Genomic DNA, 144,179 nt, shown 5'->3' with positions numbered 1-144,179 from the left:
TGCCAGTTCTTCTGCCCTCCTTGCAATTGTAACGCCGGACATCCATACTTTGGAAAAAAATTGCTTTTGCGGTGGGCATAATAATTTTCCTCCTTTTATGAATTCGCCGTCAGTAAATGGTTTTGACTTAAACGTACAATTTTCTCTAAAATAATGTAGCTTACTCGTAGGTGAGTGTACCTATGTAATGTAGGCATAAAACAACAAAGTTTTATTGCAACATTAATACGAATTGCGCACGTCAATGTAAGTGCTCAACTGTTTTGTTTTAATTTCTAAACATTTGTAAATTATACTTAGATCAGTAAATTAATTTTGCCCGGTTATTGCCGGACCGCCGAGGAAGCCACTGCGGGTTGAAGACCTCTGTTCTAGTGCCACAATTCAGTGAGAAAATACGTTTTTATCACGTAAAGTCAAACCGCTTTTCCTTTTAATACCTAAAACCAGCAGGACTTTTGTAATACTTTGATTTATTTGAGAGAGTTGTAGAAATAATATTTTAACCCCTAGTTATATATTTAATAATAAACAATATATATACAAAAATAGTTTAAAAAACAAAACATTCTTATAAAATCCAGACGCTTTCTGATGACACTCTATCTACCTATATGGATGTTAGTTTTTAACAAAACCATCGCTATCTCACGAAACGATGCGATAGATTTAGCATACTCATTAAACATCATAAGTCCTTTAAGATACAGATTGTTTTCAGTTGTCTGGATTCTTGTTTTGGGGAGTCTAACACCTTTACTTCACCTTGGAGGATAGCGATGAATTTCTTTATTACGCTGAACATTACTTAACGTGCGTTCTAGGAATAATATTTTTTTAATTTAAAAATGAACACCATATTCTATTAAAAATAACTCCTTGCTTTACCGAAAGCTTGTTTAGTACCGACAACCTATGTTGAATCTTTGTATCTGCCACATCTCAATATCTGAGGACCTCTCATTTTCTGCGTCGATGGTTAATTTTTTTGTAAAAGCGAAGCTCTCAAGGACAAAATCAGTTTTCAAGATAAAGGTCCAGGACTATATTTTCCTCGGGGAAAAGGATTTCAGTTGGAAATTCTGATTAATTTTTAAATATTTAAATTGGTGATGCTTTTTTCGTTTGTATTTTTGTATCAATGTTCCTTTTATTTTAATACGCTACGTGTATGATATTTTGACTTTGTCTTGTCGGTCTAGATGGCACACGGAATGGAAGTTTTTTAAGTATATTAGGAGAATTAATTTTGTTATTTATTAATTTGTATAAAAATAAGTGGTCTAACATTATCCTTCGATTTTTAAAAGAGTTTCTTCTATGCTACTGCATACTTTCAGCACAGTTAGAGAAGTTAAGGTTTAACCGGTAGTCGACCTGCTTAAATAATTTTTGTTGGACCCTTTCTAGTCTATTAATAGTAACATTATAGTAAAGTGACTAAATAGGAGAACAATAATTTTTTATTTGACTTTTTTCACATAATGTTCATTGTACATTGGCGGGCTTATTGCTAAATGGCAATTTCTTCCAACCAACCAATAGAATAACAGTTTTGTTTTTATTATTCAAGTTAAAACATATTTAATAGAAAATAAAGATAAAAAAAGCTTAAGTATATTTAAAAATAGAAATAAATGTATTTGTGTATAAATTACCTTTAATCAATACCATTACTTAATGGAAAAAAGGAAAAAAGAGAAAAGAAGAAAGGAGGAGAGCTTAAGGAAGAGAAAAGAGATGTTTCTTTCAGACGTGATTTAAACCGAGATAATGTAGTAACATCTTTGATGGTGGATGGGAGACGATCGGCATGGACACCACAGTCCACAGTCGAGCGGCATGGACACCATATGAGTTAGAGAAGAAAAAGGAATTGTGGATGGGTATTAAGAGATTGCTTTGAGAATAAGAACGAAGAGGTAACTGATAAGCGTTGAAAGTTTTCACGCAGGTATAAAGGAGCGTTAGGACTATAAAGTACATTGAAGAGAAGTGAAAGGTAGTGATAGTCTTTCCGCTGTCTAATTGTGAGCCATTTATTTGCCTACGATAATCAGAAATGTGGTCATATTTCCTAAGACCAAAAATGTACCTTATGCATGTATTCTGAAGTCGTTCAAGTTTATCGAGTTGCTCACAGCTTAAATCAGTCATGGAAACATCAGCGTAATCTAGAATGGGTAGTAGTAATGCTTGTACAAGAGTGCATTTAGTATTAATGGTTAAGAATTTTTGCAACCTTGTAAATATTTTGCGGCTTAATTCGTTAGTGTGAGCTCGTATTGTTGAGAACGATAAAAATAATGTTATATAAAGTTTTTTATATGTTTCTGCATGTTTAAATGGTTTCAATACTCGCGTGATAAGTCCAATAATTTTATATGTTTAATGCGTTAATACCACATATATTATATCATACACAACAACGGTAAAATAAATGTAATTTTTAATCTGTTGATATCTTCTTTTTTTTAAATTGTTACAGTTTGCTTTTAATTTTTTTTGCTTTACTTTAATTATATACACAAATATTAAAAAAAAAACACATCTTTTGTGCATTACTAATTATTTTGTTACGTTTGTCTATTTTTTTCATTTTATATCATTCTAAAAAAGCTATTATATTCTTTTTTTCTAATTATTACTGTTTGTGTTTACCTGTGTCACTGTTGTGATGTTTTATTTATTTATTTTAAGGAAACAAACAGTCGACAATGATATAATAAAAAAATATACAAAATACAGTTTAAAGACAGACCAGAAAAGTTTCTAAATAAAAATCATACATATTATTAAATTGTGTTACAGCAAAAGGATGTGTTTAAATGTATTTGTACGAGAGTATGGAGTTTCTTGAACTAGTACCAATCAAATACCGAACTTAATTCCCATAGAGTCGAAATTTAAATGTACAACAACAAAAAACCATCACGCCGTTTCTCCGTAGGGGTAGGCAGAGAGGATAGAACGCCATAACACTCTTTCTTGGCATACAGACCTCGCTTCCTCTACATTCATACATCTTCTCATGCACGCACGCCGATTATTCCTACTTTTGACATGTCCATCTTCAAGTATTTGATGGACTTGATCGTGCCATGTCTTTCTCGGTTTTCCTCGTTTTCTGCATCCATCAACACTTGCATCGTAGATCCTTTTAGCCGTTCTTTCGCTGTCCATTCGCTCTACATATCCAAACCAACGCAGCACCCCTTTCTTGATTCTGTCAATAATGCATGTCTCAGCCTTACACACTTCACGGATCTCGACATTTGTGCACCTATCATACATCGTTTTACCACACATTCGCCTGAGGGATCGCATTTCGACAGCATTCAACCTACTTTCATAATTATTTTTCCAATTCCATACTTCGCTCCCATACATCAGATAAAAGAAATTTAAATGTCTTCGTATTAAATAAATTTCGTTAAGACAAAAGCACAAACTTTTAAATTTTTTTATGCTTATCGATTTTTTTTTGCAACAGCTTGCACACCGCATCTAAGGACATAAGTCTCCTTGGCGGTGCCCCCATACACGGCAAAGTTGCTCGTTGCCGAACAAAAAAAACTGCCTGAAGGAGCTCTCTGTAATCTAATAGCCTTAGCATCTTTGTGCTGAAAGAAAGTAATCAAGAAGTACATAATATGCGCTTCATTGGATTGAGAAAAGAGGGAAGTGAATTCTTCACTGACTGGGATTAAACTGATTGGACATAAACAATTTGCCGAAACGATTTCAAAACTTTTCAAAAGACTTGAAATTCTTTTTAAAAGCCACTAGATCTGTATATCCAACCGGACCTATAACAGGGCCACGGATAGTAGTGAAAAGCTCCATTCGATAATCATAGAGAGGGGGAAAGGGACAAGACAACACATAAAATAACTAGCGCTGAGACATTAAACCCTTTATCTTTATATATAATTCCTCTGTACGTGTGATTTTACTGAACTCCTTAATGGCTTAACCGATTTACGTGCGGTTTTCAGAGAAATATAGATCTTTGCGCTGTGCGTGTTCGCTAATATTAAAATCTTCAATATAATTGGTAAAAAAGAAGTAAAGAGCATAAATGTTTTATTCATCGATCTACCAGGGTTGCATTCGAGGAGAATGCATTGACAAAAAATTGAAAGATTTTGTTTTTTCTTTGTGAATAAAAAATGTTTGTTTTTGAATGTTTACAAACAGTATTTGTTTTTTGTGGATTTCAATCAGATTCTTTCCTTAAATTTTTTATAATTTCTATTCATTTATTTCTTTTTACTGGATTACTAATAAATAATAATAAGTAATACTAAAATAATTTTAAATCCGATACATTTTTAAAAATCATATTCCCACATAAGTACACCCCTCTGTTGGTGAGAAGACCGGAGTTTGACGTTTGCAAAAAGAATGCCATATTTGAAAAATTGTTTATTTTATGTTTTGGAATTCAATCATAAACAAGTACCTACTTAAATTTAATATTCAAATAATATTAATTTTTAGTTTTGGAATTTAATCACAAACAAGTACATACTTATCAATGAAATGTCTTTTTCTAAGGCAAGCCATCGTTCGGGCAGGACAACGTCTGTCGGGTCAACTAGTTTATTTATAAATGTTAGATTGTGTTTAGTTAATATACTTAATCTTACTCCTTGTGGTTGTCTTTTTTTTGGTGTGGTAATTTGTTTCTTTTTTTTCTGTATTGTTTGCCTTTATACATATTAGTTGCGTAAAAATCGTATTTGTTTGTAAAACATTAAATTTTTGAAAAATGTTTCAATTTCATAATTATCTTCAAAACATTAAAATAGTTTTTAATTACACTTAAATCTGTATTTCTGATTGCGGGCTCCCACATATTTTAATAATATGTAAGCAGTTTGATATTTATGATCACATTATAAACGAGATATACTTACTATACGTAAATGTCTGGATAGCTAAAGGATGCCATCTGCCGGTAACAAGTTATAATTAAAAAGTTCTACTATTTTCTCAGCCTCACAGTAAGCCGGTTGTCCGCTTATTTTTTTACATTATTACTTGTTAATACTCAATATGCAGAAGCGCAAAATAATTTTATCTCCGAAGCATTTTCATTAAAAATATTTAATTGGCTCTTTTTACAAAAGCACCTCAATTTACATTTTGTATCACGTCATTAAAATACATTTGTAAACATTCGCATAGAAATAATGATAATGTATTATTACGTAAATTTTAATAATACATATAATTTAATTTAAAGGATATACCTATTTGTCAGTCACAATGTAAAGGAACTATTCAAGATTTATTTTGCATTATGCTAATCAATTTTGGAGTACTGTATAATTGTATGGGGAGGTGCAATTGACACAGTTTTAAATAGTGTATTTGTTACATAAAAATCCATAATAAAAATAATACTCAGAGTCCCGATACAGACATCTACTGAAAAAATATTCCACAAATCACAACTCACAGATTCAAAAACTATTCTTACTCAAATGAAAGACATAACCCCTACCATCACACACAAATAATATAATCACTAGATCCTCATCACAAAGACAACTTAAACAAATACAAACTAATACCACTTTCAGAAAAAGGAATTTCGAGTAATATTCTATTAAAACCTATAACCTACTTCCACTATCTATTAGAACAATTAGTAACGGAACATCTATATTCCCGGGCAGAATGGTGAATGTTACACAGTGTGTAAACTGGCCACTTATACCAGCCATCGACAGGTTATAAGCCCTGTAGATGCCTAGACTTCTATATTACCTTCTCTTAAATGTTCTTCATCTCTGTTGTAATATGTTAAAATACATGTGTATTTATTGATATACTTTCTGAAGCAATCATCAAACAAATTCACAAAATATTAACATTCTCACCACGGCCACGGATGCCGAAGGATTCCCGCGCATTCTCAGTTCCCAACTTGTCCTTTAAAATATGTCGCCGTCTGTCATTTATTAAATACATAAATGGGATGACTTTCCGATACCTATAAAATAATGCCCAGTTGATTCCACATCAGTTTCTCGGGTATGAAATAATTAAACAAGTGTACGTACTCGACACGAAACCGGTCCGAAGCAAAACGATAGAAAAAGTTTAAGCGATGCGATGCATAATGCAGGATGCAGATAAATGCAGCCCTTTGAAGGATTCTTGTACATACACAACCTTAAGAATTGCCTCAGTATGAAAGCGTTATGTCTGTATTATAGGGATCAGAAAACTGGTCTTAAAACTAATCGGATTTTGACTCGGAAATTATTTTGTCGTCAATACCCCGTCTCCTTTCTACACCAAACTGTGCATAGGACACTGCATTGGTAGACCAACTGCAGCGTATCTTGATCATTTTTGCTACATGAAAGTAAAATGATCAGTCTTACGCTTTATGGACTATGAAATATTTAAGGCTAAAAAAACTATTTTTAAATAAATATTTTTTTAAATTATTATTATGGATAACTTATAAAGCGCCATTTTCGTAATATAATACCTCGTGGGCGCTTTACAAAGTGATTAAAAGAAATGTTTTTAATTTTAACTTTTTTAATTTAAGAAAAACAATGTTGAAAAAAAAAGAGGGTTTTAAGTTTCTTCCGAAACATCACTTCACTCTCACAGTTTCAGACCTCTGCTAGGAGAGCATTCCATGCAATAGGGCCTGCAACCGCAAATAGGCGTTCGCCGAATTTAGTGCGCTATTTGCGTAGAGGCATAATAATTTTTCCTTTCGTCGTAGAAGTAGCTGATCTAAGCGTAAGACGTCTGTCAGCTAGTTCATCTGGAATGCAGAGTTCCCTTAGATATTCTGGAGCAGAGTTGTGCAGTGACTTAAACATAAGTCAACACAGTTTGTATTCCACCCTCTGTGGAAAACGTAGCCAGTGTAATTCCCGAAGTAATTATTTATTTATTAAGGAAATCATAGTCTTAATATAAAACAAGGTACAAAAGAACAATTAAAAAAAGTAAGACCAATTACATATTTCACACTAATTTATTATGAATGCAGGAGAGGAGGAAAATAATTTAATTCTAAAAAAGTAAAAATATTAATATTAAATAAAAAGTACATAAAAGCGAGAAGACATTGTATTGCTTCAACTCTACTTCCCTCCCTCTTTATCTGCTTCCATAAACATTTATATTTCTTTGTAAAAATTCACAAACAACAATAATTAATTCGATACATGTAGTAGATGTACATATAAATAAATATTAATGAAGAGTTGCAATCAAAAGTTAAAATTAAAACCAAAAGTAAAAGTTAAAATTAAAAATAAAAGTTTAAATTAAAAGTTAAAATAAAGAATTAAAATTAAAAAGTTAAAATTGAAAGATGAAATTAAAAGTCAAGTTAAAAGTCAAGCAGGAGATAAATTTAAAATGTCTTTAACAGATCTGATAAAAATATGGTATTTACAATGAAATATGTCGATGTCACTAAAACTGTCATTATGGGTAATCTGTATTCTTCGAAGAGTGCTATTTTTCAAATACATAATTAGTCGTTGAGTTAGAAATGTCGAAGAGTACAGACTGACGAGTTATACGGACAGGGACTCGATATGAAATGCCTCTAACAATTTCTGGGCTATCAATTACGTTATTAACAATTTTGTAGAGAAAGCTCATATTCAACATGGTACGCCGAGTTGCGAGATTTTGAACCTTGTGAAAATTAGCGGACTCAGTCCTACTTGAAAATGAAACATAATTTTGGAAATCTAATTGTCTAAGAAAATAGAATACGATTTTTGTAAGTACGAGTATTATATCGAGGATTCCAAATCGGCGAACCAAACTCTAGGACACTACGTACATATGAAAAAAAAAGTTTTCAGTTCTTGTGAAAGGTTTGGTTAAAGGTTGAAAGTAGTGGAGTGATATGACTGAACTTGGAGATTCCCAAAATAAGTCTTGCTGCGGCATTCAATACAGACTGCAGGCGAGTCATTTCATGTCAACAATGTCAGGAATCGAACCCGGGACCCCTTGCATTTTAAGGCAAACGCGCTGACCATTAGACCACAGGGCGTAGGGTCCACTGCACACTGTCCATATATTTTTTTCAATTCAATTAAATTTAAATTTATTTATTCATACATACTATATGTATGTACGCCATAAAAAAAGTATCTTAATTCATATATATAGAAATAATACGTAGGTGTACATTATATCTTGAGAATAATATGTCAAAAAAGTAAGAGAATCTTGTAACGAAAAACTCCCTCAGAGAAGTGAAAAATGTCAATGTCCAATGTAATATTGTTCAACGTAGAGATAGCTATTCCAACAGGCGCAACCATTGGCAGGTTGGTGTTGTATATTGGAATGTGGAACAGTCTATGTTGACGCTGTCTAAGGTTATTATTCGGAACATATTATAAGAAAATGCTCCGCACAATTTCAGGGTTGTCACTATTATACACATTCTCGTTATATCTTGTTGTAACTTATGTAATGTTAGATAGTTTTTCTATTGTAATAATTTTGATGTATTATACCAAGATTTTGCCGGCCTCGTGGTGTAATGATTAGCGCGTCTGCCTACCAAGCAAGGGGTCTCGGGTTCGATTCCCGACATAGTTGATGTGAAATATTATATAATATAGTCCTTGGACTGGTTGTAACAAAAATGAAGTGTAAGACTGATCATGTAACAAAAATGATCAAGACACGCTGCGATTGGTGTACCAATGCAGAGCACTACGCAACATTAGGTGCAGAAAGGGAATGATGATGATGATGATGATATATATCCTGGCGTCTGAAGAAAACAATTCTTTATGTGAAATAGAACCAGTATCCTGGACCAGTGCTTTCGATTTGATGACTACTCTCAGGTAAAATCTCTTTGAAAGGGTTGTCACTGGAAAGGCGCCTGCAGCGTACAGCTGATGATCGTATGCATTATCAGATGCGGAAAATATGACGAAGATAATGAGTAAATAAATTTGTTAAAATATTGTACACGAATCTCTAATGTTAGAACACGTCCTAATTTATTTTTTTAATCGATTCTGTGCGTCTGATTATAGGAACCTACAATGTAGATTTTGGAAAATAGGCCTGCCATCAACTTTTTAAGGCAACGGAACCTAAGATGAATCCATCCATACTTTTATCAAGAAATTATTTATTTATTTATTCAGAATCTGTAAGCGCATAATTTGTATTTATTTTAGGTACCGTAAATTTAATGTATTTTATTTGTCTTTGATATTGTTGATTCCCTTTTATGCTGCTGTGGATATTCTAATCTATCTTCTGAACACATTCTGTGGTCTATTACCTTTTCCTGCCTTAATGAATACCGAAAGGAGCTTTTCACTACTATCCATGGACTTTTTATGGATCCTGTCGGATATACAGATCTGGTGACTTCCAAAAAGAATGACAATGCTTTTAAAAAGTTTTGTTATCATATCAGCAAGTTGATCATATCCAATCCATTTAATCAGTCAGTAAAGAATTCACTTCCCCTTTCCGCAATCCGATGAATTTTATATTATGTGCATCCGAATTACCTTCTTTCTGCACAAACATGGGCTATCAGATTACGGAGAGCTCCTTCGGGCAGCAATTCTTGTTCGGGAACGAGCAATTTGTCCTTGTATCTGACATCGCCAAGGAGACTTAAGTCCTCAGATGCGGTGCGCGGCATGTGGTGGGTAAGCTGTCAAACTGTCAATATGCGTTACTCATTTCGCATGCCTATACACTAATGATTTGAATCAGAAAATGAACCTTGAAGTAAAAGTTTCTTGCTTAGAACTCTTTTTTTTTTTTATCTGATCCCTGTAAAACGTAACTCATGTACATGTTACGCACGTAGCAGTTTGGCACATTCAAATTGCATTCATTTTAATTTCATAAAAATAGATTATTTTTTCTCTTATTGAGCATGGCGAGTACTGTGGTCGCATTTTCTGCAAGGATTATTTTAAATAGTCTATTTGTTAGTAGCACGTTTGTATCTTACTAACAAAAATAACTGGATAAATATGTTTTTCCCTAAATGTTAATCAATTCTTTTATTCATTGAAGAAATGAGTGAATGAAGGCGTTATGTCGCAAATTTTTAAAATTAGTTTTTTTAACGTATATAATATGAATAATTCCTTACAATTGATTAATCAATAAAATACTTGTGTTCTGTAAAAACAAAGTTTTATTTAATCAGTTTTAAATCAAAAACGAACTTAATTAACATACTTTTATCAACACTTTTACCTGTAAAAACAAAGAAACGACATTTAAGTTTATCAAGTTCCAATCTCAGTCCAATTTTTTTAAATGATTTATTCAAACGATCTATATCCTTTATTTACTTCGGCCATATAAAAATCTGACGTAATGTCGCCATCTTGGTTTTATCTGTTTTACCGTCTAACTGTGAAGCTCTGCTTTATCGACAACGCGGAACGTTGTAAAATTCAAAATTAAAGGGAATACACTACCATGATTTTATGATATTACAGCCCTTTAGTATAAAACCAACTACACCACAAAAAAATAGCAGAAAACTAATTTTGAGAGCGAATGAAGGTGCTATGTACTGGTGTTTAAAACTTTAACGCCAAATATCTTAGCTTTTTTGTTTTTGTAACACAACACATTTTTATTTATTATAAGGGATTGTAAAAGATTTACTGATTTTTGTCGATATGTACAACATTGTTTCATATAAAAAATCAGAAATTTCAAACGTTTTCGGCTTTCTTTAGTTACGCGCATCGAATATATTTAGTGTAGGGTATTGTTCCTATAGAACGAACCATTTGAATTTTTTCAAAGATGGTGAATGGTAATTAAACTTCTTAATTTTGGAAAACATCATGTGTCATCCTTATACCAAAAATAAAAAAATCAGTTAATTGTGAACATTACAGACCAATCAACACCCTTCCGAAGTATAAACAGTTATTGGAATGTATTATAAAGAATAAACTAGCTGGCTTTTTGGAACAGAGGGATGTGTTATGTAAAGAACAATGTGGATTCAGAACAAATCAATCCTGCAAAATGACTATTTACCTTGTTTTAAATGACTGGTAAGAGGAAACTGACAAATATATGCTTGTAATTGCAGTTTTCTTGTTGGGTTAACCTAACCTGAGGTTAGGAAATGATCGTCTGATAATCACTGTCGCTGTTCATCTTTTTGGGTTATCCCCGATCACTGGACTACGCAGTTTTTATCAGGTCATGGTAAATTTAATAAAAAATTATTTGTTTTTAATATTGTTGACTCCCCTTCGTGCCGCTGCGGATATCCTAACCAATCTTCTGAACACATCATGTGGTTTTGTCCCTTTCCCCTTCTCTATGATTACCGAATAGAGCTTCTCGCTACTATCCGCGGCCCTGTTATAGGTCCTGTCGAATGTACAGATCTGGTAGCTGAAAAATAATTTCAAGGCTTTTAAAAAGTTTTGTAATCATTTCGGCGAATTGATCAATTCACTTCCCTCTCTTTTCAATCCAATCGAGTACATATGATGTACTTCTGGATTACTTTCTTTCAGCACAAAGATGCTGAGGCTACCAGATTTTAGAGAGTTTCTTCGTGCAGCTTTTCTCGTTTGACAACGAGAAAATTTTCTGTGTATGTGGGCACCGCCAATGAGACTTATGTCCTCAGATGCGGTGGGCAAGCTGTCTGTTCATCTTATTCAAAGTTTATGTGTGTCTTGCTTAGTGATCTAATTAGATTACATATCTTTGTCTCAAATGAATGTTTTATATTTTTGTCTCAGAGTACTCGATATTTGGTCATTTTCGGAGATCCTGATGGACAAAATATTTCATTTCAAATTATCTAATTCACCTGAACTTGTGAGATTTTTTTTTCTTATGTGTTAAGGTTTACTTAAAGATATAAAAAAATGGTAATTTTAATAGTAGTAGCTGAGATATGAATTGATTAGGTGCAATTTGCAACCCAAGAACAGACGGGTTGACCAAACACATTGAATGATAATGAACTAAAACTAAAACCGCCCTTCAAAATACTTTCTGTTATACTGTTTAAAAGTTTAAAATAATAATAAGCGATGGTAGAGATTATTTTAAAATTTATATCAAATAAATATACGGATAGAGATATGATTCCGATTCTGTACCAATAAATACTGGAATTTTACATTAAGGTAAAGTAGGGTGTATTGTTCAAGGACTATGAACAATGATTCTCCGTGAAATCAAGAAACATGTTTTTTGGTCTTACCTACATATATCAATATATAAACAGTACTGTCGAAACTACACTGGTGGGCAAATAAAGTCAACGTACTCGTAGTAATAAGTCAATTTATTCATTTTTTTAAAAAGGTAAAAAAAAACAATGAATAAATATGTAGGCATGTAATGAAATATGCGTTTTTAAACGAATGTGAAATTATCCGAGGCGATACTGTTCAAGAGAAAAATACAACCATGGGATGATTAGTTCTGCATTGGACGTCCATGATTTAACGAACGTCATAACATTTTGACGTAGTTATGCAGAAAGCAGCCGGTCATATAAAAGTGAAACTGATATAATTGCACGTTTATGAAAAGAGTGAATAATCAAATCTACACAACAGTTGGAATGTTTTTGACTTTGAAAAATAATAAACATTAAAAAAAAAAAAAAAATTAATTTAATTGATAAACCCTTGCGGGTTACATACATTTAAAAAAATATTTTTACTTTTAAAATTCACATTCTACTGTTAATAATAATATTTTTAACATCTTTTGTAAAGGTTGTCAGAGTCTTTTGTTTAGTTTTGTCTGGTAGTTTATTGTATAATTTCAGTTCATGGTTTATTAGTCTCGATTGTCCTTTTCTCGTTTTAAAAGGTTGTATATAATACTTTTTGATATTCTCGTATTGTGTTCATGTTTACTACAGTTTTTTTCAAGTTTAAATTCTTCGTCTACAATTACATCAGTGGCTTATTTATGAATAAATCTTAAGGATTCTAGTTTAAAGAGTTCAGTTACATTTAATTGTTTAGTTTGTTTAAAAAGTTCTTTAGTTGCTGTTAGATAGGGTATGTCATTTACTAACTTTAATTTATTATTTTGCTGTCTTTGTAGTCTGTTTATGTTATTTTGATTTCCTGTTCCCCATTGTAGTTGCATATAACATATTTTAGTTTTTAGATAGGCTTCATACATTATTTTTTTTTCCTTTATTGGAACAAAGTTTTTGATTAAAACAAAATAGTCGATAAAGTCGCCACTTTGCTAATTAAATTGTTGATATGAATTGTCCATGTCAATTGTCTGTCTATTGTTAGTCCTAAGTATTTAACATGTTCAATTTCAGTTAGTCGTACATTATTTATGTAAGCATTTATTTACATACATGTGGTTTATTACACATTGTTTGATACATAATTCCCAACTCCATGGGACTAAAAGTCCTGTGTTGAAATGAAACGAGCAATACATTAGTTTTATTTTTTATTTCAAACAAGTATCTAATTACGTATTTGACCACTTTAAGTAGAAGTTTTAAAGTACCGTATGATTTTTTTATTTAATTTTCGTTTAATTTATACTAAAAGGTTAGCTCTTAAACCAGTCAGTGACAGTAAATGCAGCTAGTCCCGTAAATGCCTAGACTTCCATATCCCTTCTCATTTTTTTTCTTCGCTGTTGCAATAAATTTAAGTTTATTGATTAGTAAACATATTTTTTTTCAATGCAGTCCTATAATTTGTCCCCTCTTGTACATTTCCTGTAAAAAGCCGGTCATTTTAAATTATTCCATACGCGTACGAATATAAATCGTTCAGGATTCATTGTTCTATGAAAGTCCTTTATTGGTGCTATACGTACAATAATAATTGTTTCCTCCATAATATGAAACTTTTACGAACCACGGTTTTAAAGTACCAATTAAGTGTATTTTATATTCATTTTCATAAACAAAAATTTGGTAAATAATTACGTTATTCAATATTATTTTTTACCGATAAATGATGAATACGCTGTGTGGAGCCCACAATACATAACAAACATAGAAAGAATTGAAAATGTTCAACGCAAATTGTTTAAATACCTAGATTATAAAAACAATAAAACGCTTTGTACTTACAGCCAATCTGCCAAACAAAATGGATTTTTTACCCTTGAAAATAGACGCACTGTATCTGAATTATGATATTTAAACAAGTTCAGTCATTTCACTCCACTACTTTGGGAACTACACTGGCTACGTTTTCCACAGAGGTTCGAATACAAACTCTGTTGGCTTTTGTATAAGTCACTGCACAACTCTGCTCCGGAATATCCAAGGGAACTATGCATTCCAGATGAAATAGCTGACAGGAGTCTCACGCTTAGATCAGATACGTCTACGGCAAAAGGAAAGGTTATTATACCTCTACGCAAACAGCGCACTAAATTTAGTGAACGCGCATTTGCGGTCGCAGGCCCTATGGCATGCAATGCTCTCTCCCAGCAGAGATGCGAGGCTGTGAAAGTGAAGTGATGTTTCGTAAAAAACTTAAAACCCACCTGTTTTCTGAATCATTTGAATAAATCCGTAGCATGTGACAACAAAATAAATGGTTTTAATTAAATTACAAATTTAAAAGCTTCAATTAAATTTATTTAACTATGGAATCACTATGTAAAGCGCCCTTGAGGTATTATATTATGAAAATGGCGCCATATAAGTTATCCATAATAATAATAATAAAGTTGACTCTTTTAACCTACTCCCCAAAATTCATCTTAATGTCCCCTTTCGCGTGACAAGAAATGAGTATTTATTCCATCTGCTAGTCTGTAGAACTAACTATACACAACACTCTTTCCTCTATCGTTCTTGCTCTAAGTGTAATGTTTTTTTTCATCTTTTGATATATTTTACATGCCCCTTAATTTATCTAAAAATAAATCAGGACTTATTATTTCTGGTTGCGATACGATCCCACTTACTATTTAATGATGCACACTCCTGAACACTTACTCCCACACTAATACACATAAACACACATCTACCTTACTCTCATACAAATACACATAATCACATCCTTTTGTTGTAACACAATTTTATAATATGTATGATTTTTATTTAGAAACTTTGCTGGTCTGTCTTTAAACTGTATTTTTTTTTAAATGTTATGATATCATTGTCGACTAGTTTGTTTCTTTAAAATAAATAAAAACGTATAAAAAACTTGATTTCATTTATTTTTTTAGTTTTGGCTTCACAAACAGTAAAATGTATCTATTTACATACGTTAACATTGATAGAATACAAAAAAAAATAGTTTCCTATTCACCATTTATTACTTAACATAAATATCAAATCCCAGAATATTTAGAAATATACGAGTATAAGCAAATGAAAGTAAAATATTACGCTTTTCTCATAAAATCTGTATAATTGTATTTATGTAGAAGAATTATTTGGCTTTATTTTATGTTTTTTTTATATTGTCATTTATATATTTTTGGATTGCGTAGACGTAACTTTATAACAGGTTAATAAGTAAGGTATATCATGAAATAAAATAAAATATGCAAACGATAAAAATTTAAAAATTCTAATAAAATTCACAATGAAATTATGGCAAAAAATTCATAACGAAACAACCAGTAATCGAAAAGATTAAACATGAATTAATTAAAGGATATATTTGCATTTGTTTGACATGCATTTGTTTGATTGAGACGTTAGTATTTGAGATAAAATTTTCAACAATGATTGACTGTGTCCAAATGCTAAAAGTCTGGCTGGATTTCCTCCCTAGGGAGTTATTCATATTTGAATTAATTGCAACAAAGAGGGAAAACATTATTAAGATGGGAATATGGAAGTCTAGGCATTTACAGGGCGTATGACCTGTCATTGGTTGGTTTAAGTGGCCACTTTACACACTGTGTAACATTCACCATTCTGTCCATGTTTATTGAAGAGCTGAAACCTTTATTATGCGGGTGAGATTCATCCGGCTGAACTAAATCACCTACTAGGCCACGCCTGAAAACGTTACGTAATTTTAAATTTCAAATATATCTTCAATACTGGCATTGAAATTCCTCCTCCAAGTAACAGAGTTAACACTTTGAGCAAAGGCCAAATATGCAAAGAATTTACCCTGTGCCCGGCTTATTTTTGTAAAATTTAATGCTTTGAGAAGGGTTTTGTAAAACGTGTCATAATTATGAAAATACTAGATTAAAATTAATTTTGACTTCTCATATTTCTTTGAAAAAATTTAATAAGTCATTTTTGTATGATAGTTTTGCCAACATTAGCCTTTATGGGGAGCCACATTGCAATGTTCGCACATATACCTACAGCGTCTCACTCCTTTTTTTGTGCTTTGTATTCCGGAGCCGTGTAAACACGTAATTATAATAACCGCGCGTTGTGTCCCGGTCCCGTGTTTTCACGTAGTTTAACAACAGTGAAAATGTACTTATAAAAGTCACTAGATGTCAATAAAATGCACTTTTTTGAACAGCTGGTAAATCACGTGAAAACACGGCACCGGGGCACAACGCGTGGTTATATAATCATTTGTTTACACGGCCCCGGGATACAAAGTGTTAATACGTTCCCGATGCCATCGCTAGTGAAGGAATCAGACAATTTTTGCTTGAAAACTATACGATTTAAAGGCTTTTGTCATTGCCTCACTTTGCTGGATACATTAATTACGACAATTTGCTCACTTATGAAGGTACTGAGCGGAGCACGGCGGAGTTGCACCGGGAATATACTTAAACACCATTGGTACAATATGGATGGTAATACTATCTATGCCTTGGCTAACTTTATTTATTATTAGTGTATACACGGCACAAATGCCTTTTGTAAACATAAATATAAATACAATTAACATACAGTGTTCTATTACAAAATTAAAAAATAATATGACAACAATATATTTATACATATAACACAGATGTTTTATAAATGTTCTATATAATAACTTTGGGATTTTAATACTTAACATACTTAGGTAGAAAAATAATAAAAATAAAGATAACGCGGTATATTCGAAATGGCAAAAATCATTGATTTGTTGGTATTGTTGCAATGTACATTGAATGCCCTAGGAATAATACTAACTGTCTCCTGATAAGAGCTCAGGGGTTCTCAACCGTTTTATAAATAAAATATAAAAAGAAACAAAATAATAAACCTTTTAAAAAAATTAAATATTAAAAATTAAAAAAAATATTTAAAAAAAATAATTTTAAAAACTAAAAAAAAAAAACAAATATCTAGTCAGGTTTATACCAGGTTTATAAGTAAGATCCCTAAATTGTCGGAGGCATGTTGACTGTGAGACCAATATTTTGTCAATAATATCAAATTATAAACTTATTATAATATACATACCTGTGTTTGCAAACCTTTGCTAATCTTCCGATTTTTTTGTATTGTCGTCATCATTAAACCCTTACCCGCACCAGATGATGTACAGGGCACTGCATTGGTAAAATAGATGTCGTGTATCTCGATCACGTGTTACAGAGAGGTAAAGAGATCAGTCTTACGCTTCTGAACCAGTCCAGAGATAGTGAAATATTGTAGTGTTAAATCTCGTTTAAAGAAATATTTCAAAATAAATATAAAAGGGAAATATTTGCGTTCTTATACATGAGTCAGACGTGATTCCATTCGATTTATTATTTCAGAATTTTTCAGGATAAAATAATATATTCTGAAATACACATTACCCTGTGTAAATAAGATGATTTTTATGCAGTGTGTCCTGGGCTCAAGTGACCGGTCTTTATCATATGAAAATACAAAAAAAATATCGATAAAAAACTTTAAAGGGAAGTATCTATCTACTATCCCTTATAAGTAAAAAGTTATAAAAAAAAAAGAAATAATAAATCACTTTAACGATGGTATTTTCTTTTCGGAAATCTTAATATTTTGGAAAATCATGAAAATCATAAAATCTCATTTAATTGAACTTGCATCCTTTTAAATATTTAAAGCAAAAAAAAAACAAAATTAATGTAGATTTTTAAGAAAAAATTAACCAAATTTTCGCATAAAAATTACATAAATGTCAATTCAATTGGAAAAACGTATCTACAATATACTGAAAGAATATTTTAATCTATCATTCATAGGTTCCAAGAAATAAGACCCGAATTTTTTTTTAGTTAAAACGACGCGATAATAATTAAAAGAGTTTTTTACTACCACGATCTACTAAAATCACAAGATTTTCCAAAAGATTGTAAGAGCCATGACTAAAATTATTACTTTTATTATTTATTTGATGATAATAATATTTGTCTGATTTATAAAGCGCAATTTTTGTGAAAAATCACTTCAAGGGCGCTTTACAATAGTTTATTTAAACTAACATTCTAACTAAGCTAAAGTGAAAGCCTTTTATTTAAGTACTTATAAGAGATTGACCCCCCTTTTAAGTTTTTTGTGGATATTTATTTATATATTTTCATATAACAGCGGCCGGTCACTCGAGCCTGAGACACATTGAATATAAATATTAAATAAACGTTTTAGTGAAGGTGATTTCCTTCTAAGGACAGGTTTAAGTTGTATGCAATTATGCCGAAAGCAATTAATTCACTGTTAACAAATCTTTGCCTTAAAGTAAACTTTAATTGCATTGATTCGCAAAACAAATTACCCGCGTAGTTTATATGTACCCGAGTTGTAAGTTTTTACTTAAAAAGTAATGAAAACAAATAATAATATGAAGAGTTAAATATCTATATAAAAGTTGATAGGCATATGCTCCAAAATTATAAGCTGAGTCAAGGCGTATGATCTGTCGTTGGATGGGTCTAGTGTTTACTCATAAAATTTTAAAATCTAGTACCTGCTTGACTTCAAATATTTGGTACATAATCAACATATTTTAAGAGAATTTTTACTTTGTCTCTTATAAGTCTATTAATAATTTATTTTTACTGACTACAAGTATCAACAGTGAAAATTTCATTTTTGCTAAGCATTATTTGTTTGAAGTGAACACGGTGAAATCACTTGTTTCTGTAACAATATTCCAAATGATAAAATTACGATTCAAAATTCGATCTTACAATCATCGTTTATATCACTAAATATAAACATGTGCGAGTATGTATACTCAAAACAAAAATAAGATAAATATATATGAAACACAAATATCTAAAACTTTGAAACTCATTATGTCAACACAGTGTCAGTGTCAAATAAAACTTTGCTATTGCAAGTGTGTTGTATTTTTACAGCATATTATTTCTTCTTATTTTTATTAATATAAACTATTTAGGTACATATTTTTTTTTATCATAAAATGTTGTCTAATGTCTCTTTTCAGACACGAGGGTTTTTCTCTTTTTTAGAAATACACTGCTAATTGAAATATTATTAAATACTAATAATAATAATAATAATAATAATAATAATCATAGTTTATTAACAAAAATAACAATTACTTTATCTACTACATACACACTTAGGTAATAGATTTATCTGGATCATGTTTAGTCTGCCTAACTAGGTAAAGCCAATTTTAAGGCAGACATTTTTATGCAAAAATAAACATTAACATTACTACCTTCTAGTTAATTTACTATACAGTTATACAATATTAATTTATTATTTAAGAATGTATTTTAAGTAAGTTTTCCAATTTTTCTCGACCTAAACCCAGTAACTATTTTTTAAAATTTATTAAATTACATCCGGGTCATGGTTTTGCAATGTTTGGGTAACATATTGAATACTTTGGGGCCCAGAAACCTGAAATTTCTTTGCCTGAATTCAGAGTTTGCGATAGACCCCATGACCCATCCTCTAGTTTGACTTCTGGTTGTGTGGGAGTGTTCCTTTTGGGACTTGGTAGAATAATTTGCTTTCACGAACATTATTGTTTTAAAAAAATATAATTGCCTTATATCTAAAATCTCAAATGCCTCAAATAACTTTATGCAGGGGTACCTGAAGGGCTTTTTTAAAATTATTTTATTTATTGATTTTTAAGCGAATTCGAGAGGTTTTAATATTGATTTATTAGTGCCCTGTTATGCCGAATACATGAATTGATTAAAAAAATATTTTTAAACTGTAATAAAACCATTTTATTAATTTTTCTATATAAAAAGGTTTAAAAAAAAAACTTTTTATACATTTTTTAATTTCTGAAATACCGTTCCATTGAAATTTTAATTATGCTTAACACTCATAAAAATTCAATTTCGTTTTTTACTGCTGTACATGATCTGTGTTTCACTTCAAAAAGAGCATTGCCTTTGCAGCATAGCATTTTTAATCTATTCAAAACATGATAAAATGCTCTCGACCAGCAAAATTCTTGGAATTAGATGCAAAAAAATATCGTCTCAGTACGAGGCACCCCATGGCGATTAACATGCAAATTACAATAATCGCTGTACCAGCGTAATTTCGATACGTTGTGATGACTTTTTAACTGATCGAACGTGATGCCATTTTAGTTTAAAAAAACACAGTTAAGAAAAACTATTCAAAAATATAGAAATGCCAGAAAAATCTATGATTCAAATTTTGGTTTTTAAAATTAAGTAAAATCATTTTAAATGATTCAAATTTTACGGTACTTTTCTTAAATTCTTTCTACAATGGTTTTAAAATAAAGAAGTTCAAATAGTTATGTTTAAACCTTTTTTTATGGAATAATATTTTTTACTTCTTTTAGGAAGATTATTTTGGCTGTAAATAATTTATTTCCACAACATGTTTTTGCAAAATTTAAAATTCCGATTGGCTATTAAAATTTTACACGTAATTTAGAACCAAAATTGTATTCTTAAAACGAAAAAAAAACCGTATAAAGGAATTTGATGATAATTATTGAAGGCATAATTTTACCAATTATTTAAAAAAATTACCTACCACAAAATTTGTATTATTTAAAACGCTTTTAAATTTAATTTTTTTCTTTCTTTTTTAAGGTTAACGTTTTTGTCCGTTTTATTATTTTTAAATCATAAGAACAAAGTTTGCTTTTGTACTTCATCTTTACTTATTTACTTTTTATCGGACTACTGCCTTAAGAATACACTCGCCCTAGACAATGTTTATGGCGCTTTTTTTTACTTTGTCCATGCGTTGAAATCGTTTTCTTCTAGCTTATACCAGAATTTAAACTGTACATTTAAGTTTTAGACAATAAGGAAATATCACATACTACAAATACATGTGAAATGGATTTAGAAAAATTAATCGGATTTACAAATATTGATATTGTAAAGAAATGTTTTCAGATATAATTTTTAACATAAATATTTAAAACATAAATAGTTTAAAAATATGTATTTACAAAAATGCGACATGTTTGGCCTTGACGATTGTGACGTCAAGATTTGTGACGATGTTCGATTTGAATTTAAATGTTCATAATGTACAAAATTTAACCAAATCGTGACGTATAAGGGGCGTGGCCGATGCAATAAACCGTTTTAGCGGGAATTTAAAATTATTAATTAAAAAATATTTTTTATGCTACTAATAAGAACAAAAATGTGTTTTTTCTCAACATCATATACCCTCATTAATTTAAAATTGTAAAAAAAACGTGATATATCCCTATTGTACATGCCTACACAACACAAGAGCTCTAATCTGTAAAAAAAATATTTATTTATTCATTAAACGTTTCTTTTTTCTAAAATGTGATTATCATTGTATTTATGTTATGATTTTTACGAGTCAATATGAAACATTCTGAAATATATATGGATATAAAAGTAGATACTTTTTGTATATTAGTATAATTAATTGATTGAAATTAATTGCAACAGAATGGAAAAGCATTTTTGAAAAGGGAATATGTTATCGATGTCTTGGTATTTACAGTACTTATGACCATACATAGGCATAACGGTAAATGTTACACAGTGTATAGAGTGACCACATAAACCAGCCAATGATAGGTTATTGCCTGTAAATGCCTTGACATCCATGTTCCATAAAGTAGACGAAACAATATATTCGTTATAAGTATTATAACTCGATAGTTTCATACAAAAAACTTTAAAAAGTATGAAGCAAAATACTAAATCAATATTAACATTAAAAAAAAACAACTGTCTTTAAACATACATAAGTAGATTGAACAAATAAAGCACGAAATGTAATTATATGTACAAAATAATTTTTTTAAATATTTTTTTTCAAAATAACATTTTTTTTTATTTATAAATTACTATATACATACATTTTTAAAGGACAGAGACACAGTTTATAGCTACACAACCAGGAACGACCCATGTCTGTGAACTTGCTCCGACTCGCTAGAAAATCCGTGTTGAGTGGGGGATACAATACAATTAATTTGTACACACAAACGTCAACATACCATATAAGTATACTAAAATAAACATAGAAAACAAAAAAAATGAATAATACCAACATAAAAAAAGTGTACACTACTATGTGTAAATGTGCACTACTATGTGTAAAATATATTTACACAAGTAACTTTTTTTTGCAGTGTATTTTATATATATATATAAATATAAAAAACTACAATTGGCCAATAATTTTAGTTTATTTGTAAATATTGTAGTTTTTTGTCACAATAGCTGTTGTTTTCATTTAATAAATAAAATAAAAATCATTCATTCATCATCATTCCCTTTCCGCACCTGCATAGGGCACTGCATTGGTGACCAATCGCAGCGTATCCTGATAATTTTTGTTGTATAAAGGTAAGATGATCAGTCTTACGCTTCAGGTACCAGTCCAAGAACTATTAAATATTCTAGTGTGAAAACATTTTTTCAAATCAATATTTCATACCAACTATGTCGGGAATCGAACCCGAGACCTCTCGCATGGTAGGCAAACGCACTGATCATTACACCTTGAGACAGAAAAATAAAAACTTTAACGTAACAAATGTTCGGGTTGTGGTAAATCGGGTTGTGGTCCTGTGGCTAATGTTTCGGACTCACGGACCAAAGGTCTGTAGTTCGAATCCCACTCTACCCCAACTTGATTTCATTTTCTAATAGTGAGTTATTTACAACTCGTTGAAAATGGCTCTCAAAATTAAATATTTAGGTAAATCATAAGAACGCAAATATTTCTTTTCTCTTAAAAAAAAGGTAAATTAACGTTCACCATCTTTTCAACAATTAAATACAGTTTATTTCCATAAACGATTGTGTTTAAAAACGAAAAAGTTTATGTTTAAAAAATATTTAAAAAACTTTATCTTTAAAAACTTTTGTTTATTCAGCGAACGCAAGAAATAAGGCAAAATAAGAAATCCATCCTTTCACATTTTTATAATGATCGGTAGGTACTGGGTACCTACATTGTGGAACAATAATTCGTAAGTGCAATAAATTACACCGAGCACAGTATATATGTATTACCAATACCAACTTAATTCATATAAAATTATTCCGAAGAAGGGAAAAGTGCGCGCAGATAACTGCGGCGCAATGTTGCCAGCATTGCGAAAAACGAATTCACATTTTTTTACTCTCGTCTCCTTATTTCAAGTGCAAGCTATGCGGGGAATTATAAATAACTACCTATTGGCGAGACGTGCCTTTAGTACTCTGCTAGTCTGGTACTCTGCTAGACAGGTACCTTCTTACCTCGCCCGTTCTAAGTACGCGGTTCTTGCGCGGCAGAGGTTTGAAAATAATGAAATAATATAATTGTATTTGAATGTCTTTTTTTCCTTTATTGAAACTTCTTCTACTTCATCGTCCTTTCAATAGATCCTACAGATCTGTATGTCCAGCTGTTTCTTCATGGGGCTTCGACTGCCAGCTATTGCGCCACCTCTTCGGGGGTCTTCCAGGGAGTCTTCTTCCTTCAGGGATCCCTTGAAGTGCGATACGCGGAAACCCGCCCTCCGTCATTCTGTTGCCGTGTTCATTTCAGTACCGCCTTCATTGTTTTTCCCATCTTGCAATATTTCCGTACGATCTCGCGGCGTGTTTCCTCGCGTCTCAGAACTTCTCTGTCGAGATTTTGTCTTGGAAGTGTCTGCCTTTGCGTCTATTCCGTAGGTGACTATTGATACAACATATGTTTTGTATAAGTGGAGGTCATATTCCATTGACACATACACGTGCAATGATTTTACCTGAAACATAGAGCAACGACGGATGAAGCAAGTCATCATTTTATATTGAACACAACACATTTTGTTCTTCAAGACTAACGGTATTGTACATAAAAAGTTTGCCTACGTAAGAACAACGTCCTGCAGTACAATCACACCACGGAGACATGAAGAACAAAGGATCTTGCCCTATAAAGAGACCAAAGGGCGTGGTAACGCCTAGTCAGCCCGCAAAGTCAGCCCAATAAAGTCAGCCCAATGAAGTCAGCCATAACTATTTATTATAATTATTTTAGATCAACGATCGACGAAACAAGTCATCATTTTATATTGAACACAATACATTTATTCTTCAAGACTAACGGTATTGCACATAAAAAGTTTGCCTCGTAAGAGCAACGTACTGCAGTACAATCACGCCATGGAGAAATGAAGAACAAAGGATCTTGGCCTATAAAGAGATCAAAGGGCGTGGTAACGCCCAGTCAGCCCGCAGAGTCAGCCCAATAAAGTCAGCTCAATGAAGTCAGCCTGAACTGCTTAACCAAGTCAGTTTAACGCAGTCACTCCGTTGCAGTATGTAGTCTAAGTGCAGTCAGTTCAAAGCCTTATTGTTCAAGGTTCCGTATAGTTATTCGCCATGTAATAAATACACCTTGGAACATCAATGTCGTGACTTCTGTCAATCTCTAACTGGGGGGGGGGGGGGTAAGAGCTCTAACCAACAATAAAATACTTCATATATATTTATTAAGAGCTTCTACCAAAACACCATAGTATCGGCCAAAAACATGTTACCGTCCATATTTACAAATTATAATGATAAATATTTGTTCCTCAGAGGCAGACGGATGCAAATCCAGAATTTGAAGAAATGATATTTCGATTTTCGTATCCAGTTTATGATCATGTCTATCAATTTTGAAAAAAATTAAGTCTTATAAAGAAAGAACCAATGTATTAAGATACTGAAATAACAAATTAATGCTATAAATTATTAGAAATCACTCAACCAATGAGGTTTTTGTTGAACATTTGACGTTTGGATTTGCATCCGTCTGCCTCTGGGGTACAGATACTCGTATATAAAAATCAAAACGACGCCTACGAGGCTTCTAGCTAAATCTTGACAAAATTTATTTATAGCTTCCATACTTGTATTTTTTGCACACACTTATCATACACTGACTGACAAGCCAATTTTCTGTCATTGTTGACCGTAATCAAGTTTTTACCCTGAATAACGTGCTGGATGATTTTTCTACAATGCACGTTGTACAGGGCTGTGTATTTGTGTAAGTGAGATAAGTAGCACCCGTTTAATGATTGAGTAGACCATTTGGGTTTCTTTGAACTAATAAAGCTTTGATGAAGAAAATTCAGCTTCACCAGCGCAATACTGTTATAACCTATTAATATTAATGTCTATAATTTTTCGTTAGGCTAAATGAACCAAGAGGATACAAGCACCCCACCCTATCCTACGGTGGCTACGCCTATTAAATACTAAAGTGTTACGATATAAAAGTATTTATTTTGTTCTTTTTTGGTTTAATATTTTTCAATTAAGTGTTTATTTAAATTTTCAACAAAATATATAAAATAAAGAGACATCACTTTTTTTTTACATTTTTAAAGTAAAAAAGGGCTATGAACTACTGTCCAGTAAAAAAAATATTTTTTTGCTACTTATAAGTAGCATAAAAAATATTTTTAAAATTTGTTATTTTGAATTCCCGCAAAAACGGTCATTGTGTTGGCCACGCCCCTAATACGCCATGATTCATATTCATTTTTAATTTTGTTCCAAACCGTTCGCTTTTTTTTAGAACATCGTCACGAATCTTGACGTCACAACTATCAATGCCAAACATATCGCGTTTTTCTAGTGACATATTTTTTTATATTTTCTTTTTTAAATTTAAATATGAAAACATTTTTCCACAATATTCATATTGATTTTGAAAATACAATAAATTATTCTAAATCCACTATATATATATTTATCAGCATACGTGATATTTCCCTAATAAATAATTTGAAATAAAAACTGAAGTAAACTCTACGGGGCGAGAATTATTTGTCAAAGCTCGTAGTCAATTTCATTAACGAAACATCGCGTTTAAATTTAATAATAACGAGTGTGTTATTTTTTTTCTCACGTTTAAAATGTGGTTTAGTTGGAAGCCTCTGCCTCAGTTCTTAGTGGGTAAGTAACCCGGTGCTGACTCGGAGTACCGAGTACCTCCACCCAACCTGTCTCGCTTCCCGCGCTATGTACTGTCTTCGGCCGCCATCTTAGCGTTGCGCGCCGGGCGATGCGCAATGGCCGGACCGCGTCTGCTGCGTCTGGCTCAAACTAACACACAAGTATAATAATATCATAAAAATATTATTTGTATTTTACGAGTACTAGTGATGGCATAACTAACATTTAAGCATTAATTCTTAACAATTTGTACTCAGCAATTACAATTGAAGAGTACACGGAAAAAAACGGGCTCATTAAATTTATTTTTTATTTTTGATTTAATAATGCCTTTTATTAAACCTTAAATGAGTTGAAAAGAATACCATATTCAAAACTAATACAGAGAAAAAAATGGGGTGACGGTTGGCGAAAAAAAACAGTAAAAAATATGAGGAGGAGTGCTCTCCCGAAACTGTAGTAGTGTTCTTGTAAAATAATAAAAATTGTGTAACACTAATAACAAAGTTTTATTTTCATAATAATTTATAATGGAGTGTTACGAAGTGAATACGGATTCAATTGATAATATCGTTTTTGTTTGTTCATGAATGGATTTTTTAAAGTTTAAAACACACTATTTTGTTTATTTTTTTAAGGTTGTAAGTAAAAATAAGTTTTATATTGAATGAAAACATACTTTTTGAACTATAAGAACCCGGTATCCTAACGATTAGTTTTTAATCTTCTTTTTGCTTTTCTGTAAAATTAATTATTTGGTAATGAGTCCGTTTTTGCTGCGTACCCTTCAATGAGAAAGTTCATTCGTTTTTTTATTTGTTGATAGACTTTCAATCATCATCACCATCATCCCTTTTGGCACCTAATGGTGCATAGGGCACTGCATTAATACACCGATCGCAGCCTATCTTGATCATTTTTGTTACATGAGAGTAAGATTAAGTTATTTCTGAAAGCTTCTTCTTCTTTTCTTCTCGGTTAAAATCGATTAATCTGGTATCAGCTAAAAGCTAACCCCCGGGACTTTGAGTTACAGCTGTTCTTCCGTCTCCTTGATGGTCTTCCGAGCAGAAGGCAAACGACTGGGATTTCGTGGGCATGGTATAGGGGATTTTAGGAATTTTCCATTAATAGAATTACTGACGTAATCACTTCATAATCTATTTACTATGCCCTGGGTATCGCAATTCCACCTAATTTCTGGACGGATTCTGCCTCTTTGGGTTTTCCCTTCGATTGCCCTTAGTAGTTTCATCTCTGACGTTCTAAGAAGTTATTTAGTTTTTCTACTTGGTTTTTCGTATTTTTCTTATCTTTCTAACTATCCTCGCCTCTATTGTACACACCATGATTGGTGTGATACACGTTTTGTAAATCCGAATCATGTTTCCAATAATCATGTGTTTATCGTACCATACGACATTTCTTAGGCATCCAGATGTTTACTAACTGAGATGGATATGTTCTCATCATCACTATGGCTGCATCGTCTGCGTGTGTATGTGATGTTAACGCCCTTATTTCCCTTAGTAAATTCATCACTTTCTTCATTTTTAAAAGCGTTTTTTTAATACATTTATTCTGCTTGTGTAAGAAAGGGGGTTTGGCGTATATATTGTTGTGCTATATTTAGTTATAAAGGTGCTCAACTTGCTTTGTTTCTTTGTTTTTCTCTATATGTGTTTTTTTATTTTATGTTAATATTATTTATGTCTCGAATTGAGTTGTTGTAACTCCTGGGAATGTAATTCCATGTATTATACCTGTTTAATACTTTGTGTTATATGATTAATGAACAATTTTTTTTTAATATGATCAGTTTTACGCTTCAGGTACCAGTCAAGGGACTATGAAATATTCTAGTGTGAAAACACCCTTTAAAATAAATATTTCAAATCAACTATGTCGAAATCGTACCCGAGGCCTCTTGCATGGTAGGCAAATGCGCTGACCATTACACTACGAGGCCATTGCTCCCAGTTACTTTCGGAGTTTTATTAAGAGCTGTTCGTTTTCTCGCACAAAAAACGTTAGCAAATGATCTATTCATGTTTTAGCGATAATGTTTGAAATATTATCTCTTTTGACTTCAAATATAGATTTTTGAAGCAACTGCCTACGAATCTTCTATTTTTCAGATTGAAAGTCAGTCATTTTTGTATGTGTGTTGACTGACTACGGAACGCAGGAATTTTTTGGCATAGTAAGGGAAGGGTCAAAGTGGAAAATCATTAGGTAAAGGCATAAAATAATATTTTAGTCATACATGTAATATATGTACTATCTTATGTGTATTTTCTGTGCCCAGGCGGATGAATAATACAATTCTATGTGTGAAACAAATCCAAAACATTGGATTTACGTTTTTGATTCGATGGCTGCTCTCTGGTAAAAACTGTGAACGAGGAAATCGAGTGGAGATATGTCCGCTTCCTAGTGAAGTGGTTGGCGCCTTTGCCTACCATTTTTGAGGTCCTGGCTTCGATTCCTGACAAGGTGTACGTGAAATAATGATTTTTAATGTCCTTTGTCTGCAATACTTAGGCGGCCGCCGTGGTGTAGTGGTCAAGACGCTTGATTCATTCACAGAAGGTTTCGGGTTCGATTTCCGGTGAGAACACAAAAATTCAATGTGATTTTTCACAAGCCTGGGTGTTTTGTGATGTAATTCACCACAGTAATTGGGCCTCCTGGCCTTTTGTGGTGCAAAAACAAAATAAATAAATAAAATAAAATAAAATAAAATAAATAAATATTTCATTTTTCCTGGACTGGCACCTGAAGCGTAAAACTGATCACCTTACCTTCATGTAACATTTTCAAGAACCACGCTGGATTTGGTTTGATAATACATTGCCCCAGGCACCACTTAGTGCGAAAAGGGGAGAGATAATCATAATATGTTATTTTGTAGAATATTTGTCTGTAATTTTGCTTTCGTGATTTTTCTAATACATCAATAAATAAATTGAATAATAAATTCGGTTAAATAATAGCAATTTTAGCATATTAGCACAGACATTATATGTCAAAATAAAATCGCATGCTATAAAATTCATTATTAGAAAAACATCGATTGACACAGGATTGCCACCACTAATTACTATTATTTTCCTACAGTATATAAGCACATAACCTTATTATAGTCGCACAATAAGTTGGGATTTAAAATTTCGACGGGAGCTATTATAACGCAAATGGCAAATGGCGTCCAAGATGAAAGTAAAATAATTCGCTTTCGTTACTTTGAGTTTATTGCTATTTATTTTTGTTTATGGCGGTGCATTAAATTACCGTGGGTAAGTAAACCAGACGACCTTGATGATTGAAAAATCTATAGCAATTTCTCGATGGTCATACAAATTTATACAGATTGAATCGTATCATATAATATCTTATCATCATTCCCTTTCCGCACCTAATTGTGCATAGGGCACAGCATTGATGCACCAATCGCAGCGTGTCTTCATCATTTTAGTTTCATGAATGTAAGATGATCAGTCTTACGCTTCAGGTGCCAGTCCAAGAACTATGAAATATTCCAGTGTGAAAACACTCTTTAAAATAAATATTTCATATCAACCATGTCTGGAATCGAACCTGAGACCTCTTGCATGGTAGGCAAACGCGCTGACCATCACACCACGAGACCGACTACAATCAATGCTGACATCTGACGATTTTCGTCTTCTCCAAGCAGATATATCTAATATATCTGAATAGGGAAGTCAAAACAAACCTAGGTTTAATGTTTCCAAGTGTTCGGTCATGTCCTTCACTGGGGCCCAAAAAACTATATTTTTTCGCTACAAAATGAATGACCAGAATCCGATACGAACATCGAATGTTAAGGATCTGGGCGTTAGATTTGTGAGCACCCTGACATTTCATGAACACGTAGAGACAATCAGTGGTAATGCATTGAAGATGTTAAGATTTGTGCTGCGTACTGCCAGGGTTTTTGAAAATACCCGCGTACTGAGAACTCTTTACAACGCCTTGGTGCGAAGTAGACTCGAGAGTGGCTCGATGATTTGGAGGCCACATGAACTGAAGTCTCTTATGAAAGAGGAAATAAAAAAAAGTTTCTTGGATATCTCTACATGAGAGAGTGCGGGTATTATCCTTGGCTCTACCCGACCGAGTTTCTCCAGGGTATGCTTGGCTACAACAGTTTAGAGACTAGAAGGAATGTGTATTTGACTACACATTTTTATCGATTGTTGCGCGGTATGATCGATAAATCTGAGATTATGATGAGCATTTGTTTGTATGTTCCCCATAATTACCTAAGACAGCGTCGGCACAGATTGTTTCATATTCCAATATAAAGGATCAACCGGCAGATGGTTATGCCTGTTAAAACAGCTACCGCCATGTTGAACAATGTTCTGGATGTTGATCTGTTCCATGTATCCGAAGGGGTTTTCCGGAGCAGGATTCTCCTATTTTTACAAGAGTCTCTTTATGTATTTTTTGCATTTTTATAATATGTACGTATCAAATTTTAGTTTGTAATGTATGTGTTATTTAAAATAAATTTATTGGATTGAATTAAATGCTTCTTTTTTTAAAATGTCATTAAAAGAAAAATCAATCGCAAGCGACTACTGTCTGCCATCTTTCTGGCAGCATAAAAATACTATCTCGAAAAAACGACTCATCTTATGAGATTTTCCACGAATCGAGTCATTTTTTGGCGTCTTCATGAGGATGGAAGTCCCGCTCAGCCAGGCCATGAATCGGATTGAAAAAACCGGTAATCGGAAGGAGCAATGTCTGAAGAATACGGTGAGTGGAGTAGGACTTCTCATATGAGGGTTTCCAAGCATGTTTTGGCTGGCCTTGCAACATGTGGCCGAGCGTTCTCATGTTGCACAATTACTTTGTTGTGTCCCTCTTCGTATTGGGGACGTTTGTCAATGCTCGGCTGTAACGCATTCATTGTAGTCGACGGGGATCTTCAGTGATGGCTTCGTTACGTTATAGGAGCTCATAATACACTGCACCCGGCTGATCATGGCGCAGAGGAAACATGATGATAATTATGTTCTAACAAAGTCGTAAGTCTCCACAAGAATTCTATATGTAAAATTCCCCGCAAATACATTTTTTTCGGCACGAAATTTGACATGTTTAACGCTATGAAAAAATATTTTGTTTACACTTCGGTGGAATAGAAAATACAGTCATTTCAAACCTAATGGCGAAGCTTTACGATGAAGTTAGCTGTGGTATTTCCTGATGATGTAAAAAGGTTGAGACAACATCGTATGTCGGGAAACAGCTAGAATTTATTCAAGTCTCCATTACAATTTTTTTTTTAAATGAGTATATATTTAATTGAATGTTAAATCTATCGTCGCGTTGGAAATACAAGGTTCAAACAAACAAAATATGTTTTTTTACTTTTAACTTTAATTGTATTCATATTTAAATATTGGTTCTATCGGCATCAAAATTTCAAAGAAAGGCGAAATCAATCCTTAATTATTATTAAGTTTATTATTATCACCACCCCCTTTCCGCACCTTATAGTGCATAGGGCATTGCATTGGTAAATCAATCGCAGCGTATCTTGATCATTTTTGTTGCATGAAGGTAAGATGATCAGTTTTACGCTTCAGGTGCCAGTCCAGGAACTATGAAATATTATAGTGTAAAAACACCTTTTTAAATAAATATTTCATTTCAACCATGTCGGGAATCAAACCCGAGACTCCTTGCATCGTAGGCAAATGCGCTGACCACTACACCACGAGGCCGATTAAGGCAATATTAATTAAATCATCATCATCATTCCATCACCCTAGTTGGAGCATATGGTGTGGGCGAAGATCCCCCAGACATCTCTGTTGGCTGCCAACTCCTGCGCGTCCTCCCAAGTCAGGTTCGCGTCCCATAGTTATGACATGAACTGCCGATGAACGGTCAGCAGTGGACGTCCAGGACGTCGAGAACCTGAAGCCTTGTAAAGTAGGTAGGCGTGGTTAAAGCTCTCAGGAGGCATCCGCAGTACATGGTCAAGCCGACCGTATCGCTTCCGCTTGACGACAGTTATTGTCACCGGAGTTTGCTGCGTCCGTTCTCTTACTACTTCATTCCGCACAAAGTTAAGCCACCGCACACCCAAAACTCAATATTTTACTGTTTTAGGCCCTAGTGAGGTGCCACGATTCGCATCCATAGAGGATAAAGGATGTTATGCAGGCGTTATATAGGGGGCATTTGGTTTTCACTGAGTAAATATCCAATCTTCAGACAGCCTTCGTACTGTTAAATCTGGCCCCTACAACTCCTATCCGCACTCCCAGTTTTTTTTTTAAGCTGCCATTTTCCGTAACATATTTTATTTTTTATTTTATTTATTTCGAATACAAACAGATGTACAGGTTAAATGAATATTTTTTTTTTTTTTTATATAAAATGTATACATAGTAGAGCCTGCCATCCAATTATATGTATTCACTAAATAATACTGTAATAAAGCGACGACGGCTTGAAGTTTAAACTATATAAATAATAAATATACTATATATTAAAATAAGATAAATATGGACAAAACAAGGAGATAGTGGAAAGGAAAAGAAGGAAATTGATAAGGAGTGGTAAAGGATGATTGAAGGAAAGTGAGAGTGGAAAATTGCATTTGATTTAATGATTAAACGAATTATGAATGAAGAGCATGAATCAAGCCTATTAATTATCTTCTGTACATATTGTATGGAGTGTTAAATATATCAAGACTATTAAATTTACATCCATTATACTCCCAGAGGTGCTTTCTGAACCATTCTGCGGCACGAGAAAACGGTTTTCCTCGCGTATTTTGTGTGTAAATACACGAGATAATACGGCCACGAGAGCGTTTGGAATACCAGTCCAGGTATTTGAAACTCTTAACCCTTTTGATGATTTGGTCTGACAGATTCAGAGGATTTTGGGCATCGAGGCATGAAGTTAAAGCACTCGTTAAAATGTTAGATAAAATGTTGTCTTCATTTCAAACTTTCATATCGCAAAAAATCATGAATCCACATAGAACCTTGTTACCCCAATGCGACGTTATGTTTCTTTGTTAAGTTGGGACAAAATGCCTTATAGACAGAGGTCTATGATATACATTGAACTTCACATAAAAAAGATGAACGATGCTGATCAAGGATATTCCAATGAAAATCGATTGGCATTCCTCGTGCAGCACGTGAAAAATGTAGAAATACAACATAATGTTTATCTATTCCGCAAACTTCCTTTTGCGAGTTTTTTAATAAGAAAAATAAAATGACGGCTGTGCACCGATTCTAGGTATTAATTATCGGCATGAATATAGCAACAAGCTTTCAGTTCGCATACTTGAAAAGCCGGTAGGTACCGCTCTGAAGCGGTATTTGATGAAAAGGTAACCGACCCAAACGTTAAGTTCAGACTTGGCTTTATGTTGATCGCGACATTTATCCTGAACGGTGTTTTTTTATAAAGTTCGGAATTATTTCTCTAAATAATGTACACATCATAATAGATAGGCATTTATTTGTATTTTAAAGAACGAAAGAATGGTAAAACAAGTATATATGGCGAAAATGAACGGTAACGTAAGACGAGGACGACCAAGGAAGACGTAGCATGATCAGATAAACCAAAATCTTAAGTCTGGTCATGTCAAAAGCAGACAGAACCGAAAGGCATGTATGACAAGATGTATGAATAAGGAAGAAGCTAGGAATGTATGCCAGGATAGACGTGTGTGGCGGTCCATTCTCTCTGCCTACCCCTACGGTGAAATGGCGTGATGGTTGTAGTAGTAGTAGTAGTAGAAATAAATCCTTAAAATTTTTCGTCAAGCTGGTAAGTCAAGCAACAAATAAAATGTGATTTTGAAATTTTTATTTACAGGTACAAAATAATTCGGGAGGCAGATCAAATCAAAATGTATAATAAACCAACAATTATCATCAATATTCCCCTTTCCGTGCCTAATGGTGCATAAGGCAAGGCATCGAAACACTAGCATTTTGGTAACATGAAGGTAAGATAATCAGTCTTATGATTCAGGTTCCAGTTCAGGGACTATTAAATATTCTAGTGTAAAAACACCTTTTCAAATAAATATTTCATGTCAACCATATCGAGAGCCCGAGGTCTCTTGCATAGTAGGCACATGCGCTGACCACTATACCACGAGGCCGACAATACCATATGTGTTAGTAGAAACACTAGAGTTTTTTTTATTTGAAAACGTTCTGTTACGCAAAATTTATAATATTTAAATGTACAGATTTATAATAATTTTACAAGTTACCCGAAGAAACGATTATTTAAAGAAACAAAAAGCCTGAAAATCTTAAAAAATCTCGTCTTATGTATGTTAATAAATAAATAAGTAAATATCTGTTTATGCTATTCTTCATCTTATTTTTCTGATTATTTATTTATTTATTTGACGGACTTATGCAGTCCATTCTAACAATGGTAAATACAATTTCTTATAATAAATACAGGCACTAATAAAATAAAATACAATAAAATAAAATTAAAGCTAGGACAAAAAAAAATTGCTACCTCAATTGCTATCCGGTCTATCTTAGTGAATTTTTAAATCTATGAAGACTTACATAAAAAAAGTCCAGATCTTGTCTCGAGTTTACAATACGACACAATCGGGACATTGGTGCATGCAAGCCATAGTTTGTGCTGTGTTGATCGAGGAACAGCACATTATTAATTCGCAACCGGCGGATCGGAACATTGAATGCCACTTGTTCCAGAAACGATGGTTTTTCAATTAAGCCATTCAGCAAATTAAACATAAATACGGAGTCAATGTTATTTCTACGTTTTTGTAGACTTGAGATTTTTAACATTGACTCCATTTCTCCGTAAGTGTAGTCTCCCCTCTCGAGGCCAATCATCCATGCTACTTTTCTTATGGTTACACGGCTGCGGCTGGTTGGGTATTGCACTACCCGCCTAATTGAGCTGGAATAATATTTTTAGATCATTTTTAACATTAAGTGTGACAATATTGAAATTTACATTAGTTCTTAAGATGTTATGAACTAACATAAAAAAGCGTTAAATAAATTAATTAAAAATATTTGTTCACCGAGTGGGTTTGACCCAACCCTTTTCCTTTTTCATTTATTTATTTATAAATTTATTGCAAAACATAATATACATACTTAACAACAGGGAATCTATATAAAACCAATTAATGTAAAATGAAAACGGAGTGTTCTCTGTTAATGATAGTCTCCATCTAACATGGCAGCCAGTTCTAAGATGGAGATTTTCTATCTTTAGAGCGTAAAAAGTCCTATACTAATAAAACAATAACAGAAAAAAGAAAAACTAAAACTACTTAATTATAAATGCCTAGCTAATCAAATGTAAGAAATTAAAAATCATTATTATACAAATATAAAGTATATAAATGTGCCAAGAATCCATGTTACTTAAACATAAACAATATAGTATAATATATAATAAAACAAATATAAAGCAATGAAATACATAAAAATATAAATAATATGTGTACCAATTATATAAAGTACTACGTTTATTGATTTACGTATATTTTTCAAAAAAATCTCTCGCTACACTATTTATAAGTGCAGTTATTTTTATTTTTATTTTATTTTACATGCAACTCATTTTCTCAAATTTGACTAAAACGCAAAAAAAAAACACTTTGTAGCTTTGAATTTTTGTGCAACTGGCCATTTGACAAATATAAAAACGTTTTAAAACATTTTTAACTTACATCGTTCTCAATTAACTAAACATGACGAAATCCCCACTCTCCTGCGGCTATCCTTAAATGATTTAATTCCAGTTTTTGTAATGTAAAGTTCAACTGGACCTTAAAGATTGTGGCAACAACCTCATACTCGTTAGTCCTGCTTGCCAGACTCGGTAAGGAAGTTCCCTAGTACAAGAGTAGGTACCTACTATTGCCCGTTTCGTAACATTTTTTTACCAATCTTATTTGAAGCCAGTTTCCATCCGATGGACGCTTCAAATGTCATTCACTCTTGCTCCTTAAGTTGGTAGCCGTCTAGAGACAGGGGGAAAGAGATATACAATTATTCTTAGTACGTCTGTCCTGTTCTTTCATAGCTGAGCGGAATAATTACAAAACCTCTTACACCACCCGCTGACTGTGACTTTTTGTCACTGTCACGTTGTGTCACTGTGGGTGCGCTCACTACTGGTGACAAAATGTTCATTTAGCGATGGATTTCGAAGAGGTCGCAGTGATTTGCGCTCTTGAATTACGCAGAAGGAAAATTAAACAAAAGAAACATTACTGGGTACATCCCATATATAATGAATAATTATTAAAATGAAAATTTTACTCCTTGTATTCTTAATTACGTCAATATCCTCTCAAGTTTTAAAATTATTTTCGTATGTCAATAAACTGTTTTGAAATATCAGCAATATTTTGAGTTTGTCCAAATTTTTGTAGGCAAGGACTGGATTCAACTCTCAGGGGAGCTGTTTATAATAACATATTACAACAGAGATGAAGAACATTTAAGAGAAGGTAATATAGAAGTCTAGGCATCTACAAACTCAAATATTGTTGATAAATTCACCTGGTCCATTAAGAAGTATAGAAATTGAAATAATAACATTTTCAGGCGTTGCGTAGTATGCAGGTGAAATAATTCAATTAGATAAATCTCACCCGCATAAATAAAGGTTTCAGCTCTTTTACTTCACAAACATCAACAGATGAAAGAATTGAAGGAATGTAGATGTTCAAATATGGGCAGAATGGTGAATGTTACACGGTGTCTAAAGTGACTACTTAAACCAGCCATTGACAGGTCATTAGCCCTGTAGATGCCAATACTTCTATATTACCTTCTCTAAAATGTTCTTCATCTCTGTTGTAATATGTTTTAAAATACTTTAATTCAAATCTCGTCTCACAATTTCCTTTTCAAATGAATATCAGAGAATTCCTTGAATTCTTTAGTATACAATGCTGGCCTTTTTTTAAAGTCTTCTATTAACAATTCGTTGTCAATGTCATATTCTTGCAGAGAAGCAGTCATTTTAAATCTCGCCCGCATAAATAAATGTTTCAGCTCTTTAACTTCACACACATCAACAGATGAAAGGGTTGAAGGAATATATATGTTCAAATATGGGTAGAATGGTGGATGTTTTCCAGTATGTAAAGTGGCCACCTAAACCAGCAAATGCCAAGTTATAAGCTCTGTAAATGCCTAGGCTTCTATATTATCTTGTCCAAAATGTTTTTCATCACTGTTGTAATTATATGTTAATCTTAAATATAACTGCAAAATTCACAACACACGTCCGTTCGGTAGGCGTCTGCCGGCAGAGTGACACAAAGTTCTTGGTGAGCGCACTCCCATGGCAATGTACAGGCCGGGGCCGGGTGACAGTCACGTCACGCTGGAACTTTTTGTCAACGTATTGTCATATCGCCACAGAGAGCGCACTCTCATATATGCCCATAGCACTTGACACTGTGACAAAAAGTCACCGTAACTTTTTGTCACAATCAGCGGGGGCTATCATTGTGCACAGTAATATTCGGCTCTTTTATCAAGAGCCATTAAATCGGTTCAAAAGATATAACTCAAGTAAGCGATAATAGTGGCACGAGTCCAATATTGTTGTTTTTGAGTTATACGAGCAAAAATCTTCCTGAATATCAACAACATTTTGAGTATATCAAAATTTTTGCAGACAATGGCAAGATTTAACCCCCCGGGGAGCTAATAAAAATTTCGACAAACTCAAAATATTGTAAATAAACCCAACTGGTCCAAGAAGTATAAAAAAAAAATAATATATTTTCAGGCATTGCTTTGTACGTATATGAAACATTTCAGTCTGATGGATCTCATCCACATCAATAAGGGTTTCAGCTCTTTAACTTCATAAAAATCAACAGATAGAAGAACAGAAGAAATATGTACATATGTTAAAACAGGCAGGTAATCCTGTTGATACAAGTATAAACAGGTGAATGTTACACAGAGTGTAAGTGGCCACTTAAACCAGCTAATGTAAGGTCTATGACGGACATATAAAAGTTTAGGCATTTACAAGGCTATAAGCCTTGTAAATGCCCTAAACTTTTATATATCCGTCTCTAAAATGTTTAATTTCTGTTGTAATATATTAATTTTCCTGGATTTATTTTGTATCCGCATAAATAACGAAGCAATTCTTAAAAATATTTGGGTGGCCTTAAAAGCAAAAATGACTGTAGCGGACTATATTTTTTTGACTCAAATTCAGGAAATAATAGTGCACAATGATTGTTATTTATTTATTTATTTTATTTTATTTGGGAAATCAACAGTTCTACATACATATTTTTAGTAAACAAACAGATATAGTGTATAAACTCAGAAATAATAACAGATTTCCACATAGTATATAAAGTTAGTAAAGAAAATATATTACATATCAAATAAATACGTACAATTTATACATATAAAAATGTTATTTTCATGTACTCAATAATCGAAGATTTTTAAAATATTTATTTTAAGAACATTAAGTTACTGTAAATTGGGCGGGATAAGGACAAAAATGCTTGAAGAGAGGATAAGGAGGGGAGGGGAGATGTACATATTTATTATTATAATGTCTACTAAGTTACATAATACATTTTTAGTGTAAATTTTAAATCTGACAGAGTGATGTTTGTGTAATCTATATTTTTAAATTTTGTATTGTACATTTAAAAAGTCCTAAGAAAAAAAGCATTTTTAACATACGATGTTTTACTTATTGGTACATGAAACAGGTGGTACCGTCTACAAATCCTGGCTGGCACATGTATTGTTATTAAACCAAGCAGCTCTGTACCGTCAACCATTCCTGTCATAATTTTGTAAAGCAGTAGTTGGTCCGCACACACTCTGCGGTATTGTAGAGAAATGATTCCATGGAAGGTGGAGGCACTGAGAGTAGATACATAAGAAATACCGGTTTTGTATTTAAGGTACTTTATAAATTTATTTTGAATATTTTCTATTCTACTTATATATATGGCATACTAGGGATTCCATATCTGAGAGGCGTATCCCGACAAATGTATAATATAATGAAATAAGGGCCTTTGGATTATCAAAGTGTTTACTCATTCGAATTATGAAACCTAACATGCTAAATGCTTTGGAGGTAATTTTATTGATATGTGATTCAAAAAGTAGTTTTGAGTCTAAAACAATCCCAAGATCTTTAATTTCGTGCTTTCTCATTAGTACATTATTGTTTAGTTTGTTATGCCATTGGAATTTTCGAGAACATTTAAAACTACATGGCAAAAGTGAGTGAACTTTAAATTGTGCATTCGTTTTTATGAATGAATGTTAGTTCACCAATAGCGCGGGTGTGTGTAACAGCTCTCTCGTGAAACATATTTTTTTAGATGTGCCACTATTCTCAGAGTGCTATATTTATACTCTATGTTAAAAATACAATGTGTGGGATTCTTGTAAGATTACTGTGTTATTATAATCCATCTTTTGTTTTTATAGAATAACATGCTACGTAGAAAATTATTTTCTCATTATTATTGAATAATTGTACGACCATTATTTTTTAAGGTTGTCATTTTTACTGCCTTTGAGATGGGTTACTTTATTTTGCGAAAACAAAAATTAGAGAAAAAATTATTTTATTTTTCAAAAAACCTTTTGTGAAATGTGCTTTAAAATGCGAAATAAAATGAAAGGTGGTCTTACTTTTATTTTATTTCAATAACACAAACGGCAAATCTGCCTTTTACAAAAATTTATGATAACTTAAAAATTTTTAAAAAAAAAACATTAAACCTTTTATCCAAGATTAATAAAAAAAAGTTAAACCTACAAATTGTACAACATATTCAGCGGAAAGTTAAAACAATTTAAGAATAAATGTAAAAATCTAATTGAATAATAAAATATTTATAAGTAATATAAAAAGAAAATCGTTAAGTACTGTCTCATACAGCTGGGCAAAGTGGACGAAAAATGGTATATATTATGAAATGTATAAATAAATAAATATAATCACCATTCACCATCTTTGAAAAAGTTCAAAAGGTTTGTTCTATAGGAACAATACCTTACACTAAATATATCCGATTCGTGCAAATAACAATTGCCGAGTTCATGAAATCTATTCAATATGGCATTACAAGTATACACTGTCCGTGAATTATTGCTACAAAACGGTGGCTTTTGGTGGTTTTTCTTCATACAAACGTATTTTCTCCCTGGATTATGGCATTAGAGCTGTGATTTTTTTACACACTATACCTCTACTAAACATTTACCATTGGTGTGTCTCTAATGTTTTGTTTTTTTGATAAATTGTTGCTTTTGGGAGCTAGAACCACCCAAAAACCTAAAAAAGCGCTCAGTTTTCTTTGCTATCTTTAGATGTACGGTATCCAAATATGATAAATAATTTTGAAAAACGGGAAAAGCACCGACACAGAAAATTTCATTCTCATCCCTTTTCCTTACAAAAAAAACTGAATTGTTTATGTTTTAGGGTGCGGAAATCAGGACACCGAGACGTCGATTTTAGTGAGGCAAAATCAGTCCGACATGCAGTTCTCTTTTTGCACATTAGTGGGGAGGGATTAGCGAAAGAGTGACAGAAAAAAATGCGCAAATTCAAATTCACCAAAATTATAAGATACCGCCTATCCTCTTGAGTTGTATTAAAATGAGGTTTGAACCTCGAACCTTTGACTTGTGAGTTGGCGACACCAACCACGGGATCACAACGCGGTTCAAATAATATTGAAATAACTGAAGAATAAATCAACATTGCACCAAGAAAACAATACTCGTACAAAATACTACATATTTTTCTAATAACAAAACTAGAGCAAGATTTCGTGCACTGTTTTAAACACCCAGAAGTCAGAATTCATCCATGAATAGGGCAATTTGCTTGCTGAATGCGGCTTCTGCCGATTATATAGATATATATCTCTGTTTATATTGGCAGTTTAGCAGCTATCTGTTTTCTATTGATTAACTTCTAACTTATATTTACAGTCTGCTTTACTTAATGGGTGAAACAGCCCGTAAAGTAATGCAGACGACAATTTGACAAATAAATAAATAAAATACTGACTTTTTTATATCTTTTGTTCGTAAAAATAAAATAAAAATAATTTTAAAATCTGTACCTCAGAGGCAAACGGATGCAAATCCAGAATTCGATGAAATGACATTTCGATTTTCGTATCCAGTTTCTGATCATGCCCATTGATTTTAAAAAAATGTTAGTCTTACAATGAATGAACCAATGTATTAAGATACTGAATATACAAATTAATAATATAATTTATTAGAAATCCCTTAGATAAAGTAGATTCTTTAGGCTTGTGTTGAACATTTGACGTTTGGATTTGCATCCGTCTGCCTCTGAGGTACAGAAATATATATAACATATTTTTAACTTATCAGTTTTTTTGGTTAAACATCGATGTTTTTATATTGAATTTTGGATAACTAAACTCATTATATTCTTATATTTGAACGTAAAAACGTAGTCAAAGCAGCCACCCATAGAAACGTAAAATTGAGATAATAACACTTTTGGGAAATGAGTGAATAATCGAATCTACCCAACAATTGGAATGTTTCTAACTTTAGCAAATGATTAACAATGAATACATTAGTTTTTTGTATTAAAAACAAGAATCTAATTATGTAATTGACCAGTTTTAATGATTTCTTAAGTAATATAAGATTTTTCTAGTGCTGCGGGTATTTTCTGCAAATTTAGAAATGCCGTTTTTGTGATCGACACCATTTTCAGAAGGTGATTAATACTGTTTTTTGTATAAAAGGGGTCTGACTGTTTTTAGCAGAGCATAGAATTGACCTTACCGCACCCGATAACATAAATACCTCCATTTTTCAAAATTGTGGACGGGCTGCTCTCTGCATCTGCGTTCATTTTTTATTGTAAAAAGCACTTGTATAATAAATAAATAATATGGACATATTTTTCTGTACATATCTGCAGTTTAGTAGCTACCATATCTACCAAATCAAACTCAAACTCAAACTGTCAACATTGGGCACATAATGGACTGAACAACCCCTTAAGATGATTTTAAACAAATAAATACGTGAAATACAAAGTTATAGTGCATTATTTTACGTCTAGCTTCTAGAGGCTCTGTAATAACTCGAACCAGTTACCTGTTTCCACGAAGAATCTCTTATCTCTTGTAATGCACTTAGTGACATACGATTGATGTGGATGTTGAGAGAATAAAAAGTGCAATCGTCAAAGGAAACTAGAAGCTGTTTATTTTTTGTACTATATACATTTATGTCTTGGAAAATAACGATCAAATAATATTTTAACAGGACGTGATGTTTATTTCTCACAAGAAAATAATTCATTTAGAAATTAAAAATATGGTGCAGATTGTCAAGACGTAGTATAATGATCTACCGCTTATTAATAAAAAACGATGTTATCATTAAAATCTCTATCAGTTAAAAGTAAAACAATATTTTTGAGGGGTTGTGAGTTGAGTTTCAAACACTCATAGGCATACGGTTTGTATCTGAAAGACTTCTTAATAAGAGGCAGAGTCTTACATTTCGGCATACAAACGTATTTCGTACTTGGATTATTTATTTATTTATTTGTGCTATTAAATTAGTTCAAAACATCTTAAGAACTGACTTAAGAATTTAATTTCCAAAGTATTTCCTGTCTGAATTATAAATGTATGCTTTATTAAGTTAGTTCACACCTTAAGAACTAATATACATATATATTATTTTAAATACGGAACATTGTAATTAACATTTATCAAGAAAAAAAAAATCCAAATTGACTTTGAAATATTTCAAGGCTGTAATTTTCTTTCATTTATTTAGGTAACTCATTGTAAAATTTTAAACCATTGTACAATCAGTTTTGGGACAGTTTTTCTCCCCTTTTATTAAATCTTTTTTTCTCACCAGTTTGGTATGCATGGGATTGTTAGTTAATTTATTTATATATAACGATATGAGTTAAGTTTTACAAAAATAAAAATCAACATAAAAACATGGATATTTTACAATAAAATAATACATGTATATATATATGTATGTCAGCATACAAGAGGTATAAAAAAGTCGGTATATTATTAATTTATATAGAGGTGATTTGAACTCACAGAGACTCTATATAAAAATGTTGATATGAGAGGTAGTACATCGTACTGTACTGCACTGTTTCGTATTTTTGTACTTGAAGTTAATTTAAACAAAAACATATAAATAAATTATGTTTAGTGAATACAAATCTTTAATGGCCTTTGTTTATGTGTGAGTGAACACCCTTTTAAATTAATACCTAGTACCTACATACATATACAAAACATACATGGATACCTCAATAAATATTTAGTTGCTATTTTCATGAGCATTCTACAGATCCTTAGAATCCAACAAGAATTACATATTTCGAAAGTAAAACGATTTCATTTGTGGTTTTACGAGTTGGAAATATTAGCATTACCACTCCCCGGCTTATTGAAGTGACCATAAACTTTTATATTGTATCTTTACTCGAGATATTACACCGCGGAATAGGAATAGGCAACCTCAAAAGTTATCAACCTTAGAGTAATTCATTTATCAATAATTAAGTGGCAATTCATATCCGGTGCTTACAAAATTACCGTTACATAAAGAAATATTAGACGTTTTTTCAATATGAAATTTATGCATTTAAAACATCTATAAACTATCCCATAAGTACCTTAAAGGACAAACAAATTTTGTGATTGAGCGATTTCCAAAACATTATAACTTTTAAACTTAATTAGATAATTTCAATCTATAAAGACTTATCCTTGTAAAAATAATCATTATTTTGATAATAATAGCATATTAAAATAGCTTATATGAGACTTCTGATGTTTTTTGCATTAAAACAAAGTGGAGATCAGAATTTTATTTCAATTTAAAAAAGCATTTACATATATGACGAAAGTGGCCTTTAGTGTTTTAATCACGTATAAAATAGATTATTACGTGATTTCTGAATGTTTAACTTCAAAACGGCATAAAGTGGATTCCTGCGTTTTATCCTCTTCTTCTTATTTCGGTGCCTTGTCGGGTCCCCCCGACGTTGGCGATCACTTCAGCGAAAGCATTTCTGCACCGCGCTACTGTTATATTCCGTAGCCAGGACGACTGCTTACTGATGTACTCGCTGTAGTGATTCCTGGGAAAATACGACCAGAGTGGTTTCCCGTTGCTTTCTCTAATGGATTTTTCTGTCGGGGTCACCTTCCTTTAGCTGCTTGGTTCTGATTTAGATGCGCCAGAAACTCGCCTTTCTTCATCTCGTTATCTGCTTTGACCACACTGTTATGAGTGTGATCCCATTGCCCAGGGTTCGCGACGAGGACGCTAGCGAGTTGGACTAGTCAGTAGTGTTGCCGGTGGAATGCGACTGGGCGTTCGCAGCATTTTAAAGAATCGCACCCTCCAGCAAGATGTGACTCATTGCGATCCTACAGACACTTTGAACCCTTTTTTATCCTTTAAGGTACAGAGATTATATAAATTCAGTACCCTTATTTTGTCGCAATTTCATTTGTTTCTCATATATCCATCTCATTTTAATGTAATCAAAGTCGTATTACGCTCTCGTTTCCGCCTATGCGATATGAATGAATTTAGAAAACATAGCTTTAGTTTAAAAAGTAGTTACATAATAGGGGCTCAATTTTGCCATTATAATGCAAACTGATTGATGCCTTTGCTATAAAAGTCCCGTGTGTCGAAGTCGATAAATGCCATGAAGCCATTTTTGCTTAGGGATTGACCAGATTCGGTTGTTTTACTGTAAGCTTCCTCATCATTGCCTACAATAATTCTTGACAACATTCGTTTGTAGTTACAGTTGAGATCCTATTAAATACAATTTTATAAAACTGTAGTGGATAATTCTGTCATAGGACCACCATACTATTACCAAAAGGTTATTTTTGCTGGTCTTTCGTTTTGGGCATCGTTTGGCTGAAGCTTTTTTATCCAACCACCGCGATGAACGCTTATGGTTGTCGTACAATCTAAAAATAACAAACCATCAAGTTTCTTATTATTTTCTAATGTTTGTACATTGAAATATTTATTTAAGTATGTATAATTAATATGTTCAACTGGAATACCTAATTAAAAATGAATTGAATAAAACACAACGTAAAAATTTATTTTGAAGTCTTTCGAAATTATTTATATGTATTTTATTATATGGTGACCATATTTTATAACCGAGTTGTATTCAAGTTGGTTACGTATTAAACCAACATATTATAACACTTTCATTACATAGACGTCATGGACCGAGTCAAAATCTCTGATCGTTTGCAAACAGAAATCCCAGAGTTTTCATGCTTTTATTTTTTATGCACTGTATACGTTTAATGAAGTTTAATTTTTCATTAAATATAATACCAAGATCGGAGAGATCAAATAATGTTTTAATAATCTACTTTTCACATACGTGAAAAATGTGATTTAATTTTTGCCCTACAGATATTATACCTTTTTTCTTAGCCCATATTTCTGTGAACCATGTTACAATGGCAAAAGCACTGTCAGTGTATTATTTATGTACTTTAAAATTGTAAAAATATACAATGTATTTAAATATGTATTGTATTTATCTATGGAATAATATATCTAAACTGTTTTTCACAGTTACCGTCCAAAGAAATCATTTTCTCGTCACATGTTGCGGCATTGTAATTCGTAACGTCACGACTGATCATGACGAAATTCCGTTAGAAAATGAAGGCGAGGATCATATTTATTTAGTTTATTTTTATTTATAAAGGGAATAACCCGCTTAGCCTCTATGTTAAGGCTTGTCAGCAGGTTGGATAGAAGAGATATGGAATGAGTTAGTGAAAAATGGACCACAACACCCAGACCAATTGAGAAAAAAATGTTTCTTGGATTTTCTTTTAGCAACTGGCGGGAATCGAACCCGCGACGCCAGTTTCACAGTTGGCCGTCTAACCAACTGCGCCACGGCGCCTGTAGAATAAAGAATAGTCCAAAAGGAGCGTAAAATCATATTTGAGTACATCGGACGGTGTCCAAAAAATCCCTCAATTTGCCCGACTTTTGCTGCGGGCATACGTGAAGTCACCGCGTAATGTTGCCAGATCGCAAAAAATATAATTATATCCGAAATGTAAGGTAAAAAAAGCAATTTGTTAATTTCTCTAAAATTTTATTGTACACGCGGAAACATTGATTGAAACAACAGCGTAGACAAGTAAAGGGTCATTTAATAAGAGTAATTTAATTTATGAACTTTGAACATACAACAAATTTTATTTGACGTAAAACGGATATTTTTATATCATGTGATATTTGACGTTTTATATTTTAAAGATAATGTCGGTCAAATGTCCACCACGGCGTTGTTTAATCCGAGAGGTCCAATTTTCATTAGTTCTCTCATTAGATGCGCAAAGTAGCGTAAAAAATTTGGCTATCCTGGCAACACTTAGAAAATTTCTATTTTATTTTCTTTGACAATCGGACAAATGGAAAAAGAATTAAATTCTTAAGTAATATGATTTGTGAATTTGCTACTTACACGTGAAATGTAATCCAATCCTGCTTCTTTAAGATCTCAGCAGTATTTCTACACTTTAAAACGACACAACACGGCCAGTTGAATTCAAATCGTGAGTTGCAAACTGAGCGATGTCTACAAAGAAACTAATGGGTGAAAAAGTAAAACTACTCCTTTAAGAGTAGTTTAGTCGCCTTCTATTTGATGCTCGTATGTGATTTCTGGACTATTCTTAATTCTATGGCGAGGATGATAATTATCTTCGAACTGTAATGCCATATATTATGAGTCTGTGACGTGTTTATTTAATTACATGTCATTGATCTAACTACCAAATCTTACAAGTAAAAACACTCTTCTGACAGGGTCTATTATAAAAGTTTGTCGACACCAAACGCATCACACATAATATATTTATTACATATACATATGCATTTTTGTTGTGCATTGTGCAGTGAGCGCCATTGCACTTTATATGAAGTTCCGACAATCCTTATTGTCGGGCGTGCCAAGGCATAATTTTCAGTGTAGGAATCAAACTTTAGAAATATATGAAAGATTATTTTAGATCCTCGCTTCAGGTGGGTGGTCTGGTCTATGTTTAGGTTGAAGAATTTATTTCTTTCATTTCGATAATAAATGTACTGTGAGATGGGTCTTATCTAAGTACTTAATTGAAGTACGCGTATCCTTTGTAATAAAAATCGTAGGCGGTCATTATAAAATATTCAGCATCTAATAAATTTATTTAGGTACACAATAAGAATGTTTAGTGGTTTTTTTTAAATATGTTTTCTTGATAGACTATCAAACTAAGCCAATTATTTTTTATTATTATTATGTTATCAGCGTATGAATTTTCAAAGTTTTGTAATTTTGAAGTTACTCCACCAGTGACGTCACAAGGTCTAGTCGGTGAGTACTGCTGATTGGTGAATTGGCTTTCCTGAAAACGAAAATCTATCACAAAACTATTGAGGACTGATTTGAAAAAAAAGGAATTCTACGAATTTACAGGGTTTAGGTAAGCATAACCTGCCGCTGGGCGTTGTAAAAATATTACTTATAATCATTCATTTTTTATCTGGTTCATAGAGCACTGAATTAGTATTGGGTTTTAGAGGCATTGCTATAATAGTTTACGTAATCACTTCACTATGTAATATTCACATTGTGTTTATATTTTAACATCCTTATTCAATTATGGAATACATTCACTCGTAAATTTGCATGTTAGCTTACCTAGTGAAAGAGACAAAAATAATTAAAACTGTATATCGGGTTGTGGTCCTGTGGCTAGTGTCTCGGACTCACGGACCAAAGTTCCGAGGTTCGAATCCCACATTACCCCAACTTGATTCCATTTTCTAATAGTGAATTATTTACAACTCGTTGAAAATGGCCCGCAAAATTAAATATTTGGGTAAATCATAAGAACGCAAATATTTCTTTGAAAATTTTTTTAAAAATCGTAAGATTCAATGCATGAAATAAATTAAACACTACAGAATTAAGAATAGTCCAGAAACCGCATACGCACATCAAACAGAAGGCGAATAAACTACTCATAAATGAGTAGGTTTACGTTTCGACCCATTAGTTTCTTTGTAGACGTCGCTAGGTACGAACTCCTGATTTTAATTCAACTATGCCGTGTTGTGTTCTTTTAAAATGTAAAAATACTGCTAGGATCTTAAAGAAACGGGATGGCATCACATTTAGCGTGTAATTAACAAACGAATGTTTAAGTTGCAAATGCATTACTCAAAAATTGAATTATTTTTCCGTCAGATTGTCGAAGAAACAAAATGGAAATTTCGTAAGTGTTGCCAGGGTGGTATTTTTTTTTGCCCTACTTTTCTCATCTAATTAAAGAACTAATTAAAATTAGACCTCGATTAAACAACGCCGTGGGTGACATTTGAACGACATTATCTTTAAAACATCAAATATTATTTAACATGGTATAAAAATATCCGTTTTATGTCAAATAAAATTTGTTTTATATTTTAAGTTCAAAGTTCATCAATTCAATTACTCTTATTAAATGACCCTTTACTTATCTACTCTGTTGTGTCAATCAATGTTTCCGCGTGCACAATAAAATTTTAGAGAAATTGACAGATTACTTTTTTTTAACCTTACATTTGTGTTATGATTATTTTTTTTTCCCACCAAGCAACATTACCCGGCGACTTCACGATTGCACGTGGCGAAAGTAAAGCGGAGTGGGGGAATTATTGGACACAGTCCGATGTTTTCAAATACGATTCTACGCTCCTTCTGGACTATTCTTAATTCTATGTTAAACATTTAACGTACCTAGTGCCTTCACCTACGTATGGTAAAAATATTTTTCTTATTTGCAATCAGAATTATTTATTTAATGTTGCAGTTAGTTAAATAGATACTACCAATTGGTAAAACATACAATGGTTGATGATGAAGTTACAATAATTTATTTCGTTGGCCAATACCTAGCCGTCATAAGTTCAAAAGTTCCCGTGAAAAAAAGCAGCTTGATGTTTTTAGTTTTAAATAATGCATAGTGTGCAAATAGTTACCCTAGTACTACCTAAGTACTACCTATAGTACCGTCATTTTACATGAGTATTTTAATTTCTTTTCCCCTAAAGCGCTTTGAAGAGAGATGACAGGTAGTCTCCCAACGTCGGCGATCATTCATATTTGAAACGTTAACCCCGGTTTGAGTTCCCGTCAGCCGCAAATCCGGATCTCAGCGACATGTCCTTCTCAATATTTATAAGACGTTAGTGGTTGGTGGTTCTGAACTGAAATAATTGCACATTCCATCAAAGGTTTTGTTTTAACCGAAGCACAAAGCAGGTTTCGCGGCTTACTAAGGCTATTTCCACAAGATTTCAACATTTCTTATTTTGATTTTTCTTTCCACGCCGCGCGTTGTACTGCGCTGTCAATAGTGTCAATATGAGCGCCATCTTGTGGATATTTGTTGCACTAATGTTCAAAGAGAGAGTCAAATTAGCAACTTTTTGGTTGAATTTTTTAAAAATATGATTTTGTGCCCTCATCGTTGATGATTATTATTGAGTAAATTTTTTTTTAAGAGTTGTTGCTGATGTAAACATTGTTGTAAACAACTTATCAAATAAATAAAAAGAGCGTAAAGTAAGTGCCTAAATAAAATTTAAAAAAATTGTTCACATTATAAATAGTTTTAAATGAATGTAGGTAAACATATTTTATTTCATTAAAAACTGCGGAAATATTTCCTTATTGTGTTCATTGCTGCTTTTTTCTCATGCCTACCATAGGGCAGAGCTAGTAAATTTTGAACTTTGTCATTTTTTAATAATAATATAAATTCCAGTCATCCGGATTGCCAAATATCCGGAACGTTATCAGGAATTTAAGAATAAAAAAGATTTTTTAATAACAATCAAAAAAGTTTCTTTGTCAAAGCAATTAACTTTGCTTGACATGTAAGTTTTTAATGTTATTCCAATTTGCTGTATTATTTCAAAAGCAATTAAAAAGTTATTTTGGAGAAAAATTTGCATTTTCTTTCAAAACATTGCCTTAATTTGTTGTATGTGAAAAAAAAATTAATAACTCTTCAAATTATCTGGATTTCTGCATATTTAGAAAATGTCAGGCATTCATTCGGGGGCTTAGGGTCACAAGGGCGAAACTACAAAAAATGCTGTTTTGTGTAAAGTACTAATCTGATATTCAAACAAAATATCCTGTTAGTGACAAAAAGATGAAACTCATCCGATAAGTAGTTACCTAGATAAATTTGTGTGAAACTACAAATGAAGCGTTTTGTTTAAAGTCAGAAGAATAAAACACCTTTTACATCATTTTGTTAATTTACTAATGAAAGCGCAAGTTAGGGTCATATAGACGAAAGCGTAGTTTCATATTTTTGTCTCTAAAACACTTTATGCTCTATTAACTGTATTTTTTATTTTCTTTATTTGTTACCCTTAAAAGACAGTTTTATTTTTTGAAAACTGTTTTATCATTTATCTCAAAACTGTGTTTTTGTAGTTTCACCCTTATGACCCTTAACCCCCGCATTAATCCAGATGATTGGAGTTTTACTGAATATATGTTTTATAACGTTTGGGGCCATTCATTGGTCTAAAATATAATTTTTAGCTGTCATTCTTTAAATAGATTTTTTTGTGCTATTATAAATACCGTAGAATTAAATTAATTCTATGATAAATACATTCATATCATGATTTTTCTGCTTAGTAGTCTGTATTTAAAAAATAATCATATCATCGGTGAAACCGCAATACTGCGTAACTATCAATGGATTTTTTTGGCAGGGGATCCTAAATAGCAATCTGTTAATATTTGTACCTCAGAGGCAGATGGATGCAAATCCAAACGTCAAATGTTCCACATAAGCCTAAAAAATCTGCTATCTCCAAGTGGTTTTTAATAATTAAAAACATTAATTTATATTTTCAGTGTCTTTATACATTGGTTCTTTCATTATAAGACTTAAATTTCTTCAAAATCAGTAGACATGATCATAAACTGGATACGAAAATCAAAATGTCATTTCATTAAATTCTGGATTTGCATCCGTCTGCCTCTGAGGTTCAGATATATTACTTATGATTTTATTCAAACAAATACCCATCGCTGGAGTATCAGAAAAACTATGATTAATTAGAATAAAAATAGCAATAGTGAAAAAACTAACGATTCTAAATCTTTATTACGAAGTTATTTCAGTAAAACATTTTTATAAAAATAAACATGATACGCAATAGCAGTAGCAACCCTTGTGCTTCAAAATATCTTGTAGAGAATATCATTTACCTTTCTGATCATAGTCTTTTGTTTCGGTCTTCTCAGGAAAGAACACTTTCCATTCCTCGACCATAACACATAATTTCTCAGCTATTGCTATTCTGTTCAAGGAGCTAGACTTTGATATGAGCTACCTCTTCATATAAAAAATGCACCTTTTCTAGCCACCTTGAAAAAACGTCTGAAACATTACTTTATCTCTTTAGAATCCTAACCTCCACAATACAATAGTAATGCTTTTGAAAATATGTATTTTTATCTCTTTTATTTCCTTGGTTCCTCTTTCTTGGTCCTTCCAATCTCATTATCTGATTCCACATTCCTCGTCCTTTAATATGTATACCATAATGTACTTATATTTAAATTAATATGTACAAGCCTTATCTTCCCATTGAAAAACAACTGTTATTTTTTATTAATTAGGTTTTATTTCATGTGTGTATCTTTTAATATATAATTTCGTTTTTTAGTTCAAATTTTTGGACCAACTCTTCTTTTGACCAGTCTGCTGTTTGGTTGGCTGTAAGATATTGCTTTTTGCAATAAGTCCGCCAAAGTACTTATTTTTTGTACATGAAGATTTAAATAAATAAATAAAATAAATAGCAGTAAAACCGATGATATGAAAAATACAATATTTTATCTACCTACACATTTTGATTTTCCGCATTTTATTTATAGGAAGAAACACATACTTGTGAACAATAATGAAATGATGATGTCTAACAAATAGTACTGTTTCTACTATCTTTCATGAAAAGATAATATTTATTGAAATACTTATAAAATTACATTAAATTTTACTAAAATACCATTACTGTTGTGGATGAGATTCTTCTGAAATTACCTACTGTGATCACTCAAATCAACCCTAGAAAATATAAAAATATTGTTTTATACTTCATGACACCTTTAAATTCCATGCTTAAAAAGAAAAATGACTAAATGAATAGACAAAGGTAATATTATTGAGGTTATTTATTATTTCAGATATACAACAAATATAAATAATACATACATATTTATGTTTGTCGAGGTTTTATTCTAACCATAATTGGTATAATTATCATTGGATTAGATATGTCGTGACAATGTTCTGCATCCTGGTGGTTATACTACGAATTAGGTTGGTTTAGCACAAATAAAGGTACACACATGTAGAAATATACTGACAGAACAGGGCTAACTGGGTTCTGGAAAGATTCCTTTAAGGAGAGCATAGAAGGTTCCGGAAGAATGGAGTGATGTATATGAAACCATTGATGTAATATTTTACAAAAAGCAATTGCCCTCTTGATACAATTTATAATATCTCGCATAGCTACCTTGTAACAAGGCACACACAACAGTCATAACTACGTAAATACAACACATTAGAACCACCGTTCTATACATTTTGACACAAGCATCAGCTATAAATGTACGTATGTATAAATATCATTGAAACATGTTAACAACTAATTAATTAGCCGAAGTTTCTTTTAAACATGGCGTTTATTTGGTACGAGCTTCGAATTCCATAAAAAATCTAAAATTTATAATTAATTTTATATCAAATACTGAAAAACGCTATGATTTTTTTTTTCCATAAATATAATCAAGTATGTTGAGAGAGCACCTTATTAAATACGGTTCTTATCAACTGAATTTTATTTTTAAATAGCCAATTAAAGATATTCCTGACCTTGGCACAAACCAATATTCAATGAGCAAATTTTGAGTATATTCTTAATATTTAATCTCGTAATAAGCTTGTTTCAGATTCTATTAAATAAATTTCAAACATCATATAACTAAGTTCTTACTTTAACCGTACGGGGGTTAATGATATGTTCCACCCATGACCTATTTTGAAATGGACGAGGAAAAGTTTTTGTAGCTTTTTTTAACATAGTCCACCTATATTTGTATGCACTTCTTCCAGCGAAACTACAAAATTTCTATAGCTTCCTTGTATAACATTTGATCGACCCCTGCCAACGGCTCATCTATACAACACATAACCTCATTGTCAACCAAAAATTTATTTCTATGCGAATGTTCCTTGATTTTTGGGAATAGCTAGCTTTCAACCAATCCAAACCCGGCTACGAACCCGAAATTAACAACTATTGACAATAATATCTTGTGTGCTCCAGTATTGTCCTGGTGAAACAGCACCGACCACAGTGTCATATTGCACTAAGTCGGACAAATGTTCTACTAGGAAGCTATAGAAATGTTAGAGCTTCCCTGAAAGAAGTGCATACAAGTCCTAGGGGGACTATGTTGAAAAAAAAGCACATAAACTTTTTCTGATCCATTTAGGTCAGGGTTGGGGGATATCGATCAACTCTCATATGTAGACGTGTATTGTGTATAGATAAGAGAAATTCATATAGATAGTACATAGACTTTATTTATATGGTAAACAGTAAACACCCAACTATAAAACAATTATTAGTGCAATAAAAAAGTGGGATTCGATTAAAAATGTGAAAAAAATGTTATTTTTCTTCATAACTAAACATTGACACCAACATATTTCAGCTAAAATTGTGTAAAAAAATTTAAGTTTACATACTAGTTTCATTGGATAAGTAAGAAAAAGTTACTTTAGTTTATAACTTGTAAATCCAAAGTCTACACTTGCATAAACAAAAAAGTATAAGTGATAAACTTCATAAGGTGACAGAGTGGGACATGTGAATTGTCAGTATTAATGTAAAATCGGTGTTAATCGGTTTCATTGGTTTCATTATATATTGAACGTATGTGTTTAAATCCTAGAAAGATAAACAACTGGTCATCTTTTAAGGTAAAATATTTCAATTCAATGTTTCATATTTGTACAGATTGCTTTTCTTGAGAAAATCATATAATTTTCTGGGTATTCCTAAACAAAACATTTGGAGATAATTCATTGACAAGAAAATGTTATAAAATACCCAATAGTCAAAGAAAATATCAAATATCAGAGGATTATTGACGTTATAAAACATTATGTTGTTCACAATATTAAAAAAAAAAACATTTCAAATTACTATGTTCATTAAAAGTTTTACATAGTAATTTCATTTTTATTTTGCACTTCAACTGGCACAAAGACCGAATTGTAATGATACATTACAACACAGAGTTCACAGGCTTGAGAAAATTCACATTGAAGTACAGTAAAACTCCAATTATCCGTATTAATGAGTGCCAGATTTTGTTGCTTTTGAAATAATACAGCGAATTGGAATCACATAAAAAACTTACTTAAACATGTCGAGCAAAGTTGATTGGGCAATTAAATTTAAATTAAAAACTTCTCCTTCATTTACATTTCCTGATTATGATCTGAATGCTTGGCAATCTGGATGACTGGAGTTGGGAAAAACTGAGTTCTCCCATATTGTGATCTCAACAGTAATCGTACTCAAAACTCTTGTGCATTAGGAAACGGTTTTAGACATTACGAAAGCCCCCCTTTCTTATTTGATTCTTGAAACTCATATGACTACAGTAAGTCTCATAAAATTGGGTTATGTATGTAACATGAAAATATATAGTAAAAACATTCAACATTGATATTAATTTGACAAACTTTATCTTTCTAAGGGCATCACGATAATGACCAAAAGTGAAATCAGTAGATATACTGTCAAATTTAATAACAAAACTTGTGAGAAAACAAAATCGACTTTTTACAGCAAGCTCCGTAGTAAGTGTAGATATTTTTTATGAATATTTGTATTTTTATTTTACCTATAAAGTCTAAGACAGTGAGTAATGATAGACTATGATAATTAATAACAATATTATAAATCAAATAAAATACACTACTGCAAAAAAACAAGTGAAATAATATCATATCTAAATACTATATTAATATTTTTATGTACAACTGTGAATTCATAAATTGTAGCAATTAGATTGCGATATTTTCAATAAATTAATAATCCTAGGCACTAATATTTTCTGGACTTGTAAATAATTTCATCTACAGCTTCCTAATTAAGTATTCATCAAATAAATTAAACTAAATATTATATTTTGGTTCTTGAAAGTTAAGAATAACAAAAGCCAGCATGAAAAACCAACGAGAATATTGTTGTACATTTAGTTCAAGATTCCTGTAACATTTTATAGGTACACAAAATGATAATGTATCCATCATATATTATGGATTAAAATTAAAAATTAGTTTGTACAAGTATGCTAAAATATGGTAACTTGAATAATAAATTAATAACCTAATCTTGTACTCTCCACGAGAAAAGATCGCAAAGAAGAATAATGACTGCTCATCAGCGAGTTACTAACTGTTGTATACATTGTATTCCATGTATAACATTGTTGTTAATATTTGGGAATTTGGTTATGTATTACTAATCTAGAACTTATTGGCTACAGAAATAACTAAAATGGTAAATGTATCTTAATAAAAAAATTATGCTTTATTATGAAAATTGCATCCCCTGTGTTTATAACAAGTTCTAAAACATTTACGTATACATGAGCTACAAAACACAAGTACTCAATAAAAATTTATATAAATAAAATGAAAACAATATCTACCATAATATTATTGATATTCAATGGTTTTGTAATGGGACAATAAATATAATTTGCAAATCATAAAGGAGATAAAAATACTTTGTAATCAATAATGCAACAATAACTAAGCATATCTAAAGCTTGTATACATTATGATTTCATCAAGAAATCTTTAATAATCATAGAAATACTGTTAATATTTATAGACACCTTGATTATTTTCAAATATTCATTATTCGAGCAATGGAATAACATCAAATAACCATTGCTAATACAAATTTGAGTAACAAAATCACATTTTGCATTATTTATCTTTGATTTCAGGTTTCCATCGCGTTTATGTAATCACAAACCTTAAGGAGAGAAAACTCTCAAACTTCTAAGTAAAGTGGCCAAAACATTAGCTAAGCACTCGGCGCGGAGAGCTAGTTGCCCCTCTAGAGAGCTGCTGCCCTCGGCTTGTTGGGATTCCGCCATTTTGATGTTGTGTTCCCGGACAACTCGAGCCATGTCAGCACCGGCCAACTCCTTGAAGGCAGCAGCTACATCATGGACTCGCAGTACTAAATTTCTTGTTTGAAGAGGAGCCGAAGTGTGTCGACCCAGAGCCTGGAATATGCAATTAATACATTTTCACTTTTAAAAAGTTTTATTAAAATCATAATGGACATATTAAAAGATGTTTCTATGATTTCAATGGCCGTTCAAATGCACACTGAGGTTATCTAGGTTTTGTTCATCGCGGACGCTGTTATGCGATTCGAAATGTCGGAAGGGAATGCAAATGACTCATGGTACAATAACCCAGAAAACCTCATTGGACATGTTATACCAGTGCATATGTAAGTTAGTAAATTATATCATGCAGGTACTAATAAATGCATGAATATCTATAAAAAAAATTATCTTTGTATAATGAGTAAGATCAGTTGTTTTTTTTTCTTTTTTTTATATACAACTAGCCAGAATATTAAAAAAAAAAAAATTATTTTCTTATCGTATTAGCAGTGCTATTATTTTTGAAGTTTTATAATTTTGAAAATATTCTGCCAGTAATGTCTCAAGTTCTAGTCCGTGAGTTCTGCTGATTTGTGAGTTGGCTTCCCGGAAACCGTAAATCTATCACAACACTCTATCATTGGTTGATTCGGAAAAACTTGTGACGCAGTTCATTTTAATGTTTTTTTTCATACATTTTTGAGAAACTTCACCGTACAATTAAATACTCTAATTTTTACCGCATCAAATAAATAATTTAAAAAATCCAATTTCCTGTAGCTCTGAACTTCCTAAATGGTACTCATATTACTTGTGTTATTATGTTTTATTATTACATCACAGTTTTAATTACATTTATTCATCATCATCATCATACCCCTGACCGCACATGATGGTGCATAAGGCACTGCATTGGTACACCAAATGCAGCGTACATAGATCATTTGTAGTTACATTCACCGGCTTTACGGTTTATGTACCAGCCGAGGAACATGAAATATTGCATTGCATAATGACCTATTTAATCAATATTTCATATCGACCATTCCAGGAATAGAATCTGGGATCTCGAGCATGGTAAGCGAATGCACCAACTACTACATTACAAAGCGGACTTATCTACACTGGATTCCTTTATTCTGGATTTTTACCTGAAAGTAGCCAGCCATCAAAAATACTCGTCCAGGATTCTGCTTTTACTTCACAGACAGAATTGTATTATTCATCCGTCCAAACACATACTTTGCTAATATTTTAATCATATTTTCAATTTTTCTACAGAGCTTTAGAACTAACTAACTAACTAACTAATTAACTAACTAACTAACCATCACGCCATTTCCCCGGAGGTGTAGGCAGAGAGGATAGAACGCCACACTACTCTGTCCTGGCACACTTCCTTTGCTCCATTCACATTTTCTCATGCACGCACGTCGATTATTCTGACTTTTCACATGACCACTTTTAAGAATTTGTTGTACTTGATCATGCCATGTCTTTCTCGGCCTTCCTCGACTTCTACAACCAGACACGTTCGCATAATAAATCTTTTTAGCCGTTCTTTCATCATTCATTCGCTCCACATGACCGAACCATCGCAAAAGACCTTTCTTAATTTTGTCGATAATGCTTAACTCAGCCTTGCATTCTGCTCTAATTTCGACATTAGGGCACCTATCATACATTGTTTTTCCGCACATTCGCCTGAGGGATCGCATTTCAACAGCATTCAGTCTACTTTCGTCCCTTTTTTTCCAACTCCATGCTTCGCTTCCCTACATTAGCTTTAGAATATTTAATAAACAAATGTTGATGTGTTTGTGCCTGTCGGTGAACCAAGTAAAACTATTAGGGTATAGATAATTCTATAGTGACATCATAGCCACACACAAGTTCAAAGTTCTAAACAATTGCTTTTCAAGATTATTTTTTGGTGGTATGTTTAAGTACGTTCTTCTGGTTTTCTTAGTGAGTCTTTCAGGGTGGATTTTCCTTTGCAATATTTTAGTAGCCATCAAGCAAAAACATAGTTGTGTAGGATTCTGGTTCTATTTCACCTACAGAACTTAATTTTCATTTGCCAGGACATGGACATTTAAAAAAGAATGTAATGAAATAACCTGTGAAAGATCTGCCAGCCTCCTCAGAGGATTAAGACACTCGGCCAGTGGGGCCGCTACTCCTCTGGGGACACCATTGGCCAATGCGGCGACAAGGGACCTACTCCCGGTCACGAGAGCCACTGCTTCGTTGGTTAACTCATCTCTAGCAGCCTGAAATGTTCAAATGTAAAATCCTTGAAAACCTATTTTTATTATTGAGGATTAACATATTGACTGGACATATTTAAACAATATAAAATGAAACACGCTTATTTAAATTAATAAGTAATTCAACTTAGTATTTATTTTGTGTAATACATTTTTGAAAAATAAAAACAAAATAACTTGCTTATTTAGAGCAAAAGTACTATTTGTAAAATAAATATTGGTGTTCATATGATTTACCCAAATATTTCTATTTGGTGCCATTTTCAACGAGTTGTAAATAACTCAATATTAGAAAATAGGAATGAAGTTGGAGCGGAGTGGTGTTCGAACCTCAGACCTCTGATCTGTGAGTCCGCAACACTAGCCAAAATACCACAACCCGATTTTAGTAAATATATGTAAAAGTAAGTGCTTCAAATCTAATTTTTTCCAATTGCCAAAATTCCGAATTTGGGGATTAAAGTATCACTCTTCTTTTATTTATATAATAATAAAACTTGGCTTTTGATTTTTCAATTTAAAGATTGGTATGATAATATATTAAATTCCTAACATACTAATGTGAATATTTGAAAACAAAAACTATGTATGTCTCCTTTATGATTTCACCTATGCCGATTTTTAAAAATATTGTCATTATTGTATGTGTGATCTACCACTCTGTAAATTTCACTATAAAAATTAAATTTTGTAATACCATATTTCAGCACCACATGGGAACTACCGAAGGGGTACTCGCAAAGGTTTGCTTCCGACCTAATGAAACTAAGCCCAAATAAAGTAAGGGTTATCACTAGAACCTACACAAAGCACCATAGTTTGAAGCTTGCTAGAATGAATCTATCCAAAACTTCAAGGTAAAGGTTCTGCAGTACAGATGATGTAACACCTTCACACATGTTATGTGAATATGATGCTATCACCAAAGAAGCTGCACTCTTAGTGGACCATTGATCAAACCTAAGGAGGTGAGAGTACTCGCTCCCTACCTAATAGTCTGTTACTTTCAGGCCTTGGGCTTTGAGGAAAAGATTTAGCAAAAGATTTGAAAGAACTCGCCCTTCATTCAGTAGTCCGGCAATTCAAAGACTTAGGCTTGGAGGGCGAAAATCAATTTGCGAGGACCCAGTGTCGCAGTGACTTCAGGAGCTCGTTTGGCACTGACCCCCATTTGCATGAATAAGAATAACACCATATTTAATGTGAATTTTTGGGGAATCAAACCCAGAATACCATTTATGGGTAGTAACATGCTCTAAACACTACAGCATGAAGCTGAAACCAGCTGACGTTAAGTATAAATCATACTCAAATAGATATTTCTCTCAAAATAATGTTACAGTCTTACCTGAAACTTTCTTTCATCAATATCTTCTCCTCCGCCATGCGCGTGTTGGTGCGAGCAGTTCTGGGCTACTTGATGAAGTCGAGCCAATAAGCCATCAACTGCCACTTCAGTTTTCTGTAGCAAAGTTTCAACATTCACAACATGCCCATTTCCTCCTAAAGCACACTCTGTTGTCATCTTCTGTCTCATCAAAGGAGAGGGAAGAGTGTTAGTTTTCGAACTATCAGATATGTATTGGTCCTTGAATCGAACATGATTTGATTTCATTTGAGGACTACTGTGCTCGGGCCTCAGGGTGGAGAAGTTTGGTGTTTTAGATCTAAATTCTGAATTGCATTGTGTCATGATGTAACCTCTATCCGCAACCAAATCTGGTTGGTTGGACGGATTGTTAGCAAACTTTCGGTTCATTTGTGGAGAACATAGTGAAAAGATTGTGTTCATTTCTCTGTTTTTAAGAATTGTGTTCTTGGTCTCTGAATGTGATCTTACATGGCCTGTTTTACATTGAGCTTGTGGAAGTGTACTCAGGCAGTGTGAAGTGCATTCTGGTTGGGAGAAAGTACGAGATCTAGTAGCTGGTTGAGTCAAATCAATCGGTGATGAATTACTGTGATGCTCTAGTTCAATATCCCTATATAAATTTGGATTTCTCTGAAAGTGTGGAGATCCAATACTGGCTACTCTCGGCTCAGAACCATTCTTGAGATTATGCGGAGAATTTTTAAGCGCCGCTTTCATTCTCAAGGTTTCTAAGCTCGGTACAGGAGGAAGAGGTGGTTTCTTAGGGGGCATCAGAATATGAGGGGGAATTTTACTGCAGTTTATCTCTCCTCGAGGGGGTATACAGGGTGGGGAGCCATCATTTATAAATCCGTTGGTCATTTCGTGGTGGATGTCTCCATTTTGTTCACACACCATCTTGAAGTTAAGTTTTTTGTTGTTCAATGTATTGAATCGGTTCTCAGGTGGTTCTGAAAGTGGTACCCCATTAAAACTGTAACTAAAGGAATTGGATCGTGGTCTTGTACTATTGGTTACTAATATACTTTTTGGAGGCCTTTCAGGGGGCTTTGGACTTTCTAACTTGCTAGCTCTAGGAGGAGGTTTGGGTTCACTCTCACTTATGTTGGTTACATCCTCTACAGAAGGGTCTACATCTTCATTTTTAGATTTGTTTTCTTTTGTACAACATGAAAATACACCTTTCCTTTCAACAGTAGGATACTCAATAATATGTCCATTTGAAATAGGCGGATTTTTTAAATTGGATCCGTTACTTTTTACTTTAGATTCCACATTCAGATATGGAACATCAAAAGGTGTATTTTTTTCTATGTTCTTTTCATTTATTATTAAACTATTACGTGCCTTACTTAAACTTTTTGCATTAAACATGTCTCTTATGTCACTTACACTTACATTTCCTTTCACCACTTGTCCGTTAGAAGATTTAAGTGATTCCAAAGATTTTTGATGTTGCCGTATTTGAGATTCATTAGAATAAACTACATTTTCATGATAATCTATAGAATTCCCTTTCGAATTAGGAGGGGGTGGAATAATATAAGACATTATTTCCTCAGGAGTCAACTCAACAGCGGGAGTAACTTTCAATGTTGGAGGTTCAATTACCACAGTAGCTAAAAACTCCTCGAATTCAGTATTGCCCGCATTAGATGTACTTTTAGATGATGCCACTTCGATTTTTTTATCTGTGGATTCAGTTTTATCAGCAAAAGAAGATGGAACTGGCGCTAACATTTGTGGAACTTGAGTGGCATTATCCAACTCATCGGGAGTTTGTGGAGGAGGTAAAAGAGTCAAGTCAATTAAGTCTGGATCCAAATCAATCATATTGATTAGGTCACCATTGAAAAGACTACTGTCACGGTTTTCTGAAGATACATCACCAGTCATTTCGCTAGCAATACCACTGCTTTGGGAGTTTGAATTTTCACGCAACTGGTTAAGATAATCTCTAAGATTCTGTTCTCTCGCTCCCTGGGTATTGTAGTTTGGATTATCGGGACTATGAAGACCAAAACTTGTTCTTATGGCTTTGGTCTGAATGCTATTACTCTTGTTTTGATGCCTGTGAATCGGACTATTTGTCGGTGTATAAAGGGAGTCATTATCACTTTCTGATTGAGACAAGTCATTATTCAACGCATTTAATGCATCCGTCAATCCACAATTATTCAAAATAGCACTCAATCCTTGACTTTGCCTAGTGGTCATGGCTTCCTCTTTACTAACTGGAGGTATTATTGAATTCAGTCCATTAGTAATTCCGTTAAGTCCCTGGTTGATTGTCTCAGTTAACAAGATGAGAGAATCACTATGTTTTAGGGTGCCAGGAGTATCATCCAAGGAAGACATTCGGCTATGACTGGATTCATTGTCACTCTCTAACTTATCCACGCTCGTTTCCTGCCACATTCCATTATTTTCATTGCCATTTTTATTCTTGTAAATGATTTCCCCTTGCTCGGAAAGATACTGTTCAGAATTCTCAACAAGTTTTTGCATTTCTGCAACACGTTTAAGAATTTCATCATTCCTCGCCTCCACTAACTTGGGATCAGATACTGTTTCTAAAATTTCCATAGACAGAATTCTTTGGAAGTCGAATCCTAAATTATCCTCAATCCAGAGATTTTCAGCTTTGCCGTAATCTTCCATTTGGTCGTGCTCATTATAGTTTTCGTAAACAGAATTTGTAAGTTTTGATCCTTGTTTTCTTTCATAAGCGGACAATGGGCTGCCTGAAGTATTGGCATGATTTTTGTTAGCAATAGTTGCATTCATATTGGTGTCTAGTCCATTGTTCATCATATTCATCTTAGGAGTAGAGTGATATGGCGGCGGCATTGCAAAGGTAACATAGTGTGATCTCGACAGCACACCAGGGTCATCCGAATGCAAGAAACTCCACCTCGCTGGTACCACATTGTGTTGGGCGAGGTATGGTGGAGCTGAAAAGGAATTAGTTTCTATTACATTACATGTTACTTAAGAAAAAAGTAGCCAAAAATACATATTTTCAAATGGTTATTAAATGATTCCTTGCCTATATCATCGGGAACTGGTTCTCTTTCTTGATCAATCTCTAATTCTCTTCCTGTTGCAAGATGGTAATAACTGAAAAGTTACATGGAAAATATTTAAATGTGCAAATGTTAAAATTGATCACAAAAAATACATTTTTAAATATTTTTATACATTACATTGTATCAAAGAGGAATAAATCAATATTGTATTAAATAAGATCATTATTTTTGTGAATGAAACATATGTAGGTACATTTTATAAAAACCTTTTTTCTCGCTTATTTCAGTAAAAAGGTGTTTTTTTACTAACCAAATAAAATTATTTTCCATGGTGGAAAGGCAAAATTTACTATGCCACATGTGGCCAACTTAACAGATGAAAGAATGTAATTGTTTTTTATTGAGTAATAAAAAATATCATTAATATTTTTTTTATTAATAGAATGTAGAAATCTCACCAATATAAAAGGCATATGACATAGACTTTTTGATTAATTGAAAAAAAAAAATTATTAGCTCTTGTGTACATACGCTGCATGTCGCTTAGTAAATTTTACCTTTCCACCATCTATATGATCATATAAAGTTGTCAAAAAATGAAGGATGATAAGGATAATTGTGGCTTTGTTGCGGAATTCAATTATCCGAATTAATGAGTACTAGGACAATATTCGAATATGCAGAAATTAGGATAGTTAGATTAACCATTAAATAAGGGCAATATTTTGAAAGAATATGTAAAATTTACTCTAAAATCACTTTTTTATTGCTTTTGAAATGATAAAGCGAACTGGAATCATATAAAAAAACTTACTTAAACATGTCCAGCAAAGTTAATTGCTTTGAAGAAGAAACTCGTTTCTTTTTATAACATTTCCTTTATTTTTTATTTCCATCAGGAATCGTTATCGAACGATCCGGATATTTGGCAATCCAGATGACCGGAGTTCGGATAAACGAAATTCTACTTTACTACATTTTCAAATATGAATCAAAGAACTTTGAATACAACAAAACATTATGCCATTTCCCTGTAAGTGTAGGCAGAGAGGATAGAACACCATATCACTCTGTCTTTGCATACAGATATTACTTTCTCTATATTCATACATCTTCTCACGCACGCATGCCGATTATTCTGTTTTTATACTACAATAATATTTTAATACACAAAGCTTACAATAATTTTATTAAGGTGTAATAATTATTTACCCATTTAGCACAAGAGCCAGTTCAGAGCCATCTCTGTCTTCCATGCTGAAGGAAAGAACCCTTTCCCTCTGTAGGAATATAGTCACATTATAAGATAACTCGTCTTCTCTCATCAGCCTGACAGCAACCAAATCTTCCAAATTTGATATTAATGTTGGCTAAAAAAAACAAAAATACATCATTATTTATGCATTATCTATTGAAGTTCAGAACTACCTCATTTATGTTTAACCTGAGGAAGCACTTGTTGACCAAAGAATTATAGACCATTTAAAATTAGTGTGTTGTTCTTCATTCTTACTGATGTGTCAAACAGAATCGAAGTGCTCATCATTAATTTTTCTTTATCCTAGACCGTTTTCTTATGGCAAATATTGTATATTGTTCGGTTTCTTTGTAGGTACGAAATGTGTTTTTGCATTACTTACCAATATTTTTTGTGTGTTTTATGATAATATTGTTTATTGTGCTCATTTTTCTGTACAGATTTTATTTTTTGTTGTGTTATAATCTATAAAATTAGTTATTATTTGTGTATACTTGTTTCGTTTTCAATAATCGGTTTGTACATTTAATATATTTTACTTTTTGTTAAAAAATATATATTTTTTAAAAACAGTGAAATTGAGGACATCCTAGGAGTGGGGACGACGTGTTGGCCTCTACACTACATTCTCCTCTCTCATCATTATTCGGCATAGATTTTGAATTCTTAAGGTATAATTTAGTGAAATCACCTTTACACGCAGCTGACAACAGAGTCCCTCAGGACTATAACAGCTGCGAATTGATGGAGGACTTTTGAGTCCCTAGCTAATGAATGTTGTAATGCTTCTCGAACATTTTGACGATCACAACTCAGAAATATTACTTAAACTAAGTGTGTTTCTTATACACAAGCTTCGTGCTTCTAATGTGCCATTGAATTAATATAAGCATCTGTCTTTAATCTGCGTCTAATGTCTGAGGATGGTGATCACGCCCGACTCCAGGCATGGCTTCTCTGTGGACAGTCTCCCTCCACCTGGAACGGTCTTGTGCTGTTTTGTAGGCATTTTTCAGTGATAGTTCTGATAATTCAGTGACCAAGCCACTCCTCCTTGTCAGTTGATGTCCACGCAACCTCGTTTCTTTAACACTTTCCTGGAGAATAGTTTTCTCCAAATTATCAGAGTATATAAGTACCTATAATATATGTATTATTGAAAACAAAAACTCACAATAGAATTCCTAATACCAGCTATTTGACTGAGCCCAAATCTCGGACTGACTAGTAACACTCTCTCTGGTTGGTTGCTGCTAAAACATTTGGCTCCATAACTCGGCAAACTGGATATTATATCTAAATAATGAAGTTTAGCCTGGAACACAAAAAATCCAAATCAAAATTTCGAAAAAACATTATTTTTTGGAATAATCGAGATCTCTGTAATAGACCAAATAAAAAGGTACATCATCATCATCATCATCTCCTACTCTACAATAGATAGTGCATTGGAAAATAACAGTTCAGGTGCCAGTCCAAGGACAGTGAAATATTGCACTGTAAAGCCACATTATAACCAATATTTTATGCTGCCCCTCCTAGGAACCTAACCCAGAACCTTAAGCGTGGTAGGCAAAGTCGCCAACGATTATACTACAAGATGGACTTTTCTCCACTCGATTTCCCTTTTCAGGATTTTTACCTGAGAGTAGCCATTGAGCTGAAAATACTCATCTAGGGTTCTGATTCTATTTACACACAGAACTGTATTCTTCTTTCGGCTGAACACAGAGTGGCAAACTGTATTGAAACTTCATGGTTTACAGATTCAGATTATATGCCGACAAAATCGGCATTTATTTAATTGAGTACAGCTTCTTACAATAGGGAAAAAAAATACTAATTTACCTGATAATAATGATGTAATAATATAAACTGTAAGTATGGTCACTAAAATTTCTCACTAGGCATAACCTGTTCTGAGATAACAAGCGATTATTCCTCAGTTATTTTTTTTAATATGCATTTTATTGTGATAAAAATAAACAAAAAAAATATTTGTGTACAAAATAAAAATAGTTATTTGGTGAAAGGTCCATCTCATAATTTTACATTAGTACTCGTAGGTCTTCTTTTTTCATTTAGAAAATGATAAAGATTTATGTTTTACCTGTAACTGTGATAAGTACTTTTGTTGATTTCCTGTCATTTGAGAGTTGAGCTTTAGAAAATGAGCAATTAATCTTCTTAACTCCTTCCGTTTCATAGTCTCCAATAATCCACAAGGCACAAACCGTTCCAAGCCAAACTCTCGCCTGAAAAATAAACAAAGGAACGATTAGAACTCTCTCTACTACTTTCCCGAACAAAAGAGGAGATTTAGTGGTGTAAAATATATACATGAATTATTATTCATATTAGTTTTCAAATCAACCAAAATATGTATTTTTCAACAATACTTTTATTATACCCAAATGTTTGTAGACAAGGATGGATCCTTAAATTTATTGCAACAAGAAGGGAAAACATTTGTGAGGAGGGAATATGAAGTCTTATAGCATTAACAAGGCTTATGGCACGTCATTGGCTGGTTTATGTCAGCACTTTACACACCGTCTACCTTTTACCATTCTGCCTATGTTAAAACATCCAGTTGGCTTTTGTGAGAGCAGTCAACTATCAAAAAACACTCGCCAGGGTTCTGGTTCTTTTTCACAAACTGAACTGTATTTTCCATCCGCCTGGACACGGAGAGAAAATTTATAAAATCTTAAAAACACCATAACTCGGCCACCACTCATTTTTGACCCCTAGTTAGGGTTAGGTTGTTACATATGACTTTTGGTATAATTCCTTTCAAGGAATAGCTCGAATTCCCAGTCACCTATTTAAATATGTAGGATTTTGTTGGCTGCTGGGAGTGAAGCTTCTACTGCAGTTGGAGATGACATAAGAAACTAAGTTACTGTTCCAAGGGTATTTTTTATTTATTTATTTATTTATTTATTTTACATAAACGGCAGAAATTGCCTTTAACATATATTGAACATAAATATGAAAAAAAAATTAAAAAATACATATATAGAAACATAACAAAAAATTATAAAAATTGCATAACTATAACAATAGTAACAAGCAGGTAAATACACAAAAGCAACCAAAAATAATAACGAAATAAATACATAAATATGAAAAAACAAAAAAGGAAAAAACATTTTTAAATAAAAAGAAAAGTTTAAGAATAATATTGCGAGAGAAAAAAAGAAATCAGACTCGTTTTATAACTATCAAGTCCAGAACCAAATATATCAGCCTTGTCCTCATACTGATTGCCATATCTATGGAGCCTAGGGATAGGCGAGTGCATGTGATAGTTGGTTCTAGAACTTGTAGAACAAAAAGGAGATCTGTGGCGGGTATGTCGACCAGGTACACGGAAACACACCAACTCCAGCAAATCTGGACAGTCAATTAATGAATTGATCACCTTAAAAAGTAATATTAGGTCAGTTAGGATTCTTCTATCAGAAAGTCTTAAAAGATTTGCTGAAGACAACAATTGATTATAATTAAATAAAGCAGCAGGAATATGAAGTTTAAAATTAATATATTTTAGAAATTTCTTCTGGACGCGCTCGAGTGAATCAGAATGTACACGATAATGGGGCGACCAGACTGGAGAAATATATTCTAAACGACTTCTAACCAGGGAGCAATAAAGTGACTTGATTGGTGCGATACTTTCAAATTTATTAGTAACCCTACAAATAAATCCCAACATACTTAGCGCCTCGTTTGAAATCTTGTCAATATGTTTGATAAATGTAAGTTTATCATCAAAAATTACGCCAAGATCCCTAATGAAATTAACTCTTTCAATTGTTGCGTGGTTCAACAAATAGTTAAAAATTAAAGGTTTCTTACTTTTTGAAAAGGAAATAACCTGGCATTTATCTATATTGAGAAAAAGATTATTTTTATTGCACCACTCGTGAATTCTGTTGAGATTCATCTGCAGGGTATTGCAATCATCAGTATTATTTACAATTCTATAAAGTTTAAGGTCGTCAGCAAAAAGCAAATATTTTACATCGCTAAAAATTTCAACAATATCATTTATATAAATTAAAAATAAAATAGGTCCCAAGTGTGATCCTTGGGGTACGCCGCTTGTTGCTAAAAAACTATAGGAGATATGAGAATTTATTTTAACTGCTATTTTTCTATTATATAAGTAACTAATGAACCATTTTAAGAGTTCATCACGTATTCCCAGTCGACCAAGTTTCTGCAACAAGTTAGAGTGGCAAACTTTGTCAAAGGCTTTACTGAAGTCGGTGTATATAGCGTCGACCTGGTGCTTCTTATGAAGTGCACTAGCAATAAAATTCTCGTACAAAATGAGATTGGTGACTGTTGAACGACCAGTAATAAACCCATGTTGCTCAGGAGCAATTATTTGTTTTAAAGGTATAATTAAGTTATCAAGTACAAGTTTTTCAAACAACTTAGGGAGGGTAGACTGAATACAAATAGGTCTGTAGTTGGATATTTCATCTTTGCTACCCTTTTTAAATATGGGTGTAATGTGGCTATATTTCCATATATCAGGAAATACGCCAGTAGTTAAAGACTTATTGAATAAAATTTTAATAGGATGTGCTAATATATGAATACAATTTATAATGTAGACTGGAGGAATACCATCAGGGCCAGCAGACTTACGTTTATCCAACGATTTTACAAACTTGATAATTTTTTTATCAGAAATAGTAAAGTTAGGCAGGTCAATAAGCTCAGTTAATTTATTTTCCATTGTGTTATTTAAAGTTACGGCATCATCATAAACATTGGAGAAAAAGTCAGCGAACATATTAACGGTATCTTGCATATTACTAGACCTATTATTTCCATATCTCATAGATTTAGGAATACCAGTATCGCTATTGTCTAGGATTTTAGCATATCTCCAGAAATACTTAGGATCAGTCAGAATATTATCTTCGATCTTTTTTATATATGCATTGTGACATATTAATGATGTTTTTTTACAATACTTCCTAATCTTATTGAATTCAATATAATCAGTTATTGATCTGGTTTTTTTATATTGCTTATGCATAATTTTTTTGGAGATTATTAAATCAATCAAATCCTTAGAAAACCAACTTGGATATTTGTTTTCCCTTTGAACTGAAATTGGTACAAATTGCTCTATAGAAGAGTTTAAAATATTATAAAAAGCTAAGAGATTGTCATTTAGATCATAGTCTTGAAGAAAACTCCAATCAGCTAATTCCAAATAATTACAAATTAGTTAAAAGTCGACTCTTGAAAAATTTCTGTACGTAGTCACTTGTTTTAGTTTAGAAATTAATAAATTGGAAATCGTAATATCTAATGGTGGATGATGGGCATCAATAGGTAAAAGAGCATCTACACTTTGGTCAACTATAATTGAGGGTATGTTAGAAAAAATCAAATCCAGAAAACGATTATTTGAGTTGGATACATAGTTACACTGTGATAGACCCAGGAAAACGGCCATGTCTCTAACTATACTCGAGTTCATAGTCAACACACCAGTAACATTTGTATCCACTAAGTTTAGCCAGTTAAAACTCGGAAGATTATAGTCACCCACTAATAACATTTGGTACTTAGGAAATCTTCTAAAAATGCTTTCAACATCTTCACAATGGTCATTATAATGACAAGAATCAGAATTAGGGGGGATATATACACTTCCAATAATCAACTTGACACCCTGAATTTCAACTTTAACAAATAATTGTTCAACACTTACATTTTTACAGGGAATAATAGAGGATTTCATATTTTTATTTACACAAATTAATAAACCTCCTCCTCTAGACTTCTTACTTGTGTTAATATTACGATCAAGGCGATAAATATTATAATTATGGAAACTAAGTTCTGATGACTTTATGTTTTTATCAAGCCATGTTTCTGTAAGAATTACTATATCATAATTTAATGTAGGAATCGTGGTCGCTAGCAAATCCAATTTAGTTTTTATGCCTCTAATATTTTGATAATATAGATTTATTGTAGTTTTTTTGTATAGTTTTTTGGAAGAGTATTGACAATCTTTGGGGAAGAGTTAATATACTTTATGGTAAGGTTTTGATCGCCATTGGCTTTTCTAGTTTCTAATTCATTCCTAAGGTCCAACAATTCCTTACGCTGTACAGGTGTTTGGTCGAAATTTATTTTGAAGGAATTTAATTTATTCCTATTTTTAAATATTTCAGTAGCCAATGTCGGGTTCGATAATACAACTTTGATTGGGCGAACATTTGTGGTATCAGGACGAAGCGGGCCAAGTCGGTAGATCTTGATAACGTCATCTTTTTCAATTTTCTTAATAGTATTCAATGTTTTTAAGGTGAGATCTGTATCCGCAGTTTGACGTAGTATAGATGTTGAGGCTGAACACTCTGGAATATTGTATATTATGATGTTGTTTCTTCGTCTGCATCGGTCTTCTAACTCATCAGATAATTTTGCTAGAAATTTATGCTCCAAAATAACTGAATTATTTTTTTCAACCAGCAATAGCCTTTTTTCAATTTCAGATAATTTTCCAGTGATTAGGGATTTTAGGTCGTCAACAGAGCGGAGATACTGGCTGACTTCACTCCATCTCTCTCTGTCTTTATGTAGTATACTTTTAAGCTCTGTATAATTATCACTCATATTTCTTATATCTGTTTGTAATGCAGATAATGCGTTGGTAATGTCCAAATTAATAGAAGCCGGTTGTGGAGACATCAGGCATTCTAGGTTAGGTGAGGCGATTTTCTGTTTAAGATCCCTCTTAGGTGCCATTGCAAACGCAGTATTAGTTTTAATCATAAATGAATAAATACACAATGAATAAAAACAAAAGTACCGGTTTAAAAGTTTCAATAATTTATGCAAGGATAGCACTTAAAATATATTATTATTATAATTTAAAAATATAAATTTAATATTAGTTAATTTTTGTATTATTTGATGAGTATTTTTTATGTTTTACACATTCATAAACTTGAAACTTGAAAAAATTACCTGTCAAAAAGACATTTCACAAATTAACAATATTATTTACCACTTTTCACCGAAATAACATTAACACAAAAAATACAGATTGTTTGTTTATCACTTCTTTATTTATTTGTTTGTTTTATGCACCTTTAACCACTTATTTACTAAAATATACTGGATAAGATTTTTTTCACATTATGTTACTTGACAGTATGTGGGTAGGTTGATAAAATACTGAATTAGGTTAGAAGCCTGGGTGTAACAGTAATAAATTAATTGAACTGACTGCACGAGCTGACTGATGTTACCACGCCTTGTGATCCTTTTATAGGTCGTGTTTTTGATATCTCTAAGGGGGTGAAGTTTATGTTCTCATCTAATTTGGTTATTGAGTTAAAGTCCTGTGTAACAATGTGTTGGTTTTGCACAATTTAATGTATTATGTTAAAATAGAAAATGTAAAATTGCTTCTGCTTGTAGACGCTCTAGATTTCTGGTAAAATCATTTGGCCCGTATACGGAAGTTGTATCCACAAATATAGATAGAATTATACTTACTCCACAGCTTTCACTGTCAACTTAGCCGGAGAGATGTTATGCGCCAGGGCGTGTTGGTGCATGTGAAGAGCAGCTAATCGCAAGGCTACATCTGGCTGTAGCTCGGGAGCAAATCTCTCCTGTGCCACGTCGTTGCAGCACTGCATGTAAAGGTAATCCATCGCATTGAGGTCCTTTTGAGCCAACTCTGCAGCCGACGTGGGGACAAATGACACTCTGAAGAGGCACCTCAACTTGTGAGCACCGGGCCTAGCTGCTATCTGCGAAGTTAAACATGTTAAAATATTTTTTAGTAAACATTAAACAAAACTGAAATCAGAATATATGTTAGGGCTAGGATAGAATAAGGCACAGAATTTCAGTTCAACTCAAAGTCAGAAAAAAGATCAAGATAATGGATATACATTTGTATACATATTTTTTTAAACAAAAATACATCCTACTTTTATTTACATACAGTTGCTCGTTAGAGGGTAAAAGCGCTAATTGGTCAAACAGATAAGTAGAATATGCCAAGTATTTTTATTTATAACTCGCATGAAAATATAAGTTATTGCCAAATTATAAATAAACTCTTGATCAAGAAGCCATTCTCTGATTTCGCTCTTGATATAAATGTTAAGTCTAAGTTCTTTTGGTATTGTTCAAAGTTCCACCACTTATTACAGCTTATCATTATGTTTTTGGGACAACTAAACCATCAATACATGTGAAGCGTGTGAGGAATTTTCAATATATAATACCCACAACTACAGTGTTAGATTATTGTTTTAAATGAGTTTTATTAATTGAGACCACAATTTAAGAATAAAAATAATAATAATCATGGTTTCTTCATAAAAAAATACAATTTCTTTATCTACAACATACATACTTAGGTAATAGATTTCTCTGGACTATGTCTAGTCTGCCTAACTAGGTACAACCTGTTTTAAGGCAGACATTTTAATGCAAAAATAAACAATAAATGACTACCTACTAGTTAATATATTATAGAGTTATACAATATTTAGATATACCATTTATTATTTTAGATTATTTTTTAATAAGTTTTTCTATTTTTCTCTACCTAAATCCAGTAATCATTTTTTTACAAATTTATTTAATTGAATTCGGGTCATGGTTTTGTAATGTTCGGGTAACATATTGAATATTTTGAGGCCCAGAAACCTGAAATTTCTTTGCCCGAATTCAGATTTTGTGGTAGACCCCATGACCCATCCTCTAATTTGACTTCTGGTAGTGTGAGAGTGTTCCTATTGGGATTTGGTAGAATAATTTTCTTAAATATAAAGTTTTGATTTACATCACAGAGTTTCAAGGTAAAGAATATTATAAAATCAGTGAAAAATATTAATGAAATCGTGACAGAACAGGATAATGTAAAGCTTGCCCACCACATCCCACACACCGCATCTGGGGACATAGTCTCCTTGACGGTGCTCACGTACATGGAAAATTTGCCAAATGAGAAAAACTGCCCGATACTTACTCTGGCTAGTGATTCCTTGGGGTCCAAAAGAGTGAGTTTATTTCTCCGAAGACTCTTGACGTGTTCCACAACCAGGCTGAAGTGTTCTCCAGCTGATAAACACAGTTTATCCTTGAGACTTGTCACCACATCGTGCACTGTTGTAGTGGCATCATACTTGAAAGACTTCGTCTGCCCGTTCTCCAGAAAGACCTTCAGCACATTGGCCATAGGGGGGAGGCACAGATCACCGAGGGAAAACGCAGAGGGCTGAAACAAACATTTCCTATATATTTCTTTATTTATTCATATAAAGATACATATTACAAAAAAATATAATAACGCATCCCTAACTCTATGAGGCCAAGAATCCGGTGTTGGGTTGGGATACAACATGACAGAAAGTAGAAGCAAGCATATTATTAAAGAATACTATAAAAAAAAATTATTACATGAATATAAATTTTAATAAACATCTAGACAACACGACAATGATGTACTTACATCAAAACTTGATGGTGGGGGTATCGGTACTATACCTACATTTGTAGTCGGTCGGGAGACTTTAATCTTTAACTATGACGTCATACTGAAGCTATGTCATTTTAGAGGGTAGATATGTGCACCGTGACGTACGCTTCCCCTTGATTCATATCGATATACCTACCCAAGACTTGAAGGTGGGGGGTCGGTAGTATATCTTTATAATCGCTAAAGGGAATTTATCTTATACTATACCGTCAAGGTGAAGGTATGACGTTTTTATTTTCCCATCATAATCGAGGCCCTGGTGCGCCTATATCTGTACTGCTTTTTGCCTGCGTTCTTTTTCTTTTAAAAAAAAGCATCCAAAGAGTAAACGATGATAATGATTCTTGTATAATATATTATTATATCCTTAATAATAAATATAACATAGAAGCAGACTTACAGGGAACAGGGGTGATCCATTCACGCACACGCTCTCCGCGAACCTCACTCTGCCGGGGCGCGCGCGGAGCCTGGCCTTCCGGGCGCGGCTGAGCAGCGCGGAGCGGCGGCCCGCCGGGCCCTCCGCGCCCGGCCCGGGCTGGCACACGACGAGCGCGACGCGCGCCGCGCACGCGCGCACCAGCCCTATCACGTGGTCGCGCGGGGCAGACACCACGTCCTCGCCGTTCACGGACAGTATCTGGTCTCCGGGCTCCAGCTGAAATTGGTAAATCGGAATTGAGAAATTGAAAAAATATCGCACGTCAGATAAATAATCATATCCAAAAAAATATAATTTAATTTTGGTATACAAAACAAACTATTAAAAATAATGATATGCTAAAAAATACCAAAAGATAATTTTAGCTTTGCGATTCAACCATTTGATGGCTTTATGACACACTTATGAGTACCTAATACTTGTGATCTTATCGAGAATCGAACCTGGAATCCTTCGTGCGTGAGTCAAGGTCTTAGCCATTAAAACGATAAAGCTGCTCCGTTTGTATAACTTTTTAAAAACCGTTTTGTGGATAACTTATTAAAACTTATTAAGGCTATGATCACAATTGAAAATATTTGTTATCGTTAAAGAATATTGTGTTTGCCAAACAAATTTCGTATCAACAAAAATATTAATATGTAATGTGGGGTTCATCCTTATCTCTAGTGAAAATATACGACGAAATATTTCTAAATGAAATTAAAACAGGTGCAACTAAAAAGTACCAGGATTAAGGTACAAGTTTATAGCCCAAATAGGTTATTAGAAATAAGCGTCTAGAAAATACCGACGCCTAAGGAGGCATCTACCGACGCCTACTTACTATGCTTTTACTATGTACTGACTATGATCCCGAGTTTACGTATCGAGACGTTAAAGGAGCCGGCTTTGAAATCGCTCGGTAGATAAATACAGACGATCGTTAAGCATACCGTATTTGTAATTGTCAAAAGTCATTAAAAATCATGTTCTAGCCAGCATTTTTTGCTTGAATTGTGATTTATTGGAGTTTATAATCGCTTTTGAGTAGGCACTTTATATTACAGAAGCCTACTTAAAATATAAATGAGAACTATTTTAAATTTGAATAAAGTAAGGAACGCGGACTAAATTTTCGGGGTCATTCATTGGTTGGATTCGATCATATGACACCGAAATGACAAGTCGTTAGAACATACCGAGATAGATAGAGATAGTACAGAAGTTAAGTGTACCGTTTTGATATGTACCTACAGATGAAGATAGCCTTTTATAATCGCGGCACAGGACTCCATTCTTACAAAGTATTTAGTTGAAATACAAAGTTGCTTAAATAATTCAATAAAATGAACAATGCGAATCGTGAAAAAAATTAAGAATGGAGTGCGTCTGAATTGAATAACTTATTTAATTTTATTAACATAAACGGCGAATCTGCCTTTTACAAACATTTATAATATTAACATATTTGGCCTAATATTTTATATTTTTTTTAAAACATGAATTTCCTTATACCCAAGATTCATAAAAAAAAAATAAACTAAAAATTATACAGCATATTCAGTGGAAGGTTTAAATAATAAAACATTATACAGTAAAACAACAAGAAAATCATAAGTTCTGTTTCACACAGCTAAGCAAAGTGAACAAAAAACTGAAATATATATTATGAAATGTTTGAATAAATAAATATAATTACCATTCACCATCTTTAAAAAAGTTCAAAAGGTTTTTTCTATAGGCACAATACCTTACACTAAACATATCAGATACGTGGGAATAACGATTGCCGAGTTCATGAAGTATATTTAATACGGCATTAAAGTATACACTGTCCGTGAATTGTTGCTACAAAACGATGGCACCTGTCTAGTCATTATTCCAGGCACCCTGAAGTTGATGAGAGATAATAGTTCAGGGCAATCCCATATTGAATTTACAATTATGAATAAATTTTTAAGGTTTATAATTTTTCTTCTATCGTTAAGTTTTAACAAATTTAATGTTTTCAGTAAAAACTCGTAATTTAAAAATTTATGACTGATTCTAAGTTTAAAATTTATATACCGTAAGAATTTTTTTTGGACTCTCTCAAGATAATTTTGGTGACAGTTGTAGTAAGGAGTCCATATTGTAGAGTTATACTCTAACTAGCTTCTCACTGATGAAGTATACATCAACTTCAAAGTGCCTATGTTTTTGAATTCCTTATTCACACGTAACATCAAGCCTAACATTTTTAGAGATTTACTAGTAATATTATTTATGTGCCTAATAAAGGATAATTTTTGATCAAAAACGATACCCAGGTCGCGCACCTCAGAAGTTGAGCCTAATTGCATATTACCCTTCAAACAATCAAATAAAATTGGGTTTTTTATTCTAGAAAATCTCATTATGTAGTATTTTTTTATATTTAATTGTAGTTTATTGGTGGAGCACCACTGGAACATTTTATCTAAATTACGTTGCTTTTACTTATAATATAGTAATTGAAATTATTTTTGTAAATATTGATTAAAATGTAACCTTCAACCAGTTTAATTTCATGAATTTGTAGCACTATCTATACACGGTTTTTCAGCGCCAGACCGCGAAACTTCAGAGGAACACTCATGGTAAGCTTTAGAAAAATCAATTTGTTTTATTTTACAAAGTCATTTTAAAAAAAACATATTTTTTATGATCTCAAAATGGAGTAAATCTTTAATTTCTCGGGCTAGCATCCCTTCCGCAAACCCCTATCCCCCATCGACAAAAAAAAGCGATAAAAACGTATTTGACCAACAAAACGATACGCACCAGACGCGGACAAGGGAAGCGGCTGGGTAGGAGAGGGGCAGGGCTTTGTGGAGGGACTGCTTGTCCGAGAAATGAAAGATTTACTACATTTTGAGATAACTTTTTTTTTAAATGACTTTTTGGAAAAAAAATATTAGGATTTTTTTTAAAGCTTACCAGGAGGGATGTTCTTCTGAAGTTTCGCAGTCTGACCCTGAAAAACCGTGTATAGATTGTGAGCTGGTTTTACTGTCTCTTGCGACAATCACTTATTTGCCAATCTGTAGCTAATACAAAACATCAAATTGATGGTAATAAAAAAAACAATTAAACAAAATATAACGGTTTTAATATAACCGATAAATTAATTAATTAACTAGGCATGGTACTATAATCGATCTCACTATATTTGCTGTCCGTTCCTATAAGCCTATTTTGCTAATTAAAATAATTTAATGATTAATAACCAGAATTAAAATATTTTTGGTGCAACTGAAATGTATTTACGGTTGAATCTGTAAATGAAGTTTTTATTCCTGTTTTAGCGTACTTTAAGGTTTCTATGAAAATATTACTAAAAGAAGCTCGTAACATGAAACGCATTTTAATCTTTTAACAGTGTGTAGATTCGTACGTACCGACTTAAATCCTTGAATAAAACTTCATTACAATTGAAATGCGATCACATTGAGTCAAAGATTAATAAAATACATAATACAACACGTATACACAAATTCAGGCTTCAGCGAGCTCCGAGTCACATTTCATTATACTATATAAAGCGCTTCATTAAAGGATTTTATGCTTAGAAAAATATCTAAAGGCTCTGTTTTCACAATAGGATATATTTAGTCACTGGTTTATATTATATTATCTTGCGGATCAAGTTTCTATCTGATTATCGGATTCTCAAACTGATATCATCTAATTACCTATAATATAATAGAAACTATTTTTAGGTTAGAAATGTTATTTAAAAAATACTACGAGTCATTTCTTAATTTTAATTCAATTTTCAAAAAGAATAAAACAGTATTTTCGTTATCAAGTAAGAATCCTTGGTTCATTAAGAATTTTTAAATATATCTTCTTCTTCTTCTTATGGTTCCTCTCCCCGATGGAGGTTGGAAATCATCATTGCGATTCTTACTTTATTGGCAGCTGCCCTGAACAAAGACTGAGTGCTGCAATGGAACCAGTCGCGCAAGTTCTTAAGCCAAGAGATGCGCCTTCTACCTGCACTGCGTCTTCCTTCAATCCTTCCCTGTAGAATGACTTGTAAAATTTTATATTTTTCACCTCTCATCACATGCCCAAAGTACTCAAGTTTTCTTTTCTTTATGGTCTTCAGTACCTCTTTATCTTTTTCCATCCGTCGGAGAACATCGTCGTTTTGGACTCTATCTACCCAAGAGATTTTTAATATCCTCCTGTAGCACCACATTTCAAAGGCTTCGATCTTTTTTGAAGTGTTTTGGGTGAGTGTCCACGTTTCGACGCCGTAAAAAAGTACTGAGAAGACGTAACATCGAGTAATGCGCATTCAGAGGTCTAAATTAAAGTTTGTACTGCAAAGAAGGTCACGCATCCTGAAAAAGCAGTCTCGCGCCATCTCTATTCTGACTTTGATTTCTTGCGAGCGATCCCATTTATCATTTAGCCAGCATCCTAAATATTTATATTAATGAACCTTTTAAACAAGTTTAAGAAATATATCTAAATAATAATAAAAGTATCAATACTCAAAATCAAACAGTGTTATACTGCCGTCATAAGAAAGAAGGACGTTTCTACATAAAACAAAAAACGAAGAAGATAAATATTTTGTAACTCGGAGATGAAAAATTCGCTGAGTGAAAAATACTAAAAAAATTAAGTATATTATAATGCGACAGTATGTATTATGGTTTGCCCTAACGGAATACTTTAATTGACATGAATACATTTTACGTTATATAATTAAAAATTATCATTTTTATTTTCTTTTTAGTAAAAAAAATACAATAAAATATGTTATACGGCAATGAAAAGATGTTTCTAGCTAGAAACGCCCTTTTTATTTAGCAATTTTAAGTAAACATCTTTCTTTTTTAGTGTTGATATGCCAATTGATTCTACTCAACTAAATAAAATAGACGTTACTGGCCATTTACTGCTTTTTAAAATAGATACGCTGACTTAATAATCAATTATAAATTTTCTTAAATTTAATTGAAAACGAGTATGTTCATTCATTTCAGATGTTTTTAAAAACGGAATGGAAGAAAAAATAAGTATTTTAATCAGTCTTTTATAATTATGTAAGTCAGAACAGCCTTTTATATTTAGTAATATGCAAGACTTTTTTCAGTTTAGTCTCATTTATTAGTGAAAATAATAGGGTTGTGGTTATTATGGTAGATATATTTTTTTCCTGATTTCGAATATATATTTAACTCATTTTCGAAAAAAAAAATTGATGCGTCCTTCTTTCTTGTGACGGCAGTATATAGGATCACTGTTTTCACACAGCAAAATAAATATGTCAGGCGCCGTGGCGCAGTAAATTAGACAACTAACTGTGAAACTGGCGTCCCGGATTCGATTCGCTAGTTGCAAGAAAAAAAATCAAAGAAAGATCCTATTTCCCACCTGCTGACAATCCTGTAAAAAAGAGGCTTAGCGGATTATTCCTTTTTTTCAAAACGTAGTGAAAGACGGGATTTTATGTATGTAGGTATGCCAGAAATCCTAGTACCTACATGGTTTGTTTCCTTACCAAATATCCGAGTACGTAAGGGTCTATTGTGACCGTCCCCGCCCCAAAGCGGTTATTTCCGAGTTTTACCGCCGATAAATAATCTGAGTCTGATTGTGCTTTTTGAAAAAGCCAGATTTATAAGACTTCTTCTTTGTTGTGAGCACAGGAGCCGAGATTTTTAAAATACAAGGGAATTTTTACCGGGGAATTAACGTTGTTGGCTTGAGGTTTAAGACGCAATCGGTTTAAATAACGAAGCGCCTTGAAATCGTGAATTTTATAAGTATTTTCAATGTATAATAGCCAGGAAAGTAATAGCAAATACCTTAAATCCAATCAAAAGTATTAACAACAACAAAACGTTACAATATTTTACTGTGCAGACGTTAAAATAATCAGTTCATATTATTTTTGTAATATTTATTTTAATTCAATTAGGTATCTAACAAAAATTTGAATAGAAATACATTGAAAGACTTAAAAAAAAAAAAAATATTTGTCAATGTACCCACTCAACTCCCCCCGTATGCACGTTCAATGAATGAAACGTATTTTTTATCAACAATGTTTGAGTATGTCCAAATGCTTGCAGACTGGCTGGATTTCCTCCATAGGGAGTAATTCATATTTAAATTTATTTCAACAGGGAGAGAAAACATTTTTGAGAAGGGAATATGGAAGTCTAGGCATTTACAGGGCTTATGACCTGTCATTGGCTTATTTAAGTGGCCACTTTACACACTGTGTAACATTCACCATTTTGCCGATGTTTGAAAATTGTTTTCAGGCGTTGCCTAGTAGGTGATTTGGTTCGGCCGGATGAATCTCACTCACGTGATAAAGGTTTCAGCTTTTTTACTTCACGAATATAAACAGATGGAGGAGTTGAGGAAATGTGGATGTTCAAACATGGGCGAAATAGTGAATGTTACACAGTGTGTAAAGTGGCCACTTAAATAAGCCAATGACAGGTCATAAGCCCTGTAAATGCCTAGACTTCCATATTCCCTTCTCAAAAATGTTTTCTCTCTCTGTTGAAATAAATTTAAATATTTATTTTTAAAATTTATTTATTAGACATTATAAATACATTAGTTGATTACGTAGACACAGTTATAGTGACACAATAAAAAATGACCTATGCCTGCGATGTGAAAATGAATGATAAAAAACGCGATTTTCCAAAAATTACATAAGATATTTTTGAAAGTACATTATAAAAAATGTTTCTCTGAAGTTTCGCGGTATGATCCTGAAAAACCCTGTAGGTATGTACTATAAATATACCCGTGTATGTTTCGCACTCAATGTGTCATAAAAACAAAATCGCATTATTTATAAACGTTTAAAAATGTATAATGAGATGCCTGAATGTATAAAGAGAGTTTAAATACATTAAAAAATGAATGTTTCATTTACTTTAAGATGATAAAAATAGATGTACAAGACAGCAGTCGACCTTTGTTGTGGCGTCTGGTAGATATAATCATTTTGTAAATTCTCCAAACGCCAGACTACACCGGCTGGGAAACGAGTTCAGAGAAATTGATATGTTTCGTTTTCCATTGTCAGTTTTTAGATTTAAAATATTTACGGTGATAAATTTCATATAACTTGCATTATTCGAATGCTGTAAAAATCACTTTGACTGTTTGTATTTTGCTTACCTATAATTAAATAATACCTACTATAATCGTCAATTTTTTACCTGATACTGTTATAATTTTTCAAACATATTTTTAATTATGTACCTTTCTACTTTTTAAAGTATTTTATCTTTATATATGTATACTTATAAAGCAAAATGTAATTCGACACTTAAAAAATATAAACTGTTTATTAAGAAGTACTTACATATTTGATAGTTGTAGATGAAATTTAAAAGATCTCTGGGCGTATGTTATAAATAAATAAAATACAATAAACGCTGTATATCCATTCTAGATCCATACCCAACCGTTACCACTATATACGGGTTTACCTACATAGATAGATGCAACAAAAAATAATATTTAAATTATATCGACAAAATAATCGTAGGGATTGTATATAAATATTTTTTTATGTAAAAACGCATTGTATTAATATTATTTTTAATATCTAAAAGTGATTTTTTTCTTAATGCCCAATAATAATAATAATTATATTTATATTATTATTACGATACTAATATTATAAATGCGAAAGTATATTTGTTTTTTTGTAAGTGTTTCCTTCACGCCTAAACGGACCGACCGATTGACATATTTTTTTTCATAAGGATAGCCGGAGAGGTGAGAAGTAAAATAGGATACTTATTTTTTATCCCGGATTAAAAAAAGTAGAATGATTAAAAATAATAGTAGTATATATCAACAATGAGGAACATTATTTGATAATCAGTAGGCGGTGGGATGTCAAAAATAATTCATTTGAAATTAAATCTAAAAAAAAATTATAGTTAGTTTGGTTTTGTAGTGGACTTTTGGATATTTAAACAGAATAACGACTCCTACTACGTCGCCATCGACTAACGGATCGTTGTATTTTTTTCATAGCAATAGTTGGACGACCAGCAATCGATACAAGCTACTTTTCGGAAAAAATATATCGTTTCATTGCGAAAATTCTTATTGCCAAACGACAAAACTTATTGATTACCTAACTAATTTTTCCCAAATATCACGTGCGTGAAGCCGCGGGTAAAAGCTTATATTATATCCTGCACCTTAAAGCTGAAATGCTGAAAGTCACATTTGGTAAACTGTTCAGGAGAGCGGTTTGAAGTTGTAAAGCTGTTTCAAATGTATCTCCCGAAGTAAAAACACAATTTATTGCTGTTTTTTTGGATTTATAGGCTTTTGATATGAATTTTCAGCAAAAAAACATTTAAAATATGGACTATCAAATAACTACGGGACTTGTATGTTTTTTTTTCTAACCGCCCGGCCCGCGCCTTAATTCCTCCTCGGGCTTTAGTATAAAAAGTAATGTAGAATATTGAATGAAAAACAAACAACAAAACAAAACTTCTATTAGGCAAAAACAGTAAATTACGTGCCATTAATTTGTAAATTTTTTTATTAACCCTTACGGATTATTACATTCATTTTACAAAAATAATATTTACGTTTTTTATTCATACTCTGTTGTTCAAAATAATGTACAGAGTCTTTTCTTTAGTTTTGTCTGGTAGTTTATTGTATAATTTAAGTCCCTGGTTTATTAGTCTCGACTGTCTTTGTCTTGTTTTAGAAAGTTGTACATGATATTTTTGTGATATTCTCGTATTATGTTCATTTTTACTACAATTTTTTTAACAAGTTTTAGTTCTTCGTCTACAATTACATTAGTGGCTAATTCATGGATAAATTTTAATGATTCTAGTTAAAAGAGTTCAGTTATATCTAATTGCTTAGTTTGTTTAAAAATTTATCTAATTGCTGTTAGATAAAGAAGGTCATATTCTAACTTTAATATTTTATTTTGTTGTCTTTGTAGTCTGTTTATGTCATTTTAAAATCCTATTTCCCGTAGTAGATGCATATAACATATTTTAGTTTTTAAATCGGCTTCATGCATAAATAAACATTATTTATGAAAATAACAGGTAAATATAAATTTCATGATATGATATTAATAGCAATAAAACAGTAATTGAAAGTTAACAGTTTGTGAAAAAAGCAAATTAAAATAACGAAATTAACGACAAAAGAAATGAGTATGGTAGATTATGACAATAAGGCTTAATCTTGTGCAAACCCCTTGCTGAGTCAGAGGTAGTTTGTTTTAAAAATTGTGGAAATTATTCGGTATCCACTGCTTAAATATCAGCAAACCGTTGAATTTTGTTGAGGGCTGAGTATTATTACTGCACAACTGGTGTTTTAGAATAAGCTTTTTCAGTAGTGGTATCGAAGGACTCCAATGTTTTTTTTAATAGAATTTGAATATATGAACAAAATGACATCCATCACTCAGTTTCGCAAAAAATATGACTTCCAGCCTTTTAGCTTTAAGGTACAGATATATTTCGCACTCTTTATTGTCGTATGTTATATTGTGTAATGTTTATAATTGTTTTATAATGAATATTTTTTTGGTCTTGTTTTTAAAAGTACAAAGAGAAAGAACAGATATAGTAAAAAGAAATATTACCACCGGGGGAATAAGCCGCGAAAATGTCGCTTCATATAAATAAAGCAAGTAGATTCCTGTAGGAGTATGTAAGACTTTTGAACTTTTCTCTGAACTCGCAGAAGCGAGTTGTATGAAATCTCTTGTAAAAGTTTCTTAAAGTAGTGCGTGTTTCTAGCCAGTCTATTGGGATTTCGATATAGACATAAAAAAAAATCTGTAACTTTTTTGAAGTCTGAATTCATGTACAGCATTTCAGAATGACCCGTTTTCAGAAGCATGTAAAATCACTTCCTTATCCACACCCAGTGGTGGATAGAGCACTGCATTGGAAACCCAAATGCATCGTATCTCGATTATCTATGCATAGAGGTAAGGTGGCGCCATTGGTACACCAAATATTTTTATTATTATTTTTACCAAGATTTTTTCATTTACATTTATTGATTTATTAAGTACAAAGCGTCCACAAAGTCCACTAAGACAACAACGAACAAGAACGACAAAAAGTCCTGATGATGAGGTAGTAACCTCGGAACCGGCCGACGTAAAGCTATACCAGAAAATTAAAGTAGTTAATCCAGTCTGTATTATTTGGCAGCTTTAAAAACAGCTGGGAGTTCGGCTAGGAATAGCAGGCGGTTCATTCAACAGTATGAAGGCTGTCTAAAGAACGGATATTTACTCCCCGAAAACCAAATGTCGCCTATATAACGCCTACATAGCGCCAATTCTCCTGCATGGACGCGAATCATGGCACCTCACTAGGGCTCAAAACAGCAAAGTACTGAGTTTTGAGAATAGGTGTGTTGACTTTGTGCGGAACGAAGTAATAAGAGAACGGACGCAGCCAACTCCGGTGACACCTGTCATCAAGCGGGGGCGATACGGTTGGCTTGGCCATGTACTGCGGATGCCTCCTGAGAAACTTAACCCCGCTTGCCCTCTTTACTAATCATCAGGTTCTCGACATCCTGGACGTCCACTGCTGACTGGTCGTCGGCAGTTCATGTCAGAACTACAGGACGCGAACCTGACTTGGGAGAATACACAGAAGCTGGCGGCCGACAGAGATACCCGCAGGATATTCGTGGACACCATATGCTCTAACTAGGAAGCGGACATGGAATAATGATGTACTTTTAAAAAATATTTTTTACAAACTAAAAAAATATTGAAAAGGATTTCATTTTATTGAATCATTAAAAAAAAACATCAACATCACCATTCTCTTTCCGCACCTAATGGTACATAAGACATTGCATTGGTACGACAATTGCAGCGTATTTTGACCATTTTTGTTACATGGAGGTAAGATGATCTGGCCTATGCTTCAGGTACCAATAATCCAGGTACTATGCTTGAAGGTTCGAACAAAACCAGCCATTGGCAGGTCACAACCCCTTCAAATGCCTAGACTTCCATATTCCATTTTCTAAAATGTTCTCAATCTTAGTTGTAACATGTTATTCTCAACAACTCTCTAAGGGGCGAAATCTAGGTCTTATCTACAAAAAATTTGGCAAATTTACAATATTATTGTTTGAATTGCAATTAGAACTTTTCATTTAAGTCGCCTTCTTTTCCTGTCTACGCAGAAATAAACTTCAAATTCCCATGTGAACACTTCTAGAGTGTTTCCCGTCTTTAAAATTTATTCTGGCGGCCAATTTACCCTTTATACCCCCTTACTTCTTTCAGAATCACAATAAATACTCTCACAAAAAATACTTACTACTTAACAAAATTTTGAGTTTGTCCAAATTTTTGTAGACAAGGACTGGATTCAACTCCCTGGGGAGCTGTTTATATTAACATATTACAACAGAGAAGAAGAAAATTTAAGGGAAGGTAATATAGAAGTCTAGGCATCTACAGGGCTTATGACCTGCCAATGGCTGGTTTAAGTGGCCACTTTACACACTGTGTAACATTCACCATTTTGCCTATATTTGAACATCTACATTCCTTCAATTCTTTCATCTATGAAAAATTTTAATACAAAAGTTAAAAATAATAAAAAAATATGAAGATTGCGATCGAGAAATCGCGATCGCGGTTACATTATAAGAGTAAAATTTGCGATGAGGTTACGCTTAGATGTGTGTATTTATGAATTTACCCAGTAGCCCCAAAATAGGGTAAACGAGCCCATTGCGGGTGAAATGAACAAACTGCTAAAAGGGTCAAACTTTTCTATTCAAAGTTCTGAAAAGGTGTTTTTACACTAGACTATTACATAGCCCCTGGACTGGTACCTGAAGCCTATGGCTGATCATCTTACCTCCATGTAACAAAAATGATCAAGATATACTGCGATGCAGTGCCTTATGCACTATTAGGTGTGGAACTGGAATGATGATGCTTAAAAGGAGGGTTGTCTTTTTAGTTTTGGAAACATGGACATAGAGGGCGCCGCGAATCAAATGTATATAAAAATAAATATAAATATGCAAAACTCAAAAGACAACCCCTTGTAAAAGCAATGAGTTTACTTCACTTTTAACATGACATTTACATAGTTTACTTTACCTGCAAAGAGCTAAAAAATTGTTGTGTATAAAATGTACAAAATGAGTAAGACAAATGAATGAGAGACTCATTTAGCCCATTTTGAGTATTTCAATTTATCTAAAATAACATGTTTATATGTACACATCAGTGGCGAATGGTGATTTTATTTACAGGTAAGCTATACAAAATATCATATATTTGTACCTACATAGGAGGTACATAATATAAGTAATATGTTCTATAAATTGATATTTTTTCTGTGGTTCTGTGTGATACAACAACTCCCATCCATGAAATCAACTCAAATGATGTAACTTTGTAATATAATATATTATATAGATATATTATCCATTACTTAATATATAATTCATTAAAAAATAAATAAAAAATACCAGTATAAATTCAGTCGATATTAGGTATTCAATTGAAGTGTTAACTGGCCGAATTGTTTTAGTAATTTATATTGCTAAAAACGGCCGCTTGGAGCGCTATATGTCGTGCAATATGACGCATGAAAGTAATTATGGTCTTATGTCAAAAGTACCATCTCAAAGAAAAAATAGTCCTTAAGAAATAATGTTTGAAATACTGTTTTCCAAATCAAGAATCTTCAAATAATTTGTGTAATCTGCAAGTTTAATTTAGGAGAAAAAACCCGCACTGGAGTTAGTACATTCAAAATATAGTATTCTTATTTGTATGAAAAATAAGCTGGAATAATCGGCTAGTTTATTGGCTCACCGCAGGCGCTGGGTGCGCTTAATAACAATTTATATTTATATTTATATTAGGATAAAAATACAAACGGTGGAAATGATTTAAAATAAATGTTAATTATTTATTTGTTTTTCTTTTAAAGTTACAATAAAACATTACCATAGTAAAATATCTTGGTAAGCTGCGCATAATCGCTTCCATACTCGGTTCGCCCCTGGTAGACATACACAGTATGTCCGCAGGCAGATTTGTCACTTTAAATCGCGCTATATCTGGTTATATATAGAGGTAGCATCGGGATATCATTCGATGCGGGAGTGTCGCGAATGTTTTAATAATCATGAGTCCGTGGACAGGAGTTCATCGAGTTTACGTAGTTGAGGCATATTTCGCGAAAAATAATTCGACCAATAAGGCGACGTTTTTGTTTTCAGTTCGATATCGATATTATGATTAATGCTATTCGATATTTGGTCGCAATGGAGAGCAAAGGGTTAAATTTGAGAACCCGTTGTTAAATGGTTGATATTTTATTCCGAAAACAAGTTACGAACGCGTTCTGTTCGCTGGGCTTAATCAACGTCACGGGTGTCCCTGCCCGCGGCCCGCCACCCTCTGTACCGGGTACAGAAAGGGGGGAGGGGGGAGATTTACGGATACTGTTGAGAACTTTTGGTTTGTTGCAGATGTCAAACTTGGACTAGAGACGCGCATTACCGAGCGAAACAATATTCGAGCAGCTATCTTTTCCGTGGACAGCAAAACGCACGAGCTTCTCGAATCCCCAGGAACTACAAATGTTGGATGCTCGATACCTTCGACCTCGGGACTGTAAGCGAGGCCTGCCCTCTCGTTCGAAGAAAACAGGGCACGTTTAATTTTTGATAAACTAATTGACGTTATGGTTTTGAGTGTCAATCCTGGAATTAATGAAAGGAGTAAGGACTTACGATTTCCTCCCTTTGGCACTGGTCCAGAAAAACACCGTTATCGTTTGCACTGGTCACTTTGAACGTTTTCTTGTATGTTGGTGATAATTATTATTATTTTATTATTATTATTTATTATTTATTATTATTATTATTTCACGTTTTATATAAAACTTTTTTTTTAGTATGAATACCTCACTGGGCACAACCCGTGTCGAGGCATTCATTTACATGATTTAATATATTATACTTATAGTGTCCAAAAATATATATATAAAATACATATAAAATATTATTTATATTCACATTTAAATCCACACAGGTATATATACATATATAATAGTAATAGAGAAAAAAAATTAAAAAGAAAGAAAAAGAAAACAACATTATATTATTAGTACAGCTCACACATTTAGTTACTGTGCAGACATTAGGTCAAGTAACAAGTTACTGTCAGCTCTCTGTGGCCCAACATCCACACAAATGCCAAATATACGAGTATATGACATATTCATAGAGACACTGTGTGGATACAAATACAAAACACGAAAAGCAAAAATAATTATATATTGACAAGTTTACTGTTTTGGTGGGGTGACCATCTCAAGACAGTTCTCGGGACCCAAATCAAGTAGCCATTTTTTTTTAAATGGCCCTTTTTTTACAAATAGTTTAAATTTCTCAAGATTTTTATCTGTTTTTGTGGCAAATGGTATATTGTTATATATACTTGGTCCAAGGTATATTTGACTCCTTTGACCAAATGATGTTGTCATTTTAGGTGCCATATATAGCTGTTTTCTTTTAAGACGCGTTTCATAGCTAGTATTGTAAATTTTATTTCCACCGTGTTTATGAGTGTGAATGAGAAATGCCTTAGCATACAGTTGCCTGACGTTCAGAACACCTTCTCGTTCAAACACCTCAGCTGTAGGTGTCCTGATAGGGACCCCGAGTAGAGCCTTGAGAACACACTTTTAAACAATTTCTAATGCTTGAATGGCATTTTTCTTGGCCCCACCCCACGAAATTATACCATACTCAATAAGACTTTGACACAATGAGAAATACACTTTTTTCGAAGTTTTTTGTCTAGAATGTTTCTTAGAGAGTTGAAAACAAACACAAGTTTTTTAAGTTTTGTTGTTAAATTGTCAATTTGGATTTGATTCGAAATCACTCTCACGCTCGCGGTACGGTTTTCGTTGTTGTGTTTTATTGTTGTGTTGTCACGCGTTGCTTTCTTGACTCGCCGTCAGGGAGGAGTAGGTACATCGGGATTCAAAACAAGGACCACCGGAATCAAATGAAGGAATGGCTTGACACTTGAATAAAAGATAATGAATCCGAAACAATAAATAAGGGAAAGACATTTGACAAAGCAAGTAAGCGAGCAAGAAAACGGTCTTCTGTAGATAGACCAACCAAATAATGAAAGTAACGGGGTCCTCATAGAACACTGCCCTCAACTTGGTCGTGGACCAGAAGAAACGCGGGCATATCATACATCTAGTGCCTCATATTTCCGGAGACTACAACGCTCCGCGTTGAGCAAGTCGATGAAGTGGTACGTTGTATGACGTTGAAACACGGACCTTAAAAGTCAACATGCTAAACAAACTGGAGGCATTTGAAATGTGGATACACCGACGCATGCTAAAAATCACATGGATGGAAAGGGTATCAAATGTAGAGGTACTTAGCAGAGCACGAGTGGATCGCAAGCTGACTAGTAATAATTAAGCGGCGTAAAATTGCGTACTTAGGGCACATTGGGGACAAGTCTACTGCCGTCATCAGCAAAAAAGCAGTTATTTGCAAAAGTCGTGTTTTGAAATTTGGCACTTTTAAGGATTTATCAACATTATGCAAATTAAACAAAACTTTATTCAATTATAAGTAAAACCACAGTATGTTGATTGTTTCCAAAATGTAAAACTTATGTGAGTCACATCCAAACAAAGTGTTTACTTATAAATACTTACATATTGTATTATTGCCTAAAAAACTTAAAAAACATTGTATCGTATTTTGTACTGAAACATTGTTTTTATTGCTCATTGCTGTATATCAAATGGTTCGGAATTTTTATAGAACATTACCTCATATTTAACTTATTGTGTGATTTTCGTTTAAAAGCTGCCTTTTTTGCTAATTGCGGCTGTATAGACTTGTCAAACTCATTATGAAAGGCAAAATAGAGGGACACCGAGGAATTGGACGAAGTCAGGTGCCATGGTTTGGTAACACACGGGAATGGACTGGCATCAAGAGCGTCGAGGAATTATTCAGGACAACTGAAGATAGAGAGGCCTACTACATGGTGATCGCTAATGTCGGGGGAATCTGCTACCTGATAGGGTACTCGAAGAAGAAGAAATGGAGACTAGTCTGTATCCAGAAATAATCTCACTTAGAAACTAAACTTTCATTCTTAGTATTTTTACTAGATATGATAAATCGAATCAGTTATGGTTATGGCTAAAAAAAGTCGTTTTGATTAACCTATCCGTAACCGAACGACGGTTTTCCTTTGAAATAAATTAGCGAACATTTTTTAGTCATCATTGTTACCAGTCTGAATAATTATTTCCATAATCAATAACCAATAGTTACCCTCTTAAGGATTATTTCTATAAACGATTATGCGCGTGATTAGGATTTTATTAACATCGTTCGTCTTCAAGTTCTTAAAATCTTACTGTCAAATTAGAACTTATCATAAAGAGCTTTTGATTTAAGTTATAAATTATTAAATTACTAATTGTTTTATCTTACAAACGATTAGGTTATTCGATTACAGGTTACGCCCATCACTATTTAAAATACAATTTGGCGTTTAACAGTATTATCGCACTAGGACCGTGTACTAACTACCTATACTTTGGCAACAAACTTGCCTCGCCCATTATTTTCCTGTAAACACATACTTACCATATTTACATTAACCAGAGTAAAACAACTATTTGTTTGACCAAATTGCTTTTATTTACTTAATAATTATACTGGCCACTCGACAACATTGAAATTTTACTTAAAGCATTCTCTAGAAATCAAATATTTTTAACCAAAATATTTATCTTTAAAAAAACAGAAAAAACATTTTTCCATGCAAAGGGTTTGATCTAAACTGTTTAAACTATTTTAATTTTTCTAATCAATTACTATCAACCGTCGCGTCGATGCGAGGAATGCTCTTCCGAAACCATAATTGTGCAACGCCTGAAAACATTTTTTTTTATATATCTTCCTGGACCGTTTGGTTAAAACAATAATATTTTGAGGCACAATATTCCAGTCCTTGTCTAAAAAAAATTAATCAAACTCCAAATATTGCTGTTCATATAAAAAGTTACACTTTTCTATACAAAACGGCATCTAATAATATTTTTTTGAGTTGTTGACAAAAATTCACATTTATACATTTTATAAAAAGTCATTACATTAATTTATTCCATTCAAATAAGCCGAATTAATCAAGTACGTGGCACGCAATTTTGCGTCGCCTGGTCGAATAAAAATAGAACCCAGTCGTTTAAATTAATCGCATAAATAGTGTAAAAGTACTCATAAAATATATTTTACGTATATTTTGATTGCTGAGCCAACACGTGCGTGACACTGAGTTTAGCCACCCACGCTAACATGTACAACAATTTATTTTTTTTTAAATCTGACCCGCACTTAAACAGAAATGAAAGGCTCTTTTGAGTAGGGCATATGATAGACAAGGAATTTTACAGGGTCTATGATTTAGCATTGGATGGATCCTGGTATTATTATAATTACAGTTTGATTATGTGTTGGAAATGTAAAGTATTTAACAAAATATAACGCTGATAATGAACTGTATGATTTATCCCAATTTCATAAACTGCCCGATGAACTTAAAAACAAAAAGAAGTAAATCTCAAAATGAAACAATTAAAAAATGTTAAACAAACAATTTTGATAGAGGTAGTTTTAATGTAGTTTTGATTAATACTGTTAAATGCTTTAAATATGTACTTTTACAAATTACAACAATGTTGGAGAAGGAAATGCGGAAGTCCTGGGGGTTAAATCCAGTATTTTGTCTACAAATATTTGGACACACTCAAAATATTGTATTTAAACCAACTGGTCCAAGAAGAAGTATAAAAATTGGAAAATTGTTTTCAGGCGTTGCCTAATATGAGATAAAGTTCAGTCAGATGACTACAACAATAAAGGTTTCAGCTCTTCTACTTCACTAAAATCGACAGATGGAAGAATTGAAGAATTAAGGATGTTCAAACGTAGGCAGAATAGTGAATATTACACGGTGTGTAAAGTGGCCACCCACTTAAACCAGCCAATGTCAGGTCATAACCCCTGTAAAACGCCCATATTTAAACATTTGTTTATAATTTTATTTTCTACCCGCTTACAATTGTGTATTTATAGCAACACTTATTATTTTGTTTTAATAGCGTATCCAAAAAAAAAAAGTAATTCTACGGGTATATTGATTTATTTTAATGTTTTACAATATTTTTGTCTATCATGTCATCTTTATATATATGAGTATGTGTTTTTAAATTATGTTTTCTTACTAGTTATATGTAGGAATATGTATTTGAACGTAATAAACGCTTTTACCTACTTTATATATTTTATCTATGTACCATACTTGAGAAAGCCCTCCGGGCGTTAATATGAATAAATAGGTAAATAAATCAATTTTCTTCTCCAAAACTTCTCCATCTAGTAATTTGTAAATCTCAAATACTTCCTTGGGGGTGAAATCCAGTCTTTTGTCAACAAACATTTGAACAAACTAAAAATGTTTTTTTTTAATATGTCCTGTTTATATTAGACTGTGTGAAATTGATATTATGTATTTTCACAAAAACGTAGTTTTTCTGTACCGTCCCAAAAAAAATATTTTTCCAGTCCTAAATACCTGAGAATATAATGAGTAAACAGATAAATAAATGTATTTAATGTTTTATTAATTAATATAATAACGCTCTGTTGAATATTATGTTTGTGCACAAATAAACTCGCTATTTCCTTATTAATCGAACTTCTGGGCCCCAAAATATTCAATATGTTACCCAAATACTGCAAAACCATGACCCGGATTTAATGAAATAAGTTTGTAAAAAAAATTGGTACTGGGTTTAGGTAGAGAAAAATCGGAAAGTTTACTCAAAAGCATTTTTTAATAATAAATGGTATAAATTAATATTATATAACTGTATAATAAATTAACTAGTAGGTAATAACGTTATTGTCTGCCTTAAAACAGGTTTTACCTAGTTAAGCAGACTAGTCATGATCCAGAGAAATCTATTATTTAAGGGTGTATGTAATAGATAAAAATATAATTATTTTTGTTAATGAACCGTGATTATTTTTATTATTATTATTTGCTTTTTAGGATACAATAGATCAAAATGCATGGATAAAAAAAACAAAAAAAAGCATAAAATAAAACGTCCTGTTGTGTGTCCGGGTGAATAAAGAAAGTTGTGTTTAGAAAATAGAACCAGAACCCTAGACGAGCTTTTTTTTCTTTGTGACTATTTTTAGGTACAAATATTTAAAACAAAAATCGAAAGTAGAGGTATTTCTGCTTTGCAGAAAAGTGGTTGTCATCATTAAAATCATTTTTATAAATTTTAAAATACATTTTCGAGAAACTTCGCCATACAATTAAATGCTCCAACCGCGCGTAAGAAAACCGTTTTTACATCCAATTACCCGTACCACTGAACTTCCTCATTATGGTAGCGAAGTTTGTACCGCTTCAATAAAAAATAAAATAATTACATTTTTAATAAAAGTATTTGTCATGGCGTAAAAATTTTTAGACGAAATTGATGAAGCTTGGCTGTACATTTATTACAATCGATACATTTCATCAACCAGACATGTCTGAAGCGAAAGAGAGAAAAAAATATAACGCAGAGAAGGTTAGTGCAAAAGTGGAGGGATAAATAAAGTGCTAGAGGGGGTAGAGGAAATAAGTGGGGGAAAATAACCTTTGTCTGTTTGTTTGATACAGCGAACATTTCGTATAAAATTCTTAATTTTGTTGCAACAAAGAGAAAAATCATTTTTGAGGGGTGAATATGGATGCCTAGGCATTAAGACGGCCTATGACTTGTCATTGATAGTTGTAAAGTTTATAAGTTTATATATTTATAAATATTACGTATCATTTAATTACTTTTGCTTTTCGTAGCACGGTTGGCTTAATAATTGGTTTTTCTTTGCAGTATTTTATAATTCCTGGACTGGCGCTGGCGCCTGAATCGTAAGACTGATCACCTTGCTTTACAAGTATAAATATTACAAATGATAGCTAATATGCAAATATGGAAGTAAAATAATTTTAGTGCCCCATGCACCATTCGGTGCGGATAGGTGATGGTAATATATTTATACTAACGTACCTAGTGGGTAATCAAAAAAAAAAAAAAATAATAATAGTTTTTCACTGATATTTTCACTGTAATATTTCGATATCTCTAGACTAAATTTGGAGCGCGATCACCTTGCCCTCATATATCAAAATATAGAGATACGCTACAGATAGTTTACCAATGCAGTGCCATATGCACCATAAGGTGCGAGTAGGGAAATTATGATGCTCATGATGAAAATAAACAGAAGCTGCACAAATGTAATTATTTCAAGTTTGAAATTTGAAACCGGGGTACAAATTTCAGGGCCGAGACTTGAACAAATCCACCCCTGAAGCCTTCTTGTATGGGACTTCCTGTTCATGCCAGAGGCTGGGTATAAATCTTAGCTGCATAATGCTCGCTACCAGACACTACCTGTCTGTGTGTCTATATCCTATAAAGGGAGGCTTTTGGAGGTAGCAGATGAGACAAGGGTGAACGACAAAAGGGAGAATATCGAAGGCTGCTTTATATCACAAGACACTTTTATTAAAATAGAAATATATAAAATTGTTGTAAATGTATGGATGAAACATATTGTAACTTACAAGAAACTTATTTATTTATTATTATACGGCCTAAACCAATAACCACAGTTACATGAATATAAAACTATGTAGCAAAGACAAACAAGGGCTATAAAATAATGGTATCCAATATATTCATAAACACGAAAAACATATAATACTTTGAGCTAAACCATGCTTATCCGTCTTCATCCCACACTATTTTAGTGGCGAAAATATCTACGAAATGCCGGAAGATCTATCCTAAAGAATTCCAAGTTATGTGACTAATTGTTTAATCTACACATTCTGGACAATAGGATATAAAAACAAGAAATGTTAATAATACTGTAAAGTTGATGAACAATAAAAAAAATATTAACAAGTGTAAAAAAAAATAATTATTGGATTACTTATATTAATTTACTGACAATAAAATATTGATCGAAATGGGGTGTTTATTGAATTTAATATTACAAGTGTAATAAAGCACACTTAATTAACACCTGAGTACAGTAGAACTCCGTTTAATCGAATTTCAGTCATCCGGATTACCAAATATCGGGATCCTTATCAGAAAATAAAAAAATAAAGATCTTATAATGACAAATTAAAAAGGGCCCTGGCAGCCAGCGCCTTAAAATATAAAAAGTTCAGCGCAGCGAGAAAAAGATGTAAAAAATATTTTCTAATGCGCGGTAAAAATTAGAGCATTTATTTGTAGGAAGAAGTCTCTCGAAAGTGTATATTTTTTATTTATTTTTTATTGATAAAAATGGACTACTTTGAACGACGTCAAAAGTTCTTCAAAATTGATCAATCAGAGAGTAGTATGATGCATTTCCGGTTACCGGAAAGCCAACTCACCGTACAAAACTTAAGACGTCACGAGCAGAGTAATTTCAAAATTACAAAACTTTAAAAAATCATTGCGTTGGCACGATACACAAAAAAATAAAATAAAAATGTTTGCCTTGGTAATCTATTAACAAATATTCCGGATACTTGGAGTTTTACTGTGTTTTGAAAAATTACATATTTTATTTATTTATAAATACGCCCAATGGGCATTTGTAAGGGCAATATATTTACATTATTTGTATGATAGAAAAAAATATATAACCATAAAACAACATTTATTGACTGCAAAGGGTTTATTTAATTGGCGATTAGAAATTCCCGCTGTTTGCAATTCGTTTTTTAAAACGATGGAATAATAAATTTACAAAATGCAGGCTTAAAAAAGTATACGATATTTTTTTAGTCTGTCACGGGAAACATTTTGAATTTTTCACTGTCTTACACCATCTGACACATCGTAAAATATCATATTTTCTTTCAAATTCGATGTGCGCGTTTTTACTACAAGTTATGAGACAATTTTCCTCTTCAAATAAAAGCACGCCTCAAAAAACACCCCTAATAAATATCTTAAAAACAAGCGGCCTCGTTTAGGTACAGTATTTGCACAGTGAAAAAAATGTAAAATACACAGCCGAGATTGTTGCTAGTCGCCGCACGTCGGGCGTTATTTTGCAATAGCCGGCGAAAGCTAAATCAATTCTATGCTTCCTAAACTCATTAAATATAATGATACTTCGTTGGAGAATCTAATGGGTCTTAATGAAGATACGAAAATAAACGTAAGCATTTTTTTTAAACTATATTATAATGATATAAGGCACGACTCGGGGTTTTTTATTAATTTAAAATTAAGACTGACATGTTCTGTTAAGAAGTAATTAATAAAACAAACAGCTAATTTAGATTTTTCAACAACTGTGAAATCGTTAAATTTAATATAATAAAATAAAGCTGTTCTACGAAATAATGAGAAAAATCAATGCCAGGGGAAACTGGTTTTTAAAAAAATGTTTTTCTCACGCGCGACAAAAATTAGAGGGTTCAATTATACAGCGAAGTTTTTCGAAAATCTGTAAAAAAAATAAAAAAATCTTTAAATAATTAACTACTTTGTCCGTCACAAGTTCTTCAGAATAAACCAAAGATTGAGATTAGTGATTGATTTCCGGTTTCCGGAAAGCCAACTCACCAACTAGCAGAACTCTCCGACAAGAACCTGCGACGTCACGTGCGGAATGATTTCGAAATTGCAAAACTTTTAAAAATCATACCGCCGATAATACAATACATCTGATTTAGAAAAATTGACTTAGTTTGATTGATACAAGTTAAATCTGGCGGCCTCCGTGGTGTAGTGGTTAAGACGCTTGACTCACACATGGAAAGTTTCCGTGTTCGATTGTGAGAACACAAAAATAAAATGTGATTTTTCTTAAGCCTGGGTATTCTGTGCTGTAACTCACTACTGTAATTTAGCTTCCTGGCCTGTTGCAATTATACCCCAGTGACTACAAAACCAAGACGAAAACCAAAGTAAACTAACCATAGATAAAGAAAGTCAATTATAGAAATTTCAATAATAAACTTAAAATGTATTATTTTTGACACCCCAAAGTACAGCTGACTCATTTTCAAATTATGTTGCTGATTGTTGCAAATTTATTTATTTTTCTATTGCACTTTTTTAATTTCGGGATGAAATTATCTCATTCATTTCTCATCTCTCGGATATCCCTATGCAAAAAATCACGTCAATCGGTCGCCCCGTTGTGACCTGAAGGAAACCAGGTTGTGGTCCCGTGGCTAGTGTTGGAAACTCACAGATTAGAAGTCCAAGGTTCGCACTCTGCTCTACCTCAATTTGGTTCCCATTTTATAATAGTGCTTTATTAATATTGAAAATGGAACCCAGAAATGAAGTGTTTGGGTAAATCATAAGAACGCAAATATTTCTTTTTAATAAAAAAAAAACAAACAAACAGACAAACACTCCTTCGCATTTATAATATTATTACAGTACGGATTTTTTTACGGCTACATTCGGTTTCATCGTACAGGCATTGCTTGTGTAGGAACCGATAGATCCGTACACGAATTTTGTTATATCACACTGCTTCTCTTGTTTGTTTGTGAATTAAAATAATACATATATTAAAATGTATTTTTGGGACTTCATTTTTTATAAGTCCCAAATTTCTAACCCACGTTTAAATTCAAATTACGAGCAACTTCTAACTCTTTCATTTTAATTCTCTGATAAAACGCCGCGTTTTTTTTTAAATAGAATTTCTGAATAAAATAATAAACTATGAAGTAGATATGAACCTCCTAAATCAAATACAAACAAATGCGGGATTAAGAACACTCAGACATTAGGAAATATTTAAACTGCCTTTGTTTTCAAGTAATGTTACATATCGCACACCTATGGCCCGCATGTGTCGAGAATATAATATTTACTGCCGAAACAATAAAATTGACATTTTTCATGATACTCTCTCAGCTTTTCCGAATAATCTCTTAGGAATAAATCTTATTTAATAAGTACACACGTCCAACTTAATTTTTAGTATCCTGTATAAAAAATATATACATGTATATATTATATCTTAATATACCTATACATCTATTTTGAGTAATTCTTAATTACATATATGCATGTAAAATTGTATGGACGAATGCTTTAAAATTGTATGTTTTCTAGTATCTTTGTTGAATTACCTAATAAAATAAAATAAAATGAAAAAATAATCACCAAATAGATTTAATGATTTTTCACGTGCAATCCACATTTTTAACATCAACAAAAAACCATGAAAATGGCAATGCGTGACTTTTCTTGTATCATTACAGTCACGCAAGCAGCGCTTACACGTTCATACAATTTGCGTTTTACAAAGAAATAAATACAAACGGCATTTTTTCAAATAACATTTTTGAACACGTTCAAATATAATTCCCTTTCGAGAACTGATAACGAAGCTTATCAGAATAATTTATCCCTTCCAAATGAACCCTTGACTGTCGTAACCAATTACGATATGTGGTCGAAATAATATCTCGCTGTCATAAATTGCAACGTCACGCGTCTGTTTATTGTGATTAGTCCCTTTTGTTATTTACAGGACGCGTGGAAAAGGGTTGTTTGTGGATAAAAAAATAAATTTACGTAGATTGCTATGGGACAGACGCGTGCTTCAGGGAACGAATAAAAAGAGTGCATATTTTAGGACGTTTCTGGAATGGGTTAGTATTTATTATGATGAAATCGCCATGACAGACCACCTTAAATGGATATAAAATCGAATTATTAACAATATGTTTAGCTATTTGTTGATGCACCGAGCTGTACATACATACGAGTATATACAAAGAAATACCTACCAGCAGAAACAAGAGAAATATAAGTTTTTTAAAATATGTGTAGCAAATAAATTAGTTCTTAAACAGTGTATTGTGTATTGTGTCTAGGGTACTAATATTTATTTTTAGTTGATTAATAAATATGTTTTTTTTATTGAATATATTACAAGCAATTAAGTTACGTATTTTTTATAGAAAGGGTCACGGAGATAGTTTGATCATGTAGAACGAATGGATGATGAAATAATGGTAAGACAGATATATGTGGCGAAAATGAATGGTAACGTAGGACGAGGACGACCAAAAAGAACGTGTCATGATCAGATAAACCAAAATCTAAGGTCTGTTCATGTCAAAAATAGGCACAGACGATAGGCTTGTATGACAAGATGTATGAAGGTGGAAGTAGCTAGAAATGTGTATCTGGTATGATATTCTGAACACAAAAGCGCGCGTAGAAAACACATATTTAACGCGTATTTACGTACTAAATACATGCTAACAGAGCGATCTCTTTGCGCGCAATTCCGTTCTGAATACCGGCTCAGGAGATACGTGTTTGGCGATCCATCCTATCTGCCTACCCCTACGGGAAATGACGCGATGGTAGTAGTAGTAGCAGTATTTTGTTATTTTAATGCTGTTCCACTCCAAAAAAACTCCCTCTCCAAGCACGAGAGCTTGTCTCTTTATTGGAGAGGCACAGCATAAAAATATACGTGGTATATTTAAACAAATAAATTGTTACAAATATACTTGTATACGTCGGCCTCGTGGTGTAGTGATCAGCGCATTTGCCTACGATGGGTCTCGGGTTCGATTCCCGACATGGTTGACATGAAATATTTATTTGAAAAGGTGTTTTTACACCAGAAAATTTCATAGTCCCTGGACTATACCCAAAGCGTAAGACTGATAATCTTACTTTCACGTAACAAAAATGATCAAAATACACTGCGATTGGTGCACCAACGCATTGCCGTATGCACCATTATGTGCGGAAAGGGAATGATGATGAAACATACTTACATGTTGTATATTAAATAAATTTTTAAAAATTAGAAAAACGTTAGTAGCTCAATAACCGTACTCGTGTAAATAATTAATCGGTGGCTTGAGACTTGTAATGCAAATTTTCAATTATGTTTCAATTACAATATTATGGTAATAAGGCAACGCTGCATTTTCGTGTAAGAAAAGTTTCTTGGTGTTGCAATGCACCAGCAGAAATTGCCAAGAAAGAGCAAATAGCCCACAACCGCAGGGCTTTTGTAGTTCTGTACTGTGTGTATAGTGGATAGGATAGGATAGGATAAACAATGGGAGTCAGGACAACACACAATGCAAGTAATTACCCGAGTCCCGGTAAAAACTTCCACAGTTATGTGGAATCGCAATTTGGAATAATGCGGCGGGGATATTATGCAAAATGCTCCACAGTGCGACCACTTGGTACTGAAGTATGAACTAGTGCTGCGAAAGTCTGTAATGATAATCGAATACTCGATCCAATCGAACCATTAACGATTTATCAAGGTATTTCAATAAAATTAACATATTTAAGGAAATCAGAGGATTTTGTACTTGGACAAAATTATAAAACATTTTTTTATTAAAATATTATACGGCATAAGTCCTTTTTACAATATACCTAACAGTATAATTAATTAAGGTAAACAAATGTAAAAACATGAATTTAATGTAATCGGGTTGTGGTCCCGTGGCTAGTGTTGCGGACTCACGGATCAGAGGTCCGAGGTTCTAACCCCACTATACCCCAACATGATTTCCATTTTCTAATAGTGAGTTATTTACAACTCGTTGAAAATGGTCACCAAAATTGAAAAATTTGGGTAAATTATAAGAACGCTAATATTTGTTTTACTTATAAAAAAATAATAATAATTGTAAAAAAATATTTTTTTAAAATTAAATTAAATAAAATAAAATAAAATCCAGCAATCATCGCTAAAATATTGTAACCGACAAAAATAATATTTTACAGTAGATTATTTATTCCTATACACTTTAAGAATTAAACTCTGCTTCGACTAGGTATTTATTTTATAGATATCATTAATATAGATATTTGAAACATAACTTGGTTTTCAATGTATATTTCTTACTTATTTAGAAGAAAAAATAATCTCCCGTAAAATTTTATGTTACATTTAAGTTACCGACAAAGATACTTTAAAGTTTCATACAAATATACACATGTTCGTGCATATCGATTTTACTTTATTACCGTCTCGATTTGTACCGATAAAAATACTGTTTGTAATCGCAGCCCAGAAAAAGACTTAAAGCTTGACTTAAAAACTTCAACCAGCGATCATACATTCAAATGGGTTTTTTTTCGCAAATATGATAACAATATTTTGGGTACGTTTGATTCATATAATTATTAGATATTTTTTCAACGGAGATGAGGCTGTTAATGAGAGTTTGGAAGTCTAGACATTTACTGAGCTTATGATCTGTCATCAAATGTGTGAAGTTATTACTTTACACACTATGTAACATTCATTATTCTGCCTGATAATTGATTATTATAATAATCGGTTATGGAAATTCGATTATTTGCTTGAATCGGCCATGCACGTCGCTAGTATGGCGACAGGATCACCGCGCCGGACGAAGTGCATTCCTAACTGCAAATTGGTTATCTTATCTAAGCTTATAGTGTAGTGTGTAGTGTATAATGTATAACTCACAGTATGGTAGAGACGGGTAAGTGTTTCAATTATAAATTGCGCGGACTGTATTTTATGAAATGGAGCTTGAAGTAAATTAATTTAATAGCAATGAATAACTCTGGATAAATTTCTCTATATTTTCACATAAAATGTACTTATTTTTCTATCAAATAAGAATCCCCTGTACAAGGTAAGTTAATAACGCTGGGCCGTCTTAAAACTACAAAAAAACATATTCTTACTTTGGACTACTACTACTACCATCACTTTATTTCCCAGTTAGGGTACGCAGAGAATATGGAGCACGTCACACGTCTATCCTGACATATATTCCTAGCTTCGTCCACTTTCATGCATCTAGTCATACATGCCCTTCTTGAGATTTTGGTTTATTTAAAAAAAAAAAATTTAAGGAATAATTCGCTAAGCCTCTATTTTGAAGCTTGTCAGCAGGCGGGATACAGGGGATATGGAAGCGGTAATGAAAAATACACCCATTGTATCTAAGGTTGTTAAAAAACTATTTTTAATTTTTCAAGTACAAAAAAGAAAGGAAAAAAAACAAATTAAAGTAGTTAAAAAATTAAAATCCAAGTAAAAAAGTAATGTTAAAAATTTTTTTGTTAGTACTTACATAAATGGAAATAATATTAAAAATGAAAAAAAAAAGCTTGGTAAAAGTTAATAAAAAGTAAGAATTAAAATAAATAAAAATAAAAAACATGCTCAAATGCAAAAAAAAACATTTTCAATAAGGAAAAACAAATGTATAAATGTATATACATACATATTTTAAGGGATTCAAAAAAGAACCAACGAGAAGAAACTTTAAAAGATATAAAAGTCAATAAATTTAGGTTAATTTTAAAAACATCTTTAGAAATAATGACATATGAGAAAAGCAATGTTTCATTTTTAGAAGCAATCAAAATAGTAATTAAGAGTCGTTTAAAAGTATAAAAACATGCAGAGCGAAGCAGAGAAAAAAGAAAGAATAACAAGTATTTCAAGTAATCTTTTAAATTTGAAAAAGCAATATCCAGAGAAGATTTAAACTAAAAGTACTCCTCAAAAAATATTAAAGCGGTATTAACAGTAACAAATATTTCATTTAAGAAATTTAATTGAAAATAAAAATATTTAAGTATGTAATGTGATGTAATGTAACATAAAAAGCGTAAGTACTTATTACAATATATCAACGGGAGTTTTATTCAAAAGTTTTCAATACACTGTTTTTAAATAATCGTAATCCTGTATGCTAGGTATCTATGTGATTGAAAAATCTGTTAAAAGTTGAACAAGATCTATGCACAAACGACTTCTGAAAATAGTTTATACTGACGTTAGGTATTCGAAAGGTTGGGTGATTTCGTAGGGCACGTGATGAACAGTTAATTTGAATTTTATTTAAGAGCTCGGACGAATCGGCTGGACTGTTTATAATTTTATAAAGAAGAATGAGGTAAATTAATGCTCTCAGTTTTTCAAGATTAATGAGCTTGTGAAAGCGTGCAGATATCTTATTCATTTATTTAAATCTTCAAGTACATAGATTAAAGAATAATAATACTTAGGCGGAATTATTGCTAAAAGCAATATCTTCCAGCCGATCAAAAAACAGACTGTTCAAATAAAGTGTTACAACAAAATATAAGTAACAAAAATATATATCAAAAGATATATACACGAAAAAAAACCTAGTTAATTAAAAATAACAGCGGTTTATCAATGAGGAAATAAGGCTTGCATATATCAACTTTAATGCATATATTATGTTGTACATATTAAAGGACGAGGAATGTGGAATCAGATAATAGGTTTGGAAGAAATGAGAAAGACGAGCCAAGGAAAGAAAAAGAATAAAAAAAAATATTTTAAAAATCAAAAAATACAGGGAAGTCAGGATTCTAAGCATATAAAATAATGTTTCAGGCGATTCTTGAAGATGGCTAGAGAAGGTGCATTTTTAATATGAAGAGGTAGCTCATTCCAAAGTCTAGCACCTTGCACAAAAAAGGAATAGCTGAAAAATGATGTGCTATGTCGAAGCATGGAAAGTGTTCTCTCCTGAAAAGAACGAAGTAAAAGACCATGATCAGAAACGTAAATTGCATTCTCAGCAAGATATTTCGGAGCGCAAGAGTTGTGAAGATTATTATAAAAAATTGAGGGAGATTGAAAGTTCATGCGCTGATAAAAAAGAAGCCACCTAAGTTCGGAGCGAAAGGGTTCATACAAACATGTTCATACTTTTTGAGATTGAAAATAAAGCGGATGCTTTGATTCTGCAAACACTCCAGACGATCTATGAACTCCGTCTGGACGTCAAGATAGCAATTATTAGCATAGAACTGGTTTATCTGATCATGTATATTTACATATTTCTTGTTCGTCCTTTTCCTGCGTTATTACTGATTATATACACGATCAAACCATCTTTTTGACCCTTTCTTAATTTTGTCAATTGTCTCAGATGTACACTCTCGTCTGATTTCATCATTCTTAACCATGTCATACATTGATTTTTCCACACATTTGTCTAAAAGGTCGCATTTCGTCCGCGTTATATATATATATATTATATAAGTGTACAAACCATTCATTAATTCAAATTCAAATACATTGATTTTTACTCAAATAACATTACAAATAACATGAAATATTTAAACCATTCCAAAGGGATAACAGGCGTGAACTCCATATCACCGAGGCACACTTAAGATGAACAACTATAAAACTTATTGGTAAAACTAAATTCAAAATAGGTATAAATATTCGCAATTCATAACGATATTAGAAATTATAACCTATCTGAGAAAAACCATTTAGAAATAAATCAGTAATTAACAAAATTTACATACGCCTGATAACCTCTTTCTTTTTTCAATTTGAAAGTTCTCAATATCGACGCGTAATTCGAAGCGGATGTGGAATTTTACATGGGGATTAAGGAAGTTTAGATATTAACAGATATTTTTCCCTGTCATTGACTGCTGAATTAAGGCTGTAGTCTGGTCTATCGGTACCGGTAAGGGCTGGTATGAAGGTCATAATTTTTTTAATAAGATATTGTTATAAATTAAATATTACAACCAGAATTAACTTCTTTAAAAAAAAAAGAATCTAATTCTATAAAAAAATGTTGCTACTAAAATATTTCAATAAATATATTTTTTTTAAAGTATTACCGAAGGGATAATTTTACGTAGAAATAAGGGAATATGTCACAAAAATGTATGTGATTTTAAATACTTGTATTTCTTTTCGAAAACAAAAATTGAAAATTTTGCTTTGGTCACTTTCGTGTTCAATTTATTATCCTTAAATTATTTTAACAAATTTCAGTTCGATACTTAGTCTTTATTGAGATCCCAGATACCTAAGTTTAGTTTAAATTTGAAATAGCGTAATTTGCCGGTCTAAAAGTAAATAAAAACTTTTAAGTATATTTTTTAACAGAAATACCTTAAAAAATATTTGTTTTATTTAATTTTTATTTTTTTAATACTGCGCGATTAAAAAAAACTTTCGTTTTAAAATGACAAAATCGTAAAATTTCCTCATTTTGCGTGCGTTTTACCAGACTACAGCCTTAAGCTAGCACTTCAAATACATTCACCATCCTGGGAACAAAAATCTGACGACGGAAGAATATAAACAATATGGATGTGTAATATGATTGCGTAAACGAGCTAATGACATGTCATTAATTTCATAATTGACATTGCAATAATACTTCTAATGCCATTATATTTACAAACGTCTTAATTGTTTCCAATATTTTGATAGTTTCTTATATTTTAATAGTTCCCAATGTCTTAATAATTATCAATGCATTGATAGTTTCCAAGGTCTTGTTTATTCCTGAAGTCTTTAAAGTTCAAAATGTTTTATTAGTTCGTAATATTTTAACAGTATTCCTTCCTTTAAAAGTTCTCAATGGTACTCAGTGTCTTAAATAATCCCGATATCTTAAAAGTTCTTGAGTACCATAGAGTACCTAATGTTATAGTGCCAAATTTTTTGATAGTTCGCAATGTCCTAAATGTTTTCAATATTTTAATGTCATAATAATTTCAAAGTCCAAGTAAATATAAAAAACGATACAAAAGAGTATAATTTCTAAAGTGTAGATTTTTATTACCAAAGCGTGTTTTTTTTATTATTTATTTAAACTTTGCATTGCTGAGAAATTAAACAATTTTCCAGACATTTTATACCCTCTTTATGCAGCGGGAGAATAAAGTTTTTGCATCCAGATGGAAAATATTTCTCGAGTGGCTATAATGGTGCAAACGGATTTATCAAAAGTAGATTTCCTCCTGGGGCAAGACATAAAAAAATATTTTATGATTCATCTTATTTTTAACGGCGGCAAATTGATATCCACAGAAGAATGGCTGGAATACTTTTTTTTCGTATTAGAAATGTAGTTAAGAAAAAGCCTTTTTTTCCATACTTCCAATTTAAGTTACATGCGTAATGTTTGAAAACCTTAAAGAGCATCTTTTTGTCATATTCATTAATAGAGGTGTTGATAAAAAACAATGTGGAAATTTTTAAAATAATTTAAAATATCATTATCATTTCCCTTTTCGCACAAAGTGGTGCATAGGACGCTGCATTAGTGCATCAGATGCAACGTATCATTTGGTGCACCATCTGTTTACATGAAAATAAGGTGATAAATCTTACGCTTCAGGTGCGAATCCAGGGACAGTGAAATATAGCAGTGAGCCATAAGAACAAATATTTCCCGTTGACCGTGCCAGGAATCAAACCTGGGACTTCAAGCATGGTAGGCGAACGCGCCAATCACCATGAACATAATATTTTCAGTCAATTTCCTATTTCGGGATTTAATTTTATTAAGGCTCGTCCAGGGTTCTGGTTCTATTTTACACAAATAATTATATTATTTATCCACTTGGTCGCGGACAACAGTGTGCTATATTTTTAAAAATATATTTCTACATAATTGTAACAGGTGATCTTAACACGCTTCATTTACAGTGGCCTATGCACCACTGGGTACGAAATAGGGAATGATGATGATGTATATGTGAAGGGTACAGGATATAAAGTTTTCAATTCAATTCTATTTTTATTAATAATGACATCTGATGCAGTTCACATGATCTACATTCTAGTTAAATAAAATTTGATATAAAGGCTCTACTTTCAAAGATAATTGAACAGAAAAAAAATGCGTAGGTTTAATGGATACAAACATACCAGTCTTGATTCATTTGATAATTAGTTGTCTTCTTTCATACGATCATTGAATCAAATTAAATTATAAACACCTCTCTCCCGCTTCCACTCCCACCAAGTCTACTACAATATACCATTGTGCCTTTTTACTTTGCTTTATAATAATGTTCTATTTATAAATATGTTTTTAAAATGCCCATTGGGCGTTTATACAAATAAATAAATAAAGGGTGGATGTCAATTAAATACTGGAAATAAAATTATATTTAATATTATTGAAAACTGTTTATATAAGAAATTAAGTAGGTTCTTTTATATTCTAAAATTTATTTCAGTGTACTACAGGTTTGAAAGCAAAAACTTCCTCTCAAATTTTTATTTTTTGACATTCATTCTTTATATTATGATAAATTGTGTGTTTTTGGCAAGTAAAATAAATTATTTTTGACTGTCTTCGAACAGGGTTGCGCACCTCATTTAGATAGTCAAGGTAAATATATATGATGTTATAATTTGATATGCATATAAAAGGATAAATAAATGAAATACAGGAATAACGGTTACGCATTGCTTATGTTACTTACGATGTTGATAATATGTTATACGCCTAGCCAGGTGACACTATCTGGTTGAACTTGTTTAGCATATTTATCACCTACACTTTTTACTATGCAGATTAAATTCAATGTGTTAAACTTACCGAGTGCTACAAAGATATATCAATATATTGTTCTACATTTATTATTTGATCGGGTATAATTTTATTTTTTTCAGAGTTTTTTACAATTGGAAGAACAGCTGTTTTATCAAAATTAGTTGCAAAAGTATGTTCAGAAATTTAAAAAATAAATTTTATTCATATTCCTTATAAATAAATCAATTTCCTTCAATATTCTTATATTTTAACAGATAAAGTTAGCACAATACTTTGATTTTTTGACACGGAAGTTTACATACCTATAAATAAATGACGAAATATTTTAAGACACATACTTAGATATTACAGTTTTTCTAGACTTTTAAAGAGCATTTGAGACTATTTCTAGAACAAGAATATTAGAAAAGTTAAAATTAATTGGAATAAGAGGAAATGCCTTAAATTGGTTTCAATGCTACTTAAATAACAGATATCAAATAACGAAAGTTGAAAATATTATTTCAAATCCGATAGAAAATAATTTAGGAGTACCCCAAGGCTCAGTGCTAGAGCCCATATTATTTATCATATACATAAATGATATCGGTAAATCTCTAAAATATTGTAAAATCCAACTTTTTGCAGATGATGCACTAGTTTACATATCAGGAGATAATTATGATACAGTGATAAATAAAATTAATTACAATTTAGGAAATATATCAAAATGGTTAAAGTAAATAAATTGAAATTAAATATATCAAAAACAGAATATATGAATATTGGGAAAAAAATAATACCCCAGGGTTACAAAATCAATATTGATAATTTGAATATAAATTATGTGCACGAAATAAAGTATCTCGGGGTCTACTTGGATAGATATTTAAATTTTAAAAAACATACTCAATCTGTAACAAAAAAAAATCAAAAAAATTTCATTCATGGAAAGATTACGATATGTAATAGATTTAAAAAATATTATTCTTTTATATAAAACAGTAATATGTCCACACATAAATTACTGTTCTTCCATTCTTTATTTATGTAATGAAGGAGAAATTCAAAATATACAAATTCTTCAAAATAAGGCAATGAGGATTAAACTCAAAAGAAATATATATTCTAATGTAGAAAGAATGACAAAAAAATTGGCTTACTCACAGTAAAGCAACAAATTAAATATTATGTTGCAATTTTTATCCATAAAATAATTAAGGGGATGAATCAAATAAAAACAATAATAAAATTTAACCAACAATGTCATACATAAAACAAGGGGTAAAAAAAAGATAAAATTACCAATGAGGAAAAAAACAGAATCTCAAAACTCATTGTACAAGGGATTGAAGCTGTACAATGAGTTACCTGAAAAAATAAAGGAATCGAAATATTTAAAATTAATTTTAAAATATGCTATTGAGAAATTCTGATTAAAAAAAAAGTAATATTATTAAAAGTTTATATTAGTTCTTAAGATGTTATGAACTAACTTAATAAAGCATAAATAAATCAATTTGTTTATGGAATGAAGTTATTTATTTTGATGGTTAATTTTGTAAGTAATTATACTATTTTATAAGTAAGTCATCAAATCTAACGGAGCGTAGTTATATATATGATAAGTTTATTTATAATTTTATCATAATCATTAACTATGGAGTTTTATCAAGAAATATCAACAAAAAACATCATTATTAGCTAAATTATGGACCGAAAAATATCTAATTCCATCAGGTAAATTCCTATTCCTAAACGACTAAACTAATTAATTACTTAACAAACTTACAAAAAATGGCGGCCTCCGTGGCGTAGTGGTTAAAGACGCTTGACTCACACACGGAAGATTCCGATCCCGGAATAATATTCCGATCACGAAAAATAAAAAAAATCTCCCTCCACGCGAGCGAGGCCGCGGATAAAAGCTAGTAAATAATAAATGGTCAAAAACAAAATGTTTTTATTTCCATTTTAATTATAATAAATAATTATTATTGTTTAATTAATCTATGAATACAATATAAAATGGAACTGCATCCCCAAAGGTGAATAAAAATATCTCCCTAAAAATAAAATGAGAGGATTCCTTAGAATATGAGATTCCTTCGGAAGAAAAGCATACCTACACGCTCCTGCCACCCGATATACCTTCCCATTAATTTTAGTGCTGGCAATAAACAATAGAGTGAAGTTCGTGCTAATTCCCCTACAAATTCACGCGTTTCGTACCGTGGCAAGCTGCTTTACTGAAGCGTAAATATGTTCAATTTGTATATTACGAAATATACAATGTCATTACATACACAAACAACGTATTCTCGTTTGTTTAAAGCTGCTACTGACAGCACAAAACATATTTTTTATAATATGCCTTCGGCTTCGCAAACATTTTTTTTTGGAGTTTTATAACAAAAACGTGCCTACTTTTATAAAAAAGTTTGAAATAATTCAATAAATTTTGTGTATATTCTTCATTATAAAAAATAGGTAAACATGTATATCCAATATTATTTTATAATAAAAAAACAATATCAAATCTTAAGGTTTTGGAGGTTTGAAAATAAAAAAAAAAGCAAACTAAATAAAGTAAATAAAAAAAGGAAAATAACATAAAGATTTTCGCAATCAAAACATTATTTTATTTCAATGAAGACTGTTTTTAAGTTAAATGGTGGCATATTAAATATTTTATGAATAATAATTTATTATAATCTTATACTGTCCATATTTATTTTTAAATAAATATTTGTGAAAATTTAGCGTTTTACATAAATATTTTGATTTTGTTAGCTGATTAATTGCAACTTAATTTTTAGTACAACAGGCTATGAGGCCCGAAATAATTATTTTAACGCATGTTAAAGATTATTTTGATAAGTCAAATTAAGCACTAGGTTTTTGTGCATCTGAGTTTATAAATTGCATTAAAAATAAAAACGAAGAATGAAAAATTAAGAAGGAAAAAATCGTGACATTAATATTTTTTTAACAAATTTAATAAATATTTCATCAATATCGTCATTCCTTTTCCGCACTTATGGTGCATAGGGCATATGATGCATTGATACACCAATTGCAGCGTATCTCGGTCATACTTTGTTACGTGAAGATAAGATGATCAGTCTTACGCTTCAGTTACCAGTCCAGGAATAATGAAATATTCTAGTGTAAAAACACCCTTTTGAATAAATATCTCATATCAACCATGCCAGGAATCGAACCCGAGACATCTTGCATGGTAGGTAAACGCGCTGACCATTACACCACGTGGCCGATAATGAGTATTTACTATGCTGAAAATCAATAACAAATGTAAAAGCTGAAAATCAAGAAATAGTTAGAATTTGGGTTTAAAAGTATTGATATTTGTTGTGTATTGATCTCTTGATAAATTGCACTAAAACCTTTTTTACGCTGTTTTGAAATAATACGCTACATGATATTTAAAAAAAAAACTTGTGTTCTAATCCAGTCAAGCCGAACATTTGGATGGATATATTACAGGAGGGGCTCAAGATATCTCAAGCGATGAAATTGTACCAAATTTGTGTACACGGGTACGCTTATTGTCTGATACGAGGGTTGTCTTTAAGGTTTTGCATTTAATGCTGAAATATATCAGTAGATAGCTCTTAAAGACTTTATTGTTTTTCGAAGTACTCTCCGCAAAGATTAATACATTTTTGCATGCGCTCGAACCAACTCTGGAAGCCGTCATTCAACTCTATTGTTGTTGAGTCGAAATTGCGTTTTTGAAGGCGTCGACTGCTGCTTCTGGCGACTGGAACCTTTGACCGCCCAGTCCATTTCTCAATTTCGTGATATGTCACATGTCGATTTTTCTCGACGAGCTTGCGCACAGCATCGACGTTTTCCTGAGTGACTGCCATTTTTGGAGCACCTGTCCTTGGGTCGTTGCTAAGACTTAGCCGTCCACGTTTTAATTCTCCATACCAATGAGAAATTTCCGGCTGATGTGGTGCTTCATTACTGAAAATAGATACCAACTCGGCGACGCATTCTTGTTGAGATAATTGTCTTCGAAAGTTGTAAAAAATAATTGCAAGAAAATTTTCTCGGTGGAATTCCATTGTTTGAAAAACTTGTGAACTTTGACAATGAGGAAGTTCAGTGTTTTTTTTTGATTTGTTAAAAGACTATTGACAAAAAATAAATCAACTTTTATATTTCGTATTATCTATATTTCGTATTTCTGAAATAACTCCGCGTGTGACGTCAGAGGTTCATATCCGCTTATTCTCATCCAGTTCATTCCATTGGTCCAAAAACAGCAAGCAGATCGGAAATCTTCCAGAGCTTTCATATCATAGATTGATTCATATAAACCAGTGACGTCATTCGTAGTATTGCGTTTTTATCAAAATATTTTTTTCGTACATTTTTAAGAAACTTTGCTGCACGATTTAATACTCCAATTTTAACCCCGCGCAAGAAAACATTTTTGAATCCAATTTCCCGTAGGGCTGAAGTACCTCATTTGCTGTAGCCACAACATTGTACGTATTGCACTAAAACTTCGGATTTTGGTTAACTAAAGATAAAGATAAAAGATAAATTATTTTTTTATAGTAAAACTTGAGACTTGTTCCCCTCTATGTCCGTGTATGCAAAACTAAAAAGAAAACTCTTGTAAAAATAGTAAATTATGTTTGTTACGATTTTTAAAAAATTAAGTTGTCATGTTATATTTTCTAATAAAATTTAGGTATGAAAAATACTGAACATATTTAATTTTGATAAAATCTCGAATTGGTTTTGGAAACCTGTCAATCATTGTTATTTTTTTACACGGTTCAGCGTGCACATATCTATCGTGTAAAAAGATCTTTTCTTTTAATATATAAAATACACACATTTTTGTGCGTATAAAAATATAAAATTATCCTTATTTAATAGCTCATACGGATATTACTACCCTAGTTTCATTAATGAAGTTATGAAGTATTTCACGAGCTTAAATCATAAAAGCTTTCTTTTATACATGTTCCTATCAAGAAATATGAAATAGTACTTAACTTCTAATGTAGATTTAATGATAGCTTTAAATATTTTATGACCATGTGAATTTAATGGCATAAAGATTTTATAGTTTATTTTTTGTGACAGCTGTTTCGTCAAATACAATATAAAATTACGTGTTTATAATCCTCAAATAAAAATTCTGATCAAACCTTGTTTATTAATTGATCAATTTCTTGGCAATATAAAACAAAAGCCCTGCGTCAATTAAATGCAAACTAATTGTTAAATTTAGAAAATGTTTAAATTCCTTTCTTCCCTCCCCTTTTTTTAAATATTGCTCCCACCCATACAAAAAATCTGTGCACGTAGGTGTAAGTTACTTATAGCATGTTACCTAATATCACAACGGTTTTATATTTTTGGGAAATGAGGAAGTTCACTAGTTTTTTCTATAAAACTGAGCCAAAATTAAAAAATATATATTTTCATGTATCGTATTATCAGCGCTATGATTATTAAAACTCTGTTATATTTAAATATTGCACGTGTGAGAGGTCACAAGTTCTTTTCGATGTCTCTTGTAGAGATTGGTGGACTGGCTTCATGTATACCAGAAATCTATAACAACACTCTATCATTGGTTATTTCAGTGACGTCGTTAAAAGTAGCTCGTTTTTATAGAAGTAATTTTTATTATTATTTTCATACATTTTCGATTCTCAGTGTACAATTTAACTCTTGAATCCTTACGTAAGAAAACATTTTTCACATTCTATTTTCTGTAGCACTGAAATTCCTCATTACTGTGGTAAAGGTTTTTTTTAGTCTGAAAAGGAAAACATATGAATCATGTATATTTTTATTTATATCCCTACAGAGGATGAGGTAGAATTTTTTCAAATTCAGGGTTATGGATATTCGAGCGTTTACAGCAACTTCAATATTAATACATAGATGGCGCTCCAACTCGCTTGTGGATGGTTTCTCGATTCGTAACATATATACAAAAATCAAAAATGTTACCTGTGTGGATATTCGCTAATAAGCGGAATGGGGAATGTTGTAGTACCTACTTAAAGTGGCCACTTAACCCAGCCAATAAGGTCCAATAACCCAGGTCATAAGCCCTGTAAACGCTCGAATATCCATAATCCTGAATTTGAAAAAAATCTACCTCATCTCTGTAGGGATATAAATAAAAATATATACCTACTCCCCCTTGGGAGAAAATCCAGATTTGTGTGTGTACAAGTACACGTACCAAAAATAATGTTATGAATCATGTATACTGCCAGTGACTACATATACATTAGAGACAATGGCCCTCACAAAAAGAAATGTAGAAAAGCTCAAATGTACACAGCGATCCATGGACAGATCCATGCTTGGTATAAGCCTAAGAGACAAAATAAGAAATGAAGAAATTAGGAACAGAACCAGAATAACGGATATCATGGATCGCGTAGCAAGATTGAAGTGACAATGGGCAGGACATGTTGCGAGACAAGACCCCACAAGATGGACCCCTAAAATTTTAAGATGGAGACTTTGGGAGGATAAACGAGGCGTCGGAAGACCTTAAAGATTATGGTTAGACTGTATAGCTGCTGTGGGGGATAAAAAATGGTTGCAAACAGCAACCAACCGCAAGAAATGGAAGGGTATGGAAGAGGCCTATATCCGGCAGTGGAGGACAGAAGGCTGAAGAAGGAGATGGTAAAGGTGTATAGTGGTTTGCACGTCAGTGTAATTAGTGTCCTGACGAAGAGACAGATACGTCTTAAAAACGGTAGACATAGAAAAGTCGGTAAGTAGCAAAAATTGGATAATAAAAAAATTAGTGAATTTTTATAATTGTTTTTTTATGCTCTCTGTCATTACAAAATTACAAAATAACGCAAGGGTTTTTAATGTGTGGGGACCAGATAATAAACCGATTACCGTACATAATAATGTCTATGTGTGCGTAGACAATGAAATACTGTTTTGTCCTAGAACTTTACCATTGTCCACGAGTAAACAGCAATTTTTTGGACAAAAATTGTCCCGAAACATCGGAAATGAGATAGTCGGGCAGGCTATCTCCGCGAAACAATTATTGCCCCCATCGCTGCGCGCGGTCGCATTGTCATCGTGTGAGCACGAACAGATAGGACCTTGTGACAATAGAAATTTGCTTGGCGGAACGTGTGCCAAAAATTGCGGCAATAAAACTACGTTTTTTAGTTTAATCTCTAACAATTTAGATACATCTTGGCATAAAAAAATGTTATTTTTCGTGAATTCGCTCGTAGTAAACGCCGTCGTGTATTCGTGGAGCTGGGACAACAGAAAATTGTCATATCTATTGTATTGTCTTCACGTAAACAGTTCTAAAGGGTGCGCAACATGTCACTCACACGTTACTGCCTCCGCCAGAATTCTTGCTTACATCTTGTTTCAATCATTTTGTATTTTATTTTATTATGAATTTGAAGCACTTTTGTATTGCATAACGATTATTGTTTCTGTCTTTTCGTAAATTGACTTGCAAGGATATTGATTCTATTTTGGTGTTATTCAAATCTCTTTTAGAGCCAACAATTTTGGAAAAATCTTACGTAGGTAGTATTTTATTTTATTTGACACTTTTTATACATATACAATAAATATACATATAAGGGCGGGCATATTGCCTTAAGGCAATTTCTTCCTACCTACCTAAACCGTTCAGCTTGAGAAAATTATAAATACATGGACATATTGAATCTTACAATTTTTTACAAAAATTAAAAGCAAAGATTAACAAAAATAAATTTATGTATAAAAAAAATAACACTTTACTATGAAGATATGAGAGGGGATGGGAAGGAAAGAAGAAGGATAAAGGAACAATTTAAATATTTAGATAGTGACATTTCAATCTTGACTTAAATGTAAATAAAGAAGGGGCGTCTCTAACATTAGTGGGTAGATTATTCCACAATCGAGCGGCTACTACTGTGAAAGAGGAGGCAAAAAAATTAGAGCGATGACAGGGTATTAAAAGGGTTCTCTCGTTACTAGAACGAAGAGATAGTCCGTGTTGTGAAAGAAGTTGGATGAGCTGTCTCAGATAAACAGGCGAAATTGGATTATTTAAAATATTGTGAAAAAGTGATAGAATGTGAATGTTTCTTCTATGCCTGATACTGAGCCAGTGTAGTTGCGTGCGATACTCGGTTATGTGGTCAAATTTGCGAAGATTAAAGATATAACGAATACAAATATTCTGCAATCGTTCTAACTTATCAAGCAATTCAGAGTTAGCATCTGGATAACATACATCCGCGTAGTCAAGGAGTGGAAGAAGTAAGCTCTGGACTAATGTTTGCTTAACATTAATTGGCGAGAAATTCTGTAATCTTTTAAGTGAGTGCAAACTGCTATAAAGTTTACGACTAACTTTGTTAACCTGATCGTGCCACTCTAAATGCTTATGAATGATAATACCTGAGTTTTTGACTGAAGTCATGAATGGAATTTCTGTACCATCTATTTTGAAAAGAGGAAGTGTGGAAAAATTCACTTTTGAATACATTTGTTTACTACCAACAAGTACAATTTGGGTTTTTGTTGGATTTATGAGAAGTCCATGTTTTTTTGTCGATGAAGAGATATGGTCGAGTGCAAGTGACATTACTCTATGTGTTTCAACAATGTCGACGTACATTGCTTATGTAATTTATTAAGTTGATTTATTACCTTATCGACGCTGGGGCCTCCTTCGGTCACTGATCGCACCAAGACTGGCTTCTCGGACCCAGCCACGAAACCAAACCCTAGCTCTTGGTCCCTCAGTAGAGTGACGGACCGAGGACTTGGAGCTTCGATCTCTTCACAGTTCCCCGGGACCTCGTACGTCGTCGTTTTGTTCACATGGCTGTAAAAAAAACAAAGTATAACAAAAATTGTAACATATTACAACAGTAATGGAAAACATTTTAGAGAAGGAAATGACAGTTAAGGCGTTTACAAGACATACGACCTGTCATTGGCTACATGTAGCCACTTTGTCATTTAAGTCTTAGTAACTTTCAGGAAGCGAAATCCCCAGTGATTGTCTAAAAGAGTTTAGACGAATCAAAAATTTTGTTGACAAAAATATCAACATAATCATCAACATATCACTATCCAGAACTGATAATGTATAGGGCAGTTCATTAGCATATTACATGAACTTATTTTTTGTTACATAAAAGTAATACGACATCAGTTTTACGCTACAGCGCAAGTTTAAGGAACATTTAAAAAATACATATAAGTAGATTAATAAACGTAGTACTTTATATAGTTGGTATACGTATTATTTATATTTTTATGTATTGCATTACTTTACATTGGTTTTTTATTACATATTAAACTACATTATTTATGTATAAGTAACATGTATTCTTGGCTATACTTTATATTTGTATAATAACGTTAAAAAAATTCTTACATTTGATTAGCTAGGCATTTATAATTAAGCAGTTTAAGTTTTTTTGTTATTGTTATATTAGTATAAAACTACTTGCACTTAAAAAGATAAAAAAATCTCCATCTTAGAACAGGCTGAGCCATGTTAGATGGAGACTATCCTAAACAGAGAACACTCTGTTTTCATTTTCTATTTACAAGTTTTATATAGATTCCCTGTTATTGAATATATTTACTTATTTTATGTAATAAATGTATAATTTTGGACATTTTTGAGTAGTTTCGGCCATTTTGAAGTAATTAGTTACTAAAAATTACTCCTGCGGATCAGTTTGGCGTAGAGCTGTCACCCGTTGGGTTGTGTCACCTGTTTTCAAGCATAATTTAAAAATAAATAGTTTAAAAATCTGTGTTAAAGGATTTCATGTTTAGGCATACATATTATTCTTGAATATTGACCACACGTATATTAATTATTTATTTATTTAAACACTTTATATACATATACAGTTTACATACATATGAATAAGGCAATTTCTCCCTACCTACCCAAACAGTTCAATTTGAGAAAATCAGTGGTATATGAAAATATTGTTGGTATATAATTATATTTTCATTATTAAACAAAATATTGATTAACATATACATTTTTAAAGAAATAAAAATTTATTAAATATCTACACTTTAATATGAAGAGAGGAGGGCAAATGGGTAAGAAAAGAAGGAGGAGAAAGGAAAAACTTAAATATTTAGGAAGTGACATATATATACGTGATTTGAATGTGAAGGGTCTCTGAAAATAGTGGGTAGATTATTCTATAATTGAGCACCTACTTCTGTGAAAGAGAAGGCAAAAAATTAAATTAGAGGAGTGAATGGCAATTGAAAGGGTTTTTTCGTTTCTAGAATGAAGAGTTAGCCCATGCTGTGATAGAGGTTGGAAAAGTTCTCTCGGGTAAACACGAATGTGAAAACTGTAAAATATAATCAGAACCCTGTATAAACGAGTATTTTGGGTAGCTTTAAAAAGATAAAAAAAAAGGAAAAAAAAGGTTTATTAATTAAATAACTCTGACGTTTAATGTACGGAAATAATAGGCTAAAATAATTAATCCGATTAACATGTTTGCTTGAAATACGAATGAGTTTAAATTTCTGGTGACACATGTGTACAAAATTGGAACTCAATATTGTTGTGATTGATTGAATTGTAGAAATGTGTGTGAATAATTCAGTTGTACTTCATTCAAAGCTTCATTGTTCATATAACTTCTAGTTTCTAGTTATTGTACAAAACTGTAACTATTTACGAATAATTAAACAGTCCATACTAAGTGATCAACCTGTCAGCTCTAAATTATTACCAGAGTGAAATTGATTATAAAAATGCTGAAGGCGTGATATTGTCAAAATCATTGGGTAATCGAAATTTATACATTAATTTATAAATATATACATAGTTAAAAATATTTTGGGTATAGTTTGAAAATATTTTTTTTAAATCCTGGTGGAAATGATTTCAGATATTATTTTAAACAGATATGAAACTGTAATAAATTTAGATATCTATGAATTTACAAAGCTTATGATCTGTCATCGATTGGATTAAATTATCACTTTACGGACTGTAAAACGTTCACCATTCTGCCTATAGGCAGTTGATTATCATATTCACGTATTATGATGTATTAGTACCGGTCGGTATAAAATATGTATTTACTATGCTGGTTTTAGCATTTATTAAAAAAATATATTTTACAGTAATTACAGTTTTTGTAATGAATACCTAAATAAATATAAATTGTACTTAAAACGTAAATACTTTCTTCTTACGTTAATTGATTAAAAAAGGTATAGTCAATGAATCCAAAATGGATTAAAATACTAACGGTATGAATCTTAAATGGAGTAAAATACTAGTGATATCACAATAAAATATGTACAGCTTTTTAAAAAGCCGAAAATCTTACACTGCATTAAAAAGAAAGCCGTTTATCGGAATGCTTTTTATTACACTGAAGGGAGAGATCAAACTAAAAGTATTTATGGGGGTTAACATATAAATAAGTTTGTTCAACCCTGTATTAACGGGGTGTAAATTTGAATTATAATAAAGTAATAAAATATACAAAACTAATTCAATAAATGACATGTGTTATATTGCTAATTATAAGTTAGTGAAAACTATTTATACATATTTTTCAAGCAATTATTTACACAAATTTAGTAATATAAACTAATAATATCTTAAGTTGTTAAGCAATATTCAAATGAAAATTTGTAAAAGATGATATTATTCCACCAAATATACATAAATACTGTAAAAAAAATAGTTTAAAAAAATATACATTGGCAAATACTTATTGTATCGTTACAATAGAACTATACACGTTTTTACATCATACATTTACATTGTTTTATTATTTATACTTAATTTTTCTCGATTGTTATTCTATTAAATCACATGTCAATAAAGTATAATTAATTTTACTATGTATTTTATCCTTGTTAATTATTACGGCTTAACACGGGCGCAGTCTGAAAAGCCATAATAAGTTCATGAAAACAAGTGTAATATCTCTTCTTCTTTTTTATTTCCTTTCCACACCTAATGGTGCATAGGGTACTGCATTGGTACAACAATTGCAGCATGTCTTGATATTTTTTTCCTACATGAAGGTAAGATGATCAGTTTTACGTTTCAAGTGCCAGTCCAGGGACTTTGAAATGTTCTAGTGTAAAACACCTTTTAAAATAAATATTTCATGTTAACCATGTCAGGAATCGAACCCTAGACCTCTTGCACGGTAGGCAAACGCGCTGACAGTACATCACGAGACCGACAAAACGAATGAATAAAAATTCACTACTACATTATCTATTTGTTTTATGGCATTTAAATCGTCAATTCCCTATTAGCACCCAGACCATGGAGCACTGCATTAGAATTCCAATTGAAGCATATATCAATCGTTTTTGTTACATGGAAGGTTAGGTGATTAGCTTACGCTTACGCTTTGGGTGCCGTCAAAATACAATGAAATATTTCAGTTTAAATTTTAGTCCCCGGTTAACTAGTCCCGACTGTCTCTGTCTCATTTTACAAAGTTGTATTTGATATTTTTCTGATAACTTATACATATATATTATTTTATTTGATCACAAACCTTCGAAATGGAATATAAAGTACTTAGACAATAAATTATTGACTAATTAGTTTAATTTCGTCCTCTTAGCCTTTTGCTTTTTTTAAGAGAACTTAAAAAAAGCAAAAGGCTATGATTGAAAACTGTTTATCAGCCAGTATTGATGTTACATCAGGTGTACCCCAGGGCGCCTATCTGGCACCCCTTCTTTTTAATTAGTTTATTAACGATGTAGTAAATGTATTCGGCTTTACTCGATTTTGGCTATTTGCGGACGACAGTAAAAATTTTTTAATAATTCAAAATACAAATGACTGTTTGTTGCTCTAGTCAGATATTGATTATTTTAATATGTGGTGCAAAGCCAGCTACCTAGAATTAAATATTGAAAAATGTAAAATAATGTATTTTTATAAAATAAAAAAACCCATCTCCTTTGATTACGAAATAGAAAATATTAATTTAGATGCAGTCAAGTCTATTAAGGACATCAGAGTTATCATGGACTGTAAACTTACCTTCAATGAACGTATGATGAACAAGTCACTAAAACTCTTGGGTTTTGTTAGCAGGACATCTAGTGACTTTACTAATATGTTCACGGTTAAAACACTATATTGCTGACTTGTTTGTCCTTTTTAGAATATGCATCCGTGATCTGGTCTCCCTTCTATGTAGGCCGGATAAATCATATCGAATCAGTGCAACATCGTTTGCTAAGAAAAGTAGCATGAATGATTGGCCTCGAGAAAAGGGGACTACACTTACGTAGAAATGGAGTCAATGTTAAAAATTTCAAGTCTACAAAAACGTAGAAAAATCATTGACTCCATATTCATGTTTAATTTACTGAATGGTGTTATTGATGAACCATCGTTACTGGAACAAGTGGAATTCAATGTTCCAATCCGCCGGTTGCGAAACAATAATGTGCTGTTCCTCGATCAACACAGCACAAACTATAACTTGCATGCACCAATGTTTCGATTATGTCATATTGTAAACAAGAGACAAGATCTGGACTGTTTTGGTGTAAGTCTTTAAAGATTTAAAAAAACACTAAGATAGACCGATCGGATCTTGTCTTGAGGTAGTATTTTTTTTGTCCTAGCTTTAATTTAATTTAGTTGTATTTTATTTTATTAGTGCCTGTATTTATTAAAAAAAGGTATTTACCATCGTTAGAATGGACTGCATAAGTCCGTCAAATAAATAAATTAACACTTTGAGCACCGGCCTAATACGCATAAAACTTACCCTGCGTCTGGCCAATTTTTGTGAAATTTCATGTTTTGTGAAGGGTTTCTTAAAAGTGTTATAATTATACAAATGGTGGGTCAAATTAACTAAAACTTCATATATATCTCAATTTCAAAATGAAACGTCAATTTCAAGTGAAACTGAACGAAACCGTAATGGTAAATAGTGACATGGGAAATGGTCACGATAAGCTGTGACGAAAAAATGATTTTAATCGATTAAGGTGATCCTTATATTTATCGATATTGAAAATCAGATGACAGTTTTGGAATGGTTCGAGTATTTGCTTTTCAAATAATTACGAAAAAGTTATAATAGAAGTCACTTCATGTCAATAAAACGCGCATTTTTAGACGGCTGGTACACCACGTGAAAACATGGGACCGGGATACAACACGTGGTTACACAATCACGTGTTTACACGGCTCCGGGTACAATGTGTAAATTTGAAAAAAACCGGACTTAACTCCTGTAACCCATACTTAAAGTAAATGTTTTATAATAGTCATGGTTATCGAAAAAGGCGTTCTTATTTAATTTCAACCCCGATGGTTCTCCGTCATTATTTTACAACGAATTAGTCAATAAGATATTCACCTTTTTTCTCTTTCTTCTGAAAATTTTCTTTTGACTGTTTTATTTTACTTCAAGTGCCTATTTTAAATATTAAAAAAACGAACAAAACTTATGCTACCACTTGATTTATTGCCGAGCCAGCAATTAAAACCAAAGCTCTATAGAGCTTTATAGAGCTCTGGTTCTAATTGCGTAATATTATTTGTTGAAATGTTTTAAATTTAAAGTTTATTAAAAAAAATATAGAGCTTTGCTTCTAATTGCGTTTTATTATTTGTTGAAATGTTTTAAATTTATAGTTCATATAAAAAAGGTTCCAATAACGATGAAATTGTTTAAAACCCTATAAAGAACCTTAAGCGACATCAATATGACCCATTGTGAAACAAAACGATCAAAGAATAATTTTCAAAATACAATTTTCTCCGAACGTTGAACGAGGGTTAGATGGACGTCGACGTCGATCGTGTTAACAGTAAAAGCTTTTGAAAACGTCGAAATCCCACACACACAGCTTTACAAAAGAGTGCAATAGAAGTGAATTTATGTTATCTACCCTCAAGAGTAGAATAGGAAATTTTCAGTGTAATGAAAGAATTAAAATCATCTCGACTTGAGAGTAGTTAAGAAATCGATGAATTTAAGATAGGAACTTTTATCAAAAGATTATCTAATTTATTTTGAATATGAAACAATACTCACACAAAGTACAGAATAGCTGTTTTGTTATGTAAACTCCTGTTTAGCTACAATATTTGAGTTTGTCCAAATGTTCGTAGACAAAAGACTGGATTTCACCCCTTCGTGAGTAATTAAGATATACAAATTATAACAGGTATGGAGAATACCTTAAATAAGAAAATGTGGAAGTCAAGGCATTTTCAGGGCTTATGACCTGTCATTAGATGGTTTAAGTGGCCACTTTACACACTGTAACATTCACCATTTTTCCTATGTTTGAACATCCATATTTCCCATTTGTTGATTTTAGTGAAGTCAAAGAGCTGAAACCTTTATTGTTGTGAAGAGATTCATCTGACTGAATTATTTCACATACTAGGCAACTCCTGAAAACAATTTTTCAATTTTTAAACTTCTTCTTGGGAGAATTGAAGAAATATGGATGTTCAAACATAGGAAAAATGGTGAATGTTACAGTGTGTAAAGTGGCCACTTAAACCAGCCAATGACGGGTCATAAGCCCTGTAAATGTCTTGACTTCCATATTCCCTTATTTAAGGTATTCTCCATCCCTATTGTATTTTTTATATCCTGTTTAGCTCTTTCAAAAAAATTAAGGATCATTTTAGCTCGTTGCAAGGGAAGTAAACCAATTGATAAAATGGCCAAACTTTTATATTCAAAGTTTCAACTCTGTGATCTTTTTGCCTAATTATTTTTACTAAATTGTTATGATATTTTTAATTGACATGGATGTTCTGTACAGTCGTAAAAAACGATTTAAAAAAGGATGTTGGATTGTACTAATTACAGAAATATAATATAAGAAGTGAGTAACTTTGAAAAAGCCATTTTCGGGAGATGCGTACAAGTTTAGATTTTGTCTAAGGAAAGAAACCATTGCAGGAGACTGCTGTGCGACATTGCATAAATTGCGTGCTGTCCAGATTTTAATTAAAATTTAATTTTATGTTATTATTTTTATTTTTAGCATTCTTCCACTTTCCATTTTATTGTACCCCAACTCAACAAAGGGCTCTTGGCCTCATAGAGTTAGAGATACGTTTTTATTTTTTGAAATATGCATCTTTGTATGAATAAATTAATAAATAAAAGTTTACTAACCCTGTGAAATGTTAAAGCACTTCATCTGCAAAAGGCTCATTTAAAAAGGCATTTCATTTATTTTTTTAAAAATAATTCCTAAGGCAATTTATAATTGACATAAAAATACAATGACAGATTTTTCTTTACTTTAGTACTTTAGATTTAACAATTTTAAAAAAATACTTTTACAACTACAGACAACAGAATCACACCTACACCTACATTTATTATATTCTATACAGTTACAAAACTATTATTTTACATTACTTTTTGAACAGTCTTCGAAGAGTTTTTTGAAACGCTTGGTGATTCCTTTTTTTTTATTTTACTGTATTAAATAGTATTAATATACCTTTTCAGTTTCCGAAAGATGTTTTTTTTTTAATTAAAAAAAAAACAAACAAACAAACCATCACGCCGTTTCCCCGAAGGGGTATTCAGAGAGGATAGAACGGACATTATAATGGACTTTGTCCGTAAATAAATAAATAAATAATAAATAACGCCATATCACTCTATCTTTGCATACAGACCTCGCTTCCTCTACATTCACACATCTTTTTATGCACGCACGCCGATTATTCCTACTTTTGACATGTCCATCTCAAATATTTTATGGACTTGATCGTGCCATGTCTTTCTCGGCCTTCCTTCTTTCCTGCATCCATCAACATTCGCATCGTAGATCCTTTTAGCCGTTCTTCCGTTGTCCATTCGGTCCACATGTCCAAACCAACGCAGCACCCATTTCTTGATTCTGTCGATAATGCATATCTCAGTTCACGGATCTTACAAATAAATAATCCAAAACATAGCTGGTGAAAATTATTATTGAACGCCGTTTAGTGATAGGTACCGAGAAAATCAATTATAAAATATTTTATGAACAACATCATCCAAAAAAATGTTTCAGTATTTTTGTAAAATAGACGAAAATACAATATATGTTATTTTGGTTGTTTGTTATATAATCAAGCAGCTCGTAGATAAAAGCCTCTTTTCTTTTACTTTACCATATCTATGACAAAAGAACCTATTGTTCAGAAATACATGTTGGTTTGAAGTTTTCGAACCCTCAATATTATCTATCCACGTGTGTAATAAGAGCTTTTTCTATTCGCGTAATATCAGTGAAACCCAAGCGTAGAGATATTATTTTAGAGGCGTCATAGATATGTTTACACACATATAACATCAATCTCTTTGACTATTTTGCAACCATTGTGGATTAAAATACCTTGTTAAGAAATTCATTTACCATTCAAATTATGGTATATCGCTTCGATATTCACAGGAGAGAACTTTTTGCATTCCTCGACATGCCGCATCGTTTCAGTTTTCAGTAATTCTTTTTTAAACAAATCACAACAGGGATGGAGAATACCTTAAATAACGGAATATGGAAGTCTGGATATTTACAGGGCTTATGACCTGTCATTGGCTGGTTTAAGTGGCCACTTTACACCCTGTGTAACATTCACCATTCAGCCTATGTTTGAACATCCATATTTCTTCAATTCTTCCATTTGTCTATTTAAGTGAAGTTAAAGAGCTGAAACCTTTGTTGTTGTGAAGAGATTCATCTGACATCAAATATTGTAATGAAACCAACTGGCCCAAGAAGAAGTTTAAAAATTGAAAAATTGTTTTCAGGCGTTGCCTAGTATGTGAAATAATTCAGTCAGATGAATCTCTTCACAAAAATAAAGGTTTTAACTCTTTAACTTCACTTAAATCAACAAATGGAAGAATTGAAGAAATATGGATGTTCAAACATAGGCAAAATGGTGAATATTACACAGTGTGTAAAATGGCCACTTAAACCAGTCAATGACGGGTCATAAGCCCTGTAAATGCCTAGACTTCCATATTCCCTTATTTAAGGTATTATCCATCCCTGTTGTGATTTGTTAATCTTAATTACTCCCTAAAGGTGGAATCCAGTCTTTTGTCTACGAACATTTGGACAAACTCAACTATTGTGATTCTTTTTTTGTTCGAAGTGCCAGACTCAGGTTGTCGCTTTATGTGGAAAATGCATCTTCTCTGGTCACTAAAAATGCCTGAAACATTTTGTTACCTTTCCTCAAAACCCTATTTCTTTCATAATATCTTTCCACTATTTCCTTGTCCCTTTCCAAACTTATTTTCTGATCCTACATTCTATGCATTCCTTAGATCGTCATTGAAATTTTTTATCATTATTTTTAAATACACCGTTTTATATAAATATACATGTGCTATCTGCCCATTCACAGGATCTTTTACAAAACCATTTTGTTTTTAGTTAGTAGAAAGGTATCGCTAACAAATTAAATATAATGTAGCAATTTTTATACATAAAATAATTAAGGGGATGAATAAAATAAAAACAATAATAAAATTTAACCAACAATGTCATACATATGAAACAAGGGGTAAAAAAAGATAAGATTACCAATGAGGAGAAAAAAAGAATCTCAAAACTCATAGTACAAGGGATTGAAGCTGTGCAGTGAGTTACTTGAAGAAATAAAGGAAATAGAAAAAATTGAAATTTTTAAAATTTACTTGAAAAAATATGTTATTGAGAAATTTTGAAAAAAAAAAGTAATATTACGAAAAGCTTATATTAGTTCTTAAGATGTTATGAACTAACTTAATAAAGCATAAATGAATAAATAAATATATTTAAAATACTTAATATACACCGCAAGACAAATAAATTTACGAGTTCTCAAAAAAAACTAAAATTGACATATAATGAATTATTCTTGATTTTCAATTAGTTTTTTTTATATTGTTTGACATATGTGATGACTACTCGTTATTTCAAGGTTAAAATAAAAAATCTTACTCATGAATTGTACTTAGAAATTGCCATTATATATCAGGTATCAGATTACCCGAACCTTAGAGACCCATAACGGTTCATTTATGGTCGAGTGTTTGTGATGGAATAATAAAAGACATGTTATTTTTTAATTCATATTTAAGAAGTAGGTTCTTATCGCTTTATTTTAAATTAAAGTATTTTACATTTAAACATATTTATAACATTTAAAAATATTTAGTACTTAGTGAATTCACCTTTATTTTTTATAACATGTAAAATTCTATTATTTAGAGAAGCGTAAAGCGAATCTAAAATTTCTGATGTTATTTCTTCTTCCCAAACTTGAATTAAGTTTTTTTTTAATTCCTCAATGTTTTTTGATTTTTTTTTCCCGACTTTTTTTTTCATAATCGCCCATAAATTTTCTATCGGGTTCAAATCAGGGCTATTCCCGGGCCACGTCAACGATTTTAAGCCAATTTTCTCCTTGAATTCATTGATCTATAAAAAAACAATAAATTATTTATCATGTGGTCACAAAATGCATTTAAAAATATATATATTTGTACTCACAGTGCGGGCTCTATGGCACGGCGCAGAATCGTCCTGAAAAATTGGGTCCGCGGTATACTGCGTAATGTCCTCGATTGTTGGAATAATATGTTTTTTTAACACTTTTTTGTACTGAATGGCATTCATCGTACCCTGTACAAAATTTAGAGGTCCTAAACCGTATGCTGTCATGCACCCCCAAATCATCACGTAGGGTGAATGTTTAACGGTTCGAGTGACGCACGACGGATGATATCTTTCCCCACGTTTTAGTCGAACTATATTTCTGCCGTCTGGACCAAAAAGGTTGAATTTTGATTCATCAGAGAAAACAACATTTTGCCAATCCTCCAAGGTCCAATTCTGGTGCTCTTTCGCCCAATCCAGTCTAGCCTTCTTCATTTTGTCCGTGAGTAATGGTTTCTTTGCGGGACTCCGTGCTTGGAAACCATGCTCCAACAGCCGCCTGGACACTGTTTTTACTGAAAATGTTGATGTGCTGGTAGACTGCACCTCTGCGTGTATTTCAGGTGCCGTTAAAAATCGATCGCGCATAACAATTTTTTTTATTAAGCGATCATCTCGGGCAGATGTCACGCGCCCCCGTCCGCTTCCTTTTTTCCGTTCTATGGATCCAGTTTCTTGGATTTTTTTAAATAAAAACCTCACTGCACCTTCTGAATACCCAACTCGACGAGATATTTCACAATTAGATATGTTTTCTTGCGACAATGTGATTATTTTGGATTTTATCGCAATCGACATTTGCTTTGCACTTTCCATGATTGTTGTGTTATGTTCACTCAAACGCGGGTAAAACAAGACTGTTGAGACATTTTAAAATGTAAATATTGTAGAAAGGTGACACATAGTGTCCTTAATTTATTAAACAAAAGAAAGAGGTATCGATAAAGGATTTCTTAGAAAAAGGGTTCAGTAAAGTCAAGGGGCGCGGTAGCAGGTAAACTCGTAATTTTTTTTGTCTTGCGGTGTATGTAATAAAATTGACAAATTAAATACTTTTACAGAAATCAACTTGATTGATTTTGTAAAGTTTGAATATCATAAGGTGAGCGGAAAGAGGAGGTTAATCAAGGTCATCACTTGCTGTTTTTATTCCTACACAAAAATAAATCAATCAGGTACTAACTTTATATAATAGGGTCTGTTTCTATGGTCCGTAGCCTGTTCCCAGCCATAGGGGAAATCGGAGGGTCCCAAAAGTCCCGAGGCCCAGCATTCTGAAGGTGGTAGCCATCCCGCAGTTCGTGTTACGTGACTGAAAAATAAGAAAAAAAAAAATTAAATAAATTCGGTGAAAAAACGTTTTTTGAAAATGATTATTTTATTTTATTTTTGCATTACCTACTCGTACTTATTTTATAATCTTTTGGAGAAAACTATTTTATACCAGTCGATAGGCAGAATCATTGAGTAAATGGATTTATTAAAGTAATCGAATGAAAACGAACAATACAAAATTAGCAAATATATTTTGATATATGATTGATTTATGAATTCAATATTAGACGTTATTTTCGGTGGATAAAATAATAAATTGCCAACGCATTATTTGATTATGCATAAGATATAAAGAAAACAATAACATTGTTTTTGCCTCTGCAGAGACAGAAGTCTGTTGGGTGTGAAAACTCCGTGGCCATAACCTTTGGTCTGGGCAAAAGAAAAAGGTTAGCTAAGGAATGACGAAAAGGGGCCTAAGGGTAGATTACTGTAAAGCCTTTGATTGATGAAACTCTCGCTTAAGGGATAAAATGCTGTCTCTGACGAATCTTATACTAGCACATAGTTATACGACTGAAATATTTTAATAAGAGGAAAAAGACATGTTATTTATTTTACTTGTACCATGAGTAATGTAATAATTAAATTCGCCCAATTTGATTTTTAAAAAATAAAAAAATATACTCCTTTATATGTCAATAATAGTTAATAACAAATATTATTTCGTTGCTAGAAAGAAAAAAGGCTTTGTAATATCTGATGTATAAAAATGTTACATTTGACTTCCTACGTAAACAAAAAAACCAATTACAAATTGAATTAATAATGATGCATTGCAATGCAGAAATTATTAATGCAGAACTTTTCTCGCTTATGTTGCCAATAATATCAGTTTTTTTTTTTAAATCTAAAGTAATAAAGATCTTTGAAATACTCTTCAGTAAAAAGTATTTTTTTGCTAATTATTAGTAGCACAAAAAACACTTCGAAATTTGTAATTTTGAATTCCCGCAAAATCGGTAATTCAATTGGCCACGCCCCTAATACGTCACGATTTATGTTTATTTGTTTCTAGCCGTTAAAATTTGAGTAGAACAATATCACGAATCTTGACGTTAAAACAACCAAGGCCAAAAACGTCGCGTTTTTCTACGAACGTATTTTTATTGAATTTCGTTTTTACATTTATGTATAAAACATTTCTCCACAATATCCATATTCATTTTAGAAAAACAATTAATTATTCTAAATCTATTTCATATATTTCTATCGGTATTTGCAGTATGTGATATTTCCTTATTATAGATAATCTATGCGTAAAACATACGATGCGGTTAAACGTTAATGGTAAAAATAAATTTAATATTTACTCAATTATAAAGAATAGTAAAAAAATATAGTTAGAAAAAAAAAACATTATTTATGATAATATCAAAATAATCATAATCCTAATTTAACAGCACATTAATAAAAAAATACGAAAACACCCAAGCTAGATTTTTAAAAATATTTATTTGCGTGCAAATCTACTCATGAACTCCGTTTTATTTTCAATAATTAAAAAATGATAAATGGTACAATGATTATTTGGTACATAATGTGTATAATTATTTATTATAAAACGATAAAAAAATAATTTGTTCCTCGCCACTGAAATGCGTTTACCCAGACAGGGTGTGGGGAGCCGAATGACAAAAGCATTGTTTCCCGTGGGGTGAAAAGTGATAGAAGTGGACATTCCAGTAGCGGCACGTGTATTTTCAACTATTATAATTACTTAACAATGTTTGAGTATGTCCAAATGTTTGCAGACTGGCTGGATGCCCAGACTTCCATATTCCCTTCTTAAAAATATTTTCCCTCTCTGTTGAGATAAATTTAAATTATAATTACTTTTTAAATAAATTTGATCGCCTAAATCTATGGTTAGGCACATGACGCTAACACATATTCTCTTTCCAATTCAAAATGTAGTATTTATTAAGAATTTCTCGAAAGATATGTATTATTATTTCGTATAACCTATCTCAGTAAAACATCTGATCATCTTAGATTTAAGTGAGAAGTTTTTGAAAAATGCTGTGATTTTTTAACAATTTAACCCTTCAATGCCCAATTTTTCTTATTCTAACTAAAAAAAAATCTTAAACAAATTTTTATTTAATTTTTTAGGTACACTACATGTACATGTACACTACGGGCATTAAATGTTAAGAAATACAAGAATATAAGGAAAATAAGAAATAACTATTCTTATAAACATATTTTTATACAATAATGATTGCGGAAACAAGTATAACTTTAAATCTAAAAAAAAAACAAAGAAATCACCATTCGAACATAAGCTAAATTACACTTTTGATATAATACGTGTAACTGCCTTTTTCTTTCAAATTTTATCGAAAAGTTTTTACCCTACTGGCGAATTTTAAAATAAATTATAATTACTAGTATGTATACAATATAATAAACTTATCGCGGAGTGACAAACATGTTTGAAATCACTTTTATACACCGATTATCGGTATGTAGCAGATCGTCTACATGGGGCATTGTAGGGTTTAATTTTAAGCCAATTTAATGATGATAAAAAAATTGAGAAGATAGATAAATAGACAGACGTCATGAGAAACCATATTTAGATTCACATTTTGATAATTTGTATAATTTTTGTGTCACCTTTTTTTATGTTTTAGTAAACTATTTTATGTGATTGTTTTTTTTTTTTTTTTTTTTTTAAAAAAAGAAATATTTGCGTTCTTATAATTTACCCAAATATTTAATTTTGAGGGCCATTCTCAACGAGTTCTAAATAACTCACTATTAGAAAATGGAATCAAGTTGGGGTAGAGTGGGATTCGAACCACGGACCTTTGGTCTGTGAGTCCGAGACACTAGCCACGGGACCACAACCCGACTAACCAGGTGGATGAAGAGTAAAGCTAATAAAACCAGAACCCTCGACGAATAATTTCGCCTCAATGGCTCCTCTCTGGTAAAAACGAGGCCAATAAGGAAAGCGAGTGTAGATAAGCCTGCCATTATTGAGGTCCTGAGTTAAATTTCGCTCTTGGACGTAAAACATTGATTTTGAAGGTCTTTTGAACTGCAATAGTTAATCATTAATTATTCCCGGACTGGCGATCGTAGCGTAGAACTGATCACCTTAATGTAACAGATAATCATACTTAAGTACATTTGGTATACAATTGCAGAGCCCTATGCACCACCGGGTGCGGCAAGAGGCATAATGATGATGATGATTTATTGTGACTTGTATGGTAGTTTTGTTGCGTAACCGCGCATGTACATACATAGTTACGTTAAATGAACGCAAGTTCTACGACATAATAAAATATAAGAAAAAAATATCTCTAGAACTACGACATAATAAAATATAAGAAATAAATATCTCTAGAACTAAACATATTATGTTACAATTAGGCGGTGCACTATTATAAAAGCCTAATTAATGTAATAATGTTTGTAACAGACAGCAGTTTAATATATTTTGCATTCCTTTTTCCTTAAAGAGAAAAAATCATAAAATGCATTCTGCAGTGGAAAACGCACCGCCGCCGCCGTCCACCGGCCAGGGCATAAATTGGAATTTTCATTTCTCCCTTTATAAGATCCTATTCACACCCCTTAAATGAAAGCCTTGGGGTTAAACGATGTAATCTTCATACACTACCACCGTTTGCTAATTCTAGGGCGATCACGTCTTTATAAAAAGTTCAGGATGCATTTATTTCATCAATTCCTCATTAAATAATGATCTTGATAATATTCCTATATATAATGTAACATCACAGCATTAAAAATACTGTTAGCTTTTTAGAAAATATTTCACTTTTGGCTTATCTTATTTCGTTATTTTTTTATTTTATCTTTTCTAAGAATTTGTACAATCTTACAGCAAAATCATTTACCATTACCATTTGTGTAAAAATATAAAAATAACAAAAAACTTTTAGCTTTACATAAAAAATAAATTAAAGAATTAATTAAGCCCCCTACTAAATATCTGGCAATAGAAAAACGAATTTGACCAACGTTTTAGGAAAATAATAAATCCCAAGTGGTTATAATATGCTTTATTTTATGTTTATTAGTTCACGTTTGACAAAAATGCTAGTATAAAATACTTTTTTCACATAAAATGCTTTTACATTTAAAAACACATCAATTATTCTAAAGAAAAACTGTTGAATCAGCAAGAAAAAACATTTTTTTCATTATTTTTGAGATATTATAAAATTCGAAAAAAATATTTATAATTTCTATAAAACAAAACAAATTATAATGATAAAATTACTTCACAAATACGGAATTGTAGAAAAACAATAATTTAATGTCAAATATTTTATTAAAAATTTAAAGCTTCTAAAAGACGCAAAAATGATTTTTCGAGCTATAGAAATAAGATTTTATTGTTATCAAAAACATTTTTCACTTTGTGGTATATTTTTATAAATCACTTTAATTATATTTTTTTAAACTAAGCAACGCATATAATTATAAGTTAGTTTAATTCCTGAAGATGAAGTAGTAACCTCGAAACCGGTCGAAGTGTGACTCAAAATTAACGTGGTTTACACAGATTTATAAACATATACGTTAGAAATAAGATTTTTTAAATGTTTTTTTATTTAAACAAATTAAATATTGTATAGAAATTAAATTTAACATACGTACAAAGTATACTGTATTCCTAAGCATTATGTTAATTTTCCTTCTACAAAATTGAACTATTCATAAAACAGGCGTAACATCAAAATACTTATGACCACGTATTTATAATTTGACGAGGGTTTGAATTGATTATTACAAAAGGAAAGTTTTTCAATTATTTATATCAATCAAAATAAGCCTTGCCAAGTGGAAAGCTTTTATATTATGAACACACATAGTCGATCAATTTTTTTTCACTAGCATAAAGATAACCTTAGAGAGGAAAAATATTTCAAATCAAATATTTAATTATTTTTAAGTTAATGTAGACATTAATATTTTTTCTGCATTTCAAAATCCTCCAATCTACATTCCGTTGTTTTAACTGATAAATAAATTTATCCCAATGGATATAAAATCCCGCATGAACGAATAAAAAAAAATGTTGAAAACACTCCCAATCAACGTTACTAGGATACAGATTTATATAAATATATTTATTTATAAAGGTTATATTGCTTGAACCCTTAACAAAAAGAATAATTTTATTTTTGTCTCTCCTATCGATAGACGACTGTATGTGAAGCTAATGTAGGTTTGAAATTCATTCAAATTTAAAGACCCGCTCAAAGAACTTTTGATATTTTCAGACTATAATTTCTCATAAATATTAAACGAATATTATTTCAGTTAGTTTTAGTAAGTTGAATTTGAAATAAATCTGTCCTTTAATGTAAAGATTGCGTGATTGCGTTTTATAAAAAAAAAAACGTAGATAAGCAGATATTATTTATATATTATTTTATTAACTTTTTCGTTATTTCCATATGAATTTAGTTAATTCCCATTGAATTTTTCGTGTTTGTTTATTTTGTATAGTTTATCACTTTGCAGTTTGATGTTTAAACCAACTCATGTATATTTTTCCAAATATGAAAGCCACTTAGACCTGATTGTTTAATTATTAGTACTCGTAATAGTTGAAAATCTAAAATAACAGTAATAATTTGAAAACCAGAATCAAAACACCTTTTTAAAACATTACTTATTACTATTGATTTCCAAAAATTACAATTGATTTTTAACTATTACTACAGATCAAACAACCTTAACTTAGGGCGTTTAAAATAAATATATATAATAACAACAATGTTTTTTTGCGTGTCAGCTTATATTTTAGTTCTATAATATATTTACAAATAGTAATTTTAACACAAAAGCTACGCGAAAGCTCATACAAATTTTTAAAAAGCTAAGTTTCGATGCTTATCTATAAATATAAAAGACAATGTTCATATGTGTGTCCTCGATGGACTGAATAACAACTACTGGACCGATTTACGTGCGGTTTTCAGCGAAATATAGATATTTGCCAAGAACGTATTTATGGCTCTTAATGTTGTCCATTTATTAAGTAGAAAAAAAGTTAGGAGCGAAAATGTTTTTTCACCGAGAATGCGTATACAAAAAAAAATGGAAAGTCATAATTTTTTTGTATGTAAAAAAGTTTGTTTTTGAATGTTCACAAACAATATTGATATATTATGGATCCCAATCAGATTATTTCCTTTAATTCCTTATAATTTTTACCTATTTATATCTTTTTTACTGAATTTTTGGTAATACTAAAATAAGATTAACTGACTTTCGATACATTTTTGAAAACAGTATTCCTGAATAGAGTCCACCCCTGTTAACGAGGAGAGCAGAGTTTGACATTTGCATAAATAATTGAATATTTAAAAATTAATTATTTTATGTTTTGGAATTCCAACATATTATTTTTTAATCTAAGTTCAATTATAAACAAGTATCTAGGTTCTTACTTATCAATGAAACACTACACTATCTTTTTTCATGGCAACGAAACGTCGATTTTGGCTATTTGAGCCAGGCATAAAAGGTCCGAAACGCAATTGTCTTTTTTGGATGGTATCAGGGAGGTATCTTTAAGACAGTAACAGGAAAACAATGTTCAAATACGTATTTATCGTTTTCCCTGTCACCGCATATCCTCACAATTTATGTAATGCGAAATACAACAAAAATAATGTTTGTGTACATGTTTTATTTAATACAATAATTTATTGATATCAAACTTTCGATTGTGTTCATTTAATATATAAACGAGTATGTACTCAGATCTAGCAAAAGCAAGGCGTTTCCGGATTCAGCTCGTTATATATATTTTTTTTAAATTAGGCAAGAACTTGTTTTAAAACCAGCAATTTAGGAAATTAATTTCTCATTATTTATATTACTAACATTCGTAGCTTAAATTGTATTCTTACTTTTAAACTTGATTCCCATTGTCAAACACAGTTAATAATAATTAGTTGATAATGGCTCCATATGTGAATAAATAATTAAAATGCTTATATTTACTTTGTATAAGTATAACAGTTAACTAAAATATTCACAAATATCAGATAAAGCATCTTGAAATTGCCAAAAATTGTTATTATAGATATTTGCATAATTATGAAATATTGAATAGATTATATAAAATATTAATAAATCTAAAAAAAACAGGAAAACGTTTCATTGCCATATGCGAATTATCATTGAAAATAATATAATTTTTTGACAATTCCTGATATATGACATTAAAATATTGCTACTTCTTCTGAGAGTGAAGTCTGTTTCGTACTTTTGGCGGGAGATATTTCTTCTAGCCTCCTTTTCCGCCGTTTTACCATCGGAAAATCCTCCAGGATTAACTTTAATAAAGATGGAATGATGGTATTAAGTATCCTTAGAGAATATATACCGCGGGCAATGGCTTGCAATCAGACGCTTTAGAGATACATTAATTCGATTAATTAAAAAGATTTCATAATGATCACATTCCGATAACCACTTTAAAATTGGAAACTTGGCTCCAAATCAAATAATGTACCAATTAAAATACGATGTATTTTAAAACAGTTTTACTAAGACCATAAATTGTGATCAATGTGTGCACCACCACCACTATTTTAAGTATCGTTATTTTTTATCCAAAAAGTGGTGCAAAGGGTACTGAATTGGTACTACAGTTGCAGCGTATCATAAAGGCAATATTACGCTTGACACGCCAACCCATGTACAACGAAACTAAAGTATTCGGACTAACGTTCTGCGAGTGAAGTGTTTCCAACACACGAGATCAACAACCGAGCTGTGCCAGCATCTCCATACAAGGTGTGCCAGCTTCACGAGACTGACAGTTTCTCCACCAGGTTCCATCATCACGGCACGCCTCAACATCAGCAGGTTAGTGGAGTCGCGCAACGTTCCCTTCAACCACACAGTCCACTCTAAATGTTCCTCCTCCGGGACAAGGTACTTCTTCAAACCTTGTCCACTCCTCAACACAAAGTGACAACGCTCTCCCCACATATCGAAAACAGTTTTAAAAGTAGAGAGCTTCCCGATTTCACTCATATTTTTTTTTTAAATGTCCAAAATCGATTTCAATTAAATAAATTGCGATTTTAATTGTATTGAACTACTTTTATAACCCCTTTCCGAATAGGTTTGGCAACTTTTGTGAAAGGCTAAACAGGATATGCGGTGACTGACGATTTCAATGAATTGGTGTTTGAACATTGTTTTTCTGTCACTCTCTCGCAAACGCCTCCCCGATACTGTGCGAAAAAGACGACTGCACGTTAGATTAATTATGCATAACTAAAATCGATGTTTCGCTGTCTCGTTTTATGCACCCTTAAATTCAGCCGATTTGGTTGCTTTTTTAATCGTAGAAGAAGTATCAGAATGAAATTTTCTGCGTTTTTCAAAAATAATAATATTTGTGTAACGTACGTCCGAAGACGGTCAGTATTTTTTTGAGCATTTTAAAGAATCCTTTCGTTACAATTTACTGCTCTAATATTTACCGCGCTTAAGAAAACATTTTTGTATCCAATTTCCAGTAGGGCTAAATTTCCTCATTCTGTCTGTGAAACAGAACCAGACTCCGGGACAAGTGTTTTTGTCTCGGTGGCTGTTGTAAAATGGATTTAGAAAAAATATTTTTATTTTTTAAAATGAAAACATGTCTTTACAAAAACGCGACATGTTTGGGCCTTGACAATTGTGACGTCAAGATTCGTGACGGTGTGTATTTAAATTTGAACGGTTACGAATAAAGTTCACAATTTAACCGAATCGTGAGTATAAGGAGCGTAGTCAATGAAATGAACCGTTTTCGCGGGAATTAAAAAATATTTTTATGCTACTAATAACTACTATTTTTTTGTTGTTTAACTTGACACTGTTTCAGGGACCATTATTTTTTTAACATTTAGAAAAAGTTATGTTTCCCTATTAGCTAAAACGTATGCTTAGCTATAAATTCAATTTATTCACACGTAAAAAACTATCCCTACACTACTATAAATGCTTACTTTTTTAGATAAGTTAACTTCTATGTAATTTTGGCAATCTCTAAATCGTGACAGTAAACTCACTGTATATATGCATGTGCTATAGCAAAAGAATCTCTGCATGCCTTTAAAACTACTTACAACGTAGACTGTATAAAACGTTGAGAGTCCATAGCAGAAACTAGGCATATCGAGCCGTCTAGTTCCAAGAACAGTTAGCGGCTGGGAATATTCTGGAAATACTTGGTACCAGTTTAAAGACAAACAAGAGAAAATTTTTAATTTGAGGAAACTTTCGAAAATTATTTTAAGAAATGACCGAAAACGTTTAAAAACATACCTACTCACTGCCGTAAAAATAAATGTTTGCCTAACAAAACTAGGTACTTTTTAATTTGATGTAATAATAATTATGGTCATTATTATATTTTACAGAAGACAATATGTTTTTAGATAGTATAGCAACATAGTCAAGTTGGCAACAAACACAAACTACCCCATAATGACCGTTAATATTTTTTTTTAATGACTGTCTTTCATTCCATCCACCGGAATAAATGTTAAAACGTTCGATGAATTCTTGGTAGGGGTGAGTGGTAACCAATATTTGATTAAAAAATGATTGGTGATTTTGTGTTCTTCTACTTGGTGCAGAAAAATTAACTTGTATAGTTTAGTTTGGTGCGTCTACGGATGAATGTATTATTTTATGCAGGTAAAGTATGTCTGATAATTTACGCCGGTTGGGTAAACTTATAAAATGGAAATGTTTTAACTTATCATTGTAAGTAAGGTGTCACTCAAACCATCTCGAAATATAAGAGTTCGAAGCAATTTTCTTTGGATAGTTTGTTATAATGTTATATTTTAGAGGTTTTAATAAAATGACTTTGTTTTATGAACCACTTCGTGGTTGCCACTTGTCACGGTAGGTCAGGAAGGATCGATAAAACAAATTTAATTTAAACATTGAAACAAATGCCTTCACAAACCTGTGTTCCTTCCCTCCCAAAACCAGGGGCCACCGGTTAGGCTACAACATTGGAGCATGGCAGGGATACGAAACTACACGTTGCCCTCTTCAGGGTTATATAATAACTTAACATACATATTTTAAAGAAATAATTAACAAGTTAGTGGGTGTCGATAAGAATAGATTATTTTCCCTATAAATCTCAATAATATGTTATTTATTGTGTCGTCTTGATGTTTTTAAATATATGGTGTAACAGACGCGGCGGATCACTGTCTTCCGTAGCAATCGCGCCAGTCACAAAATCTGTATACTGTAGGAGCAGGTGTCACCGCAGAATGGCCGGGCGTAAAGCTAGGGTTTCCTAGGACAGCGGTGCCCGTATTTTAACGGCCGTAGTGGACGGTGATGAAGTGGACAGCTGTCGTAAAGGTGATTAGAGAGTGGTTTCCTAGGAAAACGGTGTTAAATGGTGTTGATAACACCATTTTTCTAGAAAACCACACTAAAGTCACCTTTACGACGGCTGTCCATTGCATCACCGTTCACTACGGCCGTTAAAATACGGGCACCGCTGTCCTAGGAAACCCTAGCTTAAGAAAGCCGCGGCCGGTGAACGATAAGCTCTGGGGGAGGTATCGCTGCCTAGAGATCTCTTACGGGGTCACTAGTAGGTAGCACTGGCTGAAGCAGGCAGCCGGTTTGTAAGGCCGGTATCGCTCCGTCGGTGGGAACGGCGAGTGTGTTCCGGGGAAGAAGCCAAGGGTCCAATTTATCCGGGGTTCAAAATTCAATCAAGAGAATTTCTGAGTTCAGGGGGTAGCGGCGGTTGAATATTCCAGGTAGCGGTGAGGTCCGGTTGAAGCGAAGTCGGGAAGCAGGGAGACGAAGTTGAAAGTAAAATCCCTTAGTGGTGTTGACGAATTTACCCGGCGGGGCTGAATTTACAACATATTTTGCCGTGTGGCGGCGCTGCTAGACCAATAGCGGGAGGTACTAGGTTGGCCAATCACGCGGCGAGAGAGATAGCGAGCGCATTCGCCCACTATGTCGGTCTCTCTCGCCACGTATAAGAACGCCCCCCTCCCGCTACCTGGCCGCATTTCCATGCCGACCGCGCGGCAATTAATATTCAAACAGAAATCTGAACAAATTTATCTCCATGACGCAATATAAATAGCATAGTGGGCAGTCAATAATATTTTATTAAATAATCCATATTCTATACATGCTTCAGTATGGCGATGACTACCCCTGAAAGCGACAAATGCTGATTTTTATTGGAGAGGTAGTACTTCGCATACACATACTGAAGTCCTTATGTTAAAATATATCGAAAGGCCCCAGGATGGGCTGTCAAGTTAATATATGCGGCGTTACGTCGGCAACAGATAGTGAATGATTATTTTTGTCCTAGAATGAGTTTGTTTCCAGAATTCCTGGGAAGATAGTAGTTTGTAAAGTAATCATTTAAAACAGTCAATGACAGACCGTATATTTATATAAATATATTTATATTTGCGTTCTAGTGATTTACCCAAATATTTAATTTTGAGGGCCATTTTCAACGAGTTGTAAATAACTCACTGTTAGAAAATGGGAATCAAGTTGGGGTAGAGTGGAATTCGAACCACGGACCTTTGAGCCGTGAGTCCGAGATACTAGCCACGGGACCACAACCCGTTTTTATATTTAACTGCCTTCTATATTTTCAATATCTTTTTTAGAAAATTTAACATTTGCACACCATAAAAACAAAGTAACAAGTACAGTAAATTAAAATATATTTTAATCGTGGTCAAAGTGAAGCTGATAGCACTATACCATAGCATACTCAGTGAAGAGCTCTACGGTTCAGTTTTCTCTGAAATTTAAGTTCATGGTAATTTTACCGACTCGACTGAAGCTTTCGTCGACAAAATGGGAAAAAATGTGATTACCTGGTAAAATGTCTTAAGACTGCAGCGTTAAGTGGAGTACACAAATCCATAACGCGGGAAGATATTCATTTAAGATATTAAATTGAGGGAATTTTAACATTGATTTAACATTTAACATTTTTAACATTTTTTTTTTTTGCACCACAACAGGCCATGAGGCCTAATTACAGTGGTGAATTACATCACAGAGCACCCAGGCTTGAGAAAAATCACATTTTTAATTTTTGTGTTCTCACCGGGAATCGAACCCGGAACCTTCCGTGCGTGAGTCAAGCGTCTTGACCACTACACCACGGAGGCCGCCGACACCTTATAACGTCAATATTTTGAGTTTGCCCAAATGTTTGTAGACAAGGACTGTTTAACCCTAGGGAGCATTAAAATTAACACATAACAATAAAAATGAAGAGCATTTTTGCCAAGGTTACTAGTGAAGGGAACATGTATAGTAAGAGCTCTTTAACTTCACAAAAATCAACAAATGACAAAAAAATATACTATTAGAAAATGGGAATCAAGTTGGGGTAGTGGAATTTAAACCACGGACCTTTGAGCCGTGAGTTCTAGACACTAGCCACGAGACCAAAACCCGATTCGTCATAATTGTAGAAAAACGACGATTGTTCGAAAAATGCGACATTAACCTTCTTCTATATTTGATTTTGAAAAGGTTCTCTTTCTGGTTAGAAAAATAAATATAATTATAACTTAACCAAGTATCAAAGGATATACTTTTGTACTTATCGAGTTTTGACATAAAATGTTTTTTTAAATATTTTTAAACTGTTGTCATGTAAAGCTGAAGAAAATCAAATGCGTCGTTGTTCCGCGATCATGATAAAATAATATTTTTTTAAATGAGTTATTTTTAAATAGTAATTATTAAATTATAAAATAATTGAATTCGAAAAACGATGTTCCGACATCTCTCATCAAATATAGCTGAGAAAGGAAGGAAAAGGGAAGCAAAGGAAAAGAGGAAGCATTCTACTTAGAATAACCCATTCAAGCGACTTAATCAAGAAATGTGTTCAGTTCATGTAGACTCGGGGAGGGAATTTACATTTGCCAGACATGGCTGTTATATCTAGCAAAAAATATTATCTCTAGCTTAGAGAAATGTAAAATACCATTCATCTTCTAAAAACGGAGTTCATAAACGTTTCTGGATATGAAATAAAACTAGAAACTTGGACGAGTGTTTTTGACTCGTCTACTATCACGAAAAAATCCTTAAAAGGGGAGTCGAGTGGGGAAAGTCCACCATGTAGTGTAATAATGGTTTATGTTACCCAACCACGCATAATTCTATGAAGAATAATGCCGTCGTGTGTGATAAGATCATTCTTCAATTACAAATGTAACTGTAAAATGGAATTGATAAAAAAATCACCTTTAGCTCAACTATTCATCAATATTTATTTTATCACGCCAACGTTTTTTCTAACCTTCATAGCACTTCTCGTAGGTCCATTTCGGAATGGCTTTTAGATCCCTCGGTGAATTTTCTTTAGTCACCTCAATCAAGTCAAAATGCTTTCTGCAAAGTGGTAATTTGAGTTTAGAAAACAGAAAAAAGTCGCACGGAGCCAAACTAGGTGAATACGGTGCATGAGGAACAATTGTTACGTTGTTTTAGGCCAAACGCGCTCAATGAGAGGTGTGTAAAACGGCGCCTCATCGTAATGCAAAAGCTAGTTATCTTTACATATTTCTGGTCTGTTTCGACAAATATTCTTCCTCAAATGCTTCAATAGGCCTAAATAGTATTTCTCATTGACAGTCTGGCCTGTCGGAAGAAATTCCAAGTGCACAACACACCACAATAATAATAAAAAAGAGCCAGCATCCTTAATTTTTGAGCGACTTTGGCGTAGTTTTATGGGTTTTGGTACAGTTGTCAAGCCACTCTGAAGATTGTCAATTTATTTCTACGTCATATTTATACGTACATCTCATCACCCGCAATGATGCGACAAATGGCGGTATCGTCTATAGAAAGCATCCTTCAGCGACATTTTTCCGTTGACCTTTTTGAAGAACATTAAGCGTAATTCGCAGAACACACCAAAGATCGCCTTGTTTTTACTGCTGCTATAAAAAACAACTTGACAGATTGCGCTAAAAATTAAACGCTTGCCTATGACAGTTCTACTAAGAGAAAGAAAGAAATCACTAATATCTTGAGCGCGGTTCTTTTAAATTACAAATTTCGTGTCATATTTGAACATATCCAATTTATTAAATAGGTATGTGAATAACTACATAATTATTTTAATTTCTTGGTACATTTTTAACAATTTTTTAAAGAACACTGACAGCTTCCAACTAATGTCGTATAGATTAAACAACAATCAATGAGTTACACAAAAATGAATACGAACTAAGAAAACATGCTTATCTCTTTTTCGTGTATTTGTATGTGTATCGTAATTCCATCGCTTTTTTTATTTCAAATTGTCGAAGGCAATGCAATATTTGATATATCTTTGATGCAGCGAATACAGAAGAAACGTGATTATTTATTGTACCTGCATCTGATTTATGTTTGGAAGTCAACAGTTTTTTTTAATATTTAATTTAGTGGGCTGTCAAATCGTAACGTTATTTAATTAATCAAAAAAGAACGGATTTAAAAAAAGCGCACAGCGAAAACCGCAATAAATCTGCAAATAAACAAAAAGTGTGACTCACGTTTAATGAAAATAAATGAGAACGTATCTGTGAAAAATTGAGAAACCCAAACAACGTAAAAAGGTCATTTTAAGACGAGATCTTCAAGAAACAAGTAGCAAAAGAGAATTCCTAAAAAGTAATGATAAAGAAAACGGAGAAGGTTTTGTGAAAAGTTTAAAGGAAATAAACCGTTTTGTGCAAAGCATCAGAGGGTCCTAAACACGTGTGTACTGAGCGTAAAATGTCCCTCGAGAAAAATCGCCTTGTAGACTTAGTCTAAAATCCAGGGTCGTTTTCTGAACAACGTTGTGAGATTTCAAAAGGAACCGAATGAAAAGGAACATTTTATAAATCAGAAATGTAAAACGAGTCCGAATTGAAACTTTATCTCTTTTTAATTATTTTGGGGGTAGAATCATAAATATTAATGTCACAGTGACTATAAATATGCCGAGTAGGGGTGGAATCCCAGAATAAAACCGCTTTACTAAGATTAAATTGACTCGTGGTTTATTACGAAAGATAACATTTTATTTCCAAATATTCTCTTTAGTTTAAAGCTCACTTTTTAAC

At 32.3% G+C, this 144,179-nt stretch overlaps 1 protein-coding gene across 1 annotated transcript; it reads right to left on the bottom strand.

Moving 5' to 3' along the window:
- Nucleotides 1-52,692: 52,692 nt before the first annotated feature.
- Nucleotides 52,693-137,028, bottom strand: LOC148276901 (uncharacterized). The gene is made up of 13 exons (XM_088233607.1): nt 136,763-137,028; nt 128,879-129,013; nt 116,878-117,055; nt 74,631-74,888; nt 73,721-73,969; nt 72,229-72,488; nt 66,791-66,935; nt 65,855-65,995; nt 64,635-64,792; nt 63,443-63,513; nt 60,370-63,347; nt 58,872-59,024; nt 52,693-56,862 (listed from the first exon to the last, which is right to left on the bottom strand). The coding sequence occupies exons 1-13, from the start codon at nt 137,026-137,028 to the stop codon at nt 56,608-56,610; spliced, it is 5,247 nt and encodes a 1,748-aa protein (XP_088089733.1). The 3' UTR covers nt 52,693-56,607.
- Nucleotides 137,029-144,179: the final 7,151 nt, after the last annotated feature.

This window comes from Micrasema longulum, unplaced genomic scaffold (assembly GCF_059751315.1).
Source record: "Micrasema longulum isolate JH-2025_06_02 unplaced genomic scaffold, ASM5975131v1 h1tg001131l, whole genome shotgun sequence".
Classification (NCBI taxonomy): Eukaryota; Metazoa; Arthropoda; class Insecta; order Trichoptera; family Brachycentridae; genus Micrasema; species Micrasema longulum.
The sequence above is the reverse complement of the archived record's forward strand: the minus strand, read 5'-3'. Positions and strand labels throughout refer to the sequence as shown.

What these genes read in the sequence shown, in the direction of transcription:
- LOC148276901 (XM_088233607.1), bottom strand. Translation starts at nt 137,028, where the DNA reads ATGTGGGGAGAGCGTTGTCACTTTGTGTTGAGGAGTGGACAAGGTTTG. An exon ending in TTGACAGTGAAAGCTGTGGA is followed by an intron (nt 66,936 to 72,228) that starts GTAAGTATAATT and finishes TTTATTTTTCAG; the next exon opens with GCGAGAGTTTGGCTTGGAAC. An exon ending in CTGGCTCTTGTGCTAAATGG is followed by an intron (nt 63,514 to 64,634) that starts GTAAATAATTAT and finishes GTAACTTTTCAG; the next exon opens with TTATTACCATCTTGCAACAG.